General features: G+C 39.3%; 7 protein-coding genes across 8 annotated transcripts in view; 3 read left to right on the top strand and 4 right to left on the bottom strand.

Moving 5' to 3' along the window:
• Positions 1 to 1674: 1674 nt before the first annotated feature.
• Positions 1675 to 29814, bottom strand: LOC124289781 (5'-AMP-activated protein kinase subunit beta-2-like). Of its 2 annotated transcripts, none has more exons than XM_046726442.1 (7): positions 29319 to 29814; positions 16089 to 16246; positions 8728 to 8821; positions 7888 to 8008; positions 7371 to 7513; positions 6281 to 6349; positions 1675 to 5716 (listed from the first exon to the last, which is right to left on the bottom strand). In XM_046726442.1, exons 1-7 carry the CDS (start codon positions 29466 to 29468, stop codon positions 5639 to 5641), a joined length of 813 nt encoding a protein of 270 aa, XP_046582398.1. In that variant the 5' UTR covers positions 29469 to 29814; the 3' UTR covers positions 1675 to 5638. The 2 variants fall into 2 exon arrangements, with proteins under 2 accessions (XP_046582398.1, XP_046582399.1); XM_046726443.1 differs by lacking the exon at positions 29319 to 29814 and adding an exon at positions 28772 to 28967.
• Positions 29815 to 43092: 13278 nt separating this feature from the next.
• On the top strand, positions 43093 to 60358 carry LOC124289850 (uncharacterized protein CXorf65-like). Its single transcript, XM_046726526.1, has 2 exons — positions 43093 to 43436; positions 59039 to 60358. Exons 1-2 carry the CDS (start codon positions 43295 to 43297, stop codon positions 59353 to 59355), a joined length of 459 nt encoding a protein of 152 aa, XP_046582482.1. The 5' UTR covers positions 43093 to 43294; the 3' UTR covers positions 59356 to 60358.
• On the bottom strand, positions 60348 to 78337 carry LOC124289849 (CDAN1-interacting nuclease 1-like). The gene is made up of 9 exons (XM_046726525.1): positions 78310 to 78337; positions 74445 to 74502; positions 73818 to 73893; positions 71995 to 72074; positions 71388 to 71437; positions 70642 to 70709; positions 63620 to 63685; positions 61289 to 61394; positions 60348 to 60739 (listed from the first exon to the last, which is right to left on the bottom strand). The coding sequence occupies exons 3-9, from the start codon at positions 73873 to 73875 to the stop codon at positions 60586 to 60588; spliced, it is 582 nt and encodes a 193-aa protein (XP_046582481.1). The 5' UTR covers positions 73876 to 73893; positions 74445 to 74502; positions 78310 to 78337; the 3' UTR covers positions 60348 to 60585.
• Positions 78338 to 82842: 4505 nt separating this feature from the next.
• On the top strand, positions 82843 to 90004 carry LOC124289847. Its single transcript, XM_046726524.1, has 7 exons — positions 82843 to 83147; positions 84063 to 84224; positions 85046 to 85128; positions 85325 to 85452; positions 88363 to 88447; positions 88878 to 88907; positions 89942 to 90004. The coding sequence occupies exons 1-5, from the start codon at positions 82964 to 82966 to the stop codon at positions 88433 to 88435; spliced, it is 630 nt and encodes a 209-aa protein (XP_046582480.1). The 5' UTR covers positions 82843 to 82963; the 3' UTR covers positions 88436 to 88447; positions 88878 to 88907; positions 89942 to 90004.
• A 9749-nt stretch (positions 90005 to 99753) lies between these two features.
• Positions 99754 to 104376, bottom strand: LOC124289866 (extensin-1-like). The gene is made up of 2 exons (XM_046726543.1): positions 103626 to 104376; positions 99754 to 103403 (listed from the first exon to the last, which is right to left on the bottom strand). The coding sequence occupies exon 1, from the start codon at positions 104240 to 104242 to the stop codon at positions 103679 to 103681; it is 564 nt and encodes a 187-aa protein (XP_046582499.1). The 5' UTR covers positions 104243 to 104376; the 3' UTR covers positions 99754 to 103403; positions 103626 to 103678.
• Positions 99754 to 132391, bottom strand: LOC124289865 (protein bark beetle-like). Its single transcript, XM_046726542.1, is given in 19 exon segments — positions 99754 to 103387; positions 103623 to 105233; positions 109992 to 110199; positions 111018 to 111112; positions 111642 to 111796; positions 112438 to 113110; positions 113691 to 116204; positions 116920 to 117666; positions 118644 to 118884; positions 119647 to 120603; positions 120605 to 120928; positions 120930 to 121153; positions 122782 to 123061; positions 123689 to 123942; positions 126496 to 126760; positions 126762 to 126853; positions 128048 to 128244; positions 129097 to 129275; positions 131864 to 132391. Coding segments are annotated over 18 exon segments (8637 nt in total). The 5' UTR covers positions 132245 to 132391; the 3' UTR covers positions 99754 to 103387; positions 103623 to 104382.
• Positions 132392 to 138415: 6024 nt separating this feature from the next.
• The window catches only part of LOC124289871 (S1 RNA-binding domain-containing protein 1-like), a gene marked incomplete at its 3' end in the record, with an annotated part of 14616 nt that continues 9164 nt past the window's right edge, over positions 138416 to 143867 (top strand). The window contains exons 1-8 of the mRNA XM_046726547.1: positions 138416 to 138726; positions 139190 to 139416; positions 139809 to 139926; positions 141068 to 141203; positions 142033 to 142129; positions 142543 to 142699; positions 142995 to 143200; positions 143796 to 143867. The exon at positions 143796 to 143867 is cut by the window's right edge and continues 86 nt beyond it. Of these exons, the coding sequence (XP_046582503.1) occupies positions 138508 to 138726; positions 139190 to 139416; positions 139809 to 139926; positions 141068 to 141203; positions 142033 to 142129; positions 142543 to 142699; positions 142995 to 143200; positions 143796 to 143867 (1232 nt within the window). The remainder of the gene's footprint in view (positions 138727 to 139189; positions 139417 to 139808; positions 139927 to 141067; positions 141204 to 142032; positions 142130 to 142542; positions 142700 to 142994; positions 143201 to 143795) is intronic.

Raw genomic sequence — 143867 nt, 5'->3', positions numbered from 1 at the left:
ACAAACTGTAGCGATAACTGAAAATGTCACATTTGTAACAATGTGTTTCCATTGTGGAATTGCATGTTTGAATGCAGGGGACTGATGTGTAAGGTTTGGATTCTTTCAAGACAAACAGAATGAGCTGTATTATGATCAAGCAGCTCAGGAAAACCCTTGACCTTGAACTCCCCAGGAAAAACCTTGACCTTGATGCACCACTCACTCTCCACCATGATCCTCTTCAATGAAATTTGCTGCAGGTGTTCACACTGAATTTTCTTTTATTTATTCATCAGTTGTGTATCAATCAATGAGAAAATAGAATAAGAATTATATAACGTCAGCAAGTCCTTCAGGGATGTTACCAAGGAGATCGTAAAGTAACAGGCTAACAAAGGATGACAGTGTGTTCATGTACAACTCTAATGTCTTGCACTAAGTTCTTTCAGAGACATATAACCAACAGATGGATATTAACAGGTAAACCAGTTTTGTCTCTCAACTGTTATGATTAGTTACTCTATACTGGAAATACAAAACGTTTAGGCAACAATATTATTCATTGGAAGTTTCTGCTGAAGCAGTACATAAAATTGGGCAGTGGGCGCGCACTTAGGAAGAATTTAACAAATAGCACTTTTAACTCAAAATTCTGACTCACCAAACTTGATTGCAATGCTTCGTGTCTTGATCTTGCTTATGTACGAGAATTTCTGAGCTTCACGCTTTTCACTAGAATCATCGGCTTGTCTCGTTGACATTTTCATGTCTTCCCCATCAAGAATTGTAAAACTTCAACTCTCCAGATCAGTCTAGAGATTTCTAAACACCACCTATGTATTTCTCAGGGATTTTAGAAGATGTCCTCAGACTATGGTACTTGAAGATAGCAGTCACTGACAGCAAAGATTCCAATTTGAACTGAAAACTCCCCAATTTCCTAACAATTTAAGAAAACGTGAATATTAAAATAAATATTTTTTTAACAATTCCATATTTCCTTAAGATGCCTGCCAAATTCACTTGGTTCATAATCCAAGGTAAATCTCTTGACACACTTGAAATCTATCTGCTTGCAAAATACAGATGGCAGACAGCAAAGTTTGGACAATCAACATCACTTTCCACAAATCTTGGGCTAAAAGGCTTGATAACATTTGTTTCCAAACAACTGATAGAAACAGCACTTGGTGATGGCAGAAAAACTTAAACATTAATGTTGGTATCTCAGCTGATGACAACGTACATTGTGTAAATACATACAAGAGACTATCTGTCTATCTTCTCTGACTTCTGTGTAACATCTTCACAAGAAACAACACAAATAGGTCACTACCAAAACAGCTATTACCAAAGGGACCACTACTTATTTAGAAAGAAATGCATATCGAGCATTCATACCAATGATTGCTAAAAGTATGAAAGAATACCTTTCTAACACTACCCCTCCTGAAATTCTTGTCCTGCTTCCTTTATGATGACTGACTGACTGACTGACTGAGTTTGGTTTTACACCGCTTTTAGCAATATTCCAGCAACATCACGGCGGGGGACACCAGAAATGGGCTTCACACAATGTACCCATGTGGGGGATTCGGCGTGACGAGCCAACGCTTTAACCACTAGGCTACCCCACTGCCCCAGCTTCCTTTATGACTACACCAATGCATATCATTTATTCCACTTAAATAATATTTTGTACAATGACATGTCCCCATAGGTTATCAATGGTTACCCAGCAGCTTGGACTCCTCTTTCCTCTACACTTACAATAACCTCGCCCATTTACTTTGGTCACACCTTGCGAGACCAAGAGACGGTAATTGTTGGTTCTGAAATAGCTCTGCAGTCACTGTACAGAAAGATAATGACTAATCTTGGTCCACAACTACACAGCATCTCCCCCCATCACGAAAAACAAAATAATTGCTTAATATATGCACATATCTTCATTAAAACAAACAGAGTATTCTTTCTAAAATCTGTGCACCGACATGAAAACCGAAATAACTGATATACTTTCACTCACACTTCTTCCGACTTAATCCTACTCCCTGGACATGAATTGCAACCAAACATTTAAACAATTAACAACAATTAAAAAGGCATAAAAACTGAAAAAAATCCACTGGCCTGAATTAACATTTTAAGGAAAATATTTTCCTGGGTGGACATGACAAAAGAAATCTACTAATTCTTCTTATTATCATAAATATTCTTAAAATCGCCATTTTACAGCCTTATCTTAGTTTCATCTTTAGACGGCTAACTAAAAACTATTCTAACATACATAGAGTTGTTGTAAATCTGTTTAATATTCGTTTGGCACACATACAACATCACCAATCAATAGACAATCACAAGCAATCTCTACGTCATCAAAGGCACATTTCTACAGTTCTACGTCAGTTGTTGACAGTCATGCGAGTATGTACAGTGCTCCAGAAGATGTGGATATCAACGGATATCAGAACAAACATGGTATCCTGAGAACAAGATACATATCAGAGCCCGTACACCACCAATTAATCTTCTTACAAAATACACACTATGTTCAAATAGCAGTAGAAGGATAATAGAACTGTACTAAACATAAAGTGCCAGACTTGAAAGCTGTTAAGTCTCAATATCAATTGAAAAATAATTATATTAAGATACCGATTTTACATAGATTTCAGAACTGATATTGAAGTTTGTTTGTTATTTATATTGCCGCACTCAGCAATATTTGAGCTAAATGACTGCAGCTGTTTGAACAATTCAGTCTGGACCAGACTATTCTGGGATTCATAATGTGAGCAACGATCCACGCCACTCGACGACACTCAATCCCCAACACCCAATCTGTTTGGCAACCAGTACAGGCTGCTGGAGAACACCACCCGATCTGTTTGGTCGCCTCTGGCAACCAGTACAGGCTACTGGAGAACACCACTCGATCTGTTTGGTCGCCCCTGGCAACCAGTACAGGTTGCTAGAGACCACCTGAAACCCAAAATGCCCATCAGTGTTTTACTGAAGATAGCGGGCCACAACATCTCACATAGCAATTCTTTACACCCACATACATTCTGTAACTAGTGAAACGCTGATGAGAAGAAAGAGTTCAGTAAAACCAATGAAAATTACAGTAGTTATGTCCTCCTGAACTAAATGCCTTCATAGAACAGATTACAAACAGTAGCCATCTTGGCACGACATGGCAGGATATTTACAGTCACCTTAACACAGCTTAGCCTACAGTGATTTGATAGTGGTACCTACGTCACAATCAAATCTGCCGAAATCACTAACAGCTTGTGACAACACATTAAACCATTGTTTTCCTAACTACTTTGGCACCAAATATAATATGATCAAAACCTGAGGAAGATAATCCAATTATGCAGGTGATACAGAGAAATTATTTATAAGGAATATTAACACTGAATACAGAGAAGAAATTTTAAAAACAAATTATTTTTTTAGTTGAATCACAACATTTCAATGTTAAAATCGGATACTGGCAAGAAACTAATGTGAAGTGCTTGTCAGTAACATAAAAATCCTCTGCCCAAGGCCAATCCTTTACAGAAACATCTGGTACAAGGAAAGGGCTGAAACAGGGCAGATTCCAAATTATCCTGGTGATTAAAGCAGGATATGTTTGATTTGCCACATATTTTGACATGCTATTGATTCAGCACTGAAACCTCTTCTCAATACAGGGAAGCCATAGTGGTCCAACCATGCACAGGAGCAATCTAAACACAGGGATGAGAATGAAGTTTTGAGAAAAACTCTGAAAACTAGCCGGGGGTTTAGCATCTATCGCATTTAGGCGATTCACAAAATGACACTTGGCCTAATGAAATTTCCGGAATTCCACGGATCCGCAGAAAATTCTCATCCCTGTAAACAGCACAGCTGAATTTGAAAGGCGTGGCATGGCTTCAGGATATATGAACTCAAATTTTCTGCCTGTTACTGTTATCAAAATGCAAGTTATTTTTCTTAGAAATCTTTTCCACTTTATTCTTCAATTTTTATTTTTTTTTGTATTAACCCAATTTGGCCATTTTTATTATTTTTATCACCACCCACCTAAAGATGAGAGAAACTCTGTAAACCAAGTAACTGAAACACAGATGCTTATCATCATTACTGGTGGTTCCTTCAGCCATAATGAAACCATTTAACACAGACATCAAGGGTAGTTTGTTGTTCCTATATCAGTATGTATTATGGTTAGCTTTGCTTGATGCCAAATACAGAACTCATCAAATTGCTAGGATAGGACTATATTATGAGTACAAGATTATGTCAAGATTTAGCAATAATAACTTATTAAGACAGGAGAGTATGAAGCAGACAGGGTTTTTAAGTTGTTGTTGTTTTTATTACAATTGACTACTGGTACATCATTGTGGTATTAATCAGACATTCTTAATTTTTATGATAAAACCAGAAGGCTGCATTGTTCATCTGATTGTTATTCAGGCTACAATTTTCTTTTCCAATTTGAAAAGAAAATTGGAACATTCTATTTCACTAGTAGAAAAAGGGTTGGCATTTAACAATGTTTAATTTCAATTTTCACTACTTGTTTGATTGAGATGCCACACTGTCGTATGTTTGGATTATATTTTCTATTCCCCCCCCCAACTGATAATATCTCGAGATCAATTAAACAAACTATAGAACATATACAAGGGGTATATATTTTTTCAGACATTACCCTATGGCTTTACAAAATACACCTGATAACCAAGTCACTTAAAAACAAAAGACGCTTTAAGTATTTTTGGAAGTCATATGTTCATACAACAGCTGAAGACACCAAGCACAGGGTTTACATACCCTGAGAAGTTGAACCAAGTCTAAGTGAGACAGGCTAACGCTACCTCTACACTACCACTGGACGTCATCCTCATCTTCTGCAGGCGGCATGCAGCTCACAGAATCATCATGAATCCTCACAATAACAGGTGTCCTCGACACACACAATAAATACAAGTCATCTTTTAATTGCCAGGGAAGCTAGACGTACTATGGGTTCCTTTGGTTTCAGGTGGATAATGTGGCATAATGGTGATGTCACTTTGACCTCAGCAGATTAAAACCTTGAAATGTTAATGACTTAATAAAATAATGACTAAAACAGTCTGAGAGTCACAAATACATAATTCTTCAAAAGACAAACACACAGTTGGAATTGTTGATTTGTACAAGTACTGTACAATGACATACAATTTGGAGTTCATTCTTGGAGCATGGCATGTCCTAACATTTGAGAATCCTAAACATGCCTGGCAACCTCTCGTATCATTATTGCCATGGCGACAAACAAAATGACCAGATTAAGTTTAGGGGAAACTACAAACTAAAAGGACAATTCTCATTCATACATTGACTGTATTCTCAATACATCATACCTCTCTCCACATACCAGTGGTATGTACTCAACAGCAGCTCACTCAAGTAGTGATAACTTATCTGTACACAAACATGACAACAGTGATCTCCCTTGGTCACTGATCAATGCTAACTTTACATTATATACAATATAATACAATAAGAATCACTCAACATGGTGAAAAAACACCATTACTCCATAAAAAATGTCCATATTATTTGAATTATCCTATGTTAAAATGTCTAGTTAAGAGTTAAAGAGCTAGATGGGCTTGTATAACAAGGTCGTCACATATTTCTTCCTAAATCTGTGGGTAGCGCTTAAAACCATCACACCATCCTGAAACGATAAAAATACATTTTCTTCTGATATGCATTCATATATGTTGTCTTAATACATTCACCAATGTACAAATAAGCATAAGTATCATAAATCACAGGTTGCATTTGGCTTACTAAAATTCACAAGGCTAAACTGATGAGAACATTGACAACAATAACCAACATGTTTTCTTTCAAACCATTCTGGATGTTCCAAGAGAAAGTACAAACATTATGGATAAAATGCACAAAAACAGGATATTTGAAATTCTGTAAACAAGCCTGTAACAAATGCTGAATGATCCCTAGTAAGTTAATCCTACAGGACTGTATAGTGTTAGCGCTAAGTTGATCGTAACTCCTATACTTTAACATAGACTTACAACTGTCGTAGCGCTACGATCGGCTTGAGGAACAGGGCCCAGGACTGTATAGTGTTTAAACCTACAGACTTGTACTATGGTTAATCCTACAGACTTGTACTAAGGTTAATCCTACAGAACTGTACCAGGTTTAATACTATAGTACCTTTTAGTTCTGTATTGAGTTCAATTTCACTAGAATGTATAGATATATTGCTTACCTTTATTGATAAGGCATAAAGATGGTTGAGCATCACATGATTGGGCTCTGGCAGTAAAGTAGGCTCACACTGGAACGTAAACAATATTCTCTGCAAACAGTTACCATGGTTACCTTATAACAAGGGTTGGATTGTTACATTTATCTGTTCTAGTTAACTGCTGCGGTCAGCAATATTCCAGCTATCTCAAGATAGCCTGTAAATGATCAAGTCTGGGCCAGACAAACCAGTGATTGGCACTATGAGAAACATTCCACGGTCACAAGATTATGGGATCCAGTCAGTTCTATCATACAACCAGAATATTCTTGTCTAAGATATATGGCGGCATGTATTCATCTCAGATACAGACATGAATCATGTCACAGAACAGCTAGCACTGTGGACATCAATTAAACTGCAAACTGATGCATGGATTTATCTAGTGAATGAGTTTAGTTTTATGCCACTTCTAGCAATATTCCAGCAATATAACGGCAGGGGACACCAGAAATGGGTTTCACACATTGTGGGGAATGGAACCCGGTTCTTCTGGTGTGACGAGCTAACGCTTTAACCAATAGGCTACACCACTGTCCCAAATTTATCTAGACCTGATCCACGTCAGCAGAAAATTAGAGTAAATATTCCCCAATCACAACAAAGAATTTCCCAAATCAAGTTCATATGGTTGGAAATGAGACAATGACTTTGCTTGTAGTTTTCATTTATAACAGGTTGAACACAAAGATATGGCTCCAATACAAAATTTCAATTTATTGTATTTAAATTTACAATAAAATATGAAGAAAAAAAAGGGCCCAATTTCAGGAGTACTGTCAGAAATCCCGAAGACTCTCAGACATATACTTCTTTGGTGAACCTCAGGTTCAGAGAAACAGAAAGATTAGGTGTAGGCACTTAAAACATGGCCGCATGGCATTGAGTTCAGTGTTGTATAAGCGGCCTTAATATTATAAGACACATAATTAGGGTAAACTAGGAGTCAAACCCAGAAACAATGATATGGGACATAACTCTGCACAGCAAATGTTGCAGCCTAAACGATCGGGTCAGCCAGGGTCCTCACTGTGAAGTAACAGCTGCTTACATGAGCTGGTGTGTCTTTGTTGAGAATGACTTGAAGAAGCTGTGGGGGTAAGATGGGGGGACCAGGCTGTTTGACGTCTGTTCTCCGTACAGGAATGTCTTGACCATAATCAGTGGGAGGCGAACCTGTGTCAGGAGTTTCTTCTGCAAGAAAGTTTTGAAAGATTTCAAATCTTCAGATACTGCAACACGTCAATCTATTTGACAATGAAATGTACCATGTATTTATCATGATCACTGTTATTTCCTAATTATTTCTTCTTAATTCGGTAAAACTGTTTCTACATGTATAAAAGATCAACTCTGATTCTTAACTTAATCCACATGATCCATTCACAATGAAGCAGTCAAATAACATGATAGATAAATGACTTCCAGTGCTAGAAAGAAAAGTGATTTTCCAGTGCTCGACAGACAAATTATTTCCTTCCAGTGTCAGAGAGGAAAATTACTTCCAAAGCTAGACAAAGAAGTTATTTCTAGTGCTAAATTGACAATCAAGCCACAAATGTACTCACGATGTTTGCGGGAGGTATTGGTTGTCCTACTATCAATCGCTAGTGCTTCAAAAACTTCAAAATCTGTCTTTTTTACTTTCACAACATTATTTAATGTACCCATTTCATTATTTGATGTAGGCTGAAAAGAAAAAACAATATAGTCAGCAAGAGATCAAAGGGAGATAACTCCACTCAAAAGTAAACATTTGCAGACATTTGTAGGATCACATTTTATTCCATCAAAACATTTTCATATCTTATTGTTACTGAATTATCTCACCATTAAAACCACCATATTGCAAGTCACTTCAGTCAACGTTTGCCTGAACCATTCACAAAGCTGAATAACAACTTAAAAATTGAAATCATGATTGTTTGACTGATTGATTGTTGTTTAACACCGAACTCAGCAATATTCCAACAATATGGCGGCGGTCTGTAAATAATCAAGTCTGGACCAGACAATCCAGTGATCAACAGCTTGAACATTGATCTTACGCAATTGGGATACGATGACATGTGTCAACCAAGTCAGCGAGCCTGACCACCCGAACCTGTAAGTCGCCTCTTACGACAAGCATGGGTAACTGAAGGCCAATTGTAACGCGTATCTTCAAGTGTCTGCGTGTCATGAGAATTGAACAAATGAAACAAGTGGTCAGGCCTGTGACCTGGCTAATGGTGTGTCAACACAGACTGAAAGAATAGAACATTGCCCACTATACCAATCACCAGACTGTCCAATCCAGACTATTGGACAGATTATTTGCCATCCGCCATCATGTACTACAGTGCTACTGAATGCAACATTTAACACAAATACAACAAAAACACTTGATGTGTGGTAGTGAGTCTTACCTCATTTGGATTATGAATCCACTGACCGTCAACATAGAACTTATACTGGTGATCACCTTCCGGTAAGTCTACTATTGTATAAAAATCACCATGGCTGAAATTCAAATAATGTAATTTTTTGAGTAAAATTGATATTTTATACTTATCCTGACTCATGCTCTTTTTGCTTGTCTCCTTCCTCTTGCGAACATAGTGGAACACTTGTATCTCCCTAATTGAAGTTCCCTTCAATGTAAAATCACTAATTAGTACACCACGAGTTACCTCCCTTCCACAAGCGCGGGAACGAGGGCGCCACCTCTACCCATGTGCCTCACTCTCTCCTCATATACTGAGGCCCAACATTTGAATTTACAGGGAAATCCAAAGTGTTATTTGGGGGAGGATGGGAGGGCTGACCTCATGAGTCAGGATAAGTATAAAATATCAATTTTACTCAAAAATTACATATTTTCCTTATCCTGACTCATCTCTTGCTTGTAGAATCCAACAAGAGGAGGTGGGAATATATAATACTTTGGATTTTAATAATTAGTGATTTGAACTGTGATGATTGTAATAACCCTATGGGAACTTCATAAAGGCATTGAACTGATGAATTCCTGCTGCCAGCTTATCAGCTGCCATATAGAGGTTATTACAATGTATATTATGATAAGTATATATAATATTAATACAATGCTTAAGACTAATAGACTTAAGCTTGTTAATATGCTAGTATAAACTCCTTAGAGTTTGTTAGCTAAAATACTTTAAGATATAAACATAGCACTAAGCTTAAAATATGATTAATTTTAAGCTAATTATATAATAACAAACCTCTTTAGGGTTTGTTAGTTAAAATATTTATATGATATAGACAGTGCTGAGCTTAAGATATGAATAAGCAGCTATATATATAACAACAAACTTTGTAGAGTTTGTTAGCTAATACATTTTACAATATGAGTATAGTATTGTGCTTAAGATATAATTATCTTAAGCTACATATATAATAGCCAAACTTAGTAGAGTTTGTTAGCTAATATATTTTTACAATATGAGTATAATACTGTGCTTAAGATATAATTGCTTAAGCTACATATATAATAGCCAAACTTAGTATAGTTTGTTAGCTAATATATTTTTACAATATGAGTATAGTACTGTGCTTAAGATATAATTAACTTAAGCTACATATATAATAGCCAAACTTAGTAAAGTTTGTTAGCTAATATATTTTTACAATATGAGTATAGTACTGTGCTTAAGATATAATTAACTTAAGCTACATATACAATAGCCAAAAACTCTGTAGAGCTTATTAGCTAATAGATTTATAATGTAACCATAGTACTAAGCTTAAGATATGATTAGACTTAAGCTAAATGTATATAAGCAAAAACTCCTTAGGTTTATTAACTAATATACTTTTATGTTATAAACATAGTACTGAGCTTAAGATATGATTAAACTTAAGCTATATATATATAATAGTAAAACTCCATTAGAGTTTGATAGCTAATACATTTTATTATGTTGATTTAGACCTAGTATTGAGCTTAAGATATGAAGTAAACCTTAAGCTAAATATATAATAGCAAAAAACCTTTTAGAGTTTTAATAGCTAATATACTTATATGGTATCAACATAGTATTGAGCTTAAGATATGAAGAAACCTTAAGCTACATATGTATATACAAAAACTCCAGTAGAGTTTGTTAGCTAATACATGATATAATGTAACCATAAAGCTTAAAATATGATGAAAACTTAAGCCCAATATATAATAGCAAAAAACTCTTTTAGAGTTTTGATAGCTAATATACCTATATGCTATAAACATAGTACTGCGCTTAAGATATGAATAAGCTTAGAAGTTACATATATAATAGCAAAAAAACTCCATAGAGTTTGTTAGCTAATACATGTTATAATGTAACCATATTGCTTAAGATATGATGAAACTTAAAGCCAAATAGCAAAAGCTCTTTAGAATTTGTTAGCTAATATAGTTATATGATATAAACATAGTACTGAGCTTAAGATATGAATGAGCTTAAGCTACCTATATAATATGAAACTCCGTAGAGTTTGTTAGCTAATGTATATTTTACAATATGGTATAGTACTATGCTTAAAATATACTTGACTTAAGCTACGTATATAATAGCCAAAAAAAACTCTGTAGAGTTTGTTAGCTAATGCATTTATCATGTAACCACTGTGATGATAAAAAACGAGCTTAAGCAAATTATATATAGCATGAAGCTATTTAGTACTGTTATAAGATAAGTAAAAATCTGTAAGATTGACTTATCTTCTCGAGGAACTGTCAACTGTTGTGCAAGGACCATGGGATCAAATTGGTGGATACCTGAGATGTCCTCGGTGGTGATATCTCTCAGATAATGGTTGGCAACCACCATATCGGATCTACAGTAATAAACCCTTCATTATTTCAAATAACATTTGTGTAGATGAAATTGTAGAAGTTAAGCTCTAATATCAAAGAGTATTAAAGCTCATGGAGGGTTCGGATTAGGTCCATCTGTCTTGTATGCGTAGTATGACAGTTCTGATCCAAGCGGAGATATAGTACATTGAGACTACACTCTCGTTAAAGTTGATGATAGAGGAAAAAATCTGTTGTATTTTTTTCTTCCTGTTTGGTTTGGTGGAGATAAATTTACAGTGCTCTTGCTGGCCAGCGTGATAGCATCATCGTATCATGGAGTCAAGTATGTCATCCAGGCATGTTCATAAACCTCACTTGTGAGGTGTTGTAACCTATATTCATATCCCCAAGTTGGTGCGTGAAACTTCCGTTTATTCTCAAACAGAAACTTAGTAGGTTTACTAACCATCTAGTTGTGTTAGTAGCTTGATGATGAAATTCAGGTGTAGTCTGAAGCGCTGTGGATTTCGATCCACTTGTATCCGTCGTCTAGGTAAATCGTTGCGATGTCCTTGGCGATGTATGTCTACAACCGGGAGTTTGTGTCCTCGATGAACTTTATGTAAAATCGCCTGACTGTTGTGCCCTTGTCTAAACTTGACAGGGGAGGTCTCTAACCTGAAGAAAGCAGCCTAATCCTGAAGGTTCAGGTTAACTGGGCTGTAAGGAGGAGGCTTGCTTCGTTCATTGATATAAAGTTGTCACTTGCAACCTATGTCTTGAACTGTGAACTATGCTCACGACCTCTGTGTAGAGGCGTTGTTCATCGGGGTCCAATCAGAATAAGGCATTTTGATTCTGTAGAGTACCAGCTGTGATGTCATACCCGGTGTAGCAGGAAAAGGAACCTTGTATAATATAGTGCCGTCGTTGATATTAGAACAATGCGTCGGTCTTCATCGTAACTTCGAAGTTACCCGAGTGATGCGTGTTTGAGGATTAATGGTAAAGCGAAAGCTTGGTATAAAATACCTCGCTCTGTAATATTAATGCTGGGTAGGTTATTTTCCTGGCTGTCGTGAAAGTGCTTCAGTTTTGAATATAATTCCGACTTCTTTATATATAAAGGTACAATAACTTGTAAGTTGTCAGCTTGTAGACTGTATACATGAATGTATCGTCATAATTGTAGAATTAAAGCTGAATTTGTTGTACATATTTCTTCTCAGAAATGTTGGCGATTATGAGTTATACTACGCTGTAACAAGGCTGCTGTTCAATTTCGATATTGAATTGTCTGCAGATATGCGTAATGGTCGCATGTAGATAATCGTATCGTCGTCCGGGATTGCATATACTAGCAATTTATCACGGAATAGTTGATTTCTGTGAAGATCTATGAAAGCGTCGTTGACAAATTAATACAGCGGCGTTCTGTGTTGTAAATAGCCTGTGCAATTGTCTTGGCGTAGGCTTATAGGCGGCATCTGGCATACAGTTGATAGACAACTTATGCGATGTCTTGAAGCGGACTGAGGAGTAGCTATATATGACGAGTGGCTAGTATATGGAGACCTTGGAGGAGACTTCCTCGGTGAGCGCCGGAGACTGCACGAAGCTCTGAAGTATCCCTTCTAGATCTACTGGTGAAGTAGACTTGGAGCCACTTAGCCTTAGCGACCTTAGCGAAGGTATCGAGAATCAAAGTCGATTAGAATATATATATATATATATATATATATAAAGGCTTAGCCAGCGAATGGCCTCTGTGTTTAACAGGATGTGGGGTCGTGGCGCTTCTCCTCCTTGACGTCCCTTGTAGCTGGTGAGGCTCTAGCTCCTTCGCGGAATGACCTGGGACTTACTGGTTCTGCATAAGTAGGGCGAGTGGATCATCTTATCATTTTCAGAAGTAGGTATTCACGAAATCTGGCGATAAGTGTCTCAATGATAAGTTCTAGATCTATTTAGGCCAACGAACATACGTCTCGTCATGGATTCAACTGAACCAATTCACGATTGTAGTTCTTATTGTTGATATCGATGATCAACCTGTAGTTTTCATCGATGTCTTAAGCATTGAAGAAGGGTCCATGTTGTCGCGTGGAAAACTTCTAGGCGTGAAAGTTCGGCAATTATGGTGTCTGAACTTTGTGGCTTTATGGGATGCTATGTCTAGATTCTGTGTGCTACGCGCAATGAATTCGTCGGAGGAGAGGTAGTGATAGCATCTGCGTCGTCTTCCTTCATCAGGTATGTCTGCGTCGTACTGCCACTCTAGGAAGGTGATGTAGACTTTGTGTGCAGACTTGTGTGGTAACCTGTGAGGCGATCGATGGTGATGATGTCGAGGAGATCGGAGACTATTGACAGCTTGCGAAGCTCTTGAGTAGTCCCTTGACTCTGTTAAATGACGATCTATATTCGGTGTCCTTCGAGTGCCTTCGCGAATGCCAGCCCGAGCCTTTACTTCCTGCCAGCCAGCGAGCGCCGAGCGCGAGCGCCAGCGCCGCCGAAGCTTCCTCGTTGATTGCTGGGGAAACGGCGATTTGAGCTTAGCGAAGGCTTCCGTGAGGTCTGGTGGCTGAGTCTGCATCTAAGGATGAAGCGAGGAATGTGATGATCTATCCCGCCGAAGGCCTTAGCGAAGAGCTGTACATCTGGGTCCGCCGTCAAGGTGGTCTGCGACTTCGCCTTGTGAAGGCTGCATCGTCTTGGCTGCTACGTTGACTGGAGGTGCCTCTAGAGTGTTGTCTAAGTTGGAGCCTTAGCGAAGGCTGCGTACTCTGGGCTGGCTGCTTCTCCAGTTTGTAGTGACCCTCCATCACGACCATGATTTGCCGTAGTAGCTTCGTCTGGGATGGTCTGCGGCGAAGTAGTGGGTGCCATCTCGCAAGCTGTTAGTGGGGGCCCTCAGGTAAGTCGTCTGACATCAGTGTAGAGACATCAGGCTGCATGGCGATCTCTGCTGATGTCATTGTAGCTGTCACCGGTCGCTACTTGTCTTGTCTCTCGTCGGGGATGATGATGGCTGATCATCGTAGAGCCAAGTTCAGCGGCTGGAACAATCTCGGTTGAGAAAGTCCTAGTAGACCCGTTTGAATTCCCCTCAGAGGTCGGCGCTGCCCACAAGTGCGAGAGTCTGCGTTAGTGTTAGTAGCGGCGGGACCCTCAGGAAGATCATCGAATGTTGATCTGCGCTGACATCACTGTTGCCGACATCAGTCATTCTTTGATGTACATCAGGAATGATGATCGGCTGATCATCATACAGAGCCCAAATCTGCGATGAGAACAATCTCGGCTGAGAAAGTTCTAGTAGACTTCGTTGAATACCCCTCAGTGCGACGAAGGGATGTCTGGGAAGCAGGGCGGCTTCTTGGAAGGCGGACCCTACGTCCACGCCTCTCCACCATTCTAGCGGAAAACCAGGCGGGAGGGTCGACCAACAGCAGTAGACTGGCGAGGGTTCAGGTGTATCAGTCATGCTAGACTCTGCATCACGTGACCTATCTGCTGCGGCGTCTCAAAGCGCCAAAGTAATTATTTATTAAAGGTAGAATTGGATAAATTAGTATCGCAACTGCAGCGTGAATCACATGAAACATGGCGCGGTACAGCTAGGGCATATTAAATGCGGATCAGCAGCAGAATAAAAAGCGTAATGTGCAGCAAGTACAGAATTTTTATCAGCGTAATCCACTGCAACAAGCACGGCGTCCCGTGCATAAACAGTAGAAACACGACTAAATATCAATATATAATTGTTGAAGATACTAGCTAAACCTCTATAGATCTCTATCACGAGGTAACTAACTAAACATAATCAAAGGATATAGTGTGTCGGGAGACACAGGCGCTCTCACGTCCAGCTCACTGGGCGAAGAAGGAGAGAGTGAGGCACATGGGTAGAGGTGGCGCCCTCGTTCCCGAGCTTGTGGAAGGGAGGTAACTCGTGGTGTACTAATTAGTGATTTTACATTGAAGGGAACTTCAATTAGGGAGATACAAGTGTTCCACTATGTTCGCAAGAGGAAGGAGACAAGCAAAAAGAGCATGAGTCAGGATAAGGAAAAATAAAACAAATTTACTAATCAAACCAAACCATTTTGCTGACATACACTGATCAGTAAGACAATGGCATGGCAGTGTATTATTTCACATTCAATCACAAGTTTGTGTTGATGTTAAGAAGTTTGTCAGCAATTATATCAGAGACGCCAACCCTGAATCTAAGGAAAGTGGAGTCATGACTGGCTGAAAGCCAGGCCTGAGCACCAAAGGTGCGAGTTGAGCGTGAGCGCTTGGTCGGCTCTGCCATTTTGCTTCACTTTGACATGCATTCGGGAAAAACTTTGTGAATCTTCATCGTCAATAACACGGAATATACACAATCGACACCCAAAGGATCAAACCCTAAGCTTCTGAATGAATTTACCAGTGTTCCTCAAATAAATTATATGACTGGAAAATCTAGACTCTCCTGTGAATGACACTATCAGAATCAATCTGCTGGGAGACAATACCATGCATGAAGCAAGTCAACTAATTAGACCTCTGAACATACCGGTAAAACATTGTCTCTTACGACAAGCATGGGTTTACATTGTCTCTTACGACAAGCATGGGTTGCTGAAGACCAAACATTGGTCAGAAGCGTAAACGTTAAGCTGATAATTGTGTGCAGCTATCAGAATTATGATGTTTGTTAAATTTAACACATTATGTTCACCATGTTTACAAAACTCCATAGGGGTAGCTTAGTGGTTGAAGTGTTCTCTCTTCACTCTCAACACCCAGTTTGATTCCCCACAAGGTTATTATGTGTGAAACACATTTATGTAGTCCTGTGCTGTACGTTACCAACAGCACCCAAAAACACACTTACTTGCCTACTCAACATTATGATAGCGTGACTCTAATGTTGTTTAATATCAACATAATTATTCATGGTTAAATATCCAAACTTATCACTATTCTTACCTTTTGACTAAGGGAATTCTAGATTTCCAATTGTTAAAACTACCAGCTATATAAACATCTTTTCCCCCTCCTTCCCACTTGATCACTGTCGGGAGAGCACGGCCTGCTGTCGAAACTGTCGGGTCGCCCCCAGGTGTGATTGTGCTTGAACGAACTCGCTGAAACATAATGCCAAAGAAAATTAGATTTCTCAGCCAAAAATTATGAAGGTCTTTAAGTCATTTTAATACATTCATATGGAGTATCACATAGCTGTGATTGGTGGAGTAGCCCAAGTGTCACCATTAAACTATAACTCAACTTGATCCATTTCAAAATGACAATGTCACATTTCATCATGAAAACTGCTATTTGATCATGACAATGTCTTTTTGATCATGACCATATGTCTATTTGATTATAACAATGTTCATCTGGTGACGAGGTCTCTGTTTGATCAATACTATGTATACCTGATCATGAGAAATCTCAGTTTGATCATGACAATGTCTCTGATTAAAGCAGTGTCTCTTTTTGATTAAGACCAGCCCAGAGGTCAATCCATTCACTCATCATGCCAAAGGCCCAGGTTCGATTCCCCATAAGCATAATGTGTGAAGCCCATTTCTGGTGTTCCCTGCCATAATATTGCTGGAATATTGCTAAAAGCAGCGTAAAACCATACTCACTCACTCACTCTATTTGATGATGACAAAGTCTATTTGATCACAACGTCTCCATTTGATCAAGTACAGACTGCTGTGAATCCACAAAACCTATCCTGCATAAAACACTGCATAACATGATATGATAAGTAGTGTTTGCATGAGCAGATAAATCTTTCAACAGCCACAGAAAGGCAATGCAAACATAGATCAGCAGTATATAACAAATGTCCATAAAGCTTGTAATATTCCCCATGCCACATGCTATGTAGGTAACTCACAGATACAAGATACATGATACAGCTTGCACATACAAGGTACATGGAGATTATGTTATGTGGCTGGTGCTTCAATACTGTCTAGTGTTGGGAATTGGTTGAAATCTCACAATTGATGATTGCTTCATTACCAACGAACAATCATCGAAAAAAATTAGTAAGCATCATTTTTCAGATTTTCCTATCCAGGTTGTTATTGCAGATATATATAACATGATGCAACTTGCTACTTTAAAGTGATGACTAATATATCATGAACATAAACTTCCCGGAGTCTTCAAGAAATATTCAGTCATGGTTTTTCAGTTAGTGAAGTGTGTTTTCTAAGAATTAAACACGTTTTCAGGCCCTGACAACTTCAACGATATGTTCCATTGTCAAGTATTTCAAAGACTAAAACAGTAGTTCCAAAATTGTTTATGTTCGATTATGAAAAAATGTGATCGATTGCTTGGTCGTTTGGTCACTGCGACCAATCTTCGATTATTTAAATTAATCGGAACACCACTAATACTGTCCCATCAGTATGAGGTTCAGTGTGTAGATGACATATTCCCTGTTGATATAGATCTTAAACCATTACAACAAATCATTGTTCTTGCAGTTGATTCTGACCCAGGAATTCAATGATTTTCTGAATGTGTATTCTAAACAAGTCAAACATTTGAGTAAAACTGCCCAGTACAGGTCATTATGCAAATTGCTGAAACTATACATCAAACATAATATCTTTTATGCCTAAGAGGTGAGGTGAAATTGGGTTTAACGTCGTGCTTGAGAATATTTCGCTCATATGACAACGTGCATGCGTGTGTATGTGTATGTGCGGCTGCTTGTACTAGCCCAGACTGAAGCTGGTTTTATAGTGCTAGCCCACTGAGATACCATGCTGCAGTGAAGCATGAATACCCCACTCAGACACATTATACTGACTCCGAGCCGACCAGTCCTTGTTGTACCCATAATGCCGAGTGCCAGACAGGGACCAACAAGTACCATATTTTAACATCTTTTGGTATGACGTGGTCGGGGATCAAACCCGCGTCCTTCCGCTCTCCGGGCGGACACTCTAACCACTACACCACGGAGGCGGTCTTATGCCTAAGAAATCATTTGAGTCTGGCGATTCTGGAATCAGTCAGTTTATTCAGGTCTTGTTGATTTGACTTCCTGAAACCATGGAAACAGGTTCTCTTGATAGTCTGTCTCACAGTCCCTGAACCACATTTTCCTTCTGTCCAGCCCTCCCTGCAATACTAAAGCCCTAAATGAAGCAAGTCTACATTCATTCTAACTTTCCCATCTGACTGGGCTCCATTTCAATTTAAATGGGTTTATTTGTTACTATAAAAATTGTACATATTCAGAGACAAAGTGTTAGTCTAGTTCTCTTGACTTCTCCATGAAGTATTTCAGTGTCTACCACTACCACTGTACTAATCCACTCACACAGCAGTTCCTGAGAACATATATTCTCATTATTTCAGACACGTCCAACTGTACCAGAAAACTAGGATGTGAATACTAACCACGATACATGTGGTTGCTATGGTGATTAGCCTACAGACTGTCAACCATGATAAATTGCTGTACCCTTAATTGTTGTGCCTTTTTATTTTGCTGAATGCCCTTTTGAATTTTATAGTGCCCTTTTTGTATGAGTCTACCCTGCCCTTTCATAATCCTGGGGGAAACAAAACAGCCAGTGAATGGGACCTTTGACTATCCAGTGTATAATACATACATTTTATCATGACAAACAGAAAGGCTCTTTCCACTGCCCCGTTTGAACCTAATAAAAATGACAATGATTAAAATAGTTGACCAGTTAATTTCACATACATGTGTACAAGAAAAATTCTGTTGAAGTAATGCAAGTTTAAAGGAGTTTACTCTATCCACTTCACCACAGAGGAAGCCTCTTGGGGCAGAGCCCCTAACAACTTCACCACGAAGACACTATCTCCAGATAGACACTCTAACCCCTTCACGACAGAAGTGATATCTCCAGGCAGACACTCTAACCCCTTCACAACAGAGGTGGACTCTTCCGGCAGAGCCTCTAACAACTTCACGACAGAGGTGCTATTCCAGGCAGACCCTCTAACAACTTCACGACAGAGGTGATATCTCCAGGCAGACCCTCTAACCACTTCACCACGAAGGCACTATCTCCAGACAGACACTATAACCCCTTCACAACAGAGGTGGACTATTGGGGCAGACCCTCTAACAACTTCACGACAGAGGTGATATCTCCAGACAGACACTCTAACCCCTTCACAACAGAGGTGGACTATTGGGGCAGACCCTCTAACAACTTCACAACAGAGGTGATATCTCCAGGCAGACCCTCTAACCACTTCACCATGAAGGCACTATCTCCAGACAGACACTATAACCCCTTCACAACAGAGGTGGGTGGACGAGGCAGACCCTCTAACAACTTCACGACAGAAGTGATATCTCCAGGCAGACCCTCTAACCACTTCAAGACAGAGGTGATATCTCCAGGCAAACCCTCTAACCCCTTCACCACGAAGGCACTATCTCCAGACAGATGCTCTAACCACTTCACCACCAAGGCACTATCTCCAGACAGACACTCTAACCACTTCACCACCAAGGCACTATCTCCAGACAGACACTCTAACCACTTCAAAACAGAGGTGGACTCCTCCGGCAGACGCTCCAACTACTTCACGACAGAGGTGGACTCTTGGGGCAGATGTTCTCCACTAGAACATGGAGACGGCAGTAATGACACCGTAATGTCATCTACCCAAATGCTACTTATTCTCACAAGCCATTTTAACCACCCAATCACCATTTATTCGCCACGTACACATGAACACAATCTGCGCCTACTATGTTCATGTCCAGCATGCAATCAACATGAGTGCATACACTGCTCAACTTTTGATAAGGACACTCCTGTGATTTGTTGATGTACAGAACAATTGTCCCTATCAAAAGTTGAAAGAAATATAAATATAAAATAGTGCAACACAGTTTAGTACTCGCCAGTTCAACACATTGCTTTCTTGTGAGTACATATCACCTTATGTCCTCGAGGCATTTTGACAGAGCTGGTAAAGGTCCGGTAAAAAATTCACCTTGTCTGAAACCTGAGTCCAGTAAAAAACTAAACTTATGTTCGGGAGCAGAAACAATAAGTAAGCTCAGTAAATAACAATCCATATCATATCATAACACTAAAATGTACTGTAACCCAAACCCCTACTTCCTTGCAGATGTAGGTACCACTTCGGTGAAAACCCTAGAAACAGGGTAAGACTGTACAAGACTGATCAGACTTTGACTTGACTCAGGCATCAGGTTAGCAGCTTAAGTCATACCCGGTTAAGAAGCTATTTCAGTCCACAGCCCAACAATAATATAACTTGAACACGAATATATAGCACACACAGAGATAAACAATTTATTATATGACATACAGTGGTTACCTAGCAACACATAAAGCCATGACAACTCAGTTTGAGTTGTACGAACTTGCCTTGGTGGCCATGTAGGCCCTCTTTCTGCGAGGGGAACTGTCGAGACCACAAAGTAGGCTACAGTGCTGCACACTGATAATCCTGGTGTTCACTCGAACCTAGAACATGGCAAACCACTAACAACACTCTATCGTCACCAAGAGCCCTGGAGAGTCACTGACACAGTGACAGGAAACGTTAGTGTCAGTATATCAACTCAAATGCATCCCTATGTATTAAATTATTAAATTAGTATTCTGTAAGCGTATAATAGATAGAAGTTACTTAAACTTGCCACTATTTTATATATTTCATGATAAATATGAACCAAACGGATTTATTACAAGCTTAAAATAGATTTCCTCAGGTTCTGAATCTACCATCTCACTGGGGCTCCTTTTCAATCTAAATGGAATCAGGCCCCAAAAATATATATGTGTCAGTAGGTAGGGTTGATCTTTTTTTTTACTTTTTTTTTTAATGCACTTGCACATTATTAAAAAACCCACATATTTATGTAATATCAGGCACCAGTTTTGAAAGAAAAGAGGGGAAACCAGTGTAAAATTTTAATAACTGAAGCATCAACACTTTCCAAATTCAACATTTATGAAAAACAAGAGTAAGTGAGCTCAGGTCACATATGGGCGCCCCCAACATTGGGGAGTACATACTGTTGGAATAGCAAAATGTTTCGCCGTCTTTTAAAAAAAGAAAAAAAAATAGTTACGGGGCGGGAAGTTTGTGATGGGGGTCGGTCGGGAAACCGTAAACACACATTATGTATATTCAGAGACTAAACGTTAGTCTATCCATAATGCTATAATACCAAGTTATAACCTGAGAAAAACTTCCTTAAAACCTAAAAGTTTAAAGCCTTGAAGATGAAAATGATTTATTTAGTAACAGTAAAACCAGTGCCCAGGTTGAACACTACACACTCAACCATTGACTAACATCTTGTTTCTGAAATGAACATATTTTACAGAAAAATAGTTAATTTGAATAAAACAATTTCATACAATATAAAAGAACAACGAGGAGAGTTCTATGGATATACAACTTCATTAATATAATATGAGCTACGTTTCGGTGTAGCTACTATTTACTACCGTTATCAAGCAAATGATGATCACACCAACTTCAAATGCCACTCAAACAAAATATAAAAGGGCCAAGAGACTTTCTTTTTCTGACACTGCAGTAAGCTAGACTTGACACAGTGACATTATACAGCTGGTTGGCTGGTTGGTTTGTTGCTCAACGCCGGACTCCGCAATATTTCAGCTATACGGCAGAGGTCTATAAATAACTGAGTCTACACCAGACAATTCAGTGATCAACAGAACGAGCATAAATCTACACAATTGGGCACATATTCTAGACTTGCATGGGATGTGTTGAATGTATTTATTTCAGGTTCTGTATGACAGACTAACACAATTATGGAAACATGTTAACCCTATTCCACAGCCGTGACAATATTCTACCATGCTTACATCACGTACACAACATATCAGTCGCAGTAATTACTCAAATGTACCTGCATATAAAACTAAAACTGATTAAAGTAACATGCTCGTATTTATTTTTTTGCCTGAGAACATTTGAAAAGTCCTGACCTCTGTAATAATCAGCTGCTAAAGACATGGAACGACAGATCAACAAGTCTGATAAAACGACAGGTGGAACATGCATAACTGAGTCATGGAAACTCAACCAAGTAGCATTAACATTCTCAGGTCACAAGTTCAAAGTTTGATTCAAATAAGCTGGAAATCTGATATATAAACAAGATAATTATCTAGAATGTACGATATAAATATGATAAATGACATGGCCACATCATGTGTATACAGTTTGGAGCAGTTAGTCTTGCCAACACAAGATTCTACAGCTACCGTCTTTGTAGACTAACGCTTAGTCTCTGAATATATATAATTTTGATAGTAACAAATATACCCATTTAAATTTAAAAGGAGCCACAAGGAGATCAGAGATTCCTGAACCTGAGGGAATCTAGACTTGCTTCATATTGGGCTTTAGCATTGAAGAGAGGGCTTGGCAGTAGGGAACATATTGTGGTTCAGAGACTGTGAGACAGACTACTGTCTTTGCCAAACTAGTCTGCTAGATAAACTTAACTTTCAGCCTCATGTTTTGCTGTTATCATTGGACTTCTGTCAGAACTTAACTGGAGTCTGGCCTCAGATTACTAGTCAAAAACTTCAGCAGTTTACTGCTGGTGTCAGTTCTACAAAAATTACTGATATATTGTTACTATCCATTTTAACATGTTGTAAACATGTTATTACCACTAAATTACCAGTAAAATGGCAACAGACGTACTTTCCACAAAAAACCACATCAACATCAAGATATTCTGTTCGAAAACATTTTTCATTGTGCAGTCATGCATGGGTTTTAGTGTTTCCTTGTGAAGGGCAGTTAGTGTGACTTATGATAAGCATGATTAGGTAGGATACTTCCCTGCCGACATATTTATACACGTGGCCTGGTTACAACCAGCTCAAGGCATGCTGGGATTGTCTCCAGTTGGGCATGTGGGGTCACAATAACACACGCTTACTAACCTATCACGACTGTCATAGGCCGAACACAAAAAGAATATGTTAAAATGTTGCTCACTGGATTTTATGTTTTACGCATTCTGGACTTCTGCTTCTGGATATATTTCCCAAACACAAATGGTATGGATTTGGTGACAAATACACTTATATTAGTCAACAATAGATAGCAATATGTATAGCAACAGAAATTGTCATAAAAAATATTTTTTTGTTTCAGCCAAATCAATTACATTTTTCATTCTTTGTCCGAGACTGAGTGAGTTTAGTTTTACGAGGCACTCAGCAATATTTCAGCTATATGGCGGTGGTCTGTAAATAATCGAGTCTGGACCAGATAATCCAGTGATCAATGGCATGAGCATCGATCTACGCAGTTGGGATGCGATGACATGTGTCAACCAAGCCAGCGAGGCTGACCACCCGATCCCATTAGTCGCCTCTTACGACAAGCATGGGTTACTGAAGGTTCATTCTAACCCAGACCTTCACGGGTCAGTTCTGTCATAAGCAGATATACCGAGTGAAATATTTCTAACCCCAATCTTCTGCTAGACTGAGCAGACAGTCGAGGTAACTAAGTATATCACGTGATAAGGCTGAGGGAATTGACTGACTGCATGTCACCGTATCTCAGTTATGCTGATCTCTGCTCTTGATGTCAATCACGGGACTCCTGGTCCATACTCAAATATTTACAGACCACTGTCATACAACTTGAGTGAGTGAGTGAGGTATTAGGCCGCTTTTAGCAATGTTCCAGCAATATCACGGCGGGAGACACCAGAAATGGGCTTCACACATTGTACCCATGTGGGGAATCGAACCCGGGTCTTTGACGTGATAAGCGAACGCTTTAACCACTAGGCTACCCCACCACCCCCTTGAGTGAGTATGGTTTAAGGATGCATTTAGCAACATTCGAGAAATATCACAGCAGGGGACACCAGACATGGACTTCAAACATTGTATCCATGTGGGGAATCGAACCCAGGTCTTCAGCATGACGAGCAGCGTTCTAACCACTAGGCTACCTAACCACCCCTCATATAACTTGAATAGTGTTGTTAAAGTGAGTGAGTGAGTTTAGTTTTACGCCACACTCAGCAATATTCCAGCTATATGGCAGCGGTCTGTAAATAATCGAGTCTGGACCAGACAATCCAGTGATCAACAGCATGAGCATCAATCTGTGCAATTTGGAACCGATGACATGTGTCAACCAAGCCAGCGAACCTGACCACCCGATCCCGTTAGTCGCCTCTTGTGGCAAGCATGGGTTGCTGAAGACTTATCTACCCCGGATCTTCACGGGTCGTGTTGTTAAAGAACCAACAAAGTACTCATGAAATGATGTTCTCGTAATAACGGGAAGGACTGGGTTTCGGGACATTTCCTGTTATTATGTGTTATTTTCTTATTGACAGAATGTAACATGTTTAGGTCTGAAACTGTTTGGGCATGTTATTCCAAGGATCTACTTCAGACATGCTTAATAACATTTAAAAAATATTAACAAGCTGAGAAGAATATTTCCTGAAAAATTACTAAACACTCTTGCAGTTGATGTACAGCAATGGTAGTAAAACAGACTGTTTACAAAGATCATGTTTCTGCTAGCTGTGGTGTCGATTCAGTTTGTTCAAAACATGTTTATGGGTCGGAACTGTTCAACCATAGCACCTTGCTGTAAATTGAGAGAGTTTTCCTGTCATAAACATTTTGAAACAGATTTCTGTAAGCGAGTCATCCCATAAAATACAGAAATCCCTGTACCACTTCAAACTTGTTAATTTACAGATATTCTAAAATTAAACAATGATGAAAACGTTATTGGATATTCGGCCTTCTACTGTAGCGACTAGTCTAAAGCTAGCAACTGTAATTCCGTGTGTTCAGGTAGGCTGTCCCATAATCTGAGCAAAATGAAAGTAAAGGGCCAGTAGACTCAAAGGTTTTTGGCACAGAATGGATATTAGCAACACTTCCACTATGCACGATACATTCGGCAATTTTCTAGAAGATTACAAATGCTACAAAATTAAGGTTCCGCTACGTTTACATGACACTGACAAGATGAGAGTATTGATGGTTTAACAGGAAGCATATAAAACCTGTTCTGATATTGATAACAATTCATATTTCTTTTGCATTTCTTATTCTCATTCTAAAAGAGAAGTTGTCCTGAAAATAGTCACACAAAAAGCTTAAAATAGAAATAAAAATAGAAATAGAGCTTAAAAATATGCCTAAATGAATGTCATGATAAATATAGTGTTATGCCTCCTACACATGACCAACATGGTTGTAGGTCAACATGCACGATAAGATAAAACTGAGATCATAGATCTAACCTGTAAGAAATAACATGTTCATATCATTAAGACAAGTGTCTCACTAGAACAGTTCTAAGGAAGCCAATTGTGAGCTTTTATAAGATGAGGTGGTAATGGCTTTAGTTGTACATAAAGTAATTAACTTCATTGAACTGTAAAATTTGTTTTCATGAAGCCAACAAACTTCTGTTTGACATTAAGAGTGTATCCTCTCCAAACAAAAAATAATGCTGACAAAAGCTTACAAATTTCTTTTTCAAAAGTGTTATGATGGTAAATAATAGTGTCACGACTGCTTCTTTTGAGGAAAGGACCCGTGAAGATCTAGGGTAGAATTGGTCTTCAGCAACCCATGCTTGCCACAAAAGGCGACTATGCTTGTCGTAAGAGGCGACTAACGGGATGGGATGGTCAGGCTCGCTGACTTGGTTGACACATGTCATCGGTTCCCAATTTCGCAGATCGATGTTCATGCTGTTGATCACTGGATTGTCTGGTCCAGACTTCGATTATTTACAGACCGCGCCATATAGCTGGAATATTGCTGAGTGTGGCGTAAAACTAAACTCACTCACTCACTTTTGAGGAAAGAGTAATGAATTCTGTAAAAACTGACAAACATGACAAAATGAACTCTCACTAAGTAATAACTAACATACAGATTTGTCAATTTGATTAATGTGTACAGCATAATTATCTTCTAAATATTTTACTTAACTTCAATCAATCAGTCATGTTACTTTGCGTTCAATATGACAATCTGCACAATGTTCCGACATAAATGTCAATCCCATTTATGATTTAAGGTGAGAGTGGGTGAGTTTTACGCTGCTTTTGTTTTAGAAATGGGCTTCACACATTGTACCCATCATTGTCGAACCGGGTCTTCAGCGTAACGAGCGAACACTGTAACCACAAGGCTACCCCGCCACCCATTTAAGGCGAGAAGGGGCAACAAATCTGATTAAGCAACAGCAGGATATTGCTATTTACTTCTCAAAAGGAGTTAAAGAAATCTGATAATTTCATATTACTCCAGCTAAAGTATGATAGTCTGAGAATCATCAGTCATTGACAATTTCTATTTTTATTAGATTTTCATGCTGTACAGGCAGTAATACTATCACCAAATGTCAAAGTTAGCCACATGGTGTTTTACCTCAGAATTATTGATGATTTAATTCATGGCTTGACGTTGGGCAAACAAAACAATGTGTGTGTACATGAAAGGGTACTGATATCAGATATAATCTCTGAAAACACACACAAAACACCTCACAGTTTAAAAAATGTTCATCGATTTTCATAAACAAATATAGGTCATGGTTAATATACATGTCTCTACTTCAAGTGGTCAAATATCCAGTGAATCATTTCTGGTAAAAGGTGTCTGAGAGAATGTATTAAGGTCTAAGAAAAAATGTGAGATTTGTTATTAATAAAAAAGACTCTAGTCCTACATAGAGATTGAGTAGACAGTGAAAACAACTATAACATCATTTTCTCTGGGAATATGAGAAAAAAGCCATGCATTGCTTCAGAGTAGTCTGTCATACAGACCTTGAAACAAATATATCCAAGAAAGCCCATGCAAGTCTAGAATATGTGGCAAGTCTCGATTACCAGTTTCAATTTCTGAAAATGAAGAAAGTCTCTGCTCTCCTTTTCATTATATTTTTTATTATAATTTATGAACTGTACATTTTTCTGTAAAATATGTTCATTCCATAAATTAGTAGTTGGTCTATGCTTCTAGTCCAAATGAACAGAAGCAATGAAATACCTGGCTACATCTCAATTCTGTCAAACATTTACAGCTCATTCAGCAAATATCACTTGTCAGAGTCAGGAAAACAAGATGTGATTTTGTTTTCATAGCTTTGTGTCAGTATGTAATTAAACAACCACACATAACATTCTGTGATTGGAGGGATGGTACAGCTCAGCCCAGGTGTTGTCCCTTAGGGCTACTGCAAGGCCTTACATGCAATTACTTGTTATGATTCAAGAATATTAACAAAACTGATTACATTACATCTCAATCAAGGGCCTATTCTACATTACGTTTAGAAACTGTTTTTGCTCAGTATCCATCCAAAAATGTGTAAACGTTCACTTGTTGTGTGAAGTACATCAATTTGTTTTGGACATTTTTTTTTGCACTTTAGCTCAGTTACTTCACCTATGTTGATATACGATATTTACTTAATGATTATCAATAGCTTTGACCTAAATTTATACCAACCCCAGTCATTTCATGTACTGCCATCAAATGTAACTTTGGGCAGATATTTGCAAGAAGCAATATAATGGAGAAATGACTCTTCTTGTACAAATGGTGCACACAAACATTAATAAAAAATTTCCACAATTTCAAATTTGAAAAATATATAATACTTACAGCTAAGGCTATAAACAAAAGTGCCAGTGGTTTGGTCTTCCAGAAGATCATCCATGTAGTTCCATTTACATTATGGTTTTGTGAACTGCAATTTTCTTGGTTAATTGAACATTTTCAGAAATAGAACAGTGTTTTAAAGAAGAAGTGGCAACTTCATGATTAAATTAATTTCAATTAATTTGCAGTTTTTGGTACTTTGTAAATTTGGACAGAGAGAAAAGTCAAGCTTGATTTGATAACTTTCATACTATGCAACGTGATCTCGGGCCCAGACAGCCCATGACTGGCTGTTCCTCTTCCTGATGAGCCACCTTGTTGCACCATCTATTTCCATATCATGTAATAGTGATGTCACAACATTAGAGCAAGTCAACTCAAACACTACATCATGTTGAACATCAACAACAAAGAAACATGATTATATAAATACATCTAGAAGTTCACGTAACAAACTGACATCATAAACATGATACATTACCACCTCTTAACAAATACAAACACAACTTGCCTCAAAACATGCTCATTTCAGTAATGTTAAAAACAAAAATCAAAACATTTTGAACTGAACATGCTGAATTGGCACATTTAGACTATTTTTCTATTTAGGGCAAAGACAACATACTACAGTAATGCTTGTTATTTTTATATCTTCTGACTTGAAGACTGTTGACAAATACATCATATGTTGACAGTTCTATAAACTTTTTGTCAACTACCCCCCTTCAGTTGTCCTAAAATTCCAGGTAGGACAGAACCTGTGTGGAAATCAACATTACAAAGATGGCCTATGCAAAACAACTTTGGGCCATATACCATAAGAGATGTTTTGAATACATATAGATACCATGGATACCATTAAAAAGTAATTTAGTGATTAGCAAGTGAATGCATAAAAATTGGCAGGTAATGTGTACTTATGTCCTGTATCATCTAACTCACAACATGAACGGCCGAGCCATAGTCATCATGATCAAGGTCAACGTATTGGGCATGGTCTCTGTTGTCGACAAAATCCTTCACTAGGATATCTAAGCTTTCATCCTTTTCTTCTTCATAAATCATAGGCACCTCTTCCATCTTTACACAATGGTGTAGTGTAAAAAAATAGTTTGTGTTTTGTTTCAGTGATGTCAATAACTTAGGCTAATTATTCTGTGCATAAGCATTCAAATAACAAGTGCAGGTCTCGAGCGCCCTTGACCCCTGGAGGTCAAGCACATGTCGTTCTACTGCCATGGACTTTCACTATAGGATTGTTATTTACATATTCATTCTCTCATCACATCTGCTCCGGTGAAGTACTATTCATATAATAAAGTAGACATATTAGAAAATATCATTCGTGTTGAAAAACATGAAAAATGTTGATTTTTCAAGATCCAAATATGAAAACGTGTACAATAAAGATATGCAACAGTCAACAAGAACGAGGTTGACAGCTGATTGATCGCATTGCTGATGATTGATATGGGAACAAAATTTATACCTGAGGTCTTGACTGGTAGGTCCCTATGTTGCCTGGAAACATTTCTCCATCGTCCAAGATCGCCGAGTCCCCAAGTCGTCCAGCAGTGAGAGTCGGAGCGGTATCGTCTCCAGATGCATGGCGATTTTTCGCTGAACTGCTATTCCCCATTGCTGTAATAAGTCAATGCGCCTGAAGGTGTAATCAGTTTGAATATAATCAAACCTTGTCCAGACCCTGTTTAATTATATGGGTCCGTAAATATCGTCCCGATTCCTGAGCTCGACTTGAGGTCTGACGTTGTAAACAACCCAACTTAGGCAGCTGAACACTTCGTGGTCTGGCCTTAATATATTGACTAAGGTCTCTTAGAAATTAATTATTTTCGGTTCATGTAGTGTTCCAATCTCTTCTCTTTCGCATGACGAGAAAATTCTAAAAATGCTTATTCGAGAGCTATACACACTGAAAAATAACGAGGCGATCTAACATCGTAAACAAATATGGAGGCTCATGTGCTCGTATAGACGCAATGCATCCTGGGTACACAGATTGTCGCACATGCTCATTACATTGATTTGCAGGTGCGCGCTGTGATAACTTGTTTGGTCTGTTTCACAGAAAAGTTACTTAAAGATTTAAGGATTTTTCCTAAAATATGATCATTCACACACGTACAACGAATTTTACATTGAATTATCATTAAATGTGACAGTAATCTGCTTTTTACAGTATCCAATCCATCATTAGAGAATACTGACGTAATTTGTTTAAAGCAAGGTTTGTGGTAATATTTTTAGTCTTCTGGTACCGACGATTTGATTTTTAAAATTTCCCTTTCTAAAATATTTGTCAGTAGAAATCTTTGTGCTCCAAGTTATAATAATATATTTATGAGAGTCTAGATTGGACACATGGGCACTCTTTAGCATGTTTTATGAAGTGTTTCAACACAATACTTTGTTTATCTGTCAAGTTTAATATGCAGATAAGCAGATAAGTTGGTCCCTACCCTAAATACAAACAAAAATCAGTGTCTCCGTTTTATACCGATCACTTATATGGATATCATTATCTGGACAGGATCTCCTGACACTGAAACTTTGATAAATTCACCGTTTAAGTGATTATAATTACAGTTATTTGGAAGGGAAGTCAGTAAGTGTGAATTATATCAAATAATATGTATGATAGTCAGAAAAACTTCCACCAGCAACTTAAGAATTCATAATATTTTTTTTCTAGAAAACCTGACGTTCGAAGTTCTTCTTAAAACGAAAGGGGCGGTGGGGTAGCCTAGTGGTTAAAGCGTTCGCTCATCACGCCGAAGACCCGGGTTCGATTCCCCACATGGGTACAATGTGTGAAGCCTATTTCTGGTGTGCCACGCCGTGATATTGCTGGAATATTGCTAAAAGCGGCATAAAACTAAACACACACACACACACACACACACACACACACACACACATACTGACTAAAATGTCTCATAGCCGGGGATCAACATGAAGCTTATATAGATTCACTGGCTTAATGTAAGTATATCTTTATTTAAAAACACTAATCTGCTTATTTCCTGTTTAAATTCCACCAGTAACAGAAGCTCATCTCGATAACAATATTTTGGTGAGGACTAATACCTAGATATTGCATCACATTATCTCGCCCGTCACTACATATTACATGAGAGTAGGGTCACATGTCTTCACCGGCCGTGTGAGGTCACGTGACCTGACAGCTTGGTGTCTTGATATATGTATCCAGTTTCCCCTTCTGACAGACTGGTGACAAATCACTGTACTGTTACATTTTACGTTTATATGGGATTTCTTTCTGTTCTTATTTCATTAAGCACATTGCGCGTTTATTCGTGCTGAATGAGTGAGTGAGATTAGGTGTAATTACATTGTTTACAATAACAACGTACACATGCTGTCAATCAATCTGTTGTCCCATAAGCCGCTGTGGAGTTGGAATCTCGACTGAGTGCATCAAGTTACCTTTCTGAAATGGAAATCTTTCTCCCTTTTTTAATGATTTTTTAAGTTAATTAATTGGGATTAGCTACCAGCAAAGTAAATATGGACCACAGAATCTTTACACTATCTGTGGATGGATTAAACGGTAAATCCTTAAATTGGATTTGGGTGAAGGTGTCGTTAAACGCATGACCCGAATTGTGTGTTGTGTACTTAAACCACTAGTGGGATACTCTCCGCCCTCGCATGAATATCAGTACACTTATGCACCACGTTCTAGGGTTCAACATTTTACATTGTACACCTGAAGAGCCGTTGAATGGCGACAGAGCTTGTGCCGAGTTTTGACAAGAAGAAATACCTGGACACATCTTTTATAAATTTATTGCTTACACACCTGCAGAAACAATACAAAAAACCAAAGAAAAACAAACACACATTAGACCTAATGTGTAACGTTCGTGTAAAACTAAACTCACTCACTCACTCACTTTAACAACACTAATCAAGTTATATGAGGGGTGGTTAGGTAGCCTAGTGGTTAAAACGCTGCTCGTCACGCTGAAGACCTAGGTTCGATTCCCCACATGGATGCAATGTGTGAAGTCCATGTCTGGTGTCCCCTGCTGTGATATTTCTCGAATGTTGCTAAATGCATCCTTAAACCATACTCACTCAAAGGGGTGGTGGGGTAGCCTAGTGGTTAAAGCGTTCGCTTATCACGCCAAAGACCCGGGTTCGATTTCCCACATGGGTACAATGTGTGAAGCCCATTTCTGGTATCCCCCGCTGTGATATTGCTGGAATATTGCTAAAAGCGATGTAAAATCCATCTCACTCACTCGAGCAAACCAAGTTTGTCGGAAGAGACCATAAACGGATTTTGGTGGTCAGACTGGCTGGTTGACGCATATCATCGTGTCTTATATAGTATGACCAGAAATTATTGAGAATTTTAGGAATATGTTTAATTGGATTTCTAGTATAAACAACCTTGACCAGCTATCAAGTGCTTGGTTTCATTCAAGAGAGACAACTCCGTTAATCCGTTTTCATTAGTTGGTGAAGAGTTATCCCCCTTTGTTTACTTGCTAGCAGACGACATTTTCAGTGATCCTCAGTATGGATGATTTAGAGAAGAGAAGTTGATTTTAGAGTATTATAACAAGGACATCAGATCAGCTAAAGTGATTTCAAGTAGAACAGGCATCCTTTGTCCACTGTTTATCGTGTTTTGAAAAATATTGCAAATGGATATGGCATTGAGCACCAGGGAGGCGCAGGTAGGCCCAGAAAATTGACTGTCGGTGACGGGAGGCGACTTGGTATTCTTGTTTCTAAAAAGAAACGAAGGAGTTTAGAAAACTTAAGGCTGGATATGATTGATAGAGGAACTGTGGCTGTCTGTAAGGAGAGACAATTAGAACTGAGCTGCATGCAATGGGTTGGCAGAAAAGTCGAGGAATTCCATCACCGATCATGAAACCTGAACAAAAGGAGCGAAGGTTGAACTGGTGCTTACAGCATAGAAATTTTAACTGGGACAATGTGATTTTCTCAGATGAAAGTTCTGTGTGGCTGTTTCCTAATACACTGAAATTCTGGACCAAACAAACTGAAAAACCTTTGTATCAGCGCCCAAAGTACAGTCCGAAATTTAACGTGTGGGGTGGCATATCTGTGTTAGGGGCAACGCCCCTCTGTGTATGGAAGGGAATATGAACAGTGAGCGGTACACAGATATTCTCGAGGGACATTTACTTCCATCTGCTCACGTGTTCTATGGAAATTTTGGATTTTCCAGCAGGACAACGACCCAAAACATCGTTCAAAGCATTCACAGGCCTGGTTTCGGACCCAAAATATGACATTATTAGATTGGCCAAAGCTATAGCCCTGACCTAAATCAAATAGAAAATGTTTGGGGACTTATGAAGGAAAGTGTCAATAAGAAAAATCTGACAAATATTGCTGAAATGAAAGAAGAGGTGGTCCGATATTGGGACAGCATGGACCACGACTTTCTAACTTCTTTGATCAGTAGTATGCCCCGCCTCATTGAAGCCTGCATTGCTGCCCATGGTGACTTGACAAAATACTAACTGTTCACCTGTCTTTGAATCTGGAGTTATGTTCTGCTAATATGCACATTTAATACGTGAGCAATGAGTGAAAACAATTTTAAAAATTACAATCTGTAAATTCTCAATAATTTCTGGTTGTACTGTATAATATGTGCAATTGTGCATAGGTCGATGCATATTTTTGTTGATGCATATGTTTGCATAGGTTACCCACCGAACTGTCTGACCTATATCAGATTATTTACAGACTACCGCCATGTAACTGAAGTGTTACTTAAACATGAAACAAACCAAGTCACAGAGGCTGTCAGCCATTAATCATGCCTCACGAAAAGCATAGGTTGTTGGTTTGTGGTTTTTTTAGTTTAACGCCGCACTCAGCAATATTCCAGCTATATGGCGGTGGTCTGTAAATACTCAAGTCTGGACCAGACAATCCAGTGACCATCAGCATGAACATTGATCTATGCAGTTGGGATACGATGACATGTGTCAAACAAGTCAGCGGGCCTGTCCAGCCGAATCCGTTAGTCGCCTCTTAGACAAGCATGGGCTGCTGAAGACCAATTCTAACCCGGATCCTCACGGGTCTAGGCTATTAGATTAGTAGTACAACTACTTTCACAGAGAAATATTAGAGACTGAGGAGATTTTGATGTACAGCCGCTTAGAAATATATTCGAAACTGGCGCAGGTTAACGCTTTGGGGAAACCCGCGGTACAAGAGTTATATTGCTGACTGAGTGAGTGAGTGAGTGAGTATGGTTTTACGCTGCTTTTAGCAATATTCCAGCGATATCACGGTGGGGAACACCAGAAATGGGCTTCACACATTGTACCCATATGAGGAATCGAACCCGGGTTAGTAGTATAGAGGCCTCTATACTACTCAAGATCATAATCCTCTTACTTCAGAATATTTCTGTTTGGAGTTGGAGTGGGGAATGTCGAAACAAAGATGTCACTGTGATATACACTGCATGTGTCCAGTATGTAATATATGGTCTCTCTCTGTGGTTTAAAGAAAAACAGCGATGACAAGTGGTTTACGTGACTTGGTAAAAAATCAAAACTTAATCATCCCATTGCGAACAGAACCGGAAAGTCGACTGACATATGTATATGAGGGATAGAGGGAGAGAGAGAGCTTGCATGTTGTTTAAAGCCGCACTCAGCAATATTCCAGCTATATTACGGTCCCAAATAATCAAATCTGGACCTAACAATCCAGTGATTGACATCATGATCTACGCAACTGGGATAAGATGACATGCATCAACCAAGCCAGCAAGCCTGACCACCCGATCCCGTTAGTCACCTCTTACGACAAGCATGGGTTGCAAAAGACTCTTGCTGACTGGAATCAGGAGGAGTTATGGGTTCAGACTCTCAATCAGCGTATCCTGGTGCGAGAAAAGAGTGCAGTTCTTCAAAACTAATTGCTTCCTTCAATACTCCATTGGGCCGTCCGTAGCTTCTGTATATTTTCTGAATGGAACGTCTACCCGTCAAGAGGAAAGTCGGTGGTTCCATCCCGGCTGCGTGATACCAAAATATTTTAAAGATGGTATTTGTTGTTGACCTGCCTGGGCATTATGGAGTTGAAACAATGCATAACAAGGGCTGGTCGACTGGGGTCAGTATACTGTGTCTGAGTGTGGTAGCTATATACGTTATCTCATTGTGAGGTGAGGTGAGGTGAGGTGAGGTGAGGTGAGGTGAGGTGAATTGGGTTTATCGTCGTGCTTGAGAATATTTCGCTCATATGACGACGTGCATGCGTGTGTATGTGTATGTGCGGCTGCTTGTACTAGCCCAGACTTAAGTTGGTTTTATAGTGCTAGCCCACTGGGATACCATGCCGCAGTGAAGCATGAATACCCCACTCAGACACATTATACTGACTCCGAGCCGACCAGTCCTTGTTGTACCCATTAATGCCGAGCGCCAGCTAGGCAGGGACCAACAAGTACCATATTTTAACGTCTTTTGGTATGACGCGGTCGGGGATCGAATATCTCACTGGGAGGCATTATGGAACCGACATTAGTACAATGGACCAACACGCACACGCACGCACACACGCACACACACACACACACACACACACACGGAACTAATTTGTGTGGATGCAATTATCGTGAACGCAGCGTTTAACCTTTTATCGTCCCACTTTATATTCCGTGAACCCCCGAGGTTGTTGTGGGAACGGGGTCTAGACAGTGACTGAACATGGGGCCATTGTATACGCAATACGGAAATAACTAACGTCATTAGTCATAACCTGTATTCAGGATGCTGTCAAACAACATGTTTATTTAATAGAACGACACGACATTTTGTTTTATTTTGGGCCATGAGAGTAAACATGCTGTTTGCCGGGGGGAAATTTGTCTATTTCCTGTTATTTTCTTACTCATCTCATTACCATCGAGGCAGACTAAAATAATTCTCACTCGAGTTGGATATCGATAAAAATATTCCAGATGAAATAGTATTTATTTATGAAATACATCATGCATAAGTCACACAAATGTTTTTTTCGTGGCCATAGTGTATCATTATGTTGATGTCGACTGCAGCGTTAGACAACCGCCACTCAGCTATACGGTCACGTCCCCAAGATCCCTATATACACTACCTTCCTCAATCACATGCAAAGTCAATACCTCACGGTCGTGTTTACACTTACTCCATCACATGCACCGTCAATACCTCACGGTCGTGTTTACACTTACTCCATCACATGCACCGTCAATACCTCACGGTCGTGTTTACACTTACTCAATCACATGCACTGTCAATACCTCACGGTCGTGTTTACACTTACTCCATCACATGCACCGTCAATACCTCGCGGTCGTGTTTACACTTACTCCATCACATGCACTGTCAATACTTCACGGTCGTGTTTACACTTACTCCATCACATGCACCGTCAATACCTCACGGTCGTGTTTACACTTACTCCATCACATGTACCGTCAATACCTGCACGGTCGTGTTTACACTTACTCCTTCACATGCACTGTCACATCGTGTTTACACTTACTCCATCACATGCACCGTCAATACTTCACGATCGTGTTTACACTTACTCCTTCACATGCACTGTCAATACTTCACGATCGTGTTTACACTTACTCCATCACATGCACCGTCAATACTTCATTTTGTCGGTCGCTCGTGTTTACACTTTACTCAATCACATGCACCGTCAATACTTCACGGTCGTGTTTACACTTACTCCATCACATGCACCGTCAATACTTCACGGTCGTGTTTACACTTACTCAATCACATGCACCGTCAATACCTCACGGTCGTGTTTACACTTACTCAATCACATGCACCGTCAATACTTCACAGTCGTGTTTACACTTACTCAATCACATGCACCGTCAATACCTCGCGGTCGTGTTTACACTTACTCCATCACATGCACCGTCAATACCTCACGGTCGTGTTTACACTTACTCCAATCACATGCACCGTCAATACCTCGCGGTCGTGTTTACGCATGCACTCACTCACATGCACCGTCAATACCTCACAGTCGTGTTTACACTTACTCCAATCACATGCACCGTCAATACCTCACGGTCGTGTTTACACTTTCATGCATCACATGCACTCGTCACTTCACAGTCGTGTTTACACTTCAATCACATGCACTGTCAATACTTCATACGGTCGTTTACACTTAATCACATGCACCGTCAATACCTCGCGGTCGTGTTTACACTTCCTCCATCACATGCACCGTCAATACTTCACGGTCGTGTTTACACTTACTCAATCACATGCACCGTCAATACTTCACAGTCGTGTTTACACTTACTCCATCACATGCACCGTCAATACTTCGCGGTCGTGTTTACACTTACTCCATCACATGCACCGTCAATACCTCGCGGTCGTGTTTACACTTACTCAATCACATGCACCGTCAATACTTCACAGTCGTGTTTACACTTACTCAATCACATGCACCGTCAATACCTCGCGGTCGTGTTTACACTTACTCAATCACATGCACCGTCAATACTTCACGGTCGTGTTTACACTTACTCCATCACATGCACCGTCAATACTTCACGGTCGTGTTTACACTTACTCCATCACATGCACCGTCAATACTTCACAGTCGTGTTTACACTTACTCAATCACATGCACTGTCAATACCTCGCGGTCGTGTTTACACTTACTCAATCACATGCACCGTCAATACTTCACAGTCGTGTTTACACTTACTCCATCACATGCACCGTCAATACCTCGCGGTCGTGTTTACACTTACTCCATCACATGCACCGTCAATACCTCACGGTCGTGTTTACACTTACTCCATCACATGCACCGTCAATACCTCGCGGTCGTGTTTACACTTTCACATGCACCGTCAATACTTCACGGTCGTGTTTACACTTACTCCAATACATGCACCGTCAATACCTCAATACCGTCAATTTCATGCATCACACGTACAATACCTCACAGTCGTGTTTACACTTAATCACATGCACTGTCAATACTTCACGGTCGTGTTTACACTTACTCAATCACATGCACCGTCAATACTTCACGGTCGTGTTTACACTTACTCCATCACATGCACCGTCAATACTTCACGGTCGTGTTTACACTTACTCCATCACATGCACCGTCAATACCTCGCGGTCGTGTTTACACTTACCATCCATGCACCGTCATGCACCGTCAATACAATCACATCGCGGTCGTGTTTACACTTACTCCATCACATGCACCGTCAATACCTCGCGGTCGTGTTTACACTTACTCAATCACATGCACCGTCAATACCTCACGGTCGTGTTTACACTTACTCAATCACATGCACCGTCAATACCTCACGGTCGTGTTTACACTTCCTGCATCACATGCACCGTCAATACTTCACAGTCGTGTTTACACTTACTCCATCACATGCACCGTCAATACTTCATACGGTCGTTTACACTTACTCAATCACATGCACCGTCAATACTTCACGGTCGTGTTTACACTTACTCAATCACATGCACCGTCAATACCTCGCGGTCGTGTTTACACTTACTCCATCACATGCACCGTCAATACCTCGCGGTCGTGTTTACACTTACTCCATCACATGCACCGTCAATACCTCGCGGTCGTGTTTACACTTACTCAATCACATGCACCGTCAATACCTCACGGTCGTGTTTACACTTACTCCATCACATGCACCGTCAATACCTCGCGGTCGTGTTTTACACTTACTCCATCACATGCACTGTCAATACCTCGCGGTCGTGTTTACACTGCATACATGCACCGTCACATTTGAATCACATACCTCACGCTCGTGTTTACACTTACTCCATCACATGTCAATACTTCACCGTCAATACCGTCACGGTCGTGTTTACACTTACTGCATCACATGCACTGTTTACACTTACAAAACTTGGGTCGTGTTTACACTTACTATTTTCTGTTTCCACCGTCAATCGTGTTACACTTACTGCATCACATGCACCGTCAATTTTCACGGTGAATTTCATGCTGTCAAATCAATGTTTGCATCAAAACCGTAACGGTTCGATACCATACGTGTCGTGTTTTCATAGACTAAACCCAGCCGCAGCGCTGCGATCGCTTTGTGAAACGCAACCCTGTACGCTGCAATGAACCATGCCTTCTTTATCTGTCTACGCTATAACTGATGGGCCACGATATTCCTTTCACTGCAGATCCGCCCAGTAATGAGTTCGATATTTACAATAATCCAACATCCATAATTTTCTCGTGTAAATGGTAAACAGCCTTGTGGATCTACATATGAATATTCCGTACAGCACAATCCATAACACCTCTGCCCCTCAATTTAATTGGCCATCAAGAACACAACCCAAAATCACTAATTAGATTACAATCTATCAAACTGCACATTCATATCAAGATGATAAGTTTTTTTTCATAACGGTAATTTGAGATTAATAAACACGCAATCGATACACAAACTACTTCAAATCAACAATTACATACACACACCACACAATAAAATGTCAAAAATCGAAGGGTGGCTGTTTTTTCACACCGGTAATGCTTATATTTTAGGTCCGCTTAACCGAGTCTGAAAAGGTGATCGATGACCAGTGTCCGCTGGTTATACTGTGGTATTATGTATTTTTTCAAGATTGTTTGGTGCAATAATTACATGAGATAAATGTATGAATAATATCAAATCACCGTTATTGATTAAATCATTTGTTTGATTGGCGTGCAGTGGTATTCATGCTATCCAGCACTGGTTTGTGTGAGTGAGTGAGTATGTTTTACGCCGCTTTTAGCAATATTCACGCAGAATCACGACAGGGGACACCAGAAATGGGTTTCACGTTTTACACATGTGGGGAATCGAACACGGTGTTACGAGCGAACGCTTTAACCACTATGCTACCCCACCACCCGGTTTGTCTGGGACAGGCTAGCTTACAAGTCTGTAACGGTGCCACATTCGCTTAATCCCCCAAATTTAATATAGCTGACAAGCATTTTTACGTGCATTTCGTATGTTACGTTTACAGCGTGGGTGAATGTTGGTTTAAACCGCAGTCAACAATATTGCTGCTATAACACGGCAGTGTGTGACGAATCGAATTTGGTTACGACAAATCAATAGTTAACAGCACGAATAATGGCCCATTTCGGCAGGGTATCATCTTGCCACATCACCAATGACAATCATGCGATCCCCATTCGTGTTACCCTTTAGATAACGAGACCGCCTCCGTGGCGTGGTTAGAGCGTCAGTGGTTAGAGGAAGGTCGCGGGTTCGATCACCGACCGCATCATCATACCAAAAGACGTTAAAATATGGTACTTGTTGGTTCCTGCCTGGCGCTCGGCATTAATGGGTACAACAAGGACTGATCGCCTCGGAGTCAGTATAATGTGTCTGAGTGGGGTATTCATGCTTCACTGCGGCATGGTATCTCAGTGGGCTAGCACTATAAAACCAGCTTCAGTCTGGGCTAGTACAAGCAGCCGCACATACACATACACACGCATGCACGTCATCATATGAGCGAAAAATATTCTCAAGCACGACGTTAAACCCAATTTCACCTCACCTTTAGATAACGATGGGGTATGAATTGGGACACATTGGGACCCACTCTGCTGGTCGGTATCCCCACCATCCCCACAGAAAAGACGAAGCATCCCCTGAGACCTGATAACTCCACTGTGTTGCACTTATCATTCATCCACACTTTGTTCACAAGATTTATGTGGTTCGTTTCCTAGAAACAACCTAAAGACACAGGCCTACAATATTTACATAAACATTAATGACATGCCTTTAATACACAACAGCCCCGCAGTCAGCTATAGAAAGATGGACTCTATTTTACAGACGTAGACGGCTAGCCTTGCTCCAAGTCTCTGCGGAATAATAAGTCCAGAGATGTATGGTAATTCTACAAGCTCACAGTTCATCTGAAGAGGTTCCTGTCTTTTAAATGGGTATTTTGGTCTCATTATGTACTTTATCTAGGTATTATTATAACTAAGAATCATGGCCTCAGATTGTGTACAAGTCTAGTATACTGCCTGTGGAATACCTAATAATTTGCCCGAATCAGTATATTTAGTCACTTTTACTTCAGGTTTTCATTCATTCATTTATTTATGTTTTGTGATTTTTGGATTTCGGACGTTTTTCTGGCAAACACAATTTTTACCACATACTGCTCTTTTGAAATGCTATGACATGTTGCTCAGATGACGTTAAAGATCTTTTTCATATAATAGTTACATGATAGATTAAAGGTCACATGCAACCAAAAAATCAAACATAATTAAAACACAATTATCACTTATTCATGACATATAATATACATTGCTGGTTATGAAAAAACATAGAAACAAAATTATAAGCGTACAATCGCAAATCAAAAGTGCAATATTGTGTACTTCGGTTTACTTCCCAAGAAACGAAGAAGCCGGGATACCGAACCCAGTCAGAGCGGGTGGGTGTGCACTCAAGTGTAACGGCTGGTTCAGTTGCAGATGCCTTCACGGCTAATTGTGTGTATATATAGAGAGAGAGATGTTGGGTTTTGTAAATACATGCTCATTTTTTTGTGTATAACATTTTGCAATCAACAGACATCATAACATGTCATGTGTTCAAGTATCACACCTGCCTGTCTGTGTAATTACATAATGTGACAGAGACCGAACTCGGGCCATAAATCAATGCGTTTTGTTTATTGTGTATAGCCTGATTGGTGTTAAGTTCAAATCGCTTGTGGTCAGTGATAGCAGCTGTGTATTGAATATTGTCATTAGCAGACAGGCAGGCAGACACACAGGTGTCAATAAAACAAGACATTGAGTTTTGTCTGTGACAACGACATATCTATATCACAGTTAGAAATTCTGTCAACGCTAAATAGTGACATTGCTTTTAAGTATCGAACTGAGAAAGTTTCTCGGTAAGAAGAACGTGTGGTGAAATAGACAAATGAAATTATATAAACAGTTAATTTACTGTCATAACATATAAAAAAGCTCGCGCCTGTGAGAAATTAACAAAACATTAGAATAAGTAGCTCACACCAAAGCCTTCACCGAATATTTACCCGACAACCGCTTCCAAGCTGCGCGAACCTATTTACTTGCGCACGTGCTATGAGCGCAGCCCAGCTGTTGAAACCCGTTTTCCCCAGAAAAGTCTGGGGAAATTTAGTGAAACGTTTGAACTCCGATTTCGCGCGTTTTTTTTCATCGCCTTATTTTTCAACTTTATAAGTTGAATTTGCATTTTTGACGATTTGTTTCGGTATGTCCATACCGAAAGGTATCAGAATCTGCAAAGTTGTGTTTTACGTTGCATGTGACCTTTAAGTAATCCGGCGTTCCTCAATTCATTTGAGTACTATATTTTCGTATATTGGTCTAAAAACACTTTTATGTTAATCTCGTTCAAAGAGACAATACTTAGTTAAAGCTCGTTATCATGTTCTTATTGTGAATGGAGTGAGTGAGTATGGTTTTACACCGCTTTTAGAAATATTTCATCAATATCACCGCGGGGGAAACCAGAAAAGGGCTTCACACATTGTTCAAATGTGGGAATTCGAACCCCGGGTCTTCTGCGTGACGGGCGAACGCTTTAACCACTAGGCTAACCTGAATGGACTTGGGTGGGGACTACGTGTCGTCGATATATGGCTGAAATAATGCTAATACAACGCTAAATTGTAACTCACTCACTCTTATTGCGCAGATCGATGCTCATGATGTCAATCACTGGAATGTCTTGTCGAGTCTCTATTACATAAACAACAAACAAACAAAGCGAGACAGCAGCCATTCTATAATGGGGAATACATCGAACAATGAATCTCTCTTTGACATACTATATCTAATCGTGTAATTGAAACGTTACGATAAATCATATCTCCAAATTACAAGTGTACGGCTTTGCCTCAGACACTGATTTCATTTCAGTTATTTAGGTCACCGGGTAAACACGACACCAGTGTTTCGAGTCCGCTTCATATCTACACCCCCACGGAGCGTAACTCGCCACCGAATATGATAAACTTGCCTTGGGGGTCAGGCGGTGCCGATTTCAAGATACCAGACAACGCACCGACCAATCAGAGTTGGCGTTACAACGCCCTCTAGGCTCTCCAGAGCGTCCCTTGCAACGCGACAAGCTCATAACATGCGTAAGGTGGAACTGAGAGAGACGCGATACGGGCCGTCATTACTTCATGTATGGGACTGTGTATCCGTGCAGTTTAATGACACCATAACCCTCTCCATGTCTAGTCAATGATGACTTTTGTGAGAAAAAGAACATTATATTCAACTGGTGATAGAAAATAACAACTTTGTGGATTTATCGTATTTTTACCCAAAAAATACAAAAAGATGTTTATTATTGTTAAATACGGCAATAATGAATCACTACTATGCAACCCCAGCTGTGCCGTGATCAACTTGCTGAACAGTATAAAGAAGCGTGCAGGGTATGGAAATACTGGCCTGACATTGGATCTATCAGACGAAACAGGTATGGTTTTTTCTTGCACACATGTTCACACAAAGCTGGTGTCACGTATATCCTTACGTGGCTCCGTTGCAGCTAAGCCGATGGATTACTGTAATCCGTAGTGCATGTCCCGGTAAGAGTGTAACAGCCAGCGTTTTATTTGACCTGCACTTAATACGCGTGCTTTATGCGAGGACTGGAAGCTCTTGACTTAAGAGCGAGCCAGCTGACGTAAAGCGATCAGTCACATTTGACGTAAGTCGTCAATCAGCGGTATGAACATAAAGGTTGATCGGGTTAATGTGTCCCGACCACACACGGAGATTCGCGACAATAGCTGGACAATTCGTGTGTTACACGAAATTATTTGCATTACCCGGATTTTATAAGCTGGTCATTGGTATTAACGATTGTGATCCGTTCTCTGACTAATTCTCATACAATATATGTATATTTTGAAAGTGTATGATTGAAATTGTATAACACGACGTTTCTGGTCTACTTCTTGCCCCTTGTTCAGGTGAGTGTCGAGTACTTTACACTTTGACCAGTCTACCCTTAAAGCCATTACCTGAAACGTTAGCCATACATAATGCATGAAAGAATATTTAGTTCTCGTATAAACATGACTGTTTACTGTTAGTTTCTACAGTTCCCGTCAAACAATGGTTAAAATCTTTGTGGTGACCCATCCGTGGAGAAATCACTACCGTTGCTCTCTCATCCATGTCTCGCACCAAGCACTGCCTAGCGTTGCTTGTTCCTTCTTGGGTCCTGGGTGATCAAAGGGGAATAGATTACACACTTAATCATCTATCGGTGTGCTGCATGGGCGAACCTGCCGTCAACCCTGTGTCCCCACGATCCATTTCCATTGACGTTGAAAGGGAATACAGAAATATCAATATACATGTATATTGGCTTCATAAATTATAAATGTTCTCAGTTTAAGTTGTAGTATTAATTTCAAAGTATGTATTTGGTTATTAAAGCATTCTATTTTGGAATATTATCGCTGTTGGATCGATATTAAAGGTATTAAATTTCACCCTACTTTTTAATAAGTAATGTTGCACGTATAAACACCGTGGGATTTCTGGTAGACGACTCTGTAGGTATACCGCCATCGTGGAATGTTTTACTCAAATATGTTGAGGACCAACCGATTCTCCCATTACTAAAGGTAATGTCGTGGCAGATTACATATTGCTGTCATACCAGATTAACTATGACTGCCATGACAGATTAACTGTGACTGTCATAAGAGATTAACTTTGACTGTCATAAGAGATTAACTTTGACTGTCATGGACTATGACTGTCATAAGAGATTAACTTTGACTGTCATAAGAGATTAACTTTGACTGTCATAAGAGATTAACTTTGACTGTCATGGCAGATTGACTATAACTAACATACCAGATTAACTGTGACTGTCAGACAGATTAACTATGATTGCCGTAACAGATTAACTGTGAATGCCATAAGAGATTAACTTTGGCTACCACGACATATTAACTACGAGTGCCATGACAGGTTAACTGTGACTCATCAGACAGATTAACTATGACTTATATGACAGATTAACTATGACTGTATGACAGATTAACTGTGACTCATATGACAGATTAATTGTGACTTATATGACAGATTAATTGTGGCTCATATGACAGATTTACTGTGGCTTATATGACAGATTAACTATGACTTATATAAAAGATTGACCCTGTAAGAATATGAAAGAACACCGTGATCTTATGTTTTGTAGTATACAACATATGTTATATAAAATATAAACCGAACAATCGAACGAACCAGACACACACAGCAAATGAACAATCTATGAAACGTTTATTAACGAGACATAATCGGTTCGCAAAACCAAAACGCCAATACTTTGTATACGATTACACAGACACTAGTTTAAACAGTTCCACCAGCTACACATCACCTAACATTATCCATCCTAGAAATGGATGCCCCAAACGATTAAACACATGACATAGGTACGACCATTCGTAACTACTCGTGTCATTCCGGCAAGCCGGATGGCGTCTTCTTGTAGGTGACGGAAAGAGGCGAGTAGTTACGAATGAGGTACGACCACAGACCATGTAATAGTCTATTATATGGTCTCTGGTACGACATGGTAGACTTCATCCAATCATTGAACACTGTCTCCCACAGTCAAATGATGCTTTCTATACGATTCTAACAGTAAACGAGTTACATCACCGCGTGTCAGCTTCATGGTGGAACAATAGTCGAGCCCGCACCAAACAATCCAATGATCAACAGCATGAGCATTGATCTACGCAATTGGGATACGATGACTTGTGTGAATCAAGACAGCGAGACTGACCACCCGATCCCGTTAGTTGCCTTTTATGACAAGCATGGATTGTTGAAGAACAATTCTAACCCGGATCTTCACGGGTCTGCAAGTATTATGCCCCACTTCTCAGTTTTCACGGAACCAAGCAATCGTTTGGTCAATATCTAAAGTAGTATTTAAAAAGCAGCTTGCTACAAATGACAATTTAAAAAGCCCAAATTATCAGTAATACGAGCAAGAATTTCTCCCCATTTCAACTAGTACGAATTTATTAAAAGGTCGATGCAGCAATACCTGCCAATGCGTGAGTGAGTGAGTTACGCCGCTTTTAGCAATGTTCCAGCAATATCACGGCGGAGGACACCAGAAATGAGCTTCACACATTGTACTCATGTGGGGAATCGAACCCGGATCTGCGGCGTGACGAGAGGCACTTTAACCACTAGGCTACCCCACCGCCCCGCTTTAACTGAGCAGTGCATGTTAATGCAAATCTATTTGACACACAGGTGGCGATTATAAACTGATAGGTCTACCCTGAGTGTATATCAAGGAGCCGAAATCTACCAGCTGTAGAATTCCAATCTATCACAGTAAGCCACTTCCATTGTTATCATTTTGTTTTTATCAAAGACAACTTTCTTATCAGAACGTCCTCCAACACACCCACATAGACTGACATATGAATAGTGTCATATTATTGCCTTGGTCGTGTCACCGGTCTATCCATCAATGCTGAGTGATATAATGCCGGTTTGTTGAATATGTCACTGGGGCCTCGAGACACATAAAGAAACCAATATCTCTCCAGTACCAAGCACAATAGACCATCGGCAATCTTGGAACAAATCAGGGACTTACTTAATCGATAGTATTGATCGATATTGATCTACATTGAGTTTCATTGACCTACATATTATTCCGAAGCCAAGGCTGGTCATTCTGTGGCCATTACCATCTTGTCAAATATATGAATCATTAACTGATTTAATATAGACAAGGCTTATTGGTTAAGATTATTGAGCATGTGCCTGAACTGCAAGATGTACGTCAACCATAGACTTAACCACGTTATAAATGATTATCAAATATAGAGCCAAATATGAAAGAAGAGCGGATAATAATCCCCTATTCCATTAGACGCCACTTACGACAAGGACAGGATGCTGAAGACCGAGATCTTACTCGGATCTGAACAGGTGGACTCGCTTTAAGTCACAGCATGTTTGTATGAGATTAACAATGGTTTGTGTTGAGACAAATACACGTGAAATATAATATTTGACACCTCTGAATCTACATTTATGTGCATGTATTTCCAAACACTACGATAATAAATAGAAAACAAATGAAAAATATTATCTTTACAAATAGGTATGAAAAAATCACACTTAAGAAATATATGACAGTGTTACCAAGGCTGAAGACTTTAACATGTGGTTGTTATGGTAACGACGCACAGAAACTGTTACACTTCTTATCATGTTTCAGATAGCACATAACTATTTCTCCAGTTTTGAGTCGCTTTGGTGTCCAGTTATATACGTGGTTGGTAATTAGTTTAAATAAGCAAGCGCTGCTATGTAAATGTATTGTTCCTCTGCATGGTTTTTATGGTATACAGGGGACGGTGGGGTAGCCTAGTGGTTAAAGCGTTCGCTCGTCACGCCGAAGACCCGGGTTCGATTCCCCACATGGGTACAATGTGTGAAGCCCATTTCTGGTGTCCCCCGCCGTGATATTGCTGGAATAGTGCTAAAAGCGGCGTTAAACTATACTCACTCACTCACTCTTATGGTATACAGTAAACTATTTTTATGACGAACTGACAGATATAACGAATAAGTTCGGACACATAGTTACTTTCAAAACATTTTTTTTATCCAGCATCATGTTTGGAACCTCACAATTCGCTCACACAGTTTTAGGTGAATCATACTGCAATTTTAACACGAGTCACAAAACATGATATTGATTCAATACTAGCCCACCACTCACAATAATGGTATTGAATCAAATATGTCACATTCCTGCAAATGGTGCCGTTTCAACAAAGCATCCGTTGACATACACAGAAACAGGCGTATCGCTAAGATCGCTTCGTGAAACTGATCCAAGTATTGGAGACTTATTAACATAATTCAACAAACTTATTAGGGTGAAGCAATGGAAGTCGGTGACTAACCAGTAGATACAAAAACCAATAGACACGTCTCCGTGCCAAAGTCAATAAACACGTCTCCGTGCAAAAGCCAATAGACACGTCTCCATGTAAAAGCCGATAGACACGTCTCTGTGCAAAAGCCAATAGACACTTTTCCGTGTAAAGCCAATAGACACGTCTCCGTTTAAAAGCCGATAGACACGTCTCCGTGTAAACGCCAATAGACACATCTCCGTGTAAAAACCAAAGCACATGTCTCTGTGGAAAAGCCGATAGACACGTCTCCGTGTAAAAGCCAATAGACACGTGTCTCCGTGTAAATGCCAATAGACACGTCTCCGTGAAAACGCTAATAGACACGTCTCCGTGTAAAACCAAAGCACATGTCTCTGTGGAAAAGCCAATAGACACGTCTCCGTGTAAAAGCCAACAGACACGTCTCCATTTAAAAGCCGATAGACACGTCCCTGTGTAAAAGCCAATAGACACGTCTCCATGTAAAAGCCAATAGACACGTCTCCGTACAAAAGCCAATAGATATGTCTCCATGTAAAAGCCAATAGACACGTCTCCTTCAAAAAGCCAATAGACATATCTCCAATACTCTCCATGTAAAAGCCAATAGACACGTCTCCATCTAAAAGCCAATAGACATATCTCCAATACTCTCCATGTAAAAGCCAATAGACACGTCTCCATCTAAAAGCCAATAGACATATCTCCAATACTCTCCATGCAAAAGCCAATAGACACGTGTCCGTGCAAAATCCTACCAGAGAAATGAGACTAATGTCAATTCTGGAATACAGTACACATTCGTGTATGACTTTATCACTGAATGCAGCGTATTGCATTAACGACAAGTTCAGTTCATATCAGGGTTCACCATTTCAAACCAATGTTTATTGTAAAGACGATACGAAATGAAACATGTCAAGTCGATTCTTTTTCTTCATTGTAATGACCCGTTCGCCCCCTTCCTTATTTCCAAGTGTTTTTCTGTATGATGTTGTCACCTCTGGGGTTCGTTCATATCGCTGATCACACACCTCCGCTAGAACTAGATATACTACAGATACCTAGATGCGTCCCGCGTTCTCAATACAACCAGTCAAGTTCTCAACAAGGATCACACGAAGCTAACCTTACAGGTCACGTGGCACGTCAAAATGCCCGGATGTCGTCATATCTCCGAATGGTGTGTGAGCAGTTCTTGGGTTTCTCGGATAGGTAAAACCGCATCGAGCATAAACCATGAAGTGTGCACTTGGCGTGGAACATACTTCCAATTCGTGTGATTTATGACATGTACTTCGAACAATTATTGGCATACTAAATCACGACTTGCTGACTGCTACCGTCACACGTTGCCTTGCTGTTGCAGATTCCGAATGGGTGATCTCAGGTGTTGCCATCTGGTTACAAGCAAAACAAATTTACTGAATTTTTTCTTTTCTGCTTATTGAATTCTTGAGAAAACATGCTTTTGGAACTGAGCGACTCATTGCGACATTCTTTTGGTCAAGAAGAGCATAAAGCAACCGCAAGTCGTATATTTACCTTGCAACACTTTATATGACGTCAACAATGCGAGTAATGTATGAGACAATCTGAGGCAATATATTTTTCATTGTTGTACAGTACACTTGAGCAGCTTATATGACGTCAACTGAATATTTTATTTGAAGCAATCTTGCGTCATACTAGTGAATATGCACCCGTTAGAATTGGTGTACAGTAACCCGTTTGTCGTAAGAGGAGACAAACGGGATCGTGTGGCCAAGCACTGTATGGCATGTACGTGTTACTTAACTTCGGGCACTGACAGTATTGTGTTATTTTACTTGGAGCACTGTCATCATTGTGTTATTTTACATAGGGCACTGTCATCATTGTGTTATTTTACCGATGGCACTGTCACCATTGTGTTATTTTCCTGAGGGCACTGTCACCATTGTGTTATTTTACCTATGACACTGTCATCATTGTGTTATTTTACCGATGGCACTGTCACCATTGCGTTATTTTACCGATGGCACTGTCATTATGGTGTTATTTTCCTGAGGGCACTGTCACCGTTGTGTTATTTTACCGATGACACTGTCATCATTGTGTTATTTTACCGATGGCACTGTCACCATTGCGTTATTTTACCGATGGCACTGTCATCATTGTGTTATTCTACCGATGCTACTGTCACCATTGCGTTATTTTACCGATGGCACTGTCATCATTGTGTTATTTTACCGATGCTACTGTCATCATTGTGTTATTTTCCTGAGGGCACTGTTAGTCTATGTCATCATCGTTACTGTTATCAAAACGTTAACTGATATAGTGCCGCTGTTGCTGGTATTCCTTGAAGTTAAATATGTATTACCTCATGTAGAAGACTCCTATCCGTGTGATATCTCATCTAGAAGTGTTATCTCATTAAAGAGGGTTATCCCAACCAACTGTTATCGAACCATCTAAAGACCGTAACCTCTGAACCGTATGGCACCATGACATGTTAATTCAGTTTGCCCACAACCATTACCGTGTTATCTGTCCTGGGACACACTTGCTATATCCGAGTAATCGCGATACGTTCCAATGAGGACACTGTTATATCATGCCGCGAATGTCAAATCCTAATGTTTGACACACATGAGTATTGTAATTCATTTGGTACCAATGCGTTCAAAGATTCTTGGCGAACCATAAACACCACCCGCCTTGTGGCATTTGCACTATCAACGTTCAAAACACGACACTCAAATCTGACTCAGCCGGCCTACATAAACAGGCTGGGCAATATGTCATATTGCCTGTTGTGATAACACAAGAGTACATGTAATGAATGCTTCGGAAGGACGCCAAGGCCAGGCTTCACAAAGCGATCTTAGCGCTGAGGTGACTGTAAGTCCCTAACCTTAACTTACACTTAAGATAGTGTGAGCGCTAAGATTGTTTTGTACAACGACACCCTGGGCCAGGCTCCACAAGGCGGCCTTAGCGCTAAGACTATCGTACGAAGTTATGATCGACAAACGGATGTCACAATCGACTTAGCATCGATATCGTTTTGTGGATTAAGGTTCAGACGCAATGTGACAAGATCAGGATTATTCACGAACTTGCTATTTTTTTGTGTATGGATGAGTAAGTCAGTTTGTTTTCTCGTTGTTTTGAAGAGTCCCTGTGTGTCAGTTTAATATGCTGGGAAACACTCAACTAAGTCTCTCGCTCATATTACCCGTGAAGATGTGGATCAGAATGGGTCTTTTGCAACCCATGCTTGTCCTAAGAGGTGATTAACGGGATTGGGTGGTCAGGCTTGCTGGCTTGGTTGATGCATGTCATCTTATCCCAGTTGCGTAGATCATGATGTCAATCACTGGATTGTTAGGTCCAGATTTAAAATATTTACGGACCGTAATATAGCTGGAATATTGCTGAGTGCGGCTTTAAACAACATGCAAGCTCTCTCTCTCTCACTCCCTCTATCCCTCATACATATGTCAGTCGACTTTCCGGATCTGTTCGCAATGGGATGATTAAGTTTTGATTTTTTTACCAAGTCACGTAAACCACTTGTCATCGCTGTTTTTCTTTAAACCACAGAGAGACCATATATTACATACTGGACACATGCAGTGTACATCACAGCGACATCTTTGTTTCGACATTCCCCACTCCAACTCCAAACAGAAATATTCTGAAGTAAGAGGATTGTGATCTTGAGTAGAATAGAGACCTCTGTACTACTATCTTGGTAACTCGAGAAGTCCTTGCGACAATCGAGGTATATCCATAGTTCCAAGAACAGAGGAATGCTACTTTTAGACCACACCGACGCTTAGTGAGGGAGAATGGTTTTATGCCGCTTTCAGTAACATCGCGGCAACATTGCAATCAACGGCACGACAGCGAACACTTTAACAACATGGCTACCCGACCACCTAGTCACGACAAGAATCATTCTGAATCACACAATTTCGTTTTCGACTTAAACAGTGTGTCAAGATGAGTCAACGAGGCTTCACTGCATTTTACATCATACATGTCTTCATTTATGTACAGGGGCAGTGGGTAGCCTAGTGGTTAAAGTGTTCGCTCGTCACGTCGAAGTCCCGGATTCCATTCCCCACATGGGTACAATGTGTAAAACCCATTTCTGGTGTCCCCCGCCGTGATATTGCTGGAATAGTGCTAAAACGGCGTAACACAATACCCACTCACTCATTTAAGTACAAGGGACACGGGTGACTGTCATCGAAGCCGCTGCAGAGTTGTCTCCCTTTGGCACACCAGAAACCTATGATTGTGAGTTTGAATTCCAGTTTTAGGCTTTTCTCAGCTGTTCAGTACCATCACCGAAAGGGTAAACCAATGAAACCTGCATTACTTCGGGATATCCTCCCACATTAAGCTGTCACGTCGTGAGATAGTCGAAATATAGCAGCTTCAAACCCAACCCACTCACTTACTTAAGCGCAAGTACTTTTGCAACCTACTCAAGTTCCCATAACGATGATAAACTGATTCATTCATTCGTCACATGGAGATTAGCTAGACACCGGATCTAGACAAACCTTTTGAAAGTAAATGACTTCTAAGCACTATAAATTCCATACTACCACGTATAGAGAACGTCTGCTTAATGTCGTCTCGCAGAAATGTTTTTGAAACCACGGGAGGTCGATCGGACATAAATAACCACTCCCGCATATTTCGGGATTACAAAGGGCTTAATAAATTGGCCATTTCACATCTAACCTACCCTTGCGCTTTGTGAAAGTGTTTATTCATAGCCATGTCCACATGTACTGATCTGAACAGTGGGAGTGCTTTGTGACGGCGCGGAATAGAGGTAAACAATGTGAACGTCTCAACCCCTATATGTTCATTATGAAGTTGTAGGAGCTCTGGTAATAATAAATTTCTATAGACAGATAAGGACATGTTTTAGGCAGGTGGTGTGTACAAATGGACATTGGCCATATGTAGAGATCAGAATCCTCCTCCGATCGTTGGTCCAAAACATGGGTCCTAATTTTCTAATGCATAATGAATACAACTAAAATATGCTTCTCAAATATGTATAGTATGAGCAGAAATTATTGAGAATTTTAGGAATATGTTGAATTGGATTTCTAGTATAAACAACCTTGACCAGCTATCAAGTGCAAGTAACTCCGTTAATCCTTTTTCATTAGTTTGTGAAGAGTTATCCCCCTTTGTTTAATTGCTAGCAGACGACATTTTCAGTGATCCTCAGTATGGATGATTTAGAGAAGAGGAAGTTGATTTTAGAGTATTATAACAAGGACATCAGATCAGCTAAAGTGATTTCAAGTAGAACAGGCATCCCTTTGTCCACTGTTTATCGTGTTTTGAAAAATATTGCAAATGGATATGGCATTGAACACCAGGTAGGCCCAGACAATTGATTGTCTGTGACAGGAGGCGGCTTGGTATTCTTGTTTCTAAAAAGAAACGAAGGGGTTTAGAAAACTTAAGGCTGGTAGATAGATTGATAGAGGAACTGTGGCTGTCTGTAAGGAGACAATTAGAACTGAGCTGCATGCAGTGGGCTGGCAGAAAAGTCGAGGAATTCCATCACCGATCATGAAACCTGAACAAAAGGAGCGAAGGTTGAACTGGTGCTTACAGCATAGAAATTTTAACTGGGACAATGTGATTTTCTCAGATGAAAGTTCTGTGTGGCTGTTTCCTAATACACTGAAATTCTGGACCAAACAAACTGAAAAACCTTTGTATCAGCGCCCAAAGTACAGTCCGAAATTTAACGTGTGGGATGGCATATCTGTGTTAGGGGCAACGCCCCTCTGTGTATTGGAAGGGAATATGAACAGTGAGCGGTGCACAGATATTCTCGAAGGACATTTACTTCCATCTGCTCACGTTTTCTATGGAAATGTTTGGATTTTCGAAACAGGACAACGACCCAAAACATCGTTCAAAGCATTCACAGGCCTGGTTTCGGACCCAAAATATGACATTATTTGATCGGCCAGCTATAGCCCTGACCTAAATCCAATAGAAAATGTTTGGGGACTTATGAAGGAAAGAGTCAATAAGAAACATCTGACAAATATTGCTGAAATGAAAGAAGAGGTGGTCCGATATTGGGACAGCATGGACCACGACTTTCTAACTTCTTTGATCAGTAGTATGCCCCGCCGCATTGAAGCCTGCATTGCTGCCCATGGTGACTTGACAAAATACTTACTGTTCAACTGTCTTTGAATCTGGAGTTATGTTCTGCTAATATTCACATTTAATACGCGAGTAATGAGTGAAAATTTAAAAAAATTACAGTCTTAAATTCTCAATAATTTCTGGTTGTACTGTATGTTACAGTCATTGACTCAATGTGTAAAATGTGTGTCAGTGTGTGTGATGACCTTTACAGTGAACTCACTTCCGTTGTCACTCTGCAGAATCTAGGGTGCACCAAACATCAAGAATCACAATGGATGAGGGTGATAAACATGACTTAATTAATCTATTGTTTCACTTCATAGGGGCCTCCTCCCCAAAACCATTGAAACTGACAATCTGTCAAATAAATCGACTAACCTTTCAGGCAATTTGTAAATTGAAGGAGAGAATCAGGCAATTTACAAAATGCCCAATTTTACACATTGACTGTAACATATATACTTCATACACGTAGAGATTACGGGTAAGAACAGTTTTGTGACGTCACCACTCGAACTGGGGCACGAAGGCATCCAAATATACTATTCACACTTTGCTAATGATCAAATCATGGATTTAACAGAAAACTATGATATGGGGACAAATTTGGTTTAAATATCTAGGCTTATTGTAAGCATGGTTCCTTTGTTTCAATATGTCATGGCATCTTGTGGATCCCATACCTGCTATTGACAGGTGTTGTTAATTTCTCAATGACTCGTTCCATGATTTGCAAAATGGTTGATTGGTGGCATGAAAACCATTTTTATAGTTACTCATGTATCAAGTGCTTAATGTTAGAGTAAAGTGACTGTTTGCCTAAAGAGGGGTTACCATATTATTATTTATCCAGTTTTAAATGGATACAATTTCAAATTATAAATCTACGTAATGTTGTGAATTTTGTGATCCTTATCAAAGTGTGAGTTTTGAAAAAAGTCGGTGTCATTTATCGCCAGTCAGTATCGTTCGAGCTGTATACAACAAGGCCTGTACAGACTCGAACCTGGAGCAGGGAAACAAGTAACTTGAAGCATAAGAACCCACCATCAGTTATCTCCCTTGCCTCGGGAAGACCTTGAGACTGTGCCATTTGACAGCAATTACACGCCACGTTACTGAGACTGGTTCCCATTCACTGGCTTTAACAACACGATTTGTGTTTGTTTGTTATCAGCAATATTCCAACTATGGTATAGATCTGTATACCAGAGCGGCGGTGGGGTAGCCTAGTGGTTAAAGTGTTCGCTCGTCATGCCGAAGACCCGGGTTCGATTTCCCACATGGGTACAATGTGAAGCCCATTTCTGGTGTCCCCCGCCGTGATATTGCTGGAATATTGCTAAAAGTGGCGTAATACTTCACTCACTCACTCAAGTTGTATGACAGTGGTCTGTAAATATGTAAGTATGGAACAATATTGAAATATTGCAAACAACGTCAAACTATACTCACTCACTCACTGTATACCAGGCAATCCAGAAATGGATTTTCATCACCTGCCCAAGTCTTCTAGCATCTCACCAATGAACGCATTCTCCAGGGGCGGTGGCAAAGACAACAACAACAAACAAAATTAAAAATTTGAAAAAGGTTAAGTTAAGTTTCTATTTCCTGTTCTCATTAGCAAGTCTACGTGCCTCACGTGAATTAGATGAAATCGCGAGTCTATTGTTATTCCGTTCCGGCACCCCCACCGCCATATCAACTTACACCAACCACATTGGCGGCAAGGCTCTTGTTGCTCACTGTTAGACCTTGAGTTAATAGATAGACGATCTGCTATTGTTAAAATCTCCCGGAGAATGCCATATCTTCCGCTGTTTGGAAATAATATTGGAACTTCAAACACATCCATGTCTGCCATTTAGAAGCACTTAAGAAGCATGAATACAAGGTTAATGTGTTAACACAAGGCTTTCCTGAGCCAGACAGCATATTTGTCTCTACTTGAGGCAGTGTCAGGGTTCAGTGGTAGAAGCAAATACAACTGTATAGGTGATTGATGATCGGGTTATTGGAGACGCAGTCCCGTGGTGGTTCGGGTCATGTTCATATGGAAGTCTATTAGTGCCACAGTCTGTGCTTTTTTAACATCCTCACATTTTAAACATTAACATCTACGAAGATGTTACTTTCATATACACGTGAATAAAACGAATAAATTATATCCATCGTTTGTTCAGTCAAACAAATTGGTATCTCAATAATAAATTCCAACAATAACATCTAACAATATAACTAAATCAAGCTACGGTCGTAACTTCACATCACAATATGACGGTCTCAGTAAGGATACGCACCACTATATCCTATATGATAATGAAAGTATCTTCTATTTGGAAGAACTTAACTCTACGAAGATGAAAGTACACTGTACGTAGATGTTTGTATCTTCAACCTATATGAAAGTATCTTCTGTTTCGAAGTACGTAGATGAAAGTACACTGTACGTAGATGTTTGTATCTTCAACCTATATGAAAGTATCTTCTGTTTGGAAGAACGTAACTTTACGTAGATGAAAGTACACTGTACGTAGATGTTTGTATCTTCAACCTATATGAAAGTATCTTCTGTTTGGAAGAACGTAACTTTACGTAGATGAAAGTACACTGTACGTAGATGTTTGTATCTTCAACCTATATGAAAGTATCTTCTGTTTCGAAGAACGTAACTTTACGTAGATGAAAGTACACTGTACGTAGATGTTTGTATCTTCAACCTATATGAAAGTATCTTCTGTTTGGAAGAACGTAACTTTACGTAGATGAAAGTACACTGTACGCAGATGTTTGTATATGCAAGTATCTTCTACGTAAATGTAAGTATCATCTACGAAGATGAAAATATTTTCTACGTATATCATAAAAACGTTTAGACTGTGGCTCTAATTCGCTTCCATAAGTTCACGTTCTGGGTGACGAATATGAACAAAATGTTCGCATGTAACTACAAATGCAACTTGGCGTATCCTTAGAACTCCAGACAAGATTCTACCAGAGAAGGTCCGGGTTCGAATATTGATCTTCAGTAACCCATGCTTGTCGTAAGAGACGACTAACGGGATCGGGTGGTCAGGCTCGCTGACTTGGTTGACACATGTCATCGGTTCCCAATTGCGCAGATCGATGCTCATGTCGTTGATCACTGGATTGTCTGGTCCAGACTCGATTATTTACAGACCGCCGCCATATAGCTGGAATATTGCTGAGTGCGGCGTAACACTAAACTCAGTCACTTTCTCCAGACCAGATTCTGTCAAACAAGTGTTATTTATGTACAACAGTATATCACATTTCAGTGACAGTGGACTTCGCACAATATTTAGCCAATACGATCCTTCATACTCGCAAGACCAAAAACGAAACAAAACAAAACAAATTGATCAAGAGCAAAATACCAACGTATGTGCCTGTCTTGTTTCGTCATGTAAAGGCCATCCATCATGTTCAGAGTGTGACATATTGGAAAAGCTGCTTTCATGAAAATCAGTACCAAATTCTATTTCCTGTACTACTGGGAAATATAGCAAACAATCTCCTCTGATTTGACAACATTAAAGTGGATTGTATGAACGTTGTCACGTTGTCGACATCTGCCGACAATGAAGCTATTATCTAACACAACAACGCTGTGCATGCAAGACAACAAACAAGTGCTTGTTAGGCAGTCGCCAAGGCCATGAGGTAGCATAGCACAACGAGATTAACCGGCATGCATGAACATACAAGTAGACTGAATTATATAACCAAGCCTTTAAGCGACACTCACCCTTTTCTGTCAGGATCATATTTCAGTTTAGTGCTTAGATCTCCCTAACACCAATCGAACCAATGACAGGCCATTAATTTACATGGAACAATTTGTAATGGGCACCTGTACATATATTTATGGGATTTACATGGAACTGTTGATATATGGCAGCAAGTTAATTGTTGTCGACAAGATGTGTAATATCTTTCCACATGAACTATAAGATCAAGGAATATTTTCATGCTTATGCTGTGATGCATATAATCAGACCTGATAAAGTACCTTTGACTGAAAATTTCATACTTGCAAACATATCTTGTCACAATACAGAAATATTTTATGTCAAATGTGTGTGAGTTTATGATTTGGAATAGGACTCAAAATAGCAATATTCTGGTTTCTGGTGTCCCCTGCCATGATATTGCTGAAATATTGCTGAAAGCTGCGTAAAATCAAACTCACACTTGTGCCAGTCACCCATTAGTCTATCAGGATCACCAAAAGGGTGTTCAAACCCAATTCTTCCCCGACCGCGTCATACCAAAAGACGTTAAGATATATAGTACTTGTTGGTCCCTGCCTGGCGCTCGGCATTAATGGGTACAACAAGGACTGGTCGGCTCGGAGTCAGTATAATGTGTGTGAGTGGGGTATTCATGCTTCACTGCGGCATGGTATCTCAGTGGGCTAGCACTATAAAACCAGCTTAAGTCTGGGCTAGTACAAGCAGCCACACATACACACGCATGCACGTCGTCATATGAGCGAAATATTCTCAAGCACGACGTTAAACCCAATTTCACCTCACCTCAAACCCACTTCACACCGATTATGATCACTGGTCTCTCAGAACCAGTTCTGATTAATATATTAAAATCAGTGTTAGAAACCATCCACTTCAGGATCTGATTTTGCAGTAAGACATGTCCACTTAGCAACAATCCTGATATTTTCTAGCCATGGAGCATTTATAGTGAGCTTTATATTATCAATAACTTCACTGACTTACAGCTTTATCTTAGCTACATAATCTTGTTTCAGATAACATCTAAGAAAATATTGTTTAGTTGCTTTTTGGCATAATCTTTCAAACAATCTTTGGAGATTTGGAGCACACTTGCTGTGAGTAATGTCATATATTCTTGCTTGTGTTCATTCCAGGTCTGGTGAAAGATCTGGACCTCCACAAGAACGAGTACGCCACCAAGTTCTTGGTCTCCCACACCACCTACATCCTGGTCCAGAAGGAGGTGGTCTCGGACAACGAACTGAGCCCCGGGGACAGGTCCTCCACTCCAACCCCCACCTTCCAGTACATGCCCCTCCTGGAGGAGTACGCTAAACAGTTCCCCAACTACCACGTGCATGTCCAGGAGGTGGAGAAGAAGAAGACGCGCCGTACCGGCAGCAAGTCTCCAAGTCCTGCCGGAAGGTTGAGGTCACAGAAGACGTCCAAGAGGGCATCACGAAAGAAGTGATGGGGATGCCTTGTTCAGGTCCAACATACAGTTCTATACAACATGGCCAATATTTACACTTCCTGTTTTTAATGCAGATTGTACCTTGATTTGTAAGGTTGTGTTTTGTATGGCTGATAATTTATTGATATGCTATCAAACTGTGTGTCCAGAAATATGAAGAAGTGTGAATGTCAGGATGTATGATCTCAAGTGTCAACGAACAGTCAATCAATGAATACGTGTCAAATATCTAACTGATTGCGTTACAGTCAACACAACATTGTGACAATTTCTCTGATCCTGTTGATGTTCAGATCTCAAAGTTTCAAGTGTATATCCTGTCTGAATAACCATGTCCTTGTCTTGTCTGGCCAACAGCGGTCATTTTAAATCCTTAAATATACACTGAGAAGGAAGTACTTACAGTAATGACCCACTTGTCAATTGTCATATTCACCATAATATGTGCCCTGGGTAATAAGAATATTGAAGGGGCAGTTAGTAACTGGGTTAAATTTCTTGCCTAGATCAAGCAGTTGTGATCAAACTTCTCAATGTCAATAGACATAAATGATTTTCAATAACAGTTACCAGACAATTATATTGCTCTCCTGCACCTCCTGAAACTATCTGCATTATACCCCCAAAAATGTAGACTGTCATAAATGTACAGTTATAACAGGATGCATTTAATTAAAAGAAAGATTACTTTTAGGTTGGTCTGAACGTTTGTGTGGGACATCTCATTAGAGCAATTAGAGCAGGGCACTTAGAGCACTTATTATGGTGAATATGGTATGTCAATATTTAGTATTATTATTTTTGTTTACAAAAGGAAAAACCAGTATAACACTAAAAGTAATGTGCTGTTTCTAGCTAATGAAGTTGATCAAGTTTTGTTTAATATTGACAAACAAGGATATAGCTCCAGTTCTATGTTATTTTGTACATATTTGTAAAAAGTGTAATATGAATTATTGTTCATGTGATATGAATTAATAAAACGCCAATGTTTTGCAAATACTATTTTCACTTCATTTACAAAGTATGTTTTCAGTTATGTTACAAAACAACTTTCCTTCTCCCCTTGTTGTGAAGTCAACTTGTTTGGGCTTATTTACAGAACATCTGGACAAATAAATTTTCATTATATTTCTGTACTTCATCAAATTTAACAATTCAGTGTATAAGAATAAATTGTCACACCAATTCATCACAGTTACATTTTTGTAAGGGAGATAACTCTCATCACTTTCCCTGCCCTGTGACTTCCTGTTTGAGCAGAGGATTCATTTTAACAATGTTTTCTGGGAAACTGTCTCTCAGAATGATTCCTTTGTCCTGGTTCACATCCAGTTCCTCAATAAATCCAAACCAGTAGATCACCATGCCAGGGCCAAATCTGTAAAATATGGGTAACAGCAGTTTCAAAATGGAATAATCAGAAGAAGAAATATGATCAGGGCAATTCAGCTCATAAGATTATGCACTCCTATGATGTGTAACAGTGCAAAGTGAATTATAGTGCCTGTACCACTCGTGTGAGTGAGTGAGTGAGTGAGTGAGTGAATTTAAGTGATAGTGTGGCAGGTTTGGGCATAAGCAATGGAGGTTTTAGATGTTTATTACTTGAATCAATCTCATGAACATGGACATGATGCAGACAAACCCAGACACTGGAGAATCCAAGATCTTAACTCACAATCACAGGTTTCTGGTAGTCCCAACAAACAAAACATTGCACTGGGGTCCTTTAAACATTGTTAAATCACAGGGCCATACTTGCTTGCATCTCCCACTCTGGGAAGAGGGATGACTAAGGTCCAGCATATTCATCACAAGCTGTATCAAAATAGGATCCTGTTCACAAGAACCAGCACACTGAGTTGAGGAATTATAAATAACAGCAATAGCATACAAGCTGATTGTTTCCTGCAGATGATAAACATACCTATTCCAGTAGGCCCAGAACTGGTCCTTCAGGTAACCTCGATGACTCATCTCATCTCCAAACGATGCCTTGCTCTCTACCCAGTTCACAATATGTCCATCGACAGCTGGAAACAATGTATATTTCACATTCCATAAGCAAATAATGGTGCAAAAGCTTTGAAGATATTGAAACCTGTGTCTGTGAGAGGCAAACCAGTGGTTCATAGCAAGAGCAACTATCCACGCCCTTCATCACCAACTATAATCCACATCATACATCACCACTATCCATGCCCTTCATCACCAACTATAATCCATGCCATACATCACCACTATCCATGCCCTTCATCACCAACTATAATCCATGCCATACATCACCACTATCCACACCCTTCATCACCAACTATAATCCACAACATACATCACCACTATCCATGCCCTTCATCACCAACTATAATCCATGCCATACATCACCACTATCCATGCCCTTCATCAACAACTATAATCCACAACATACATCACCACTATCCATGCCCTTCATCACCAACTATAATCCACATCATACATCACCACTATCCACACCCTTCATCACCAACTATAATCCACATCATACATCACCACTATCCACACCCTTCATCACCAACTATAATCCGCCATACATCACCACTATATCCATGCCCTTCATCACCAACTATAATCCACATCATACATCACCACTATCCATGCCCTTCATCACCAACTATAATCCATGCCATACATCACCACTATCCATGCCCTTCATCAACAACTATAATCCACAACATACATCACCACTATCCATGCCCTTCATCACCAACTATAATCCGCATAATACATCACCACTATCCATGCCCTTCATCAACAACTATAATCCACAACATACATCACCACTATCCATGCCCTTCATCACCAACTATAATCCACATCATACATCACCACTATCCACACCCTTCATCACCAACTATAATCCACGCCATACATCACCACTATCCATGCCCTTCATCACCAACTATAATCCATGCCATACATCACCACTATCCATGCCCTTCATCAACAACTATAATCCACAACATACATCACCACTATCCATGCCCTTCATCACCAACTATAATCCATGCCATACATCACCACTATCCATGCCCTTCATCAACAACTATAATCCACAACATACATCACCACTATCCATGCCCTTCATCACCAACTATAATCCACGCAATACATCACCACTATCCATGCCCTTCATCAACAACTATAATCCACAACATACATCACCACTATCCATGCCCTTCATCACCAACTATAATCCACATCATACATCACCACTATCCACACCCTTCATCACCAACTATAATCCACAACATACATCACCACTATCCATGCCCTTCATCACCAACTATAATCCATGCCATACATCACCACTATCCATGCCCTTCATCAACAACTATAATCCACAACATACATCACCACTATCCATGCCCTTCATCACCAACTATAATCCACATCATACATCACCACTATCCACACCCTTCATCACCAACTATAATCCACGCCATACATCACCACTATCCATGCCCTTCATCACCAACTATAATCCACGCCATACATCACCACTATCCATGCCCTTCATCACCAACTATAATCCATGCCATACATCACCACTATCCATGCCCTTCATCACCAACTATAATCTACGCCATACATCACCACTATCCACACCCTTCATCACCAACTATAATCCACGCCATACATCACCACTATCCATGCCCTTCATCATCAACTATAATCCAAGCCATACATCGCCACTATCCACACACTTCATCACCAACTGTCAACATAATGCAGCCATGTCATATTTTGTATTATTACCTATGAGGGCGAAAAAATTGGCGTTAATATTTTTCATACGATGCCCTAGGGCAAAATATCACTTTGTCATAGTGACGTGACGTCATGAACAATGCTATGACATCACATGTCTTCAATGACGTTGCATTCTACAGGTGGCGATGGCGGGTAGCCAACCTATGTTTGACAGTAGATTTGGGTTTATCTTCCTCAATTTGACGACTTCGGTAATAAATAGAATATAATATTCGTGAACATATCATACTATGTTTACGACACGAGTGCCTGAATATCGGTATTACCCTCGCTCTCGCTCGGGAAATACCAACATTTCAGCACTCGTGTCGTAAACATAGTATGACATGGGCACTCATATAAAATGCTCTATTTCATTAATACTTTATTCAACTAGTATGATAATTATTGAGTTTGTGGGCCTAATCTTAGCTTGGGAGTCATATACGGGGACAGATGAGTAAAGATTTACCAATTGGAATCTCCAGTTTGACATCAGGAGTTTTGTCATAGCCTCGCTCCCTCATCTGGTCTTCCTCTGTGTACAAAGATGTAATTTTTAGAGTAAAATTGATATTTTATACTTATCCTGACTCATGCTCTTTTGCTTGTCTTCTTCTTCTTGCGAACATAGTGGAACACTTGTATCTCCTTATTTGAAGCCCCCTTCAAAATAAAATCACTAATTGGTACTCACCACGAGTTGCTCCCCTTTGTCTCCCCTGGCGGGAAAAGGTGTCGCCACCCTCTGGCCATGTGCTCCACTCTCTCCTGATTTAGCGAGCCCAACACTTGAATTTACAGGAAATCCAAAGTGTTATGTGGGAGGATGGGAGGAGGCTAACCTCATGAGTCAGGATAAGTATAAAATATCAATTTTACTCTAAAATTACATATTTTTCCTTATCCTGACTCATGCTCTTTTTGTAGCATCCTACGGAGCAGGAGGTGGGTAACAGAATACTTTGGATTTATAATTAGTGATTTTGTATAGATATACTGTAATATCCCCTCACGGGAACTTCATGAAGGCTTAGATTTAGGATGTTTCCTGTATAAAAAAACCATAGGTTTATATAAAGCCATTAAAGGGGAATTACATTATGAATATATTGAACAATACATATAAATTATATATATATATATATAGGTGACTCTGATAGAGGCACTGAAATGACTATATCCAAGTATATGCTTAAGGTTGAATACTTAAGCTGAACATATATACATAGCCCTAAAACTCCGTAGAGTTATAAGCTAGATGAGTATGTATAAAGTACATATTAATCTTGTGAGGATAATATTTTAACGCCCTCAGGGACTGTCAGTTGCTGAGCGAGGACCAGTGGTCCGAAATGGTGAATGCCAGAGACATCTTCTGTAGTGATGTCTCTTAGGTAGTGATTAGCAAATACCATGTTAGATTTCCAATAGCATCCTTCCATAATCGTGTTCAAGGAACAGTTACCGTGTAGAAGAGGGTAGAGGCCAGTGCCCTGATCTCATGTGGATTTGATGCTGTTGGTGGGTCCAAGCCTGCTGCCTTGTAGGCACGAGGAGAATGACAGTCCTTATCCAAATAGATATTGTGGTCCGTGACACTTCTGTTTGATTAAGTGGCGATAAGGGGATGAATAAACGTTTGAGAAATCTTCTCCTTGTTTTGGATCGTCAGTAAGTATAAATAAACTTTTAAGCTCTTACCGGACACAGTGATAGGTCTTGTGTATCTTGTGATCGAGAATAGAGGATAGCGGGATGTGGAATAATCTGTCTGGTTGACCTGGCAGTTGATTTTTGCAATGAAATCCCATCTTAATCCGAGGGTGCTGTGTTATGATTGTCATCAAACTGTATCCTCTCGTAATCCAGAGCGTGAATTTCAGACATTCTTGCTGCTGTGGCTAGCGATAGCAGAAACAATGTTTTCTGTGAGAGAAATTCAAAGTTTGTCGATTCCAAAGGTTCATAGACCTCACTTTCGTGAGGTGTTGTAACACTACATTCAGATCCCAAGCTGGGGCGTGGAACTTCCGCTTTTGGTCCTCCAATCGGAAAGCTCGTAGTAAGGCCAGTAACTCTGGAGATCTTGTCAACTTGACACCCGTTCTCATGGTGATTACAGAGCTAAGCGGCAAGATATGTTGATATCGTTGAACCTTTTAAATGTTTGTTTTGGCGTAGGTAACACAAATAGTCTGCCACTTGAGGTTGTGAAGCCTCTCTTGCTGTAAACCCTTTCTTTGTTGCATAATTTCGAAACTGTGCCACTTGTCGTCGTACAAGTTCACGAGTTGAGTAACGTAAAGGCAAAAGCGTGACTGCTTTTGCCGCCCTGGCAGAATATCCTCTCTTGTTTAAACACATTTGTATACAGTCCATACGTGTAGTTGGAACATTGCTGGGTTTCCGTGCACTTGTTTGGTGTGAGGATGAATTAACAGGTTTGGCCGCTTGGGTAGCTCCAGTGTTGGTTGACCGATTTCTTGAATTAGTATGGAAAATAACGTTCCTGGCCGACCAGTAGGGCGCTGACCAAAGTGAGTTGTAGGCTCTGTGTTTGTCTGATTTTCTGTAATACTTGGGTATTATTGCTGGCTGGCGGCGGAAACGCGTGCGCATTGAGAGACCTTCCCATGATAGACTTAGAGTCCGTTGCCCAAGCTTGGGGGTCTGGGACTGGTGACACGCGAATGTCGGTAGCTGATTGTTGAATCGCGTGGCGAATAGGTCTATTAGCGCCCTAATTGCTTGATTATCTGTGCAAAATTTCCTGTTGATCATCCACTCTGTCGGTGATGGTAGATGAGGCCGAGAGAGAAGCGTCTGCTAGTATATTTCTGGCTCGGGAATGTGCACTGCTCTGACATGTAGATTTAGATCTTGTATTAAATCGAACAGTTGAAAGCTTAGGTTCAAAAGGTTCATCGAACTTCGTTGAGCCTTGCTTGTTTATGTAGAAACGCCACTGTCGAATTGTCTGTATGGATCATTAGGTGGCGCATTTTGTAGAAATGTGCTCCAATGTAGAATGGCGTTGATTACAGCTTTCATTTCTAGACTGTTTATATGGAGTTTGCATTCTTGCTGATTCCATAACCCTGATATCGTGTGGTTGGTGAGATGAGCTCCCCAACCTTGGAGTGACGGCGTCTACATACAGATGGGTTTTGTATTCCTGCTGCTAAACAAATCCCGCCGCAGACATTCGATTTCTTGGTCCACCATAGTAGATGTGGTCTGAGATGTTTTGGTAGACTGAATGGTTGTACATCGTTGAGATGTGCGTTGATGAGGACCTGTAGGGGACGTAACTGTAATCTGCCTGTGACAGTCATGTCTTGGGCTGATGTGAGAAGACCTAGTAGGCTCTGCCATTATTGTCGCAGTGGTAACGGAGAGAGTAGAGCTGGTGGAATGGTCTGTTGTATCTTGAGCCAACGGTCTTCTGGTACCATAATACGGTTATGCGATTTGTGATGAATCGAATACCTAGGAACTGTAGGTCTTGCGATGGTACTAGGTCCGACTTTGCGTAAGTTTACTAACCAACCTAGTTGTGTTAGTAGCTTTATGATGTAATTTAACTGTAGTTTGAGGCGCAGTGGATCTTGATCTACTTGTATCCCGTCGTCGAGGTAAAAGCGCACTGCGTAGCCCTTGACGATGTAGAAATTTGATAATCGGTTTTCGTTATCCTCGTGAATAGCCAGGGGCTGATGATATTCGAATGGAGTACTTTCCACTGGTAATGTAGCCCTTCTAGAGTAAATCGTAGGTATTTCCTGGAATCGGGATGAATGGGGATGTGCAAGTAGGCATCCTGTAGATCTATGCTGCCCATGTAGTCCATAGGGCCGAATCATCTGGCGTAACTGAGAGGTAAATGTATCATCGCGAAACTTCGGTGGTTTGCGTAGATAGTTCTTGTTGAAAAAGCTCATGTTGTAGATGAGTCTGTATTTCTCCGTGGAGTTTTTCTTGGGAACTAGGAAAACTGGGGAGTAGAAACCTGGTTCGGACGTTTGCTTGATCTATTACTTCTATGGCCTGTTTGGATAGGAGTGATGAAACAGCCTCTTTATCTTTGGTAGTTGTTGCGCTTTGTAAATCGAACTTGGGGGGTTTGATTGTCAGCGGAGGCTTGGCCTGTAGAGGGATACGAAATCCGTGTTGAATAATGTTGGAGACGTAAGGGTCTTGCAGTATTCCCCAGTTTTCCCAGTGTAGTTGGAGGCGTCCACCCACTTGAGCTGGTTGTACTGGAACGGCTGGGGTGGAAGACTCCAGTCGTTCGAACCTGTGTTTCAGCGTCTATAATTGCGGGAACCTCTGGGTGTCCTGCCTCTTCCTGATCCTCCTCTATAGTTGCCATATGGGCGTGACAAAAAGAATCTTTTACCTCTAGAGCTGGCTATCTTCCTGTCTCTTGCTCTTTGTAGGCCCGTGAACTTAGATCTGCCTGAGTATCTTTGTGAAGTCTGACGAATGGCGCTGGCTAGTGTGTCCATCGATCTAATCATAAGGACTTCCCTGGAATCTTAGAGACTTCCTTGGCGACCTTGTCGATTTCTCCGTCAAAGATGGATGTTGTCGACCACGGGGCTGTATAAAGTGGGGCTGTAAAGTTCTCCCCAATTACAGGGAGGCGAGGAGGCCTTGACTGACGAAGCTAAGGTCGAAGTGCTGCTGAAACAGATGTAAGATGATCCGTTAAAAACTGCTGATCTTTCTTTTGCATAAGTAAGGCAGAATAAATCATTCTATCATCTTCCGTCGTGGAATCCGGAATCTAGTAATAAGAGTCTCATTGATCGTCCCTAGATCTATTTAACCCAAAGAACATCACGATCCCGTCATGGTTTCTATATGAGCCAACTGCGATCATCCATCTTGTAAATCTTGTTCTTTACATCGCTGATGATCTTATAGTTCTCATCGATGTCCTGGGCCTTGTAGAAGGAGTCCATGTTATCGCGTGGAGAACTTCTTGGCTTGAAAGTTGGGCAGATGTGGTATCTGCACTTTCGTAGCTTTCTGGAAAGCTGCATCTAGATTCTGTGGCACTGCGCCATTGTCGGGTCGATGTCGGGGTAGAGTGATTGCATCTGGATCATCTTCCTTCATCAAATCACGTCTGAGCTGTATTGCCACTTTTAGATGGTGATGTGAGATCTAGGTTATTGACCATCCAATATCCCGTATCTCTGCATCAGAAAATATGATTCCTCCATCATCCTCAAAACCATCATCATTAATAAATTGTAGATGCTCTTGGGACTGCGTGTAGCTGTCTGTATATCTGATGAGGTTTGTGGCGATCTAGTTGACTTGTGCTAGCGGCTCTATGTGGAGATCTGATGGGTGATCGACCTGGTGATGAGCGGAGTGGAGATCGTCTATGGGATGATCTTCTCGGAGACTTGTGAGGTGAATGTTGATAAGCTTCGCGAAGCTCTTCCGGCAGTCCCTCGATGTTCTTCTAGGCGATGAAGATCTGGAATCATATATGTCGCCGAATGCCTTCGCAGCGAAGCTTCATTTGCGTCGGTCGGGGGATCGATGATATGACCTTCGCGAAGGCTTCCGTGATGTCTGATGGTCTGAGTCCATATCTAGAGATGAAATCGAAGATGGTGATGATCTCTCCCGCCGCCGCGAAGGCCTTCGGCGCTGTACATCTAGGTCCTTCGTCAAGGTGGTGCGGGACTTCGCTTCGCTGAAGGTGACATCGTCTTGGCTGCTCGTTTCGTTGACGGGGGTGCCTCTGGGGTGCTGTCTCACGTTGGAGCCTTCAGCTGGCTTTCGGACCCTGCTTGCGCAGTTTGTAGTGGTCCTCCATGATGTTCATAATCTGCCGCATCATGTCTTCTGGGATGATCTGTAGGCGAAGTCGTCAGCGTCTTTTCTGCGATGATGGGGTTCACATCAATGGCGATCTGGCGCGTCGGTGTGTAGAGGCATCAGGCTGCATGGAGATCTCTGCAGAAGTCACAGTCGCTGACACCGGTCGCTTCTTCTGCCGTAAGTCGGGATGATTATCGGCTGATCATCGTAGAGGCCCAACTCTGCTGCTGGAACGATCTCGGCGAGAAAGTTCTTGCTGTCTTCGTGAGATTTCCCTTTGGAAGTCTGCGCTGCCTGGGTGTCCTCAATCTGCGTTGAGGCGGCGATGAGGCCCTCTTAGACTTAGTCTGCAATGGCGGGATGTCTGGGGAGGCCGGTCGTTTCTTGAGAATAACGGACTTCGTCCACGTTCCTCTGCCGCAGAGGTCTCTAGCAGAACACCAGGCGGAGAGGGTCGATCGCTAGCAGCTGACTGGAAGGAATATCTGGACTCTCTGCCATGTTTTGCCCTTGTTTATGCGTGATCTATCTGCATGCGTCTTAAGGCCTTAAAGATGATATTTATTAAATGCAGAATGAGATAAATTAATGCAGTAACTGCAGCGTGAATTAAGCGCTGCACGGTAGAACAACTAGGGCATATTACATGTGGATCGGAGGCAGAAAAGCGTAATCTACAAATCGTACAGATTTTCATGAGCGTAAAGCTAGCTGAACAATCCGCGAATACACGTGAATAAACAGTAGAAATACGATAATTAATCAATACAAATAGTAAAGGATACTAGCTATACCTCTATAGTAACCTATGAGAGGTAAAAACTAAGAGATTATCAAAGGATATGTGTGTAAGGAGACACAAGGCGCTCTCACATCCTGCTCACTGGGCGAAGAAGGAGAGAGTGGAGCACATGGCCAGAGGGTGGCGACACCTTTTCCCGCCAGGGGAGACAAAGGGGAGCAACTCGTGGTGAGTACCAATTAGTGATTTTATTTTGAAGGGGGCTTCAAATAAGGAGATACAAGTGTTCCACTATGTTCGCAAGAAGAAGAAGACAAGCAAAAGAGCATGAGTCAGGATAAGGAAAAATAAAACATTGTACTGACAAGTATTGTATTTTGTACTAATGTATATTGTATCTTGTACTGACATGCACTGTATCCAGTACTAGCAGACATTATTACCAGTACTGTCAAGCACTGTATCTAGTACAGACATGCATCATATCAGTAAAGAAGACAACATCTTACACAAATATTCTCTTGGCAATTTCAAATATGTGGCATCAAGATATAGCAGTAACTGAATTGTAATTCACAGTAATTGTGTATGACAACATAAATCTAGTCTCTCTGTCTGAAGGTATTTGTTTCACACTAAACGAAATGTAGATATTTGCTTCTATTTACTAAAAGACATATTGACTAATATGTTGCAAACATTCATTCCATAATCACTCAGCCATAAACCTAAATTTAATTGTCTGGAATTTGTATGTGACAACGCTAATATTATTGTCACAGCAGGATCTATGGCCAACTACCAGTACGTTTTACTACATACATTTGCTGTGACTTAGACTCTAGGTTTCAGTCATTGTTTTTGTACTGTAGCAACAACTCACAAAGACAGAAGAAGAATCTTACCAATGTAGGACAGGCCGAGCTCATCCAAAGTCTTTGTTAGCTTGAATTCATATTCATGGCCAACAGAGCTTGACATATCAAGGATCATACACTCTGTCAGATCATGAGTTTCATACTGAATTATTTTACAAAAAGATTTGGTAAAATGAAACAAGTCATTTTATTCACTTTAAATATTGACTGCTACAAATGTTACAAATTATTGAATCTTCCTGGAAAGCATATTTGTCTGCCTTATCAACATTTAACATAAATGTCTATCAAATATACACACTGAAAAACATTTGTCGTTCACTGTTTACAAATAGTAACTCTCAATAAACCTACTGACTATGTTGAACCCCATCAAACTAAACAAGAATATTTATAAAAAATATCTACAAAAAGTAAAGATCATCTTCATAAGTTACACCACAGACAAAGTGTAAAGGCTGTTTTTGTTGCCCCAGGGGAGGTAACTCTAATGTACTGAGGCAGTGTATGAAATAAGGCCCGTCCGACCGCCCAAGACGGGCTAGATTTCTGACGGACGGTCTAATTTTACAGCAAGCAAGCCCGATGGTCTGGTAAATATTTTTAGATGTCCCATACATCTGAGAAAATTCATCATATCTTGGTGTCTGGTCTGCTTAAATCCATTTGGGGCTGGTACCATTTTGAAGTTACCAGCCCTGATGTCTGACTTGGTTTCTGGCTTATTTCATACACTGACTGAGGGCAGTCCTAAAGCAAAATGTCAAGGATACCGCTTAATACTTTCCACATAGGGTCCATAGTAGTCATCACACACAATAGACTGAAAGACAAAAAACAGCCTTGACAAGTGAGACAGATCCTACATCATGTCAGTCCCATACTTCTATTGAATATATTTGACAAAATAATGATATAGTTTTTATACTGAATTTCTGATTTCAAGATCCTGCAGGCCCCAGTACATAAGCACTAACACCTACATTTCAACAGAGATGTGATTCAGCTACCTAGCTGGTAATGTCATTTAAGATGAAACATGCACCAAATATGTAAGCCCTATTAAATTCCAATATATCGATGGTGCCTTATGCCCTTAAGAAACATGATTACTGAAAATTATTAGAAAACAAAATTTGATTGCTTTTCTCCCAATCAAGAAGTTTGTCTCACAGTCCCTGAACCACAATATTTTCCCAACCTTTTTAATATGCAAAAGCTTGAAATCTAGATTTACTCAGTTTCTGAATCGCAAAGCTCACTTGGGCTCCTTTTTCAATTTAAATGGAGTTATTTGATTTCTTCCAAAATTACATATTTTAGGAGACAAAGCATTAGTTTACCAGTCACAGACAAAGTTGACATGATACATATACATACTTCAAACACTTCCCTGGCCAGGACTGGGTCATCGATCAGGTTGGGATCCTTCATCATGCTACTCACAGTGCTCTTGTGAACTGAATAGATGCAAATTGTCTTGTATCAGTACCCATCAACACCATATACAAAAACAATGCAAATTGATAATTATATTCCAGGATATTTGTTCCACAATTATGCATCAGATTTCTAAAATTCATGATGATTATTTTCAGTTATCTGTACAATCTGTATGATAGCTAACATCTAACATTCAAATACTAAATAGCAGTTAATGGACATAAATGTGGTAGACAGTCATGACATTGTAGTTCATCTGGTTTTATATAAACATATCCTTTCAGCAGATTTAAATGTCATCAATAGTTAAAAGAGGAAAATAATAGCACTCTACATTTCCAAAAGACAAAACAGTAGTAATGTGTTTATGTTGGCTCAAAAGCTGGAAATCATATCTAGTTGATCATAATGCATCAGACAACTCTGTGATTTGTTTGCAGAATTTATGTTCTAAACTTAAACAAGAAAAAATTGTGATTCAATGAGAAAAGCGTGGAAGAGTCATCTCACTGCAATATATTGAATGTTGAAAACACAATAACGTTATCAAGTCAAGCAACCTGTAAGTCATCTGTCTATTCAAATTCAAAACATCTATGCAACTATGAGATGCAGAGTGTCCCAATGAAACACACATATGAATCAATTCTATGAGCCAGTGGATAACTTCATGTATTACAATATCATCATGAAAAGCAAAATGTACCTAAGTTCAAATGTCTCTAAACACAAAATAAACCAATAAAATAAAAAATAAAAATATGAGATGCACACCATTAGAGTCCCAAGAAAGCCCATGTATAAGTTTATTTAATTCCACAGGCGGTTATGGTGGAGAAGTGGATAGAATACATTCCCTGTTTTCGAGACGGACGGACGGACACGAGGGTAACCTATATGCCTACCCATATATGGCGAGGGCATAAAGATGCTAACAAACTATCATTACATTTGACACAGTTCACTATTTATTACTGTTAGAAAAGCAAAAGTGCCGACAACGTTATTGATTCATTAACCTGTGCTGTGCCGTCTCCATCCTTTCTCACACACCTGGCTGTCCCTTTCTCTGCTCTCCTCCCTCGTAACAAATAGTGAACTGTGTCGATATTTAATGATAGTTTGTTAAACAACTTTTTTATTTTTAGGACATAAATTCTGCAAAAACCTCACTAGTTGGTCTGATATTTTGATTATGATCAGTGTTTCATTGAGTATTTTATGTTTATTAGTTTTCGAGTTAGATTGCAATTCATCGGTCCGCTTTTGAGCCAAACGGACTATAGTAATGTAACATAAACAATGATTATTGAATTTGTGCGCCCAAATTTGTATCATATCTAGTTGCTGCTATCAATGGTGGTGGAATAACTTCTTTTGATTCAATGAGAAAACGTGGAAGAGTCATCTCCCCTGCAAGATATTGAATTCAAAACAAGAGTGAATGAATTTACCATAACTCTGTGTCTCTGATGAAAGCATGCATTCACATGCTCACACATACACACACCCCACACACACATTTATTGTACACACATACTCACACACCCAAATACACACACACACATATATGTATATGCACACACACACAGAATCAATGGCACACATCCCATCAAACTCTCCTCATTTCTATGATGTTAGAGAGATAATTGCCCTAAAACCACCAGTTCCAAAGCCAGGTGCTAGATAAACTGATTTTAACAAGCTCACATAACTAATTGGATAAAATTGGCTAAACAGACGGCTTTGTCAATACTTACCACTCTTTCCTCCATTTTGTTCAGCCAAATGTTTATCAAGAATTCTGCGGGCTAACATGGATGCATTCTGATCAGTCTGTAATGAAAGACAGTTGAGTTGTGTTTGTTTTGTTTGTTGCTTAATGCTGCACTCAGCGATATTCCAGCGGTTTGTAAATAATTCAGTCTGGACCGGACCAGACTATCCAGTGATCAACAGCATGAGCATCAGTCTACACAATTGATAGTGTGTCAACCAAGTCAGCAAGCCTGACCACCCAATCCTGTTAGTTGCCTCTTACGAAGAGCAAACCTAACCTGGATCTTCACAAGTTTGTTTGTGCAGTGAGTCATAGAGGAGATATGATTATCTTGAGTGAGTGAATAGGGTTTTACATCACCTTAACAATATCACGCCATATCATGGCAAAGATTAACAAGAATATGAATGTCACAAGATAGTGATGATCTGGTGAATCGAAATTGTGGTTTTGAATTATATAAACAAATGGTTTAACCACTAGGCTACTACACCAAACAGATCACAGAAAAAGACAAAAGTATATTTATAGTGACAAATTTTACAAAATTCACGACATGATTTACCCCTGCCCCTCCTCCACCACCTCTTCTCCACCCCTCACTTACATTGTCCGCAATTGTGAGCAGAATATGCTCTTGTTTGGCTTCCACTCCTGCCAGGTAGCTGCAATGATGTACATAATTTTATTATTGTGGCGTCACGGCCAGAGTTAACAGTTACTGTTCAGTATTACCTGATGATGGGGCCAGAACAAGCCCTGAAACGTTGTACTCGAGAATAAAAAGAAGATGTAACCCAGAAAAAATCTCTATGTTCATGCAATGATGTATTTTTACATACATATATTTTAGAAACCTTTTTAAGTTGGGTTGTTCAAGGTAAATCCTGACCAATAATAGCATCTTTAAATTCTTTAAAAACTTGAAACACTCCTTGTTAACTTTTCTGAAAATAATTGAAGAAATATATTTACATTTGTTTTATGTTACTGCAACAAGAGCAGCATAACTTTGAATAAATTTTCGAATAAACTGTTACACATTTGTTAAAACAGATGCATGGTTAAAACAATATGCATGGTTTCTCTGTATACATGGTTTTTAAAACCAAACTTACATGTATTTCACAAAAGCTTAAAGGTCACATAAACCCTAGGGGGTTAAAATACATAAATCACTAACTGGCATCGTTATAAATGAAACCCCGTCATTAAAACTACTCATTTCGACCTTTAATAGACTTAAATCGACCTTTTTGACAACAGTGCACAATTCTCACCCGCGAACGAAATTTCAACCAATCAGAGCGGCGCGACTCTGTGACGTCATATGAGGAATAGCTTTGAGGGCCGATGCAGAATTCATCTACATTTTAGGGGTAAATTATCTTGTTTACAGGCTTGTATAAACCTGAAATCGTGACAATTGTTGTGGAAAATGAAAGCTATATGTTCTCACAATCTACTGGCATTTAATTTTGTCTCCTGCTTTGCCTAGTTTCCGAGTTACAACTTGTTTTCATAGACGCTTCTGTCACAATTGATTGGTGTCGTTAGGCCCTATCTGTATAATGACTGATCCAAATTGATCCCATTTCTGTGTTTTTTTACCTCGATATTTAATCATGTCATGTAAAATCTGTTTGTATTCTCAAAACAGTGTCGGCCCATAAGTTTTCACATGCAATACAGCAATTAATACTCCCTTGTTGTAACCCGTGTTAGGTGGTATAAACCTACACATGTTATTTGTCATCATTCACTTGATGGTCAGTTAATGAATTTATAACAGGTATAATTAGTGGTAACACACTTAGATTACCCGACAAAGGTTCCCATTTGGCATTTCTTGTGTCTGGAGTAAATATTCAACATTATAAACATCGATCAAAGGATTAACCGATAACACGCTGATTGATTAATTACTTTTATCTTACACAGCCGGATTTGTCAAAGGTAGTGTTTATGTATGTAGATTTACTAATCTATACTGAATACACTCTGCCGTGTCGGTGTCTGCGTAAAAACAACGTCCTTCTTTCAAAGGATTAACCCGGCAATACATTGATTGATTGCCCATTATTGGCTAACTAAATTACTGTTTTTAATGAAAGGCGGACATTATGCAATTAGTTGCCAGGTGTGCTATCTTGGGTGACCAATGAGACTATACACCAATACCTGAAAAGATTTATCACTTTTCGTATATTAAACTGTTAAAAGACACATCATTTGGAACAGTTTTGTGGATATTGATGGATACATTCCTCAAACAAGGTAATGGCCTGATATTGTTCCTATAACTTTAATCTGTTTTAATTTTAATATTTGCATTTTGTTTTTATTCATTTTATTAGTAGCATTCAACAGAATCATTGTTTTCGCCGTGAAGTGTAATGAGACAGACAGATTTATCACTTTTTCGTATATTAAACTGTTAAAAGACACATCATTTGGAACAGTTTTGTGGATATTGATGGATGCATTCCTCAAACAAGGTAATGGCCTGATATTGTTCCTATAACTTTAATCTGTTTTAATTTTAATATTTGCATTTTGTTTTTTATTCATTTGTCGTAGCATTCAACAGAATCATTGTTTTCGCCGTGAAGTGTAATGAGACAGACAACATACACTAGGGTGTGTGTGCGAATTATGATTCACATTGGCAAACTATAAAATGTCTAGATATTACAGTTCTGTTATAAATTCACTATAAGTATCAGCAGATCGTCAGCTTGTTATTTAGTTTCAAAATGCATAAAAGTATGATAATAAACTAATTAGGATTATAAGACCAAATATAAAGACGCACATTGACTAGTATCTACATACTGGTGAGTGGACATTAACCATGTGAATGTAGCAAGAAATGTATCGCGCAGTATTGTGACTTCGACCCCCACCTCGCTTCCGTGGAAGAAATCGTTATGTTATAAGTTGTGTCATGCAAAATCCTTTTGGTTATGATTCCAATACATATTTAATTACGAGTAGAAAGAAGTTTTGATTTGCTAACTTGATGAAAACAAACTATAATCTCATTAATTCTAACAGACTTTACGATTTTCAAAAATGGCGAGCCCTGTCGGGAACATCCGCCAAGTCTGTGGATAAATGCTATTTAGGTTTGTTTTCACCGAGGTTAAAATCAAAACTACTTTCTACTGGTAATAAAATATGTATTTTATTGATGGCCAATAGGATTTTGCATGACATAGCGTATAACATAACAATTTCTCCTGGCAGCAAGGTTGGATGTCAATATAATACTACTTACAATATTATTGTTACTTCGACCACAACCTCACTTCGAGGAAGAAATCGTTATGTTACAAGTTGTGTTATGGAAAATCTTTATGGTCATCAATCATATACATATTTTACTATAACTAGTAAGTAGTTTTGATTCTTTAACTTCCGTGAAGCGATCTGAACACAAGTAAGATATCGTTTCAGGCTTCCAGCAGCTAAACAGCGCTCACAAACATAACCCATTTATACGAACTGCGGGGTCCTGTGGAAATCTGTGCATGGTGACACCATCACCCGACCCCTAGGGGCAATTGACGACAAAGCAGCGATTAGGCATGTAAATGCCGTTCATGTCGAGAAATCAACAAAATGATGAAGCGTGCTACACACTTTCTATACAACTAACTGAAAATGCGTTCCTCATATGGCGTCACTGCAGTGCTCTGGCGACAGAGTTGCATTAACCTGTCTGTGGTTTTGGATTGGCGGGCGAGGAAGCAAGCGACTTTTGGCCACTTTTAATCGCTCGGTATTAATTAACCACAAGTTTTTAAAGAATAAATTTGGTGTTCCGCATAAGACTAACCACAAATCTTTCATATGTAATGGTTAAAAGAGTAACAAAAAACAAAGTTTAGTGGGTCTTTAATATGTTTAACCAAACTGAAAGCATAACTTTATCATTGACACTATTGTATACATTTTTTTAGTCTCAATACTAAATATACTGTCAGTATTATTAATACTGTCAATAATAACAATACTATCAATACTTTCAATACTGACAATAACACAGCACATCATCAGTGTCAACTACTTCAAACCATATTTTGCTGTCAATCTATTTCCATGTGGCCATAGAAATCGGTAACGCATTGATAGTTCTAGCAATCATGACACCCAATAGTTTCCAAACAAAATGTTTCAACCAAGCACTCTGCACTCTTTCATCTTTTCTTATCTCTTTCCTCATCTCTCCTTTCTTCCCATCTTTCTAAAAAATTTTTTCATATGTTGTGTATGTTGAGGTTGAATACAGGCTTCCACCATATTTCAAAAAATGTTTGAATCGAAAAATACTGTAAACATGAAATGCATTTTCTGTAATATTTGAATAATAATAAAAAGAAATAAATAAAAAAATTTAAATAAATAAATAAATAAACAACTGTTTCAACCAAATACATCATGTTTTGAGCATATCATAAAACACATATGCATTGTAGTGGTTCAAGACTCATGGTTCCTGGTCTTTTCCTCTCTAAAGTACATTTCAAACTTTAAACAGATGTTCATTGGGGTGGGATGACTCACCAATACATTAAGTCAGGATGAAACATCAAGTTCTAAAACTGCAGCACACATCATGCACATTAAGGCTGCAACGCAAAACTATCTTGGGAACAAATAAACAGAATAATGCGTATTCATGCCTATTTTGTGGTAGTTCAACAATGCATGAAATATACAACTGACATGTAGGAATCAGTGGGTTCAGTTAACAACTCTTTGAACAGTTCAATGTGGGAGAAAAATCTGAAGTGATGCAGGTCTCTTGCGTTAACCACTTTGATTAAACCCATCAGCAAGGGGTTTGTTCTGATAAACCATCAAACATAATTAGTCCACCAGGATTTGTACCCACAATCACAGGTTTTTGGCCCACCAGAGGGATCCAACTCTCTACAGCAAATTTCAGTGCCTTAAACAACCAGAAGCAGTACTGAAGTTCAATATCACTATCAGACAACAAATCTGATTTGCTCGTACAGGGGCCTGAGTGTGGTGGTGATTAATGGACCTGGAAGTTTCACATTCCACAAAATCAGCCTACCTGATTTCTTAGTATTTTGTACAGTAACGGAAAAAAGTAAGAACTCAAATCCTATTTAAAGCATAAGCTTCCAGCACCTCTAGTAATGTCGGAAAGATTTCCGCCCGTAACCCCCGTTTTTCAAAATACAGGGATAAATCTACCCCCGCGTCTGACGCAATAAATTCTGACAGGACCCAAAATTTTTTTCACAAGTGCGTCCTCTTGGACACAAGCTTTTAATGAAACACTAATGTTTATTTTTGTGGAGAGGCAATATCAACGTATACATGGATAAATTTTCGTAGATTAACTTCAATTCTCAAATAATTGACGTCAGCTAATAAGTACACATTATTTTCAAAACGATCGCAGCTTTCACAGGTTTTTCAAGACAAACTGATTGGTCAATGAACATTGTGACTCTGAATCCACAGTGTGAAGACTAAATCTGAGCTCTCAGTACCAGTTAGAGAAAAGCAGGAAGCTTTAGTCGGTAGCTGAACAACTGTTAAATCTATCTGCATGTAATTTGAAAGTGAAAGTGACATTTGACAGGGTTAAAGTTCTGCTGAAATAGAATGTCATTCTGTTGTTTAAGGTTCTGAATCTCAAGTCCTGGAAAAGTAATCATATAAATGAATCATTTCATTTATAATTATGATGACATTTATGATATAATTCGTTCAATGTTAATAGTTAAAGTAAGACAGTTACTATTTGTGTTCATACTTGTTAAAGTGACTTCCAGTTGGCATAGTTCTTTTGATGTAATTTGTTTTTGAATCACTGAACAGAGTGGAGAAATAAAACAAAACTTTGGTTGGAATTGTAGAACTTTATTCACAAAATATTACAGTGAAATTACATGGGTCTGGCTAGTAACTTTTTTATTTTTCTAGTAAAAGAATATTTGCTTTTCAAAGGTCATGTAGAGCCCTGCTGTTATATTTATAATATAGCAGTCGACATGCCGCCCAGATAGATCTGTCAGAAAACACAAAGTTAGGACATTTCAGTCAGGTTGGCCGAATACTCATCGGTTATGGCTGACTTATGGCAGGGAAGGTGATTTAATATTTTGTAAACTATGTACTGAAGATGGTATGACACAAGATGCAAATGCAGAAATTATAAAATACAACTTTGACCAGACATCTCATCATAATGATAACAAGAAGACAAAGTCATCAATATCCCCCGCAATGGCAAAATACTCTTCATGATTATGTCTACGAGTTATGATTATGTCAAATATTTAGGTGTGTATATAGAAAAGTGGAAGGAGAGTATTGAAAGGTTTTTAAAGTTCTGCTCCAGAAAGCAGCACTATCACCAATTTCAGGCTAAGTCAAACTTGTTGCCATGGAAACGCCAAAAATATTTTATTCAGAATTCCAAAACTACCAAAAGGCACCAGTACACCACCAGATCTATCTATGTGCCAAGTTTGGTGAAGAAATATTGAACGGTTTTAGAGTTCTGCTCCGGAAAAGAGCACTACCACCAATTTCAGTCTAAGTCGAACTTGTTGCCATGGAAACCCAAAATATTTTATTCAAATTCCAAAACTACCAAAAGGCACAAAAGTACTATACCAGATCTATCTATGTGCCAAGTTTGTTGAAGAAATATTGAACGGTTTTAGCTCCGAAAAGAGCACCACCACAATTTCAGGCTAAGTCAAACTTGTTGCCATGGAAACGCCAAAATTATTTTATTCAGAATTCCCAAAACTACCAAAAGGCACCAGTACACCACCAGATCTATCTATGTGCCATGTTTGTTGAAGAAATATTGAACGGTTTTAGAGTTCTGCTCGAGAGAAAGAGCACTACCACCAATTTCAGTCTAAGTCGAACTTGTTGCCATGGAAACGCCAAAAAATATTTTATTCAGAATTCCAAAACTGCAAAAGGCACCAGTACACCACCAGATCTATCTATGTGCCAAGTTTGGTGAAGACATATTGAACGGTTTTAGAGTTCTGCTCGGAAAAGACAAATGTGCACGGACTTTACACGCGCGTGAGTCGGAGTCCATTTTAATACCCCATAAACGCATTGCGGGGATAATAAACTGTCCGTTCAGGCTCCAAAACTTTGTGATGATTTCCAGGTTGCAACTGCACTTATGTATGAAAAACAAGACAAAGAAGCTGGCGCCTTGATGAAATCTGTTCATTGGTTACCTTGTGAAAACATCCCACTGACAAAGTTTAAACGTTTTGTTGACTTTTTATATGAATTTGAAAATGAAGACATTGAAATTCTCAAGGAAGGTAAAATCAGCTATGATTCTCCAACCACTGCCAGTGATCTGTTAACATCTGTGTCTGATGTGATAGGGTATGAACTACAACTTAAAATGGAAGAGTCTCCATTTGTTGCGATTTAGGTACTACCAGCTCTGTTCTGTGAAATATCCCAGACCGGTCAGACTCAACTGTGCAACCTATAGTAACAACAAACGAGTTTGAATAATATTTGTGGCATTAATTTTTGTTAGGGTCTCATAGTTATTCAGCTCAGTGAGTCCCGGGACTCAGGCAGTTGAATTTGTAGATTTATCACTGAAACAGTTCTATGTGCCTAAGAATAGATGTTTTTTATCGAAAGCCTACCCAAACCCTAACACTAAATCTGACATAATGCTAAATCTAAACCCTAACCTAAATCCTAACCCCTAGAAATAATCATAATAAATAACATACATGTCAAGCGGGGGTTACGGGCGGAACTTTTACCATAATGTCAGCTGTAGTTTGCAACAGGTTCCATCAGATATAAACTGTTAGGAGTTGTCATTAAATACACAGTCTAAAATATACCTTTTTACATGAAAGTGTGTTTTGTGGTATTACGAAGAATTAAGCATTTTCTGAATTAAGTATTTACATATTTTACACTGAGCTTTTGAATAAGTAAGAGTTGTATAGTTCCTCAGAAAGTAGGGTCACAATTTCAGTTTATTGTTTCTTGTGTAATGCCACACTCCACAATATATGGCAGCAATCTGTAAATAATTGAATGCAGAAGCAGACAGTCCAGTCATAAACATCATGAGCATCTTTCTACACAAGTGGGATACTGTGACATGTGTCAACCAAGTCAGTGAGCCAGATGAATAAGTAAGAGTTGTATAGTTCCTCAAAAAGTATGTGATCACATGACGACACAATGTTATAAATTAATTTATACATACCTGGTATTCTTGTGATAAGATGCTTCCTATGGTCTTTTGGGAACACTAGAAGAAAATCAGAACATGATAAAATTCCAAAGTTTGGTCTATTTCCCTGTAACACAATGACTGTTATTATTACACAATGCCATTTAGAAAGTGGTCAAATATGTAACATGTTATTTTTGGGATTACACTTTCTTAGTAAAGTACAGATTCTCGTACTTGTTAGTTATTGGATCTGTTTAATGTATTAATGTTACTTCATGCATGTCATGACGTCTGAAGTATAAACAGAATACACTGGAGTGTGCAAATTGTAATGATAAACATCAAAATGTTAATGAAATAAGCCAACCCCGGGAACAGCCCTGCAACTTGCGAAAGATATCCTCGAGAAGTATTAGTGGGAATTGCTTTAACAATTTCATTGTACAATTCTAATTTCATTTTTGTGTGCTGTGTAGATTGTTTCGTTCAATATCGGCATTCTCCAACATCTTGTTTTCATTTTTCCCGGCTACGCCATTTTGACGTGATGTTCTCAGACATAAAACTATTAATTACATTGTAAATGGCTAATAGTCATTGAATATACAATTTATTTGATAAATAGGTTTTAATACATATTATTCATCATTTTACATGTGTATATCGCTAATTCAGCTTTATAAAAGATATAGATGACTGGACAATATTCTTGATGAACATCATGAAAACAGAGCCTCGTTTTCATATAGTGGGAAAAACAAAACATGGTGGAAGACATTCAACGCTGTTATCAGTCATATTTTCGAAATTTTTCCTATTAATTTGCGATAGACACTGTAAATATAATACATCCACGTATTTGTACATGATACAAAATGTAAATCATGCGAGGTAAGCGATTAACGAGATGTAATAAGGCGCCAAATGCCGTTGAAAGTGGAAACAAGTCATCAGATGGCTGGGCAGGGAAGCACCTGTCTAGACGAGCTGACGAGACGCTGAATTTTGTGACTACGTCTACTCCAGCAAAACAGTCAACGAGGACGTGTAATGATACGACATTAAGTGGTAAGTCCTTGAGATATTTTCAGTTAGTGTTTTGTTGCATAATTAACTATCCCCCCTCACATGACAGATACAGAGTAAGTTTTTGGAAATGTCCGGGATCATTTTGACAGTAGTTAGAAAACAACACTTCTAGAAGGAAGATCACCATGTTTGATGCATGGTACATGGTACCAACATACATACCTATATATGTGCATCAAACTTAATGTTCAAACGTAACATTATAATAAGAATTACAATTTTTGTACATTTTCTGTCATTGGATATCATTGCAGTCTGAAATATTAATTTCAACCTAACTATGAACTTTACCAGATCCAGGAGTTGCTTACTGTGGCTATTCTCCCAAAGTTCTAGAATGCACTTTGTGCCATTTTAGGGGTTAGGCACCCTTTACAATCCTTAGGGTTTAGGCACTTACTATCCTTGGGGTTAGGCACTTTACGATCAGATTAATTAAGCTGCTGGGGTTCCCCAAAAGTTAACCCTAAGGATCGTCAGAAAGGGTGGCATACCCTAAGGATCGTAAACCCTTACCCTAAACCCTAACCCTAAGGATCGTAGCGGGCGCATATAAAAAAAATGCCAGTGACATAGTGTTTTGTGAGAAATTGAAATATTTGAACAGGATAAACTAATATTACCTATTCAAGGATGTCTTGGTTGTACTTTCTTCAATATGATTGCTTTGATGTACATCTTAATAGTTAATCTAAACATTTTTGTTACATTTATCTGGTACAAACATTGCTATTTCAAGTTTCATACTTTGTGTTTGACGAGTGAAATAACTTTCTAGACACTAGGCTGTGGAAGGGAATTGTTGAACCTCAATTTTGTCTGCTCTGAAGGTTGAGGTTAAGACCTTTCTTTTTGTTTGTATCAATATTTTCTTCTATTCTACCCCAACATCAGATACCGACGATGAAATCTCCCTTGCTTTGCGTGATACACCAACTGGTCTTCGAATGAAAGGATATTTCCGAGATGAATTTCTATCATCACAAGCTGCAGACTCTCAACTGGATGTTCGATGGGATCATACATCACCAGATGCATATAAGCATCTGAAGAGAGGTATGTTTAGCAAATACATGATTCTTAAATGAAATAATGGTTTCAAGTTTGGCTTGATCATGTTGATCTGTGGTTGCTGTTCTATGGACAACGCAAGAGCTTTGTCTGCAGTCGATTATTTTCAAGATTGTTTTATGGATCAGGGTTTAACATGTACAGAAATACTCTAGTCCAAAACAGTAAAACTGACCAGTGACATTCATTGTAGACCTAATACTTTTGCCTCAAGGAAGATTGCAGATCTGTACCACATCATTTTTGCAGACCTGCAGAAGCTCACTTATATTTCTCTCAATGCCACCAGGGACATGATGGTTTGACACATCTTTAAAGTTGTTACTCTTCTAACTAAAATCGTTTCTTATCTGATTAACCATTTTCATGACTGTCCAAAGAGAACAATTTGCTCTTCAAATTCATTTATTATTTTATTTCCTGTTTCTCATGGACTTGGTTGATGAATGCTATCTTGCTTTCTTCTCTGATTTGATTGTTCGGCTGTTAAGAATTGTATTTAACATGCTGAAGTTATTAGAAATGTTGTCTGAGAGGTGGCCAAGTAAAATTAATCTTGCATGTTGATGTACAGACTGCATCTTCACAACTGCAAAAAGTGAGAGAATGTGAACATTCTTATGCCCAGAGGCCAACTGCATTTCCATAAAACCATAACTGCACACAAGAATCAATATGCTTTTGGCACAGGTTCCTTGTAATCTTGTCAAGAGACATATGATTCTTTCTTACTGGGTCATTCTATTGATCTTTACATGTTCAATTAGCTATTTAACTTTATTGCATTTTGTATACTTTTTTACCAGTTCAGAGAAAGACTGGATCTCGACAAGACAAGGATGACTTGTCAGATATTGTATGCAGGCTGGCCCCAGCTGTTGGTGCAAATGTAAGATTTCCTTCTTCCCCAGTCATATACAAGGTCTCCTTGTGTGTGTACATAAGAATATTGAAATTGTCTTTGTCTGATAAATGAAAAAGTCTACAGATTAATTGTAAAATCAGGTTGCTTTTGAATAATTCTGTGTATTTCTTCTTCTTGAACAAGACTAAAGTTTCATAGCCAGCATATTTTGTGTTTTCAGGGGGAAGAGTTTGAGACAATGTCCAGCACACCACCTCTGTTGTGCTCCTGGCTCCAAGCCAATAAAGCTACCAGCCATAACATGCCTTTTGAAGGACAAATCTTTAGGGGCAACCACAAATTCAAACGGTAGGAATTGTGTTTTGTTGTCAAGGAATGGATGAAGCATATCAAGCAGTGTTCATGAATGCTGTTTCAAAGTAACAAGGACATTGGGTCCTGTAAGTTTCAGATGTCTGTCTAACCCTTTCAAAATTCACAAAACCCATGGGAATAAAATTAAACACACATTTCATATATTTAACATTTCTTATAACTGGCATTGGAAATTTTTAACAAAAACATAAGAATTATAAAGGGCAAACAAGTGTCACATGTTACATATAAAAAAGTTCAGTCAAAGTCATTGTGGAGTATACAGTCTGACACTGGGGCGGTGGGTTTTTAAACTTCTGTCGGACCGTTGGCAAATCTGCCAGATTTGTCAGAGGGTCAGGCGCTATTAAAATGAACACTGATCAGAGTTTCATGTATGTGAAGTTTACCAGTGATATGCAATAATAATAATGCATGTGGTACAGTACAACCAGAAATTATTGAGAATTTAAGATTGTAATTTGTTTTTATTTTTTCCCTCATTACTCACGTATTAAATGTGAATAATAGCAGAACATAACTCTAGATTCAAAGACAGGTGAACAGTTAGTATTTTGTCAAGTCACCATGGGCAGCAATGCAGGCTACAATGCAGCAGGGCATACTACTGATCAAAGAAGTTAGAAAGTCGTCGGTCCATGCTGTCCCAATATCGGACCACCTCTTCTTTCATTTCAGCAATATTTATCAGATTTTTCTTATTGACACTTTTCCTTCATAAGTCCCCAAACATTTTCTATTTGATTTAGGTCAGGGGCTATAGTTTGGCCAATCTAATAATGTCATATTTTGGCTCCGAAAGCAGGCCTGTGAATGCTTTGAATGATGTTTTGAATTCGTTGTCCTGCTGGAAAATCAAAAATTTCCATAGAACATGTGAGCAGATGAAAATAAATGTCCCTCGAGAATATCTGTGTGCCACTCACTGTTCTATATTCCCTTCCAATACACAGAGGCGCGTTGCCCTAACACAGATATGCTAACCCACACGTTAAATTTCGGACTGTTTTTGGGCTTTGATACAAAGGTTTTCAGTTTGTTTGGTCCAGAATTTCAGTGTATTAGGGAAACAGCCACACAGAACTTTCTTCTGAGAAAATCACATTGTCCCAGTTAAAATTTCTATGCTGTAATCACCAGTTCAACCTTAAGCTCCTTTTGTTCAGGTTTCCATGATCGGTGATGGAATTCCTCGACTTTTCTGCCAACCCATTGCATGCAGCTCAGTTCTAATTGTCTCCTTACAGACAGCCACAGTTTCTCTATCAATCATATCCAGCCTTAAGTTTTCTAAACTCCTTCGCTTGTCTTTAGAAATAAAAATACCAAGCTGCCTCCTGTCACCGACAGTCAAGTTTCTGGGCCTACCTGGTGCTCAGTGCCATATCCATTTGCAATATTTTTCAAAACAAGATAAACAGTGGACAAAGGGATGCCTGTTCTGCTTGAAATCACTTTAGCTGATCTGATGTCCTTGTTATAATACTCTAAAATCAACTTCCTCTTCTCCAACTCAACCATACTGAGGGATCACTGAAAATGTCAGTCTGCTAGCAAAAGTAAACAAGGGGGTAACTCTTCACAAACTAATGAAAAGGATTGACAGAGTTGTCTCTCTTGAATGAACCCAAGCACTTGATAGCTGGTCAAGGTTGTTTATACTAGAAAACCAATTAAACATATTCCTAATATTCTCAATAATTTCTGGTCATACTATATACAATTCAAACTTTTGAAGCTAGTGGATGTCAAGACTCCCTTTTTCCAATGATCTTAATTAGAGGTATACTGATACAGTGAGTCAGTGATACGATCCATATCCAAATAATATGGCTTTGTTTGCCATTACAGTACGCTTGGTTCATAATTACGCATTCTCCCTTTTTGCAGGTGAATCACAACCTTGAATCATTTGTTTTCAAATTACAGACAGTAAAGATGGGATATTGTAGGGGAGAAACCTATAAGCTTAGGCAGGCTAATCTAGAAATACTACTACGGAATCTGCATAAACTGGTTCTGTTATTATTGATCTGTTTTTACATCAATATAATTTGTAATGTAATGTAATGAATCATATGTATTGCAACACAGGAAGTGTAAATCGATTCATTGTATGCATGATCCTCATGTCACAAAAAAACAGTATTGTATTGCCGTGTCATTGCACCAGAAATTATATAATGATATGGACTCAGATCAGTAATTGATTCCGTTCATTGCATCCCCATGTGATAGAATTAGTCTTCAGCAGCCCATGTTTTTAATACAGACAACCAACTGGATTAAGTAGTCAGGCTAGTTCATGCATGTCATCATATCGCATATGGGTAGATCTATAAATGTGATTTCAATGACTGTATCTGGTTCAAACTCAGTAGAGACTACTGTTGTATAGGTGGAATATTGCTTAATGTGGCATTAAAAATTCATCAGTATCCTTTTGTTAGATTAGTTAGCTGCAGTAGTTTGTCTGTTTACCATTGTGAAAATGAGGGTTATTTGAAAAGCCATTTCCTTATTGGTTTATTGTCTGTTAGTACATGCAGTTTCATAGGTAAATAATTCTTTGATTATTACATTAAAAGGGTGCACAGGATTGTCATCTGTGGATTTTGTATGTGTTTTACTAAAACCGCATGCCCTTATATGTTTCTGATTATTACACTTTTAGGTTATGATTTATTCTGATATATTCTTATGCTTTCTATGGCTTATTGCATTTGACTGTCTATTGTGTGATGAACCAGTGTAATATTTTGTTCACCCATTATCATTGTTATTTGCCTGCAAAGGAGTTTGTTATGATATGAAACCTGTATGCCTATCACATAGCACTTTTGTGTATTCTGATATTCCACCATGTTGTTCTAATTGTTTCAGTGGTGTGAAGAAAAGAAAAGATCAAATGTGCAGAAATTTGATGATGTTCTCAGCAATCTCCATCAGTGTTTAAACAGACTTGATGGTATGTGTCAGCTTTATACCATTACTGTCCACACTTCATTAGCATACTTTTACAACAAGTATCAACAGGTTGAACCATGTTATGGTTGATCAAACTCTTGTATTAATGTATTGCAATGTCCATTACCTGGTTGTGGTAAATTAATTACAAACTGTGATAATCATAACTTTTATGGACATGAAATTGATAGAAATATGATTATCAATACATCAATGTTAGCATGGTAAGTACCTCACAATCATAAATGGTATCTCAAAATACACATCTTATTTGTGGAGACATGTAATAATCTTTGAAACTTTATATCACGCAATGATATGACTTGTCTCCCTTACAACATTGAGTTTGTTACGTTTGGTGATGGTGTTGATGATATTCCAAAAGCCATGATGTTGATGATATTCCAGAATATGTTTCATTATATTTTCAGATGAAGAGAAAATGAGAGAGAAAATCAAAGGTTTTGTGTCTACTTTTATATTAATGTTTTGTGGATTTGTCAAGAGATTTGTTAAAGAAAAAAGATGAAGATAAAGGAGAGCACAGGTGGCTCAGTTGTCCAAGGGGCTGTGGATGCATTATGCAGAGTTGCGTCCCTTGGCCATGGCAATCTGTGATTGTGGTTCAAATACCTGTTCACCAAATTATGTGTCAAAGTTTATTAGAACTATGCCCCTTCCCCTTTGGTTTTCACAAAAGTAGTAAAACTCCTAAGACCTGCATCACTTCATGCTTTCTTCCCCCGTGAACATGATCCACATCAACACAAACTGACACACCCTAACATAACTGGAATACTGTCCAAAGCTGGGTAACAGTCAACACTCTCATTCAATCACTCAAATGTAAAAGAAAATGTCAAGTAAATATTAAGTGTTCAAACTGTGTATGAACTGGGGAAAATGATAACTATGTCTTTGTATTGTCCTTTATATAATATCTATTAATTCCTGATAGTGAGCATTCTCTTCATTTAGGAGTTACTCCTGTCATATCTTCCCTCACCGCAACCTCTGTTCTAATCATGGCCATATTTCCGGTTCTCTGAAAATCCCTAGCTGACAAAAGATCGCGAAACGAATTATCTCCCTTCTTTCTATCCAATCAGAACACATTTAGATTTAGAGCATAATGGAAATTATGCTGCTTTTAGCAACATTCCAGCAATATCTTGAACGCTGTGAGGAGGGACATAAATGGGCTTCCCACACTGTACACACGTGAGGAATCGAACCCAGGTTGTCGGTGTGACGAGTGAACGCTTTAACCACTAGGCTATCCCACCGCCCCCTAATTCCTGATAAGTAGAATAATTGCCAGTTAGAATAAACTGTAATCTATCTACATTAACTCAGTTGAATCAGAGATAATTTTACATGAGGTCAAATTCTTGACTGACTGCTTCTCTGACTTCTACTCAAAGCACACACATTGAAATCTTGAGGCAATATAAACAGAGCCAATGTATTAATAAAAAAATTTTTTCTGTTGTAGATCCAGCAAGTCTTCTACTGACAGTGAGCCCTTTATTCCCACCATTGAGGATCAAAACAAAAATGTACTTAAATCCGAAAGGAGATTAAGTAATCTAAATCCTGCCCACATGATTGGGGAGTCCAGTCTTCTGCCAAAAGATGCAGCCCAGGCTTTGTTGGATGAGGAGGAAGATCTGTGGAGTGATGATGAACTCTTCGAGGACAATTCCTTCATCCTTCAAGCAACTCAACTCCCAGTGGAGAAGATTGCTCGCTTCACACCATCACTCTTTGCAGGGAAACGCAAACAGATCTCACCAGTGCTAGACCAGCCCAAGAATAAGACCAAAAGATGTGCTGCGTCACCAGAATGGGAGAAGGAATCGTGTTCCAGTGATGTTATTCCCCCAACATGTGCAACAAGGTCAAGTAATCATGGTTATAAGAGCACTTCTGGATCGTCCAGACTGAATCAAAATGACTTGTCTAATAATAAACATGATCCTAGTGGCAAGACAAATGTAAATGAAAACAATAATGTGGTTTATAGCAGACAAGCTTCATGTGGCTTTTCCACAACGGGTGATAAGAACAATCAGAGAGAGTCAGCTGCCAGAAAATCTACAAGTCCTTTCAGAAAGCACAGTAGTTTCTCTGGGTATGAATCAAAGAATTCGGCAGTTGAATCTGGCAAATCAAGTTATGGCTCCACCAGGAGCAAATCTCCCTGGAGGAAGACAAGCAGCTTTTCAGGAAGAGATGCTTCAGTCTCCAAACCTGCCACTTGTGTGAGTGGAGCTCAGACTACATCGTTTCGGGGACAGACATTGGCCTCGAAGAGTATTCCTAGTGCATCTAATGCTATAAACAGCTGTAACAGACAGTCAACATTGAAACCAGCTGGGAAAATTCCAAAGGGAGTAGTTCCTCCACAAAATCATTTACCTGAAAAGGTAAGGTTTCTCCTAAAACCAGCTATAAGAGGGATAATCTTGACACCAGTTGGTCAGATGAAATTCTCAGACAATTAGCTGAGCCAGATGAAATTTTGGAAAGTCAAGTAAGCACAGTCCCTGTACCCAAGGTTGTGTCGGATAAGTCCTTAGGAGAATATGATGACTTCTTTGATTCTGACTGTGATTTCAGCATCAATGAGACAATCGTAACTGAGAAGACTACAACACATTCCACTGATGCAAAGACATTGGACAATAAAAGTGCACAGACATTAAAAGCAAGTACATTAGCAAATGGAAAAGTGATTCATTTCCACAACAAAAGTTGATAAATACTGTTTCAACTAAACAAGGAGCTTCAAGACATTCTCCAAGAAATTCAAGCAATCTTGTTTCAGTAACAAATGGACTTCTCAAAAATGCTCCTTCCAGCTCAACTAAAACAAACTTGTCTCCTGGGAAGACATTCATAGCTTCTAGCCAGACTAGTACACAGGGAAGGTACAGTTTTCGGTCTACAGCTTCAAAGAAACCCACAAGTGCTTGTGTTCAAAACAGTACCAGTTCTTCTAATTCTCTGTCAAATACAACTGTGTTAAAGACAAAACATCCAGTGGTTATTCCTGTGTCTGCAAATGCATCATCGTCAAAACCAGGGAAGAATGGGTCTGTTAACAGTTCAGTATCGAGACCTCAGACATCACAGAGATCTAATGCCATGGCTGACAACAAAACAAGCCCCACAGAAGGTGAGTAATATCCATGCATTTTTTGCCATGGATTAGATTGAAGGCAATAGTTTGCGCACAGTTGCCATTGGCTGACCACAACATTGAACACTTAAACACCTGGGGCTCCTTTCACTAGGCCACCTTTACTAAGGTTACCTGAGTGCATTACACTGTGACTTACGATCACCTAAGTGTTTGTGAAAGGAGGCCCTGGTCTGCTATAACATCAGTGTTGAAAGTAAGCCTGGAAATGAATGGTTCCATCTCATTACCCCAATGTCTTATACTTAAAGGGTCCTTGCTAAACCCTACATTCAAACAGTGTAGTAGAAAACCCTACAACATTCCTTACTGTAGATAATTGCCATGCTTTGTTCTCCATGTTATTCTGGAAATACATTTCACAGAATGTAACGATTTCAAATAAGCTCTAGATTTTAGGGCTAGTCCCTTGTGGGGCCTTCGGGGAAGAACAGGTTCCATGTCTTAGAAGTTAGATGACTCAAGTACATAAGATAGCCCAGCTTAGTGTCATGGCTGATTGTGTGGCATCATGTTTTGATATTTGGTCGTGCTTTAAGTGATTTGTTTGCCTGCTACAGATGCTATTTCCAGCCTGCCATGATGAAGCAGATATGCTACCAATTACCACTCGCCCAGTCTGGCAGTAACTATGATAGTGTGGCTTTATTGTCACTGGACTTTTCACGAACTTTTAAAATGATTATTTTAGATCTGCTGAGCACTCAGACAATACTGGAGGATGACTCATTCCTGAAGGATGATGCTCTGTTTGAGTCCCAGATAATTGCCATGTTGGAAGAGGTGGAATGTAAGTAAAGTATATCTCTAACTACACACGCACTGGACAGTGGACACCCAGATTAGTATCCTTTCAAATATCTTAAAGGTCACTCTGCAGGCTCATATCGGCAATTTCATGAGGTGAAAACACAATAACATGGTTTCACTGTATTCTGTCTAACCCTGGATATCAGTATTTATTTAAATGTTTATTGGCTTAACTTCAAAATATATCTGAGAAAATGTATTGGCTTTTTTATAACACTTCTGTAATAGGTAATACTGCCTTACAGTATGTAGATTCTGATATTTGTTTGAAAACCATGTGTACTATTTCAGATGGGGCTTCTCAGCAGCCAAAATCAGAAACAAATGATGATAAAATCAGCTGTTCCCCTGATGAGATTGAACAGAAGAGGTTGGCAGCAGTTGCTAAAAGAAAACAGAAGCTGAAAACCTGAAGGAAGGATGAAACTGAGACCAGAATGGTTTCCATGTGAACTATCAGTAATGAGACGCCAAAGCAACAGGACTGTCACCGGAGGAGCTGTAGTCCTGAATGCCGTGGTGAAAATCAAGACTGGACTGGTTCCGATGTGTTGTGATGTTTGGACAGCCAAATGGAGCCACCAGCAGCCTTACCCTAGCTATTCCAAGAATCTTTGCAGTGTAAACCATCTTTGTATGACTTGTTCTTCAGAATTATGTGACGGACTGTTATATCCTGATGTTTGAGGCCTAAATTGTGAGGCCTCAAAGGTTTGTCTGTGCTAGATTTCATCTTGCCTAGTGTGTTCCAAATGAGACCACAAGGGTTGTCTGTTCCAGATCTGATTACATGGCTTGTGTGTTCCAAATGAGACCACCAGAGTTATCTGTACCAGGTCTGGTCACTTGGCTTGTGTGTTCCAACTGAGACCACATGGGTTATCTGTATCAGGTCTTCTCTCTTGGCTTGTGTTTTCCAACTGAGACCACAAGGGTTGTCTGTTCCAGATCTGATTACATGGCCCATGTGTTCCAAATGAGACCACAAGGATGGTTTGTACCAGGTCTGGTCACTTGGCTTATGTGTTCCAAATGACACCACATGGGTTATCTATACCAGGTCTGGTCACATGGCTTGTGTGTTCCAAATGAGACCACAAGGGTTATCTGTACCAAGTCTGGTCACTTGGCTTATGTGTTCCAAATGAGACCACATGGGTTATCTGTACCAGGTCTGGTCACTCAGGTTGTCTGTTCCAAATGAGACCTCATGGGTTATCTGTACCAGGTCTGGTCACTTGGCTTGTGTGTTCCAAATGAGACCACAAGGGTTATCTGTACCAGGTCTGGTCACTTGGCTTATGTGTTCCAAATGAGACCACATGGGTTATCTGTACCAGGTCTGGTCACTTGAGACCACATTGGTGTACCAGGTCTGGTCACTTGGCTTGTGTGTTCCAAATGAGACCACATGGGTTATCTGTACCAGGTCTGGTCACTTGGCTTATGTGTCCAAATGAGACCACATGGGTTATCTATACCACAGGTCTGGTCACTTGGCTGGTTCCAAATGAGACCACATGGGTTATCTGTACCAGGTCTGGTCACTTGGCTTGTGTGTTCCAAATGAGACCACATGGGTTATCTGTACCAGGTCTGGTCACTTGGCTTGTGTGTTCCAAATGAGACCACATGGGTTATCTGTACCAGGTCTGGTCACTTGGCTTGTGTGTTCCAAATGAGACCACATAGGTTATCTGTACCAGGTCTGGTCACATAGCTTGTGTGTTCCAAATGAGACCGACCCATGAAGATCCGGGGTAGAATAGGTCTTCTGCAACCCATGCTTGCCACAAAAGGCCACTATGCTTGTCGTCAGAGGCGACTAACGGGATCGGGTGGTCAGACTTGCTGACTTGGTTGACACATGTCATCGGTTCCCAATTGCTCAAAATCGATGCTCATGCTGTTGATCGCTGGATTGTCTGGCCCAGACTCGATTATTTACAGACCGCCGCCATATAGCTGGAATATTGCTGAGTGCAGCGTAAAACTAAAACTCACTCACACTCCAAATGAGACCACATGGGTTATCTGTACCAGGTCTGGTCACAAGGCTTGTGTGTTCCAAATGAGATAGAAAGATGTTTGAAAAAAGCAAATTGAGTTTTTGATGATGATCTTTATATTTATTGAGGCCTATTTCATGTCTGTTTAGGTGGGACCAATGTTATTTCTTGTTTTCATGATAAAGTGGAGAATCAACAAGAAGGTTATCTGTATCAGGTCTGATCACATGGCTTGTGTGTTCCAAATGAGACCACATGGGTTATCTGTACCAGGTCTGGTCACATGGCTTATGTGTTCTAAATGAGATCACATTGGTTATCTGTATCAGGTCTGGGCACATGGCTTGTGTGTTCTAAATGAGACCACATGGGTTATCTGTTCAAGGTCTGGTCACATGGCTTGTGTGTTCCAAATGAGACCACATGGGTTATCTGTTCAAGGTCTGGTCACATGGCTTGTGTGTTCCAAATGAGACCACATGGGTTATCTGTTCCAGGTCTGGTCACATGGCTTATGTTCCAAATGAGACCACAAGGGTTATCTGTTCCAGGCCTGGTCTACAGGTATACCAATTCTTTCATAACTTAACCCATTACAACTCTGGATATAGAAGGTTGTGAGTTTGTGCTATGTTGTACAACATATTGATTATGGTGCTTGACATACAGTGCTTAAATCTTTATATAGTAAACACAACAGGAGTCTCATATGTGAACACACAGAATGATAAATTTGATAGAAAGATGTTTGAAAAAAGCAAATTGAGTTTTTGATGATCTTTATATTTATTGAGGCCTATTTCATGTCTATTTAGGTGGGACCAATGTTATTTTTAGTTTTCATGATAAAGTGGAGAATCAACAAGAAGGAATAATAGACCAGATTTACTAGTGCTTGCTTTGAAATGAAAAATAATTAAAACTTATGCATAGTTTTGTCTTATACTGGGTAATGGATAGTGTTATCATTGAGTAAATCAGTCCAATAAACTTGGTAGAGATTTCAAATATGCATATTACTTGAGCAAGCAGAATTCACTTCTTACCTCCATACAAATCTAATCTTAACATACCCAGGGCGGTAGGGTATCCTACTTATTAAAGCATTTGCTCATCATGCTTATCTGGGTACAGTGTGTGGTACCCATTTCTGGCGTCCTCCACCGTAACTTTGCTGGAATATTGCTGAGAGCAGCGTTAAACGCACGCATGCACCCACCCACTCTCACTCACTCAATCACATTCCCAATGAGTTCAGATAATTGCTTCCAGTGGTATGGGTGTTGCAAATCATGACTACCAATCATTTAACACTACATGGTACATGGGGTGAATCTCTCAAAGATTGTATTCATATGTAGTTTCAGAAGTAACTTTTGTAATAGTTTCTCCAGATATTTTGAAAATTACATGATAAAGGAATGCTTAACTGCATGTTTTTTCCCTGTCATAAAGCAGTATGGATGTACATTAGCTCAAATGATGTTGATTTGACAGGGCTTCTGCTGAGTACTAAAAGTTGAAAAAATTACAGGATTCTGATTCAAACTTTAAAGTTAAATATTTACAAAGTTTGACTGTACTGTTTTGATAGTGCTAAAGGACGTTTCAACATCATTTCACTGACTTGATTTGTGTGCCAAGAAGTAATTATACAATTCTGCAATTTGAACAGGAACTAGTTTATTGGGGAACAATGCCACAGAGACTGGTACCGGTATGTTCAATCTTTTGGGGGGAAGGCATGTATTTGTACCAATTGCTTTCTCAAATGTTGAACACCAACAAGGATGAAACAAGCACATGTTACTGAGGTACATAAAGTGTCTGGATCTCTCTGTGAATATAAATCTTCTCATAAAGCTTGTCTTGTACTCCACACACCATTATACTAATAGTCTGTACAATCAGACAGAAATAAGCATGCCACTGACCAGTACTTCATCTTCAAATACAGGGGCGGTGGGGTAGCCTAATGGTTAAAGCGTTGGCTCATCACGGCGAAGACCCGGGTTCAAATCCCCACATGGGTACAATGTGTGAAGCCCATTTCTGGTGTCCCCTGTTGTGATGTTGCTGTAATATTGCTAAAAGCGGCGTAAAACCAAACTCAGTCAGTCAGTCAGTCTTCAAATACATTGTATCACATTTGAGCTGAGCATCTTAGCTAATAAGTTGATTAAGCTGATATTATTCATGAGCATTCCTGGGGCATGTTGAACCACATTGTCCAACAGTCTGCCTTGCTGTCATTTACTTTATGCTTTTATGAGATAAACCACAGAATATCATGTAATGTTATTATTCTCACTTTGAAAAGAAAGGATTTGAAGCTGGTGTTCATATGCATCTTGAAAGTAACTGATTAGGGATAAAAAGACTATTTTAGGGTCCAAAGAGAACTTTGTCCTTGTGTGTGGGCCACAGAAAAGGAAACACAAACACATGCAACAATGACGTCTGCTCGAGGTTCCTGACAAATTTATTCCTCCAAGTCTGAATCTTCTCTATAGTTGTAGTCTTGGTTGTTTGTGTAGGAACAGTTCAAGCTGTAGAAGTGAAAATACAAATGGATTTTCATGCACATCCTGAATCAGTAAAACATGCTGGCATGTTATTATTGTAGTTATTGTCATTAGACAATGACAATTCACCCAGGAAAAGATGTCTGTCATGCTAAAATCAAACTGACAGTCAATCTGTGCCTACTTTCAAAAGTCAGCACATGAGAACCAATAGTTTTTAATTATGACTGCTTGTTTACAAGTGAGGTGTGTCTAGATTTGTCCAAGACGAACACACTGTGCTGACTGTATATACTTCATACATCAAATATTATCATAATTAATAAATGTTTTGTATTATAAGGAATGTCCTGTGTACATACTTTTTTATTAATCCATGTTTATGTTCTTTTTGTATATATACTTGTCAATATGCTATTTTAGATGCCATGATTCAGCTATACAGTTCTTGCTACTGATTGAAGAGTTTTAGAATCATATGAATGCTCAATTATGACTATGACTTGGTTGATTTGAGAATTTGTAATCATTACATGTTTGATAGTCATTGTGGATGGCCATCTTGGTCTGCAAAACCTTCACACCTTTGAAGTGTATTTTTGCAATGTATAGTTGAGTGGGCCTTTTTGTCACATCAGCTTTTTCCCCGCATGTACTGATGAGTGGACAATATTTCTTTACTGACATGATAGTATAGAAGATGTCATTGTATCGCATTCAGTCGATTTGGATGCCAGACAGCAATATCTCAAAATCAGGCAGTGACTTTGGAACAGGTCTTAGAGTATTTTCATAAGGGACCTGTCTTGACACTCTTAATCTAATTGTAACCTTTGGGAAATGATTTTAATGTGCCCATGTCAAATGTCAAGTTTTGGTGCAATAAATCATGTGATATACTGTAAGGGTGTCAAGTAGCTGTAATTTTTTATTCAGTTGTGCTCTGGATGTAGACAAACAGAATGTCAAGCAAAGCGTGTTCATTTGTTTTGATTACTTTGATTTGTCCAATAAGTATGATTATCGATATAATCCACAGTGACAAGCCTACATGAGACACCATTTGTTGGTTATAGTATTTCAGTGTTAAACACTGAAGGCTGTTTAGTTCTTAGATTGAAGTTGTATACCAGATATCGGTGAAGAGTTTTCGGACAGCAGAAATAGACATTTTTGATTAATCAGTTAATCTTTTATGTTAGTATGTTTTCATGTAACCTTTAGTCATAGGTATAGGTGTTTTTAGGTGTGCTGTTTTTGGAGATTATATACCTTTATTGATAGAATACTACAGTACTTGTGGATTTTAAATGAGAAAACAATCATAAAAAGATAACGGCTCCGTTTTTCCTGGATTATGTTTATGTATTTTGATCAGTATATTACATATACGATGGAACTGGTAACCTATGAGCCATGGGTATTCTGAATTTCAGTGCTGCTGCAAGTCATTTATTTCGTTTTTATGGCAGTTTCCAGTTTTTCATTCAGTCTAGTCACCATAGTTACATAAAACTTTACAAAAGTTTGCTAATTATGCTCTTGTTATGCTCTTGTTCTTGTATTTGGTCAATTCTGTGCAAATGCAGCTTTTATCCTGAATTGCGGTTTCTTGTAAACTGCACCATGAGTGGATTGTTTTAATATGTTTGTGTATATTATGTGTATATTAACTTGTATATGTGAATCCCTCAATCACATGGGTCATTAAAGCTTATGTCCAATGATCACTCTGTTGTTTTTTTTTGCATATAAGCATCTTGAGCATGCAGTCCAAACTATGTAAGTATGTCCAAGATAAATTGTAAAATTTCTAACATTAGAACCAACATTGGTGCTTTTAGAACTCCCACCTGCAACAGTTACTTGATTAGCAGGGGGAACAGAACCATGTGGGGATGTATGGTCCTGTGCATACAGCCCAGGTCACAATTGATAGTTGTGGACAGTTCTTGGATGGGTGTGGTGGCGGTGGGGTAGCCTAGTGGTTAAAGCGTTTGCTCGTCGAACCCGGGTTCGATTCCCCACATGGGTACAATGTGTGAAGCCCATTTCTGGTGTCCCCCACCGTGATATTGCTGGAATATTGCTAAAAGCAGCGTAAAACTAACTCACTCACTCACTCTCGGATGGGTGACCGTGTCTGGCAACTGACACTTGAGAGTTCCTATGAAGAAGCACACAACACATAGTCTCACCCAAGGCAAGTGAGTTTGTTCATAAATTAACTGTTCAACCAGCAGTGAATGGGTACCCGGTGGGATAAGTAATATGACTGTTAACCTTCTAGCACCCCACAAACAGCTTGGGTTATCTGGTTAATGTGTTAGTGCCTTCAGCATGAACATGTGCCTGGAAACAGGTGCTTTATAAATAGCCATTATCACCTATTATTAACAGGTAGGAAAGACAAAAGCACTGCAATTTGCTGTGCAGAGTTGCATCCTTTAGGCATTCCAGAACCTGTGATCATTGGTTCAAATCTGGTTTGCCTAGATATGTGTCAGCACCATGCTTGTGGGTTCCACCAGGGAGGTAGACAACTGTCATCATTTTGGTTTCCTGCAGCTGACCCCAGCCGTGACCACATCGTATAACAAAACTATTCACAGCAAAACGGTTCAAACTCAGCTCACACTGAATTGTCACCTGCTGGGTACTTACTTTTAGAGGTTGTCCCATACCTAGTCCTTCAATAAGAACACTATTTCTCATTTACCGTCTCTTTTAAGAATCCAATAATGAGATTAACACAAGGTTATCTTAATTGTTTATTATCAAATAGATGTATAAACGATCTCATTTCTGACAAGCATGAAAATGACATATGTACAATGGAACTGACAATGAGATCAGTGTGATCACAGTCATCTGACACTTTCCTTAACAAGATGGAGAAAATATCAAGGATGATGATTGATTGAGATATATGATTGAGCTTGAATTTATACAGATTACTGTGTCAGTATCACATAGAAACAGGAATGGATTTATGTCAATATTTACAATATTCTCACCTGTTAACATAAGGGGGAAAAAGAAAGAAAACAATATGTTGCTTATATAAACAGGTTGTTACAGGCCTACCAACAACTGACTTACTGCAGCACAACCCTTCCATATGTCTGCAATGAATTGGCAACACAAAACAATGAGAATATAACCAGAGACGAAGACATAAATTTAGAGTTTTCAGAAAACATGGAAACATCAACAGACATGGAAATATAGACAGCTACCTCTAAAGCTACGTATATACAGAGCCTGAAGTAAGTTGACAGTCAAGTCACAAGGTGAGTGAGTGAGTTTAGTTTTACGCCGCACTCAGCAATATTCCAGCTATATGACGGCGGTCTGTAAAGTAATCAAGTCTGGACCAGACAATCCAGTGATCAACAGCATGAGCATCGATCTGCGCAATTGGGAACCGATGTGTGTCAACCAAGTCAGCGAGTCTGACCACCCGGTCCCGTTAGTCCAAGTCACAAGGATCAACAAACTAATGTTCAATGTACAGCACTATTACAGAATATTCTGTAGGTGTGTATAATAACCTTAGCACTGTAAGATGTACATGTTTTTGTTGCAGTCTGTCTATTTAATTGGAAGGCAGGAGTTTCATGCTGCATGTTGTGCATTTAACAGAGTTAAAATGTCCATTGTGGACTGCGATAGACAGGACTCGCATGATTAAAAGCATATACATAAAAAATAAACCCTGTTGATAACTGTGGAAGACCAATCAGCAATAGATGATATTTATATAAAAAAAGAAACCCTGCAGCTGAGAGTAGTCTCCCCTTGCCTTCGACTACAGCCCAGGTTCCCAACTCAGCATATAAGCGGTCATCTGTTCCCCTGCTCATGGACAAAATATTAGGAACAAGCTGAAGGCCTTTTGTGCTCAGAATGAATATGTGAGATGTTTTTGCTGTAGTCTTGTTTCAAAGGCAAATGACACCTGGTGCTTATGAAATACAATGTATATATAAAAGTATAAATCATACATACAAAATATAACATGATCAGCTTTTAAAACATGCCATTTCTTCAAACATGTACAAAGAAACAATTCAGTTTTCGGACATTCACACAATTCATCAAATCTGAATTTTGCTGCTGTTTTCAAACAGTACAAACAGGTTCTATTCAATGTATACTCCAAACCATTGAAGACAGGAAATCTAGTATCTACACATACAAATTCTAGTATTTACAAAAGTTGGTAAAAACAGTACAAAAAGAAAGCCTTAGGTTTCTGTACAAGATTAAAATGCTTAAATGTTGCTGCTGCTGCTGCCTTGGAGGCTAGTTGACAATAGGACGTACACACACACTCCCCACTTGTGGATATTTGTCATTGCATATCACACAAGGCAGTAATCAATATTGTAATCAATTGTAAATATATAATAAACGACAAGAGGATATGTAGCTCTTTATCTAAATTTTAAATCAATATTCAAAAACATTTTACCAAAAAATGTCAAATTAATTTGACGTTGCAAAAGTACAAGGTATCATCTGATGTTTAAATCTACCAAACTATTCAGAAAAACCGAACATACAATTCCTCCAAAAGTGGCTTCAGTGGTTATATACACTGTTAATGAATTTGGCAAAATGGCTTTCAATGTAGTTCATCTCTGGGAAGTTTACTGTAAAAAACTATGACATTTGAATGAGTGTTCATGTACACAATCACAAGTCCACAATATTTCTAAAATTCTAATAATAAAACCAAAAGAATTAAAATTACAGCAATTCTTCAACCAGGATTCAAATATTATCACATCAGTTACATCCCAGAACATAACGCAAAAATAAAATATATAGACAGGGATAGCTTTTTATGTTTAAACCAACTCAGTAGTGACTTGTATACCAGAAAATAGCAAAATGTGGCCTTGAAATCATCAGGCCTTTTCAAATAATTTCATGGAAACAATTTTAGTAGAAACTACTTTCCCTAAAACACATCCCCTTCACACTAGAGGCAAATTATGCATGATATGTATTATATATCAATGATATAGGAATACTGCAGGAATTAGAATCGGTACATGGTTATCACCTTGCCAACTATCCAAGCACTCTTTATATATGGACAGTAAGAGTTTTGTCATCCATTATTGCATAGTATTTGAATGATCCCCTATTATCTGTCATTAATTTTAATAACGTAATGAAAATGAAATATCACCATGTGTGTTTTACTTCATCTGTTGTTCACCAAAAGCAACCAGAAAATTACAATATAAAACAACTCAGTTTCCTCTTGACATAAGGCATATCATTATCTGTTTCTTTTATTTTCTTATTATATGTATAACCTCAGCACTTTTTATGTTAATAGATAACATCGACAATATACATATAAAACAATATATAACTTGCATGTATGGCTAAAATGAATAAATGAATTGAAAGATACACAAAGTATGTTTTAGTTAGAAAATGTTAAGTGATTATTATTAAAAATCTGAAATGACAAAATCATGAAAATTATATTAAAACAATTTCTTGAGACAATGTCCCTATATCCATCACCTACGGCTGGCAAAGTTTTAAGTCTACAATGTTCTACAATGTTCTAAAAGTGTCCTATGATGTTCTACACCCTGTTTCTGCTAAGGCACACTTTGCGATAGAATTTACCATAATCACATACAATCTGAGGTAGAAGTGATTTCGCACGGGAATTCACATTTCAAATACATTATATTCTATCCAGAGCCATTCTAGACAATACAATCTCTGCACTACGACGGTCACACACTGGTGTATGGCAGTTACGATCATCTTTGCACGAAAATCACTTTGTTGAATTGGCCCCTTGACAGTGTGAGATGTTTTAAGGGAAAGAATTACAATCCTTGGTAAACAAAACATATATGACGGGTATGGAATGTGACATATATTCTATAAAAGCTGATTACCACGTTTCTAAAAAAAATGGCTATCAGGGAACTTTGGATTATAGAGAGAATATTTCTTTCTCCTTTCAGAAAGTTCAGCTCGCTCATGTTAGACAGCACCAAACAGCTTGAGTACCTTGCACCATTCTCTGTAAAATAGCCGAACACAAGTATATGGATTGAGCATGGTTTATAAAATATGTTCCATATAAATAAGTCCATCTTTGCTAAAATATTAAATATAAAGTAAGGCAAGTTTTCCTCTCAATCACAACAAACAATTACAGCTGATATGGTACTTCTTCATATATCGGATAGTGTTGTACGTTCTCTGTGATACAGTGATACCAAACAAAAGCCACAAAACCACAATGTTAAAAAACGTCTCAATGGTCCCTACATCTTTTCCTTTCAAAATTGTAACCAACAAAATAACTTGTCAAACCTTTCTGTTTGCATGACACCCAATCTTTCCTTTCTCTTTTTTCAATCTGAGTCAACTTCTAGATCCAGTATTTCTCATAACAGACCTCTTTTAGTTCTTATTGACCTCTTTGACATGGATCTGTTACACAAAGAGACCTTAGACATACACCAACCACAGGTCTATGTTAAGGTATATGTTAAAGAATAGGTGCTGCAGTAGCTGAAATACTGAGGATTGCTGTGTGAAACCCACGTTCCACGAATCCTTGTCCTTGACACCCACGCCACTGATGCAAGTGGTATTGATAATTTCTGTTTTTTCTCTACTGTTTCTTTAATCTAGATCTCAGTCTCCACACTCTCTTCATTTGGAGATTTCAGCTTCTGCTGGAGGTACAAGACATTGTCCCGAGGCACTGTACGGTAGGTGGGCGGCTGAGTGAATCTCTGTTGAGGTGGTGGCTGCACCGATGGGGATGCTGCAATCATTGTCGGTTGCACGGTCAATGGTGAAGGTCGATGAGCAGGAACAGGTTTTACACGAGCTGCTGGGACTGGTGACTGTCGATTGCTATCTTGAAACCCTCGCTGCGATGGATTTGGTGATTCTCTGAACTCTGGCGTATTGCTGCCTGGTGGATAGTCATATATATCTGGTGTGCGTGTTCGTGGTACTGGCTGTGGTCTGTGGATTGGTGGGCGATGGTATCCTGGTACATTTCCATACCTGTGGTCACTGCCAGACTCTGAAGGCACATCATCATATAGATTTGGTGTAGATCTGGCTGACGTCTGTGGTTGGTGTTTACTGGGACTATAGCCTGGAACATTGCTGTATCTGTTGGCACTGCTGGTTTCCGAAGGGACGTCATCGTACAGATCTGGAGTGGACCTTGCAGGCATTCTCTGTGGACTCTGGGGATTGTACCCAGGGACATTTCCATATCTGGGATTGCTGCTTGTCTCTGATGGAACATCATCATACAGATTGGGTGACGGTCTCTGTTGGGGAGAGTTGTGACCTGGGACGTTGCTATAGCGACCTAAGACAGGGGGTGTTGGTGGGGGAGTAGGTAGAGGCTGTGAACGGAGATCAGATCGCTGGGATGCAAGGCTTTGAGTGCTTCTTGGCAGGAAGATTGTATTCTTGACTGGAGTTGATGGACTTTCAGGAGCACTGAAGCTTGACAAGGACTGTTTGTGGTAACTCTTTCATCATCATCATCATCATCATCATCATCTTCTTCATCACCATGGTCATAATTGTACGCAACTTCCTGTGACCCGACATGGCGAAGATTCCCATTTCTAACCCTGGGAGCTTGGCCCTGGTGATTGACATGTCCGTTGTTGTACACTGGGCCTTCAATGTTCTCCAAACTCACTTTCACATCCTTTTCATCAACATCATCATCATCAAACGTATCATCAAAGCCATCATCATCATCGTCATCATCTTGCCGCACACTCTCATCATGATAATAGCCCTTGTTATGAAGAGGCTGTTTCCTGAGGGAGGCCATTGTCCGACCAACAGCAGGTCGAGGAGCTGATTGAATACTCTCAACACTGTTACCAAGACTTGTTCCTCGGGAGGTTCTTGAAGCATAAGAATGTTGAGACACTTCATCCCTGAAGTCGTTCATCCGTTGTCTGGATGTTCCAGTGGACAAGACAGTCAGCTGAGACTTGCTTCTGATGCTTCCCCGGATTGACGACCTGATGGACATAGCTCGCTCGAACCTTTCCTTGCCTCGTCTTCGAGACTTGATAAACCACAAGATGGCGATGATGAGGACAACAAGGACAATGAGCCCTCCAATACCAACACCAACACCAATCGCTATTGCTTTCACATAGTCTGTTACCTCTGGGGGCAGGGTAATATATGGATCTGAAAAAAGAGGAAGTCATCTATTACTCGGTGTGAATCAGCCATTGTTTTAAGCTACAGTAATAAGTCCAGCTATATCATATTTGTCTTAGAGGTTGAAGTGGAAATAGCTAATCTGGAACAGCATACCGTTTGTTTTTGCTTTTTAATGAAAATTAGGGCGTGTATCTGTCAAAGATGTACATAATACAAAACTGAGAAGATAGGTTTAATGAATATGGCAACATAGTTATAAAATGGTGAAATATAGTATTTGATTGATTGATTGATTGATTGAATGATTGATTGAATGATTGATTGAATGAATGGAAACATACATATGAGAAGGAAACAGGATTTTCATAAAAAAGAGAAATATTAAGAGCTGTATAAACATCGTGTATGACATAATTACACATATATAACATACACTTTAAGTTCCATGAGCAGACTAAATAATAATAATTGGATGTACATAATACAAAACTGAGAAGATAGGTTTAATGAATATGGCAACATAGTTATAAAATGGTGAAATATAGTATTTGATTGATTGAATGATTGATTGAATGATTGATTGAATGAATGGAAACATACATATGAGAAGGAAACAGGATTTTCATAAAAAAGAGAAATATTAAGAGCTGTATAAACATCGTGTATGACATAATTACACATATATAACATACACTTTAAGTTCCATGAGCAGACTAAATAATAATAATTGAATAAATAAGCATATAAAAAAATCCCTTCAGTTTGTCATACATCCCTAAATGTTACTGATTCATAATCTGTCATACACTAACTCTACTGAGACACACAGCATATAGCCATACATTAACTATAAAACGTACATCTCAAACATGTCACTGTCATACAGTCTGTCATACACTAACCCTACTGAGACACACAGCATATAGCCATACATTAACTATACAACGTACATCTCAAACATGTCACTGTCACTACATGTCACTGTCATACAGTCTGTCATACACTAACCCTACTGAGACACACAGCATATAGCCATACATTAACTATACAACATACATCTCAAACATGTCACTGTCATACAGTCTGTCATACACTAACCCTACTGAGACACACAGCATATAGCCATACATTAACTATAAAACGTACATCTCAAACATGTCACTGTCATACAGTCTGTCATACAGTCTGTCATACACTAACCCTACTGAGACACACAGCATATAGCCATACATTAACTATAAAACGTACATCTCAAACATGTCACTGTCATACAGTCTGTCATACACTAACCCTACTGAGACACACAGCATATAGCCATACATTAACTATACAAACATACATCTCAAACATGTCACTGTCATACAGTCTGTCATACACTAACCCTACTGAGACACACAGCATATAGCCATACATTAACTATAAAACATACATCTCAAACATGTCACTGTCATACAGTCTGTCATACAGTCTGTCATACACTAACCCTACTGAGACACACAGCATATAGCCATACATTAACTATAAAACGTACATCTCAAACATGTCACTGTCATACAGTCTGTCATACACTAACCCTACTGAGACACACAGCATATAGCCATACATTAACTATACAACATACATCTCAAACATGTCACTGTCATACAGTCTGTCATACACTAACCCTACTGAGACACACAGCATATAGCCATACATTAACTATACAACATACATCTCAAACATGTCACTGTCATACAGTCTGTCATACACTAACCCTACTGAGACACACAGCATATAGCCATACATTAACTATAAAACATACATCTCAAACATGTCACTGTCATACAGTCTGTCATACACTAACCCTACTGAGACACACAGCATATAGCCATACATTAACTATACAACATACATCTCAAACATGTCACTGTCATACAGTCTGTCATACACTAACCCTACTGAGACACACAGCATATAGCCATACATTAACTATACAACATACATCTCAAACATGTCACTGTCATACAGTCTGTCATACACTAACCCTACTGAGACACACAGCATATAGCCATATATTAACTACAGTATACAACATACATCTCAAACATGTCACTGTCATACAGTCTGTCATACACTAACCCTACTGAGACACACAGCATATAGCCATACATTAACTATACAACATACATCTCAAACATGTCACTGTCATACAGTCTGTCATACACTAACCCTACTGAGACACACAGCATATAGCCATACATTAACTATACAACATACATCTCAAACATGTCACTGTCATACAGTCTGTCATACACTAACCCTACTGAGACACACAGCATATAGCCATACATTAACTATACAACATACATCTCAAACATGTCACTGTCATACAGTCTGTCATACACTAACCCTACTGAGACACACAGCATATAGCCATACATTAACTATACAACATACATCTCAAACATGTCACTGTCATACAGTCTGTCATACACTAACCCTACTGAGACACACAGCATATAGCCATACATTAACTATACAACGTACATCTCAAACATGTCACTGTCATACAGTCTGTCATGCACACTAACCCTACTGAGACACACAGCATATAGCCATACATTAACTATACAACATTACATCTCAAACATGTCACTGTCATACAGTCTGTCATACACTAACCCTACTGAGACACACAGCATATAGCCATACATTAACTATACAACATACATCTCAAACATGTCACTGTCATACAGTCTGTCATACACTAACCCTACTGAGACACACAGCATATAGCCATACATTAACTATACAACATACATCTCAAACATGTCACTGTCATACAGTCTGTCATACACTAACCCTACTGAGACACACAGCATATAGCCATACATTAACTATACAACATACATCTCAAACATGTCACTGTCATACAGTCTGTCATACACTAACCCTACTGAGACACACAGCATATGAGCCATACATTAACTATAAAACGTACATCTCAAACATGTCACTGTCATACAGTCTGTCATACACTAACATCTCAGTCAGCTATACCTATACATTCAATGTAACACATATACCATATATAGCCATTCACAATTACAAACATTCACATCTGTTCCTCATTCAAATTCTGTCATCGCTGTCAGACAAATTTTCTTACACTATCTGTTCAGGCATCTGGATCAAACAATGTATCTGTACATTCATTGCCAAAACACGATACTCATGAATTTTGTAAGGAAATTCACCGAATTTGAAATCTGATAATCCATACTTCTTGGCTACATTTAGTAGATCATGAGTTATGGATCTGGTACTACGTGTGGTAGTGGTGACATACTGGCACAGTCTCAGATAGAAGATCGGCTTCACAGTGACTGTGCCGGCTGCTCTACAGAATTGCCCTAGGAAGAGAAGCTTCATCTTGTCTATTCAGCCTAGGATTGTCCATAACCCAAGGACCCGGGTGCCGTTGTACACAGCGATCTTAGCGCTAAGGTGACTGTAGCTCCCATACATTAACATAGACTTCAGATAGTCATAGCGTTAAGGTTGTTTTGTACAACGCCACCCTGGAGTGTAGCAGCTGTAGACGACCTCTTGTAAAGGTTCTGCATTTGCCACGCAAAAGTGACCTTGACATAACCATTATCTATGACTTTACAAAACACATCATAAATGATTAGAACATTCATAATCCTTAGATGCTTGCTTGGCATTGTAGAAGATGCTATTTGATGAACAACAAGACTATTCTGGATTTCAATAAAAAACAATAAAAAGAAGATGAAACCCAGAAAAGTCTCTATGTTCATTCATAATCCTTTTTGCCCTATTTTGCCCTCCAGCAACTTTGATCTTACACAGAGTGAATATATCTGACAGATCATGATGATGCTAAATTTCATCAATCTCAAGTTGCTATTCACACAAGTTGTTTTGTAGTCCAATTTAGATCTCAAGGACCTCGACCATCAATGTTATCTATCCTCTGGCAGAAAAATTACGCCAGGGAATACATGCAGTATGGTATCTCTACCGTCTATCACAATCGTGTGGTTGAGATAAACAATTGTGTCAGCAGTAGGGCTGGGATGGGTAATCTGGATACCCGGGACGGGTGGGTAACGAGTTGAACCCGGGTACCTGTCTAAATACCCAGACCCATTATGATCATGTGACTAATAGATCAAACAATGTAATATGTTATTCTTTCAGGATTTAAAGGTTGTATTGTCTTTGAAGATGTAGACATTATTTACAGTCTACTGTTTTGAATATAATACATGATTAAGAATTGAAAAACTCGAAATATTAGCCTGAAGAATATAAGTCCATTTCTTACAAATTTGATGTCAGGAATTAACATAACGGGTATCTTGGTAGGGTAGGGTAATAGGGGATGGGGTACCTGGGTAGAAAATTTGGACTTGTCCCAGCCCTAGTCAACATTGCACTCAAATTTGAGTATACTCATTAGGCATCCCTCACTGATACTGGAGTGGTTTTACAGGTTTTACAGGTTTTACACTGCTTTTGGCAATATTCAAGCAAATATCACCACAGTGACCACCTGAAATAGGCTTCAAACATTGTTGGGTTTTACGGAGCTTTTAGCAATATCCCAGCAAGGGATACCAGAAAAGGGCTTCACACATTGTACCCATGTGGGAATCAGAACCCACGTCTTCGGCGTGACAAGCAAACGTTTTAAGCACTAGGCTACACCACCACCCCTCATGTGATAAGAATAACCACAGTTGTGTGATTCCCCTCAAGAACGTGTTTGCGTACCTTTCTCACAGATGAATGGATACAGGAGCCTTGTGCAGTCATCCTCTATGACCATGTTGTTCCCCTGAAGGGCAGCGCAGTACCCGGACTTTACCTCCCCCAACACCCAAACACGCATCCTTGGACTGTCCACAGCACGCATCAGCCGTACCAAGTACTCCAGGAAATACTCCCGACCTCGCAGGTCTGCCAGGAAACCACCATTAGCCTGCAAATAATCACACCATCAGTTGGTCACTTTCAGTTTTCAGTGCACAGGTAATTCTCATTCTGTTGAGATTCAATGTCTGTGAGTGTGTGAGTATGGTTTTACGCCACGATTTTAGCAATATTCCAGGAATATCACAGCGGGAGACACCAGTAATGGGCTTTACACACTGTACCCATGTGGGGAATTGAACCCGGGTCTTTGGCATGACAAGCAAACACTTAAACCACAAGGCTACCCCACCACTACTCAATGTCCATGAAATCTGTGATGACTCAGCGTTTCAGTGATAAAATATTAAATAAATAAAATCATTTGTACACATAATCATACATTTTTCATTGACTGAAAGTTAAGAGTAGGTATTCTATTCTGAAAGCATAATTATTTACATCAGTGTTCTCATAGTTAGAGACCTCCCATGTACAACTACCCCTGTAAAACAAGAACCAATGAACAATGAATAACAGGATTGAGAGGTCAGACTAGCTGACTTGGTTGACACATGTCATCAGTTGCACAGATCGATATCCCCTGGATTGTCGTCCAGATCAATGCTGGAATTGCTGTTAATCACTAGATTGTCTTTGAACTGGTCTTCAGTAAGATGCTTGTCGTAAGAGGAAGTGAGAGGTCAGACTAGCTGACTTGGTTGACACATGTCGCCCGTCCCGCCATCATAGCTTGCTGGAATATTGTCTGGGAGAGCGTATTTACAAACAACAAACAAACAAATGACCTTTGCACACCGCTCTCATACCGGTGGAAGTTGAATCCAGAGTTAAAAACACAGAAACATTCCAGTAGAAGCAACTCACCCTACAGAAATCGTTAGCCTGGTAGAAGGGCAGGGCTCCCCCCATGTACCGGTAGCAACGCCCTGTGTCCAGCTTCCAGCCTGGTCTACACTGGCCTGAAGCAGACACAACATGGGAAGGTCAGTCGTAACGAGAGAGAAAGTCCCAATACAGAAACACTCCTAACAAAGTCAATAACAATGTCCCTGCAGTGACAAATCTACATATGAACAGATATTTAATTCATGTATTTATAAAAAGCAATTATTAAAAAGTATAGAGCAATATATTTACATGAAGTGTGAGGGAACCACATGGCTGGGGGAACACCTTCACACATTTTTAACATAATTATACAACAACAAAAATAATGAAAGACTAAAAGTAAATAGTAGCTACAATATCACGGTTACTCAAGAAAATCAACAACAAAGTCCTAGTTTATTGTAATTAGGGATAAATGCATTGTAGAAATTTTGGACAAGCTTCAAACCAGTTGAAATCTATCAATCAAAGAAACAGAAAACAGACATTCTTACTCTTCTTTTGAGCTTATTGACAAGATAGTTGTGGTGGAATAATTATCTAAAAGATCGCTTAGCGTTTTACAAGGCTCAGACTGATCATTAATTCTATGAAGCTCACCATCAACGACAGATCTGTTGTCCAGCTTTGGCGGCTTGAAGACAACTGGAGACAGCAGCGGGTTATCGGATTCATCCCAGATCTTCCCGTTGATGTACCCGATTCGGTCCGACCCCCACCAGTTCTGGGTCGCATTCACAGGAAGCTCTGAAGGACTGCAAACCATAACAATTAGTTCAGCAAATGTATAAAGTCAAATATAAGCATCAGTAAAAATACTTGTTATACCTTCTTTCCAAAGGTCAAACAACTTCCTTGTTTTGTGTTAGACAGTAAGTTTCTAAGTAGTAAGGGAGACAATGCCTCATCTGAATGATAGTCTCAATTTGAGCAATGCTGCATCCATATGAAGGTGTACCAGCATACTGAGATGAGACAAGTCATGGACACTTTCATGAAGTCAAGACTGTGGTGCTGACTGACTAAATTTTATATCTGGGGGAACAGGGAATTTAAATCTAGGATTGACGGATCCCAGAACAGTTATGGGACACAACTCTACACAGCAAATTGCAACACCGCAGACGACAGGGCCATTAATGCATCATAAAACAGCCAAAGGGTACATAGCCATCTTATTAGGCTGTTAGTAAACGTTAAAGTCAAGGATATCTGACAGTCATTTATGATTTCTTTGTGAAACAGGACCCAGACAGGGTAAAAGATTTTCAACCAAGATGTTGATTGAAATTTCCAGAACTAAAACACTGCTCCCAGGAATTCATTTCCCATAAATTTAGGACAAGAATTAAACCAGTTTAAATCTATCAAAGAAAGAGAAAACAGAGATTCTTACTCTTCTTTCGAGCTTGACTGAAACTCAAAGTCGTTGAGCTCATTGACGAGATAGTTATGGTGGAAGACAGGGCGACCTCTGCCCACCTTGACAGTACTCTCATACAGGGCTGTCGCGTTGTTGTCATCGAAGCCACACCTAGTGTACTCCTGCCGTGCCTGTGGATCAGGATTATTGTAGGCCGCCAGGATGTAATGACCGACATTATTTGTAATGACGTTGTAGGTGAAGTTCACAACCACATCCTTGATGTGAATGACATCACGGTAGTCCCCTGCTGTGTAGTTGTAGAAGTAATTTTGGAACAGGAAAACACGCTGGTAATAATGGCCGGAGATGTTGAGAGCCTCACCATGGGAACCATATGCAAACACATTATTGGAAATGTTTCCACGTAATGCAGTTGCGATGGTTTTGGTCCTAGCAGAGAAATACATTCCACCTTTGTTTCGACCAATGTAGTTGTGGCTGAAGTCGAACAGAACCGTTCCTTGCAGTGAAATATCAATCGTTGGTGGAGAGGTCAGGTTCAATATGGCCACACCATTATCTTCAAGCCAACAGTGATCGATGAAGAGGGACGGATTTATCTCCCCAACATTTTTGTACTGAATGGCACCATCTTGGTTGCTCCTTATAACCGTCTGCTGCAGCACATGTCGGTAGTTGCTGTCTGTAGAACAAGAAAAATTATCTCAAATCTCTGTTTAATCCAAACATGACATCATCTGTTTTTAATAATACAATCACAAAGAATCAAACTTATAATGATCAATGATGATTTTTTACAATTCAAATTTGTTAAAGAAACTGAAAAGTAGATGAATATCAAATTACAAAATTTTAAATTATTTGTTCCTTTGTCATCAAAGTATTTCACATGGGTACACAAAATCAGCTTTCAGTAAAACAATGGCTGCATTAAGAGTTGAAGAGAATTAATGAAGAAAATATGATTTATGAACTGTCAAGTTTTCATTTGTATCGAGCTGTGTAATTATGACAATATGGCAAGAGGTTTGTGCCTTAACAGTCTGAATGCTGTCAGCATGGCGTATCAGGTTCATTTCCCTCATAACAATCTTGATATAAAATTTACAATTAAAATGCACACATAAAGATTTTTATTAAATCAAATTAACAGTTCCACTAAGCCTTCTTAATTTCAGCTGTAAATTTTGAAAAGAAATGCAGGATATACATTTTTATAGAAGCAAGAAAAAAACACAGATGTGGTTTAAATGTTAACTTACCAGGATATGTCAATCCCGTGGGTGGCACAGTTACGATTTCAGCAATAAATCCATAATACTGGAAGGAGACGGAGGCGTGCATGTGAATGGCGAGAGTATCACCGGTGCTGGTGTACTGCCTCAGCAGATCAGCCCCACTTGTGTTGGCCAGGATTTGTTTCAGTAGGTTATCCCCTCGACCATCAAACAACTCAATGGAGTTCCGCCGCGAGAAGGCTTCATGGTAGAGATTAAGCTGCAGAAATCGGAGTCCGACAGTCTTCCTTGGGTTGGAGCTTCTGATAATTTTGACACAGTCCACAGCTTTGTGGGAGTATTTATAGTAAAGGATCATTCTGTTGTCCAGCGTGATTTCCTTCTCCATCCGACAGATGTCAACCAGTCCATACACATGGTATGGGATCGTGCTGATACCGAGCGGAGTGAAGGACGATTCTCGTAAACTCGATTCCCCGTTCAGGACGAGGACATTCACACCGAACCCAAGATTCCCGGAAATGTTCTGATTCCGTATTTCCATCATGTCTCTGGGTGCGATGATGTCATACCCATTAGAAGCACATTTGGTGATGTTGATGTTCTTGAAGACTGGTGTGACATAGGTTGTCTGGATGGCACCAACCTTTTCCCCATGCAGGATACCAGCTCCTTCTATATCCATGTACTCAACATAGGAGTCCTGGTAAAACGTCTGGTCCAGAGTGAACTTCTCCTGGTAGCTGTCCGTAGCGAACCTGATGTTGCCCCAGTAGTCCACATCACTCTCCAGGTTCCGCGGCCCGCACGTGATGAAGGTGTAGTTGGCGGCATAGATACATGGCAGTAGATTGTAGTTGTACCGCTTCTCGCACTGCTCCAATGAGGTCTCATCGCCTCGACAGTAGTAACTAAATGTCCAGAACTCCTTTCGGAAATAACTTGGTTTGCCATAAATGTAGTGGTCATACAAGTGTGTGAATCGGACCCGAACATTTATTGTTTCCTTGCCAAGAGCTCTGCAGACAACCTCTGCTGTTTTCTCATTGAACTGGTTGTCGCACATGATGTTCCAGGACTGGGTGGAAGTGTTGTAGAGCTCCAGGAATCCCTCATCATTGAAAAGAGTACCATCTCCTTTTAGGTGCACATCTCCTAAGACTTGACGCTTCTGTCTGTGTTCCGACCATTCAGCTTCTCTTTTCACTCTGGGCAAAGTGGTGTCCTTCAGAGGCTCGAGTTTGATTCTGTTGTAGGGAAGTCCCCGAGCCTGAAGTTTGCCGAGAACGAGAATACCCACATTTGGTCTGAACTGCAGCACGGTTCCAGGAGCGATAGTCAGTGTTGCCTGCGGCATGATAGTCAAGTCGGCAACAACTGTGTAGGGTGTGGATTGGTAAGGCAAACTCAGAGAGGTAGTAACTCGACCTCCAAGTCGGCGCAGATCGATAGGAAGATCCACAGGTGGACCAGTGGCCAGGTCAGAGTTCACATCCGCTCTTGTTAAGTAGGGATGGTAGCTTGCAATGGCATAGCTGTTCCAGTCGTCAAAATCAAAGATCCTCTTCCTAATCACATCAATATTGGTTGAACCCCACCAGTTTTCCGTCACATCGACAGTGTTCCCAAGGGAGAGGGCTGTTGTGGCTGCCACCAGCTCAAATCCAAGGTCCGGATTCTCAAACAGGTTTCTTTTGGCCTTCATACTCTGTAGCCCTCGGAAGGCAACCGTGAAGGTCTTAGGGCTGTATTCAGAACCTGGCGCCACCTGTCCAGGAAAATACTGGTTGCCTTTTATTTCATTGAGTTCCATGAGCCCTGCCACTTGGTTGGAGTATTCCGAATGGCTTATAATGTCCAGGTCGATCATGTAGGTCCCTGAGTTGGATTCAATCTTATTGCTGTATATATACATGTCCTTTTCCATGCCCGAGATCATCATGAGGCCCTTCCTACACAAGTTGTTTGTAAACGTGTTACTCCTTATGCTAACATTGGCGTAATATCCGGCAACAGTAAAAGCAAATTTCCTGTTGTTCTTTGCAATGTTGTCCTGGAACAGTATCTTGTGTTTTTTAACTCCTCCTCCTTCATCATTAACCCTTGGCAGCTCAACCTCAAAGCCACCATTGTTGACATTCATGATGTCAGAACGCTTCACAGTCCAGTGCCAGACATTGTTGGCAAAGTCTACATGATTATGCTCGGCCAGAATTCCATACTCGTTGTCGAGGAAGTGGCACTGGTCAATGGTATACTCAATGGTTGCCACCTTCTGAGGAATGGTCATCTCCTCCCAGGTGGGGATATAGTCCTCATTGTACTTGGTGACACTCGGCATGTACATGGCCTCCTTCCTGCTGTGGAACACGTTGATTCTTTCAAAGACGAACGTTTCCAGCTTGTGCCGATGGTACAGTTCGAGTTTCCTGTTGGACGGGTTGTTGTAATGCTTTGTAACGATGCCCTGGTTATTGTAGTTGAACGTACAGTTACGAAGATGTGTCTTCAGTTCTGGAGGTGTTGGCTCATATTGATCTGAAAACATGGAACAGAGCAGGTTTGAGACTCAAACAGTAATGTGCATATTTATAATGTACCAAATACACACCATATACCAGGGTATGAAACTCAAAAAAAAATTCAGCCAGACCACAGGGCTGGTTAGGTATAAAACTTGCCAGCCCTGACCAAAACATACCTGCCCACAGAAAAAATACTTATATACTAAATTTTAACCCGACAATCGGGCAGGTGAATTGAGAATCTGGCAGGCCGTGTTGAAAATAACCGGGCAGTCGTGCAGGCAGGTATTTCGAACGATGCATATACATGCTCAAAGCACTTAATTGTTAACATAGTTGAAGTGCTCTTGATTTTCACCTCAGTGAGTGAGAACAACATTTGATTTACACTGTTGAAATCTGAGTGAGTGAGTTTAAGTTTTATGCCGCCAACAATATCACTGTGGCAGACACCAGAAATGGGCTTCACACATTGTACCCATATGGGTAATCGAACCTGGGACTTTGGCGTGAAGGTTTAACAAAAACTTTAACCACCAGGCTGCCCCACCTCCCCTCCAGTAAACACTGTGTGGATTCCGAGTGAGAACGGGCACCCAGAAGACATCTCTGGTAGTATCAGCTGACTCAGTGAATAGGGAGGCCAGTTTCAGTGACTTGCGCTTAATCATACAGATGGCTTAGAATCATACAAGCAAACAAACAACCAGCTGAGAGTGAGTACTTACATGATATTGCAGCAAAGGACAGCCTCCCAGAACGAACTCCTCCCTTTATATCCAGCTTTATAGTCAGGTACTGAGAAGTGGAGACGATGGGAAAGTCAATGAGATCCTCCTCAATCTTCCAGCTGTGTGTGTTTTGTTGAATCTGTGACCGACTGGAATCATACACTGTCACTTCCTCGATGTCAGTCAAAGGGGAGTAATCCAGCACCTGCAGTGTGATGCGGAATGTGCTAGTCACAAACAACTCGCAGAAATACGATTTACTCTCCGTTGCAGACCCGGGCTTAGTTAGCAGGAAGATCATGCTTCTATCGCCAATGCTTAACTGTGGATTTTCTGTTATGTAGGTTCGCCTTGTGGCATAAATGGAGTTTCGGACGAGAAGAGAGTCATATTCTGTAAAGAATGGGTCAAACAAGAATCCCGCGGAATCGCTGTTCGTAACTCGGGTGTAGAGGATGTTCATCCTGGAGCTCCTCAAGACGATGCCATTGCCATTCACATTGGTGATGTTTCCATATTCAAGCTTGTTCTCAGTGTGAGGGTGATTGAACTTGATGTGGATGGCGTCAGACAGGGCGTCGTTGATGGTGATGTAGGACATCTGGTAGTAGTTGTAGTCAATCCTAAGGGCAGGAGTGTGGGCCATAGTTGCGTGATCAAGTAGACCGGCCTTGTGTATAGCGATGTGGCGCAATTGGGACGAGCAGGATTGGCCATCCTTAGGTGTGGCCGGGAATGTTATGCCTGAAATTGAGTAGATATTAATAGCACATATCAACAGTTTTCTTAAACACATCCGCAAATATTTCTACAGTAGAAAAACAATAACAGATATATAAATAAAACAGTCAACATCACTGCTTCATCCATTATGGGATAACTTCCACAAAACATTCCACTTTTTTCAAGAAAATTGACAAAATCTAAATCAATCTGCACTCATGATTTCCACATGAACATTAATTATATTGAAATATGAGAGAGTGATTTTAGTTTTACACTCCTTTTTAGCAATATTCCAGCAATATCATGGCAGCGGACACCAGAAATGGGCTTCACACATTTTATCCATGTGGGAATCTAACCCAGGTCTTCAGTGTCACGAGCAAACACTTTAACCACAAGGCTACCCGATTGCCCTATTTTGACAAATGACCACTATCATATTCATTGCCACCTACTAACCTTCAACCGAGTTTGATGTACTGGCAAGTTTATTTCCTCAACATTTTTATGATTATTAACCTGTATAAAGTCTAAACAGAAGTGAGTTACATATAACGACCCCTTGCATAATATCATAGTTCAAACCCCAAAACACAGGACTGTTGCTGACAAACTGACAACAAAAATGGATGCATTGTCCAGTGATTGAGAGCACAACACAACACAATCTCAAGAGTGTGAGTGAGTGAGTTTAGTTTTACACTGATTTTAGCAATATTCCAGCAATATCACGACTGGGGACACCAGAAATGGGCTTCACACATTGTACCCATGTGGGTAATTGAATCCTGGTCTTCGGCATGACGAGCGAACACTTCAACCACTAGACTACCCCACCACCCCACATTCTCAAGAACACATGAATAACAGGACAGTGTTTTCTACTTAAATGTGGGTTAAGAAGACAAGCACAGAAAATTGCTGGGCTGTTCAACTGTCCCTGGTAGGTTTTCACAGAACAGTAACCAGCATGCACAATGTAATATGCTACGAACCTGCCCAGGTAGCTGGCTCACATCGAAGGAATACGTCCATGTTGTGAGTGCACTGATGCTCCCCATCGCGGGCTGCACGACACTGTGTGAGGTCAGTGTCCACGTCGTCACATTTCACCCAGCTCATCAGGATTGGCTGATTCGTGGGGCCGTACTGTTTCTGTCGAGCTGTTGGCCTGTCGGGGTTGTAGACAAGACCCAACTGCTGGCAGGCCAACAGGGAGTTCTGCTCCGACCATCCCTGTTGAGCAAGTAAGTGAATAATCAGTTGAATGGTGAGTGGGCGATGTTCAGTTAAAAATACTGCCAGTACAAATGTATCTCACACTCTATTTTGTTCTTGGGGGGAAAGAGGGACATAAATTTTGCACTCGTACTTGGGGTTGCAATTGGGGTTGGGGTTTGGAGACGGGGGTGGGGGTGTCATTAATTTTGTACATGACATGCAGGTGGGGGAGTCACTCATTTTGTACATAAATTCTAGGGGGATCATTCACATTGTACATGCTTCTCTATAAAAATCTTCAACTCACACCCACGCACACACCGCTACTCATGGATTATGAACAGTCCCTAAGGATATCATTGTATGATATGACAACTAAAGGTATGGTTCATGGTTAAATGTATCATGACTGACTGACTGAGTTTGGTCTTACACCGCTTTTAGCAATATTCCAGCAACATCATGGCGGGGGGACACCAGAAATGTAAATGTATCATGGATAAGGTTAGAGAAAAGGTCAGTGCTTCAGTTCAGTCTCAAGGACACTGATATGTTGAGCTCTAGTACCTAGTTTCTGAATACATTTTTCGTGTCATTCTGTGACTTAATCCACCAATCTGAAGACCAAATCCAGTTGAATTTCAAGTCATACTTCTCTATTTACAAAGAGAAAAATAAATTGAAATTAATTCAAAAATTCTGATCAGAAGACTCCAAAAGCAGACTACTGTTTTAAACAGTTTAGTTTTCCAAAGCATGAGTTTGATGGCTACTGACCTCATTACAAACAGTTCCCCATTCTCCATTGATGTCAACCTCCAGACGACCTTCATATTCATCTTCACCATCCACCAGACGGACTGATGCGGTTCTGTTCTCAACAGGCAGGATGTCAGGATCGTCTCTCAGACGGAACTGTATTGTGTTGGAAACTTCATGGCCGTCTGCTCTCAAGCAGCCATGCACCACCATACCAACAGAGCTCTCGAACTCCAGTACCACACCTCGACCAAGAACAAGGGATCTCCCAGGAATTATGAAAATGTCCCGGTCCACATGATACACCGTGCGATCATTAGCTGTAAAGTCATCATCCTCCAGGACTCCACCAATTACGTTGCCAGGACGACTGAAGTGCCAACGGAACCGAGCCACATCGCTACTGACGATGTTGTCATAGAGACGATCTGTCTTGAGAACAGGCCAGTAGTTGATTCTGGCCAGATTGTACCGGTCATCCTGGTCAAAGATGGCCTTGTGGATGGGCTCCAGCTGATCCTGCTGGAGGACCTCGATCCCCCACCAATTCTCAGAGCCAGTGATGGTAACAGACGGATCCACAAGATGGGTGGCGATTTCACGGACAGAGTTTGGATTCTGAATCCAGTTCCGCTGCACCAGGACATTTCCAGAAGATACCACCACCACTGCATTAGCCTTGCTCCTCGGGTTTAGAAACATGAACGAGTCCTGAATATTATTTTCCACTAGTTTGTTAAACTTGAACTCCAGTTTCTGAAACGGACTATTTTGAGTCAACCTCATACTTACTGCATAGCGTCCATAATTATCCGCGAACCGGTTCTCAAAAATGCGATAGTCTACTTCAAAGTTTTGATACCACCTACTTATAAGAAGATCATATCCATTGTCAATCAACACGCCTCCAAGACTGTGATTCTGAAATGTATTATTGCTGATAATACCCACAGTATTGACCATTGGGGCGCACAAATATAGCATGTCGGAAGTTGGAGTCAAACTTATTGAAAGCCACACTGAAATTGGTTGGTTTTGTTGTCGAGATATTGCATGACAGATACTCAATTGTTTCATCAAAATTGTATGCAAAGGAACTCATATTGATCAAAATACTTCCTCCCTTGCAGTAATTTCCAACTCGCACAGCGCGCCATTCATTCAACTGAAATTCTGATCGGACAATTTCCATCTTCTGCTGCGACTCTATCCTGGTCCGATTCAGCAGGAGATATTCGGTGATGATTCCATAACCATGACTTCCAATTATCCTTGTGTTGTTGATCAGCTGGAAGCCCCCCGGAGTAGGTAATGTTGATGCCTGCGGCCATGTTTCTCTCAAGGAGGGTGTTATTCACAGTTACCTCCCCTGCTCCTTGATAGACTCGTATTCCAGCGCCATACTGGTTGTCGGAGATTTCACTGGTGTTGAAGAACACCTTATTGCGCATGTCCTGGATATTGACACCATAACCTGTATTGTTGGACACCTGCGAGTAGATCAGTCGGAAATCATCGTCGGTTCCTGAAACAACATTAAAAAAAAACAAATTATGATTTGAAAATATAGTAACTGCAATAGTTGGTTCACTGGGATTTCAATAGCAGTCATTGTACATGTACTATCATTTAACTTGTGTGTTCCGGACATTTTACAAAGACATTTTGTCACTGTCTGGTTCACCCTCATGTTTATGTGCACATCTGGATAAATTACCGAAGTGAGGTGAGGTGAAATTGGTTTTTACGTCGTGCTTGAGAATATTTCGCTCATATGACGATGTGCATGCATGTGTATGTGTATGTGCGGCTGCTTGTACTAGCCCACACTTAAGCTGGTTTTATAGTGATAGCCCACTGAGATACCATTCCGCAGTGAAGCATGAATACCCCACTCAGACACATTATACTGACTCCGAGCCGACCAGTCCTTGTTGTACCAATTAATGCCGAGTGCCAGGCAGGGACCAACAAGTACCATATTTTAACGTCTTTTTGGTATGACGTGGTCGGGGATCGAACCCGCGACCTTCCGCTCTCCAGGCGGACGCTCTAACTACTACACCACGGAGGCGGGTAACGCTTGTTGGAAGAGGTGACTAACAGTATCATGTGGTTAGGATCCCTGACTTGGTGATGCATGCCATTGTATCCCACATGTGTACCTATCTATACCCTCTGTAGACCCTCAGGGATTCTCGATAACATCATAGGTCCCAAGTGCCATTATCTTACCTCACACATAAATGTCGCTTTCTGATTGGCTGAGCGCGCTCTTCTATTATTTTCAATGTACCCCGCTTACAAGCGAGTAACATTTCAATGTACCCCGCTGTCAATGGCAACTCATTTGGTACTTGGTGGTTTATCTCGAATTAAATTGAATCAAGTATGATGTACGGAAATTACCGATGTTTTGCAAATGCAAATCGATGGCAGGGAGATAATTCTAAATCTGTTTTTCTTGTCAGCAAAATCTAGCGATGGCTACAAAAATATTTGTACCCGTGCTTCAAACAATTCAAAATTAACATTAGGGTGTTTGGTAAGATAAATACTTTGTTCACTGGTCGCTCAGGGCGCATGGGTTGATGTACCCTCGATGTTTGTTTATGTTCCCCCGGGTTCAGGGAACATAACCAAACATCGAGGGTACACAGTCAGTCGTTCACTTGACTGTTTTGTCCAGACCTATCTGCAGGCCTCTAACACATAGCAGGAAAACAACAAACACATCCATCTTGTGGGGAAAATTGTCCATCACATAAACAATGATATATTACACCTCTTTTCAGAGATCATTGGATCCAGCTGGGTTAGAAACATACTAGCTTTCCTTTTTGACATAGAGAATCAAACTCAGCAAATGATTCAAACCCAGTGGCAACTGCCCAATCAACCAACCTGAGAAGATCCAAGTTAGAATTGGTCTTCATCAACCCATGCTTGTCGTGAGAGGTCACTAACCAAAACCAACCGACCCATCCAACCATCCGGGGCCTCAATCCACAAAGCCATCTCAGCACTTTGATAATCGAAAGCCAAAGTATGGGATTTACCATCACCTTAGAGCTAAGATAGATTCGTGCAACTGGGCCCTGTTCTTTAATATATCTTCAACTCAGCTGAACATTCAAAAGCATTTCAACCTACCATTAACAAAAACTGTATTAAATCGCATCAGGACACGGACACAGGGTTTGAAAGATTCGCACTGATGGTTCTTTGGAATGTTGAATCGGAAGGCAATATATGCTTTGTTGGTTCTGGTGGTCACTGACTGTGGAAAGCTGCCATTGGTTATATCGTATGTGCCAATGAGAGTCCCTGTACTTGACTGTTCTCTTATTTCTAAGCTGCCACTGGCCACCTTGTCTCGTATCAAGTCCAGGAAGTGAATGACCACCTTCTTGTTCTCAAGTGTCTGATATGTCTGCAAATCAATTACAAATATCACAATAAGTATCTAATAATATTTGACAGTCAATACCAAAAAAAATTTGATTCTGCAGTTAGCAATATTCCAGCTTGGTCTCATACAGACCCTGACGGAACATTGTCTGAAAAATTCCCAAACAGGTTTGACAAATCTGTTTCATTCTCTACTCCCTTGGAAGTATACAACCCATGCTGCCTCTGAAGGTTAACAGTCAGTCATTACTTTCTCATCTTACCATCTACACCCATGAAGGTCCAGGCTAGAATATTGATCTTCAGTTAATAACCCATACTTGTCGTAAGAGGCGACTAATGGGATTGGGTGGTCAGGCTCGCTGACTTGGTTGACACATGTCATCGGTTCCCAATTGCGCAGATCGATGCTCATGCTGTTGATCACTGGATTGTCTAGTCTGGACTCGAGTATTTACAGACCGCTGCCATATAGCTGGGATATTGCTGAGTGCAGCGTAAAACCAAAACGTAAAACTCACTCACTCATCTACACATTCAAGGCTGGGTGAACAGAGACATACACTGCAAAATGTTTACACACTTGTCTTAGCAGACGTCATGTGCAACATGTACTTCACAATTATACATGAACTACTATTTGGCTGACCTTGGAGCAAGATATCCCTTGCACTAGCTTGTTTCCTTCAAAGTCTATGACATCTTGATAAACGTACACTGGATACGTCTGTCCAATCAGGATCGGGGTTCTACAGAAGGACTTTTCCATAGGGAATCTCGTCAGGTAGTCATTGTAGGTGAGGTTTGACATATACATCTTGATGCCGTCACCCCAGTTCTCCGTGATGTTGGTCATGTTGACGAGGACATTGCCCACAGCAGTTTGTATGTACATGCCATAACCTGTGCAGATTGATACGTTCATTTATACATATGTTCTAAAACTTACAATGAAATGGTTGTTAATCATTAGAATTACCTCCACTGAAATGGGGTTTTTTTCAAAGAAGCTCTTAATTATCAATTTCATGTGTTCAGTACTTATTGACATCACAGTTTGTCAGCATAAAGTGGTAAAGGTCACTGGTATTTGACAATGAAAGTGAACAACAGTTACTACTACTACTACTACTACTACTAGTATATACTACTATATACATTTGTACTACCATTATATACTACTACTACTACTACTAGTATATACTACTATATACATTTGTACTACCATTATATACTACTACTACTACTACTACTAGTATATACTACTATATACATTTGTACTACCATTATATACTACTACTGCTACTACTACTAGTATATACTACTATATACATTTGTACTACCATTATATACTACTACTACTACTACTACTACTAGTATATACTACTATATACATTTGTACTACCATTATATACTACTACTACTACTACTACTACTAGTATATACTACTATATACATTTGTACTACCATTATATACTACTACTACTACTACTACTAGTATATACTACTATATACATTTGTACTACCATTATATACTACTACTACTACTAGTATATACTACTATATACTACCACATTATATACATTTGTACTACCTTATATACTACTACTACTACTACTAGTATATACTACTATATACATTTGTACTCACCATTATACTACTACTACTACTACTACTAGTATATACTACTATATATACATTTGTACTACCATTATATACCATACTACTACTACTACTAGTATATACTACTATATACATTTGTACTATCATTATATACTACTACTACTACTACTATATACATATATACTACTACACCATTTATGCTACCATTATACTACTCACTACTACTACTACTACTACTACTACTATACTACCACTATATACATTTGTACTCACCATTATATACACCACTAGTACATACCACTACTACTTGTATATACTCACTATATACATTTGTACTACCATTATATACTCACTACTGCTACTACTACTAGTATATACTACTATATACATTTGTACTATCATTATATACTACTATACTACTACTACTAGTATATACTACTATATATATTGCCACTACCATTATATACTACTACTACTACTACTACTATACATACTCACTATATACTACTTTATACTACTATTATACCATATGTACATTTACTACTACTACTATATACTACTACTACTACATTTGTACTACACTACTATATACTACTACTACTAGTATATACTACTATATACATTTGTACTACCATTATATACTACTACTACTACTACTACTAGTATATACTACTATATACATTTGTACTATCATTATATACTACTACTACTACTAGTATATACTACTATATACATTTGTACTACCATTATATATATACTACTACTACTACTACTACTAGTAGTATATACTACTATATACATTTGTATACTATCATTATATACTACTACTACTACTACTACTAGTATATACTACTATATACATTTGTACTACCATTATATACTACTACTACCACTACTACTACTAGTATATACTACTATATACATTTGTACTACCATTATATACTACTACTACTACTACTAGTATATACTACTATATACATTTGTACTACCATTATATACTACTACTACTACTACTACTAGTATATACTACACTATATACATTTGTACTACCATTATATACTACTACTACTACTACTTACTCACTACTATTTGTACTATATATACATATACATTTAGGACACCACTATCATTTGTACTACTACTCACTAGTATATACTACTATATACATTTGTACTACCATTATATACTACTACTACTACTAGTATATACTACTATATACATTTGTACTATCATTATATACTACTACTACTACTACTACTACTATATACTACTATATACATTTGTACTACCATTATATACTACTACTACTACTACTACTACTAGTATATACTACTATATACATTTGTACTACCATTATATACTACTACTACAACTACTAAAAGGGGTGGTGGGGTAGCCTAGCTAGTGGTTAAAGCATTCACGTCCAGGGGTGGAAATAACTTTAAAATCGCTATTGTACTCCGGTACAGTGGCACATGTAAAATCACTTGCCCTAATAATTTTTCCACTATACCAGCCGTTTTCTTGGTGATTTTTTAAATAAACAACATAATTAACATTGAAATTCAAATGGACACCAGTACAGTGTGATATACAAATTTGCTTGCCCGACAGAAAAAAACACTGGACTCGAGCGTCGGGCAATGGGTTATTTCCACCCCTGACGTCGTCATGCCGAAGGCCCGGGTTCAATTCCCAACATGGGTACAATGTGTGGTGCCTATTTCTTGTGGCCCCCATCATGATATTGCTGAAATAATGCTAAAAGCAGCGTCAAACTAAACCTACTCCCTACTAAAATAAAGCGGTGTAACCATGGTAAATACTACTCACCTCTGTTTCTGTAGAGAGTGCAGTTGGCAATATGGATGGGCCCTTCAATATTGGTCAAGTTGAAAGCATGGTAGGCACTGTATTTGACCGTGACGTTGTTGAACACGGGGACATGTGGACTCGCACTTATTGCTGCCCGCTGGTAGTTCACCCCGATTCCTTTACCATGGAATATGTCTAGTCCGGCATACAGAATATCGGTATATTCTATCCAGGAAAATGTGGAATTGATGTAAACATTATCTTCTATGATTTTTCTCTGCCGAAGTGGAATTGTAGAATTCTAGCCCTCGCCAGTTGTCCGTGGCAAGACCATCACGTAAACCTTCACATTCAAACCCTATAAGTTGTTGTCCGTCTGCAAATAGAACAATACAATTTTGTAGACACGCCATTATATCATCTGTATTCTGGACACCAGGGTTACCTGACTTGGCTGACAAATTGGGAGAAAAACTTAACTTTGTCCAAAATCAGGACTTTCTTATTTTAGAACTTGCAATTAAAGAATCACAGTGCTTTGTAAAATGATACATGCTTTGATCAATATGTTCTAAATTGACAATGAAATATTGAAAGTGAATATTGGCCAGTATGTATAGTGTCTACAAAATACAAGAGCAAGTGAATTGTGTTTGTGAACAGTATGTCATTTATATATTTATTATATATTCCACTGTATTTCGGCAGTGAGCCCAAAACTGAACTTGTATGTTTGCCACTTAAGAGAAACCCACAAGGTGTGTGTGGTGCTTACAAACCATGAATCATACTAAGAACGAATCTGAAAGTTGAACCAATGATCATAGGATTCTGACACTTGTAAGGGAAGCAACTCTGTACATCAGCCTCACAAAGTACAAAGTATAACAGAACTATTGTGGTCACAGTTTCCTTACTCATCATAAACATAAGGCAAAAATACAATCAATACAATTAATACAATAGTCTGTAAAGAGGTAATAACTAGTGGATTGATGCAAAATAACTAACTTTTACTTGTACAGACATGCTGGGCAAACATGGCATTCAAAACCAGCATACCAGCAACATCATGTCAATATTTATCATTCGGTTCAATAAGACGGCAACTGAATTATTGTCTTACTATCAAAATCGAGGGGCTGATGGATAATTTGTAAAAAAAAACATGTTTTAACTGAGACACAATAACAATCTAAATTTCTGTCTCAGCTGATTTATCAATCTAGTACTACCAATGAAAATACATTGACGTTTAATAATAATAAATATAATAAATTCTGACAAAAGTTATTGTTTATATAAAGAAGTAAATCTTTTATTATAAAAAAGATGATTTCCACAAAATGATATTATTGTATTTTAAATTGTTTCAAAATAGTTTTCTCATATTGAAAAAGTCATACAGTGTTGATAACTCACTTATAACTGCAACATTGACCCCATTGACGACATACAAAGAAAATCTATTTTCCACGACAGCCATTCCAGCTGCTTCAGTGAGTGTTTAGAGAACAAACATGGACACACAATGTAACAAAACACAGAGAAACATGTCCACAACTCTTACCACAAATGTGTTGTCCGAGCTGAATATTTGTCGCAGTCACACCTGGACATTCAAACAGCGAGTCCTCCTGCCCCGTACACCTGGGTCTCTCAAACAGCATGTAATCAGTGTAATTCTTGGCAAATGAGTGGTAGGTAAAGTTGCCTTTGAGGAATCCAAGATGGCGGCATGTTACGTTAGCATCTATTTCGGTGAAACTGGAAACATAATTGGGGAAATTTCTGAAGCTTCACATCGCCACGAAGATACATACCACAAAAAGTCAAAAGCAAAACATGCTGCTTTTTAAAAGTTAATCAGTATTATTATCCAATCCCAATATACCAAGACTATCTACCACTCCTAAACTGTTTTCTGTGCTTTGCTATTCACATATATTATTGAGTAAGTTGGGTTACTTCTCGCAAAAGTATTCCAGTTAAATGACTGTGTGCAGGTGAATGTGGAAGAAAGCTGAAGTGATGAAGTCTCAGATGTTTATTTAATTCATCCTTTCCAAAAACAGTTTTAACCCTGTTCACAGTCTAGTTCCACAAACTTCCAGGAACAAGGAGTCCAATCCACTTCAAGCATGCAATAGTCAGATTTGTAGTGAGTGAGAGAGTGAGTTTAGTTTTACGCCGCTTTTTGCAATATTCCAGCAATATCACAGCGGGGACACCAGAAATGCATGGGCTTCACACATTGTTCCCATGTGGGGAATCGAACCCGGGCCTTCACCCTGATGGGTCAATCTATGCAATTTGGATACGATAACATGTGTTATCCAAGTCAGCGAGTCTGACCGCTCGATCCCTTTAGTCGCCTCTTACAACAAGCATGCGTTACTGAAGACCAATTCTAACCCGGATCTTCACAGGTTAGAACCAGGCAGAGAATGGGCACCATCCTTCTGTTTGTTAGTTGTTTAAAACTGCACTCAGAAATATTCCAGGTATATCATGTATATGGCAGTAGTCTGTAAATAATCGTGTCTGACAATCCAGTGACTAACAGCATCCATCCTGAACACACTAGCCTTTATCATATTTATAATGTTTATAGCTCACTTGACATAGTTGGTACAGATTCCTCGCCATTTGTTCCGATACAACAGGTTAAGCTGGCCGTCCATTGTGGTGTTTCCGTCAACCAATCGGGCATCAAAGTGCCAGTCACCTGACGGGTACCCAGTGTCCTCCCCCTTGTCCTTCGTCATCAGGATACGGCCCCCAGGCTCATCGCTACCCTAGAGTCATGAGCGATGTTCCATCAGAATTCAGGTTGTTACACAGCTTTCAATTTTTATGCTGACAATTAAGAAACCCAGGGCCTTCTTCACAAAACAAGTTTAGCACTATGCCATTAGCTATTGCTTCAGATGTGATTCATGATGACAGGGTGTACACTAGGGCTGCGCAATATAACCGGTTTACCGGTATTTACCAGTTCAGACATGAAAACGATACGTATTGTGATACGCTGATCGAAAACCGGTATTTTGACATGCATTTGGAAAACTTCGTAACACTCGGAAATCTTCGGATATTTCTGTTTTTTTAATTGTTCTTATCCCTTTTTCATTAGTGCCAAATGTTACTTACATTTTTATTTTGTCATGATTAAAAGTTTTTATTAAAGGTTAATCAATCATAGTAATTTTGTTGTGCTTTTGCTTTATAATCAAGCATTAACTCGATTATAAATAGTTTTGTTAAAAAAATAATTCTTGCAATATATTGCAATACATATCGCAATATATGCTTCCGCATCACAATATATCGCAATATGAAAATTCTCTGCAATACCCACCCCTAGTGTACACAGTCATCTTAGCGCTAGGTTGATCGGAACTCCTATATTTTAACTAAACTGACGATAATTGTCGCGCTAAGATCGCTTTGTACAATAAACGTGACAAATAAAGTTATGAACAATTAAGAGGAAAAGGTGTCACTTTCAACAATCTTCTGTAATATCACTATTTTAATCAATGTTAATTTTTTTTATCCAAATCTGATCTCAAAAAAGCTTTTTCCATGGGGATTTACTCTCTGTAAAGGAAATAAGGCTCTCTTTCCCTATTGCCAGATTTACATCATTCTACTTACTTCCTCAACCATGTAGATCTATGTATACACAGGTTCATTTGTTATATACTTTCTTTGAAAAATATTCTGATAGATTTCACCTGAATTATCTGTAATCAGTTTAAATACTAGTATATGAATAAAAATTACTGGATTAATTCATGATGCCATCAAATTTAAGATAACTCTAATGTAATCTTGTCCTTTGTACTCGTATCGCAAGGTTAACACCTTAAGATCAATAACTAACTTTATGGCATTTGGCCTTTGCATGACAATTTGACAAAAAGGAATATCAACCAAATCCTTAATTGCAGAAGCTAATCAAGGCGAGAAGGCGATCATAAGTGGTGCACTTGTGCCTAATCCCGTTGTTTTTTGGACAATAAAATATGTTTAAACCAATCAAGTAATTACATAATTAATTGCCATTAAGGATGCTGTCAGGCAGCACTAGGCAAACACTGTCCAAACACCTCTCATCTTAATGAGATCAGCACCATGTGATCACACTTCAAATCCATTAAGCAAACACAGTCATGCCGTATTTAACAGAGCTTAGATACAGCTTATTGATATGAAGTTAGAGGTAGTTAAACTGTTAAGCCGATATCATTTTCCTTATAGGACTACCTGCAGTAATCACTTTATAATACAGTGACCACCTGGTGAGACAAATTCCTGCAATATTTAACATAGAGTCAGTGAGTGAGTTTAGTTTTACAGCACACACTCTGCAACATTACAGCTATATGGCAGCAATCTGTAGATAATTGAGTCAACCAGACAATCCAGTGATCAACATAATGAGCATTGATCTACACAACAAAATGACACGTGTCAACCAAGTCAGCGAGTCTGACCACCCTATTAGTCGCCTCTCACGACAAGCATGGATTACTGAAGAACAATTCTAACCTGAACCTCCATGGGTTTAACATTACAATTAAAATAATGAAATATATAGAAATTAACACATATTATTAAAAGAATCATGATGCTATTTCTTCGGTAAAAAATACAGTGCAATGGTTTAGATTGTAAACAGAGTAAAATTTGTAAAATAATGATAATAAGTAAATAATCAAGACTTCAATTTTTCAGTGCACAGTTGTACATGTAGTAACACGATAATCTAAAATGTGGGGTGAACTGAGTACACTGCATGTGTAAACTGGAGACTTGACTCAAGTCAATAAGTGAGGAATGAATTATTTATTCAATTACACAATTAGCTCTTCAGTCATATCAATAAAATATTTCTTTACCACAAAACAGCAAAGGGTTGAATTCACATAAACCAAACAAACCTTTCAGAATATCTTGAATATTTGCATCTTTTTTACATCAATATATATAAATAAATACACCTAATTTTGTTTTAATGTGTGATATCCCAGCAAGGTCACAACTGCTTACCACTGGTTGTGTTTTGTCAGCCTAAAGTTCAGTGAAGCATGACAAGTAATATTCCAAGATCCATTTTCAGATAAAAAAAAGATTAAGAACCTAGGCCTTAAACTTAATGAAAGGAAACTTGACTCACTAACAGACCTAATTTTCTTTTGGGTCTTTCTTAAAGATGTATTCTAGGCAATCTTTCATTGACAGTGAAAGGTAGATATCAACAATAGGCTAAACTATACTGTAGTATATGTCAAGTGTTGTAAACATGTCTGCCAAAATTTTATTTATTGCTCTTGAATAGTCTTATCAATTGTGTCATTACATTGTACATTGAACTTACCCTGGATATGAGGGTTCCGTTGACAATTATTCCAAATCCTGGACCAAACCTCATCTCCACCCCCGGTTCTATATACAGACATCCCGAGGGTGCGATCTCTAGGTTGCCGTATGTGATGTGGGGGTTGTCAGCTCGCATCAGCGCCCGTCTGTCTCGGATCACGGCCCCAGCCGGGTACTTCGACACCCGTGGTTCCAAGCAGTGGTCAGGGATGTCGATGTAGTGTAAGAAATATACGATTCCATTTGCCACTACCGGTCGACCAAGGTCTGGAGGTGGGGTCACAAACAGACTTCCCTGGCCCTGGATAATCCGAATGCTCGTAAAGCAACATAAACAAAACAATAACCACACACAGGTAATTCCCTTTGAAGTCTCCATATTCCCTTTTGCTTGACGGTAAATATTTATGATTTACCTGTAATATCCATATCTTTTTACCTGTGTCTTCTACATACTTTGCAGGTAAGTCACGGAGGGTCTACTTGCCCAGATTCATTTCCGTGAATACTGTTACCTGTATTCTCGTTTGAAATCTCGCTATCAACTAGGTCACAACGTCGCCTCGATCAGGTGCGTGATGTGACAAAAATGTGGTCACATGACTGAATGTCTATTTTTAGATACAGGTAAGAAGGCTAGGCCGTTGTGAATCAGCGTTGACAAAGACATTACGGGTGTTATGGCGTTATTAAAGCATTTTCGATACCATGTTACAACAAGAATTGGTTTAGAATTTTTGACAACTTTTTCAGATCACTGTTTCTAATGCTATAAAGTTTACTAACTGTTTATCTAAAATATATTCAACTTCGGGCATGTACAGTGAAGCAGAGACCATACTATAGATATTATTTGGTCTCTGAGTGAAGTGTTTTAAAGATTTTCTGTGGCGATCGCTCGGACGAAGCAAGAAATCAAAGCATCGGTATTTGTACGGGGCTACACAAATGTCAAAATGCGTATACATATAGACGTCAAACAATGGCTTAATTTAAGAATTGTATGAATACATCCATCCACCCCACCAAAATAATATGCTCGTTCATATTTTTGTTTATTCTTTAACAAGTTGCAACCAAAATGTGCTTCACATGTGTAGACAGCTCCGCACCGGGAAAATCCTATGTGGCATTGATCAATATCGCCCACAGCAGCTGGGTCTATTGTTTGAATGATTCTGATAACTGAGACCAAAGTGATTATACCTCAGGCTGTCTCCTAGGGAATATATCAACTAGGAGTATATATTAAATAGGGGTCTTACTCAAGTCCTGGCTCAGCTCGAATAAATTAAGGATTGTTCTGGCTTTCATTTGGATTTATTTTGTAGATGAAAATATTTGTACAATTTTAAATGGGATAACTTTAGTCTGATTAAATGTCAGTCTACCACCCGCTGTCCGCAACCGTACTTGTACATATAACATGCGCGGGCAGTCCAACGCTTAATTTTCCAAATGCACAGGGTTATTAACTGGCGTCCATCAGTGCAAACGTATTAAAGGACTGTTCAAAATTTATGGCTATGTACAATGTGGTGTACAAAGGTCATAATCAATGACCCCCATGATTTGAATGGAGAAGCATGTACAATGTGGACCCCCATCTTCACACCAACCAAGCTAATAATTATTAAGTATGTCATTGGTCATAAGTGCCCCCATTGTATCATGTACAAATCAATGACCCCCATTCCTAATGCTGCTCTGTTAGTTTCTGGTTTGAATCCTCTCAGTCGTCATAGAAGACCGGCGATCCATCCTTACGCTTTGAAGTTGTACGTCATTTCATTTGAACCGAGTTTCATTTTTCGAGTTGTTTTGGTACTTAACTATTTGCAATATTTACGTGGTCAGGGTCCGCTAGTTTGGAGTTATTTTTTATGTTTTGCATGTTTTACCGTGTTATTGATGTTTGTCTGAACTTTATCTCGTGTTCAGAAGAATACATTACTTTCAGATGTGGTATACTCCCCCTGATTTCAAAATGCTTCATCATTTGGGCTTACACTCTGTATTTTCCTGGCTACCGGCTGAAAACACCACGGTACAGTGTAGCTTCGCTGTACAATATACGTGTGTTCATGATTTCTGTGCACTTACGACCATTGTAGGTTTTAGGGCACAACATACGTGTGACTCATCGCATTGATTTTCCAAACTGTTATTACTTCCATTCAGACTGTATATCACCATAGCTGTCACAATCCCTGGCGTGATAAAGTTGTAAACGAGTTTCGAAAAGGAACATGCACGTTGTCAAATCCTTCGTATCACCCACACTTAAAACTGATTGCACTATCGAAGCAGAAGATATCAATATCAGTTCACTGTCAACAACTACACTCATGTGCCATATTAAAGTTCACAAAATGGCCACCATCTAATTTTCGCTAACTGTGATGAGATGTAAATATAGTTTGATTTCAAAATAATGCCTGAAACCACTTACCTGATATTTTCAGTATTTAGTAATACAGCCATTTACTGCAAGTACAGCCCTCATTCGCTTAGGTAGAGTAGAATACAGTGATTTTATGTACTCTGGAGTAAGTGATGTCCAGATACCTTGAACGTGATCTATCAGATCCTGCTTGGTTTTTATTTCATGTAACTGTCTTTGTAGCCTGATTTTAAGAGTTCTCCACATATTTTCAATGACATTACAGTCTGGGGACTGAGGAGGCCAATTCATTGTCTGAATGTCATTGTCACGTTTCCACTGAATTGTTTGTCTAGAAACATGGACAGGACAATTGTCCTCTTGAAATATATAGCCCCGATATGCTGGAACTTTGGCTATTACCGGCCAAAGGTTGCTGTCCAGTATATCTATATACTTTGTAGAGTTGATATGACCATCTACATCGTATGTGCTGTGAAGCCTTATATATTGTGACGTCATTGCATAAAACGTCAACAATGACGTCATGAATTGGGTTGTTACGGATATTTCACCATGATATAGTATATGATAAAACCAGTAATACATCGGTTAGGTATAAACCAACATCAGAGAATATCAAGCTTTTGTTTACCCGACGAGACAGGTTCTCTTTCTAGTAATAGTTCATTCATGACAGATGGTGGAACATTTCTTTTAGTGTCCTTGCAGCATATATTCTATGGTTTGCAGATGCTTCAAATGTAGTGCTTTGAATGCCAGTGCCTCGTTCCCAAACATATTTATTGTTATTGTGCCTTAAGTGCCCATGGGAGTTTCGATTTTGAGCGAGCTCAGATCGCTTTGTGGAAAGCGGCCTTGATAAGAAAGAAACTACCAGAATCCATTCATCCATCCATCCATCTATTCACCCATCCATATTGTATTTTCAGACACTGATAGTTCTAAGTATAACATGAATACCTTTTGGTCAGTGTCATTGGTAAATGCTTTTTTGTTTGCAGTCAGTAATGATTTAGCTTTATTCCATGACGTCGTTTAAATGATCATGTATCGACCAGACAAGCCAGTGAATGATACTGTAAGAAACATCACACTGTCGGTGTAAGTTTTCACGTAATCAGACAAATTTTGTTGTTCAATTACCAGATCCATTTAGAAATCTCTTACGACCACAGGTCTACTTGGACCTGTTCCTACCCCACCCCCAGGGGCGGTGGGGTTGCCTAGTGGTTAAAGCGTTCGCTCGTCACGCCGAAGGCCCGGATTCGATTCCCAACATGGGTACAACTTGTGAAGCCCATTTCTGGTGTCCCCCGCCGTGATATTGCTGGAATATTGCTAAAAACGGCGTAAAACCATACTCAGCCAGCCAGCCCATCCCCAGAGTAAACATTAAAGCTCACACGCCGACACGGACACGGCTTGACAATATTTTAAAAACACGGAAGTAGATTACTCGTTCTGATTGATTCATATTAAATGATTGACAGATAAAGGAATGATCAATTTAGCTTTCAATAACTACAAGTTTAATATAATTGGATTTGTCAGATGTTAAACTTCTATTTGATTAATTGATTGTGATTGATTCACTAATCCATACCGGAAGTAATTTAGCAGCTATTGTTAAACCATTAGTTGTTTTCGGATCACTGTTGATGATGTCATATTACCGTTACAAGGGTCCTTCATGATAAGAGTATGCGGTGAATCACTATTCACACTGCGTGTCTGGGTGTCTATTTATAGACGTGTATTCTGATAAACATTTGTCTTCACGGTAATCATTCAGTTTTTAACAACAATTTCTAAACATATACGTGTGCCTGACATGAAACAACCTCGGTCTCTACACTAATGTGGTCCTCAGCAACCCATGCTGTTTGTAAGAATCGACTAACGGATCGGGTAGTCAGGACGCTGACTTGGTTGACACATGTTATCGTATCCCGCTTGCGTAGACTGATGCTCAGGCGGTTGATCACTGGTTTGTCTGGTCAAGACTTGATTATTTACAGACCGCCGCCATATAGCTGGAATATTGCTGAGTGGCCTTAAACAACAAACTTAAAAAGCGATTCGCTGACTTGGTTCATGTATGTCATCGTACCCCAATTGCATTGAATATTCCCGAGTGCTGCGTCGAATAACAAACAAATGAGGCGTGCCTCTGTTTAACAGACGTGCTTAACGTCTATCTTAATCCACAACAACGATTTTTTGTTCACTCAAGTTAAAACCACATGAAAATCGCAAATGTAAATAGGATTGTTTTCAACTGTTATATGACTGTATAAATGGATAAATGCATGGTATAAATATTGATATCTACTATCTTTCTTATAATTAGATTAATAATAACTGGAAAAAATGTCCATAATAGAATATTAGGTCCCGATTTATGAACCCCACTTCCCCTCTTTCCTCTGATGAGTTCTTTTATTGTTAAAATTGTCATCCCAAAACTCTGTGATAACTTTTATTTTAAGGGATGATAATAATGTACGCACTGTCTGCAAATGTAAGTACCTGTATTAATAAATATTTTATTCAAAATTATCAAAACAATAATAGGATTGTTGAAATGTTCATCCGTTTGTGTGATTGTATGTACAAAGCATGGATGTGAACAATGACAGATTTCATTGTGTTTCTGAGTTTTCCAGGTGATGTTGGTAGTATGTCATACAGACCCTGAAACAGATACATGTATATCCAAGAAAGCCTATATAAAGTCTATGATACGTGTCAAATCTAGATTACTGCAGCTTCGGGTCATACAGACAATGAAACAAATATATCCATGTAAGCACATGCAAGTCTAGATTACTCCGGTTTATTGGAATGAATAAAATCTCGAGGTTTCTTTCTATCATATATGATTAAATTAGTTTAAGAACAGTCTTTTCTGTAAAATATGTTCATTTCAGAAACTAGATGTTAGTCTAGTCTGTTGTGTAAACGGGTAGATGTTTTCGATAATCCAACAACATTTATACTTTATTAACGTATTTTGCATGAAAGCTGTTTAATTTACGGACCGGGGCAACTAGATACATTAAAATGTAATAGAATAATAATATTTTATGTTCAACTGACTTCTTGTTTCAGTTCCGGGTTTTTTTCTGCTTCATTGATGTAAGTCCACTTTGTACTGGAAAAACAGGAACAAAGCTAAATGTTATAATTCACAACTTTGTGTTTTTGCTTCAGACGGTGTGGTTTTTTCATTGACAGAGGATCAATTCTGTCCTGTCGCCGAAAACTTTCTGCACATAATTTGGTCGAGTGATTCATTATGATAAATTATGCATTATGTTAGACATCGTCAATACTCCTGATGAACTTCGTTTCATTTCCTGGTCTGGGATCTGCTCTTCAGTGAGAACGCAGTATATCCATATAAAAATAACTTATTAAACACAAAATGTGTAATGCATTCAGATTCTTTACTAGGCTAACAGCTATAGTCTCTGAAATGAACATATTTTACAGAAAAAAGTTCATAGTAAAAAAAAAAAATTTAATGAAAAGGAGCCCTGAGAATTTCTTCATTTTCATCTGTAGAAATCTAGACTACCACATTTTCAGGACTTGCGTGGGCTTTCTGGGATACATTTGCTTCAGGGTTTTGTATGACAGACTATCTTTACATACGCATACTGTTACATATATGATTTAAATTGTAACAAATGAGAGGACCTAAGTCATTGAAAATACCGAGAGACAAAGTTCAGAATTATTTAGAATTAGAGTTATTGAATGAAGGATATTCTACTTGGAACTGGCCGTGTTCATGTCTATTTAAAAGACTTGATCAAAATTACCACACGCAGTCTCGCGCAGCCAGTCACAACTGCACGAAGGAAATTGTTCAAGGGAAGGTAACTCTACATGTAAATCACAACCAAATTTACGGGGAAATCCGACCACCATCTCGAAGTGAACAACAGCTATCAAACAATATTTAGTTCCTCTACTGCTTTCTGCCTGTGACAATTTCAGATTCAGTTGGACAAGTGATCAGGTATGTGTTAAGAAATCCCAATCATCAGACAAGTCGGTGTCTCAATTTACAAATTAGATTTCTGTGAAGATGAAGATGCGCTCCACGCAGTGCTGTGACGACAACACCTGCACATGAGTGGAGCAATGTCGATGTAAGGAGTCTCGTGATTATAAGTGATAGAAACGTCTGTAAAATCAATACAACCTTCGTGGCCGAGTGGTCACAGATGCGAGTAGTGGGGTCGGGATTCGTTATGATACAGACTCTGACCTCCACTGCATCACTGCTAGTTAGAGTAACAATAAATGCAGTGCCTGTTTTAAAAGTGAACGTGAGGTTTCAAGCTGCTGGCTCGTGTCTCATAGCCTATCGCAGAACATTCACCGAATATACGGGATCTGATTCTGAGACTGAGAACAGTTGTGATTCAGACAACGGTACCCCTGTAAGTTTGTGATCGATATCACGTGTTTACCGTTCAAGAAATTTTTTGTTTGTTCTTTGTTATACCTGTGTGTCCAAGAACAATTTGAAGTTGTTTCACCTGTGTTAATTTAAAATGCCTTTAAACTATCCATAAAACGTGTCATGTATTCACCTTTAAACTATTATCAATTATTGCATAAAATTTCAACCTCAATAAAAATATGTTTTAAATATTCTGACTTCCTCAGAAACACTCAGTAAATGATGTTGATTCTAATGGTGCAAACTTATAAGCTTCAAAGGCAGAACTAATATGATCATATACAATATTGTATGTTTTCTTGCCACTGTAGATTTCTAACATTATACCTACTTCTTAAATTATTTCCACTCATGTTGTTTAATTTGTAAATTGAGACGGAGACATGCCACGTAGATTAATTATGATTTTCAACCTATTGTCATTATCACTTGTGTTCTAGATTGTCACAGCCATGCCTCCAAAAGGGAAACCGATCGCGCCAAGCTGGCAGATAGAAGAAGTGATTGCCGATACAGTAGACACATCACAAGATGTTGCTCGCAATTTGATGCAGATGCTGGAAGAGGGCGCCACCATCCCCTTCATTGCGAGATATCGTAAAGAGAGAACAGGGGGTATGGAGGCCGAGAAACTACGAGAAGTCAGCAGTCTTCTTGATGATCTCAAGTAAGGATAGTCGAGGCATATTGGGGAAAATGAGGACAACAAAATTCTATTTCTGATCACTAAGAGAGGGGCATGGTGGGGTAGCTTACTGGTTAAAGCATTTATTCGTCACGTAGAAGGCCTGGGTTCAAATCTCCACATGGGTTCAATGTGTGAGGCCATTTTTGATTTTATATTTCCGATTAGCTGATGCTGTGATTATGCTAACAATGTTTGTAACATGTTACAAATTCTGGACGATTCTGCTAAATCTGAGTCATTTAGCAGGACCGTAGCAGCAGAGGTGAACAATAAAAAGGAATCTCCCCATACCTTAAGTATTTAGGGAAAGATAAACCTTAAGCACCCTGTCACACATGTTCTTTTTTTTCAACAATACTGTTATATTCCAGGAATGTTATGTCCAAGATGTCGTCTGTCTACAACACCATTGAGTCTGCAGGAAAGATGAACCGAACACTGGCCGCTGCATTGAAACGATCCACCTCTCTCACTGAAGTAGAACACCTGGTACGTAGCAACAAAATATCTGGTATGCATCTTGCTTGAACATACTTTGAACAAAAATATTTTGGTACATGAAATGTCACTGAGAATATTTAGCTCGTCAGAAAACTCATAAGTTGTAATGGATCCAGATTTTAACCAGACCGCATTACATGATGTAGACTTGGGACGATTTCTTGATGATATACCTTTGCCGAAAGTGAGTGACTGAGTGAGTATAGCAATATACCACGCTTTTAGCAATATTCCACCAGTATCATTGTGGTGAACTCAAAAAATGTACCCATGCCAGTCTTGAGTGTGACGAGCGACCATTTTAACCACAGGCTACTCCCACCCACCCCATTTAGGACAGCAGATAGCTGGGTGTATATATGGTTGGTTGATGGAAATTGCACAGCTAGGCTCAGAGCTGCAGATAAGCTGCATATTTGTGTAATGTATGCAAAACAAAGTGACATTACTCAATTCATTTTGAGCTGCATGTTTACAAATGTTCATTAAATATCTAAAAATCAGTGTAAAGAATCAGTGTATCATATATTCTTCAGATGTGCCTGTATTTCAGATCCTTGTCTTCTGATCAAATGCAGGCATTATACAGATCTTTTACTGCGATTAATGATACTTAACAATGGCAATATGTCTTCCATATTGTTAATTAAACATGTATATCTACATTGTGAGTTTTAGGCAAGGTGTCACACACTTTGGGACGTACACAAACATACAAATTAGATGCACCTGAGACGATATTGTAGGAGGAATTACTTATGAAAAGCTTCTTGTTGGTCTATAAAGACCCAAGACTGGGTCCAAGGAATGAAAATATATTGGAAATACATGTACATCACAGTAAACTGTCTATCCCTATTGTGAACTGTAACGAGGGAGTCAATACCTTGTGGCTTGAGACATTATCTGGAGGAAGCTTGGGTAGCCTAGTGGTTATAGCGTTGGCTTGTCGCACCAAAGACCTGGGTTCGATTCCTCACATGGGTACAATATGTGAAGCCCATTTCTGGTGTCCCCTGCGTGTGATATTGCTGTAATATTGTTAAAGTGGTGTAAAACCATACTCACTCACTCATAATCTGGAGCCCCTAGGCAGTTGTAAATATAACACTACTGCTGTCCCCCACAGTACGCCCCCTACAAACCAGGACACAAGGGGAGTCTCGCTGAGAGAGCTCGTAAACTTGGCCTGGAGGAACCAGCGTTACAGATTCTAGATGGAAAGCATGTTCAGCTGGAGACACTCGTCAGGCAAGGTGAAAAAGGTGAGGTTATTCTCTAACATTATTAGCTAACTCGTAGCAATACAGGTTGTTGACAGTCATTAGGTAAAACTCTGTAGGCAGCAATACTGCTTTTCAAATTGTGATGCATTTTACCTAGAAACAAGGGAGTTGTGTGTCAGGTTGTATGAAGCTGAATCAGCAATATTCTTATGTCTTGATGACCTATTATGGCTATAACTAACCTGGATAAGACAAGATAGCCTCAAGATCCACTTCATTAGGATACAATTAACCCTGTTAGAAATTGTAAGTGTAAACAATTAATGTTTCCAGTGCAGATAGTAGTTTCAAACCAAATCTGTGATATTCTGGTATTTTTGTTGTCCTTTGATGACAGGTTTTTGTGGTATAGATTTATTTGGTTTATGGCTGAAATATTGTTGATGTGACGTTAAATATTATCTCCCTCACACACTCCAGTGCAGATAATTTCACAGGACAGAATATTCCCAAAACAGCATGTGGAAATAATATCCTTGAAATAATTTTAATTGTAAAATTTTGCTTAAGATATCGCTTCCCATTGAAAGAATCTCCAGAGGGTAATGCATATCCTATTATGTAATCACCAATTCCTAATTAGTCAGTCACTTTGTATTGGAGATGTTTTCAGCCAAGGGGAACAAACAACATTAAAAAACAATTTACTGAAGTTTAAGTGGGAATGTGATTCAAGGCCTTAGTGTAGGCCTAGATGCCAGGTGGGAAACGAGACTTGTCATCACATACAGATTGTAGTCAGTGACTGATACACTATTGTGTTGGTACAGATTAGTGCATGCCTTGAATCACATTGTGTATATTTCAGGTTTGGCTAAACCTCACGACATAGAGACTGGCATCCAACATATTGTGGCTGATATTATCTCAAAGGACAAAGAAGCCATGGATGAAGTCAAAAGATTGTGAGTTGTCTCCCTTGCATAGTTGACACTAACAAATAGACGACCCATTGATCTACAATGAAAACTTGTTTTAATATTGTAATCAGAGCTTCAGTGTGTAAGTCTTGAACAAGGCGAGAGCTAAATTGTTAGACTGTCATTTAGTCCCAGAAATAATGTTATCTTATTAAATTAAACCTACCGAAATATAGATGTAAACCAAAAAGAGCCCTGAACAATCAGCATTTAAAGGAGTCGACAATCTAGACTTGTGTTTTAAACCTTTTAATTATGTCTCATGTGTGAAACCCATTTCTGGTGTTCCCCACTGTGATATTGCTAGAATATTGCTAAAAGCAACATACAACTAAACTCACGCACACACCTTTTAATTAAACTGACACACCACTTAAACGACCTACTGTTGTGTGCAGGTGCGAGACCTCCAATGTCAAGATGGAGTCCAGCAGAAGTAAGACAAGCTCCAAGAAGGATGATAAGGACAATAAAGCTGGAGCCTCAGATGACAGCCACAAGTTCGAACAGTACTTCGACTTTTCCTGCCCTGTGAAATATATCAAGAGTCACCAAGTAGGTCATCCTAACGTAAATATGTTGTGCACAAAATGACAAATAATATTCATTGTAAATATAAAGAGATTCATTCTAAATGCTGAAGTAAAGTGCATTCTGGGAAGCGTGACCCCTCAATCATGATGATGAATACATACCTACAGCAGCACATATTAACTCACTGGCTGTTCTTATTGCAGTGTAGTAGCAAATTGCTTGAAAAACATAGAAACTAACAACCCCCAGTTTCCCAGAGCAGGTTGTCCTCGTCGCTAGCAGCTACTGCCGGTGTAGTGAAGACGTTGTGTTGCAGGTGCTTGCATTAAATCGTGGAGAGGACAAGAAGATTCTCACTGTTCGAGTGACTATCCCCGATTATGTGAAGAATCGTCTTATAGGCAGCTATACCCACAAGTTTGTGAAGCACTGGTCACCTGAAAGTGTGAAGAAGCTGATGTCTGCTAGCATCACAGATGCGGTCAACCGACTCATCCTGCCACAGACGTGCAGACATATCAGGTGGGGCCCTTTTAGGTCACAACATCATCAGTAACAGAATAGAATCTCATCAACATCATTTAGAAATGGAATCAAGCAGCTACTGACATTGTCTTGCAAATGTTTGCTTTAAAAAACCCAGTATTTACAAAATGTGTGTTGACAAGCTTGCCATTTCATGCACATCTTGTCCAGACAGTTAGGTTTTAAAGAGACTTGTGTCTGCTGTTCCCCACAGAAACAAGACAAACAGCTTTATGTTCATTCTCTAGCTTATGGAACCTAAACACTACAGGGTTTAACCTCACAAATGTTTCTTTCCTTGACAATGTTCTAAGTCTGGGCATATGTTCCTACATCAGAAACAGCTGAGGCATGCATCCTCTTTTTTTCAAACAAGAATGGAAATTTTCCAATCATTATATGAGAAAAACAGTGGAATATTGATATGGATAGTATTTGATCACTTGTTCATTTGGAAAGAAGGTTTCATCTTAAATATTGGTCTTATTACTGATCACGAGAGGCTCCTAAGAGGTCATGATGCAGAGAAGCATAAACTCACCAACTTCCAGCGCTGTATGTGAATATTCAGCAAGAGTATGTCTGTCCCCAGGTCTGAGTTGACAAAGGCAGCAGAGAAAGACTCCATCCTTGTGTTTGCCTCCAACCTGAAACGACTGCTTCT

This window comes from Haliotis rubra, unplaced genomic scaffold (assembly GCF_003918875.1).
Source record: "Haliotis rubra isolate DU_JTF1 unplaced genomic scaffold, ASM391887v1 Scf45, whole genome shotgun sequence".
NCBI lineage: Eukaryota > Metazoa > Mollusca > Gastropoda > Lepetellida > Haliotidae > Haliotis > Haliotis rubra.
This window is presented reverse-complemented; position numbering and strand designations above follow the sequence as displayed.

What these genes read in the sequence shown, in the direction of transcription:
- LOC124289781 (XM_046726442.1), bottom strand. Translation starts at nt 29,468, where the DNA reads ATGGGGAATAGCAGTTCAGCGAAAAATCGCCATGCATCTGGAGACGAT. An exon ending in AGAATTCCCTTAGTCAAAAG is followed by an intron (nt 8,822 to 16,088) that starts GTAAGAATAGTG and finishes TTTGAATTTCAG; the next exon opens with CCATGGTGATTTTTATACAA. An exon ending in TTTATGCCTTATCAATAAAG is followed by an intron (nt 5,717 to 6,280) that starts GTAAGCAATATA and finishes TTATCGTTTCAG; the next exon opens with GATGGTGTGATGGTTTTAAG.
- LOC124289850 (XM_046726526.1), top strand. Translation starts at nt 43,295, where the DNA reads ATGTTTATTATTGTTAAATACGGCAATAATGAATCACTACTATGCAAC. An exon ending in GGATCTATCAGACGAAACAG is followed by an intron (nt 43,437 to 59,038) that starts GTATGGTTTTTT and finishes TGTTCATTCCAG; the next exon opens with GTCTGGTGAAAGATCTGGAC.
- LOC124289849 (XM_046726525.1), bottom strand. Translation starts at nt 73,875, where the DNA reads ATGTTAGCCCGCAGAATTCTTGATAAACATTTGGCTGAACAAAATGGA. An exon ending in GCTCGGCCTGTCCTACATTG is followed by an intron (nt 63,686 to 70,641) that starts GTAAGATTCTTC and finishes CTTTGTACACAG; the next exon opens with AGGAAGACCAGATGAGGGAG. An exon ending in TTCTGGGCCTACTGGAATAG is followed by an intron (nt 60,740 to 61,288) that starts GTATGTTTATCA and finishes CATATTTTACAG; the next exon opens with ATTTGGCCCTGGCATGGTGA.
- LOC124289847 (XM_046726524.1), top strand. Translation starts at nt 82,964, where the DNA reads ATGCGAGGTAAGCGATTAACGAGATGTAATAAGGCGCCAAATGCCGTT. An exon ending in ATATAAGCATCTGAAGAGAG is followed by an intron (nt 84,225 to 85,045) that starts GTATGTTTAGCA and finishes CTTTTTTACCAG; the next exon opens with TTCAGAGAAAGACTGGATCT. An exon ending in CCCCAGCTGTTGGTGCAAAT is followed by an intron (nt 85,129 to 85,324) that starts GTAAGATTTCCT and finishes TTGTGTTTTCAG; the next exon opens with GGGGAAGAGTTTGAGACAAT.
- LOC124289866 (XM_046726543.1), bottom strand. Translation starts at nt 104,242, where the DNA reads ATGCCTGCAAGGTCCACTCCAGATCTGTACGATGACGTCCCTTCGGAA.